A 144,179-nucleotide genomic window follows, 5' to 3' on the forward strand; every position below is an offset into this window, starting at 1 on the left:
ATGAATCCTGTGAAACCAATGGGGGTTAGCCAACTTTCTTAGAATCATTTCTTAGAGGATAATGTTTCATTATTGAAAGTTAAATTTAAAGTTGAACTTAAATTCGTTTTTTGAACAACCAGCTATCATTAAGTTCAATAGGCTTTTCACCCCTAAGTGCAATCAAAAGGCACAATGACTTGAAGACAAAGCCTGGCTCCTAAACTAAGCTTTTTCCCTTACTAATTTTTGAGCAAGGCATGAGCCCTCTGGTTCTGTATAAAATGGGCAATTATTATATGTCTTCATTTCCTCCATTTGTTTTACTTTTTATTAAAAAAAAAAATTCTCATCAATGGCCTTGAGCAGTTTGGAAGTTGAGAAAGGATCAGGACTAACTTTCTTAATAAACTGATAGTCTCCTTTGTAAAATTCACACTTTCAGGTAAGTAAATCTAGAAGTAGATCTTTTCTGCTATACATTTATTTCTTCTCTTCCAAACCCAAACATTATTAAAACTAGCTAGGAACAACTGGATAGCACAGTGGATAGAGCACTAGCCCTGGAGTCAGAAGGACCCGAGTTAAAATCTGGCCTCAAACACTTGATAGTTACTAGCCAAGTGACCCAGGGCAAAGTCACTTAATCCAGTTGCTTATAAAAACAACAACAACAACAAAAAAACGAACCAAAAAGGAATATTACCTGAGCTAAGCCATGGTAGTAATGTATGGTTTTCAGTATGTACACACACACACATATACTTCTATATAATACCTTTTAAGAGAGGAATCCTCTAAGGGGTTAGGATATTCCAAGTCAGGTCCTGGTTATAGCAGGTGACCTTGGAAGTCCTTTCTGACTCCTTACACTCCCATCTGTTGTGAGGATCAAATGCTTAGCAAGCCCTTTGTAAACTCAAAGGTGGTGTACAAATCCAGGCTATTATGATGATGATGGCTCTGAGCAGGTATAGGGAGGTTCAAAACCAGGTGCCAGAAAATAACAAAAGCATTTTGGGATTAAGTATAATAGGAAGAACTGCTGGGGACCTGCAGAGTTTAGAGCAACTAATGAGCAGTTAAGTCAGTATCTTGAGTACGTGCTCCACTTGGTGCAAGGTACCCCAGGGAGAAAAACAAATGAAATAAAAGGTACTTCTCAGGGCCTGAGAAAACTATCCCTTAAGCACCATTCATCTAAGTTAGACACCAACGGAAAGTATTCAATAACATACAATACATATGGTACTGAGCAGGTGAAAAAGGGAGAGAGAAGCTGTTTGGAGGTGAATCTTGACTTGAGCCTGGGATATCGAAGAGGGGGAGAAAAGAAGGTTCCTGAATTTGACCAACTAGTTTTTTTTTTTTTTTTTTAATTTTTAATTTTTTTGACCAACTAGTTTTTTGCCTACCAGTTGTGGAAGGCCAACTTCTTTCCCCTTGACTCAGATAGTTTGGGTGCATGCACTGATTGAACATTCCTTCCTCCTCACTAGTAAAATCCTAACTTGTCACCTATATCCCTGCAGTCAATCACACCACTGGTGCTGTGACTATCTCTATGCATCTTTGCCCTGCAGGTCCCTAGTATCTGAATCAGTAAATAGTCTCACCTTTCCCAGTTGGCTGAAGGTACTTACAGTCTGCTGGCCCCACTGTCTAGTGACTATTAGTGACTTTCTGTGGTGAATTTTATTCTTGAGTAACTATTAGGCTTTAAAAGGTAACTCCCATTATGCTGCCACTCCACCTTTTTCCATTCCCTCTCCTTTACCCTCAAACCCCTGCAAAAAAAAAAAAAAAAAAAAGTTGCAACCAATTTCCCATTAGCCACTCATAGGCTAGAACATCACCACAGTACTGTTCACCTTGCCTCTCCAAATCCCCAGTTCTCTGGTCTACTTTGGGCAGACAGGGCGACAGGGCCCTGGATCATTAACCACTTTGCTTGTAGTTGGCTACTGGTATGGATTGGACAATGCTGTGTCTACATGAAGGATGCCTCACTTTTTCTAGCTCTGAAATGGGAATACGAGCACTAACCAATTGCCTCCCAGACACAGGAGTACCCAGAACCTTCTCCAACGCAGAATAATCTCTCCAAGTCCCCTTAACTGTGGATAAGGGAGGAGGGAGGAGAGGACAGGAAGTTTGTGATTTAAGTAGCAAGCAACTCACACTGAAACTTGAGTCAATGCCAAATGAAAAACAGATTTTACATGGCAAGTGGCACCAACAACTTTTCTGGAAAGCAACTGTATATTTATACAACATTAGAAGCCTTTTACAATGAGTGCTGGCTGGAAAGAACAGGATGGTTTAGGAAAGAAAGTTATAGCACCTATTAAGAATTAACGATACTCAGTTATGAATGTGGCACTTTTAGCCAGTTAAAACAGAACAAAAAACACTTTAATAACTAAGAGAAAGATTTATTTCCCCATCAAGAAAGCAGGTAGTTATGATTATAGCTTACAAGTAAGGCAGAACAGTCAAATAATGCTAATGAAACTCGGAATAAGGGAGACATCTTATCAAGCTACATAGGGTCACGGCACCCAAGGTCACATGACAGAATAAATAGTTAGTCTGGGGCATGTCCCAGGTCACGGCGTTCTGGTTCTCTGTCAGAAGCCCACCAACTGCTCTGAATCAATATTCACCCACCTTGTGTGCAATGTTCTTGGCTCCTTCATGGGGACTGTCTGTAATAAGGGGCACTAAAAAGCTCTGTTTCTAGTTTCTGGGGGTGAAGGGAGAGAGAGGATGCTCAGGATGACCTGTGGCACATAGCTTGTCTGCCAAAGGAAAGACACTGAGGAAAGGTACTGATACTCCTCAGGACTTCCCACTAATATAACTGAAATCGTTTCAGGACAACTCCCTCTCTCCCCTCTCCCTCCCCCACCTTCTCCCTGCCTAGCAGTGAGATAACCTCAGAGAACTTCACTTGCTTTTAGCACAGACAATACTGGCCTAGTGCATTAGAATCAACAAAAAAGTAAAACCTCCACATTTAAACATCAAGGTACAAAGCAGCTTATTTTAAAATATAATCTGTATATTGCATAAATAATACAAATTCATTTTCTTATTCAGATTTCAAAGTTATTACAGATACAATTTTCTGAAACAGTTTCAAAGGATATCTCAGGCAAGTTTCTGGGAAGTAGAGGGTTATAAAATTTGTGGATCTGAGAATGAGCCCCACAATCCTCTCTTTCCTCCCAGGGGCCTTGGCTTTTCTTTGATAATAATTCTCTGCAGACTTGGCACTGGAAAATAGTACATTTTGGTCTGCTACCGAGGTATAAAGACTAGATGATACAGATCTCAATATGTAGGGTCCCAAATACTTAATCCACTATAACTATGATTTGCAAGATTAAGAGCCAGTGATTTTGTAGCATCTTTTTCCTGAGATTGCTACTGGGGGTTGGGGATGAGGGTGGGAGATGGGGTCTGCAACAGACTTGAATGGACTCAGCAATGTCACTAGAAAATAATGCAACAATAAAATCATCTGCTTAACCCTCAGCTTCTTGAACTGTGGTTCACAACCCCATTTTAGGTTTATAACTGAATGTGGAGGTTGTGAAATTATAGTTTATTATCAGTAAATGTGTGATTTGTATACCTATTTTATAGACCTATACATCCAAGTTATGTAAAAATTTCTCAGGTAAAAAGAGGTTATGAGTGCAAAAAGTTTAAGAAGCCCTGGTTTAACCAAAGAAGCAGGCAGACCACATGCAAAATTTCAAACAAAACAGAAAGAAAAGACAATTAACAATTGAACCGGTGAAATGAGCTGAAAATGAACTACTCACTGGCCTGGCAGTAATTTTTTTTAAGAGCAAGGCACCAAACATGAGTCAGCTGCCAGTGTGGGTTTCCTGCCTCCTTCACACTGTTCTGATATTTTCTTAAATAGCCACGAGTTCATAGGTCAATTGTTCCTTTTGCTTTGAACTTCTTTGCAGAACGCTCACTTGATCGAAGTTGAAACTTGCTCCCATAAATATAGGAAATGAAGCCATCGATCTCTACAGTAAATACACAGTTTAACTTGGGAATAACTAAAAAAGAAGGAAAAAAAAGAATAAGTGACAAGAAATTCTGGCACTCATTTAGGCAATATTATAAATGAGGAAAAAGTTAAATAAATCTGATTTCTGGTAGTGATGATGTCTACAGAATGTATGGGAAAGTCTTTTTGCAACAAGACTAATTTTTAACAAAGATATCAGACAATGTGACTGGAGTCACACCTAATTTTCACAATCAAAAAGCACTGGGATCAGACTCAAAATACTGCCCTGGGGAAAGAGCTGCCTATGATATGTTTTCTAGAGAAGATATTAGTAAAACAACCTCAAATTTCACCTTGGCTTGATTCTTATGAAGGAAATTATCTACATGTTATATCATATCATCTTTCCCGGTTATTTAATTAGGAGAAAAGTTAACCTATGAGTCAGAATACCAAAAACAAAATAAATAACTCAACAACTAAACAATTAAATGAATGTACCTTTGAATTAATGAACAGAATTCTAAGGTTCTGAAAGCTTTGAGTCTATGGGTAAGTAGGCCACAATATGGCAACTTTTAAGAACACTTTCTTATTTCTTATTCTTTTCTTCCTCCCAATTTCTCAAGCTTGAAAAATATTGTTCTTGAACTAAGAATGCTGCTTTTGGAGGCAGAGATGTCCAAAAATACAGGAAGGAACAACAACTCTCCATTTATTCATTCATTCATTCATTCATTTATTTACTATAAAGTTTAACCACTTTTTAATCAAAAGTAAATACATGCTCTATCAACAGGTATTGATTTTTGTTCCAACAAATATTTATTGACCATGTACTAGCATACTGAAATAAGAGGTATATGGAGGAGGAGGCTGAGAATAGGCAGTTTTACTGGAAATAGTTATTTTCTTCCTCTATCATCTTTGGCTAAGTGGAGCCAAATGAATTTTAAGTTAGTCAAAAAGGACTGTGATCCTTCCTTGACAATCTTTTATTCCTTAACCACATGCATTTTTGTTTTAAAATAGCAAAACAGTATTTTGTTTCTATTTGAAAATTCTTTTGGAAGACACTGCTATATATTCTTAATTTTTTTTTGGGGGGGGGCCCTAAAGAAACAGGAAAATAATGGGTACAATCTCTTTCAGACAGGGAACAGAGACAGAACTTGTCAAAAGTTGGACAGCAAGTCACTAACAGAGCCAAAAAAAAATTTCACCCCATTTTCTAGCTCCTTGGCTTGGCACATAGAAAAAATTATAGAAATATTTATTCCTTTCCCTTACCCATCACCCCTCCATGCTGTTTCTCACTTATTATCCCATTAGTGAAAATCCAGTTCTTTCTCTGCTAGTGTTATTTACCAATCAGGACAACTCTTTACTTCTTTATTCTTCTCTTTCCTTTTCCTAAGTCTCAGCATTTTAAAAGGAGCCTGCTAAGAATGCCAAAGTCTCTACTTGGCATCCAGGAAAAGGCAAAAGGATAAACTGTCCTTCTGATGCAAAAAGGTACTAATAGCAAATCCTTCCCACTGGTAGACAGCCTTTTCTGTTGGTTTGGCAACCCTAGTAACCCACACTTGCAGTTACCAGCCCATTTGGGGAAGACTGTGGGAGTTACAAGGGAGCCAGTTTCTGAAGCTGGGTTAACCCTCTGCCTGTGCCTGAGAGTTCTGCAAAGCAGGTTTTACAGAATCGGACAGATGGACTACCCAAATTCATCCTGTGGCCAGCACAGCAGTCACCTGCTTACTGAAAGTGTGGCCCTCAATGGTCCAATGCCTGCAGGGAAGCGGCCACATACCTTTTAATTTGTCATCTTTGGTGATGATTTTGAAGATATGCTTCATTTCCTGAAGAAGAATCCCCGTAATGCCAACATAGGAGGGGCATTTAGATTTTGTGACTGAAGAGCAAAACAGAGATCATGGTGATGGTTTCTATGGCTGCTCAGATTTCACATGTCAAAGATCAGAGTTGATAGGACCACTCACAATTAATCAGACCAATCTTTCTCTTCCTCCAAACATTTTTATCTCCCTCGCTTCTTACAAATGAAGAAACCGAGGATTGAGCACAAGAGACCACTTGTCCAGTTAAATATAACTGGATGTGGCAGGGCTGGGGCAAGACCCCAGGTTTCTCAGTTCCTGTTTTGTGTTCATTCCACTGCCTTTCGTGTCTACCAGGAATGTACTTTCTATGGTGGCAGAAGTGGTAACTTCTGCTTGAGATATGGGAGGTGAAAGTACTTTAGACAATATATAAAAGGCTATATAGATATAAGTTATTATTTTAGTGTGAAGCACCAACAAAGGGGTGGCCAATTAATCACTAAGTATACTTTTAGAGCTGAATGTTCATAAATATGACTAATATTAGACAGTATCAACAGGTCTCATAGCCCTACAGAATGAAAGAAGAGAATCATTTTTCTACATGGGTAATATATGGAAGAAGTCTATTAAAAGGCAGTTAATTATATATAGAATTTGAATATACTACCTACCAAGTATCCTTCTACTAACATCTTCCAATATACCAGTTGTAATCAATTTCCTATTGTAGACCATCTCCCACTTTTTTCCTATACATATTCCTCATCCAAAATGGACTATTTACCGTTCCCTCAAAACACATCTTGAATTTTTCCACTTTAATAATACTCCTCCTTCTCTTCTTCATCTCTACTTACTGAAATCCTTTCATTCTTTAAGGTCAATTCAAATGTGACCATTCTTTGGTGCCTCCAACTTCCTGAGCATTCTGAACATTTTATAGCTCTCTTATAATGCTGATCACATTCTCTTTTGTATTAATTCTATGCACATATTACATTATATATGAGACTTACCAACCCATCCCCACATTGTCACCTTACAATTATCAGTTGTACAATGACAGGGGCTGAGTCTTTGTGTCTTAACTTTTTTTGTACCCTGTCCAATAACTAGCATAGGGCCATAGACATGGTAGGTTCTCAGTATATGCAAGCTGAGTAAATGATTAATAAATAAGTGAAACAAACAAATAAACAAATTAAGCTGATAACTTTCCATCTATGTGATTAGTATATCATGACCAATCATAGGTCCAATTATCCCTCCAAAAAACTCATAGCTTGAGGCTCCTCAGGCAATTTTGATTTTCAAAATGTTGCTTCTGGGCAAAGGGGAAAGAGAGGAAGTATCATCCTTACTCCAAAAGAAGTGCCAATTAACCATTTTGGCTAATAACTTATTTTTGTTATTGTTATCCTGGAAGAGAAATGTAATGTACCTCATGTTTTAGTCCCAGAGTCCTCAACAAATTCTACTGCTAGTGATGAGAGAATGATCTTGGAGAGTTCCATGGAATTTCAAAGGAAAGGAAATGTAATTCTTAAAGCAAGTAAAAGAGAATGACTCTAGTTCTAAATTAAGAACATGTAAAATAAGAACCTCATTAGAACTATTTTTACTTATATTGCAACCCCAGCACAATGCATGGCACATTGATTTGAAACCTTATGGACATTTATTAAGAATGTAAGCATAATAATATCAGATATAATTCATCTAATATACCTGTAATAATAGCACCATGAAGATCTGCTTTTAACAACTTGGCTTGAATCATCTGTGGTTGCCTATAAGACAAAAGATTTAACTACATTATACTCCAAACTCAGAGTTCTGAAAGAATCAACCACATACACACAATTTCAAACTGATACAGTGAGAGAACCACAAGGCTGGTTCTTGATGTTACATTTCCAGGTTCAATAAGTGCTAGAATTTGGAGCAGAAGAAATTTAACTTACGTGTCTGGCTTGAGACCATTGCACAAGTCCCGGATATACTGTTTCCAGAGATTATGCAGAGGGAGAAACAGGCTGTATCTAAAATAAATTCAGAAACAGGTCAAAGAGGTTAAGCAAAATGAACCGAAGATTACTATGTTCAAGGTTTGTGAAAATACAGCAGTACTGGGGAGTTTCAAGGTTTGTAAAATACATTAAAAAAAAAAAAAAAAACAAAAAAACCAAGGAATTATATTTTCTGAATTATTGGAGAGTGGCAACTTATAATTCCTGTTCAATTTAATGAAATACCTTCATTTTAAGCAATACCAACAGGAAGATATACAACCAAAGGACTGAAACAAAAGCATTTATCTTGCTTGGGAGGTGATGGCTGAGTGTGAATGCATAAGACTAGGGGAAATGACTCTTTGGTGCTCTATTTCCCAAGCATTATCAACAATTCAGTTCTTCATTCAGAAAGCTTTTGATTACTGCCTTTAAGCAATTTTGACTTTGATGATAAAGATTCTTTTGACACAAAACTGTTCATGTGAGAATTGATTTTCAAATACTAGGTAGGCCCTTTTCTATACTAAGTGACATTCTAGACAAGTCTGTAGCTGAGGAGGCATGCACTTTTCATGAACAGTGTTATATAAAAGAAAGAGCACTGAATCTGGAGTCAGAAGGCCAAAGGTGTAGTGTGGTTTCTGATAGTAAATAGTTGTTGACTATGGTCACATCACTTTGATTTTTTTGACCTTTGGTCTCATCTGTTAGACAGGACAATTACCTCGTGGGGATCTGTATTTTGTACAATGCTAGAGAAGCTTATATAAGTGTGAGCTAATGAATAGTGGCTCCAGTTCTTAGATGTATTCATCCAAATGATACCACTGGAGGCAGGAACTTCTTTCCCTACTCAAAACATGCTGTTTTTGTGACAAGCTTCCACCAACACTATACCAATAACACTTGTAAATCAGATTTCTCAAATTGCAGTCTAGAATGTGGGAGGCTGTTAGCTACAATTCTACAAACAGTGGCTACAAGCAATCATAAGATGGGGAAACTAAGAACTATGGCTAAGGAGGAATTAGCATCAGCCAAAGGAAGGAAGATGTACTCCCACACCACTGTGACAATTCTTTTTTTAAAAGTGTTCCAACATTTGTGGGTGGTACCTTCCTTAACCATAAAACTGTATCTAATGTTATTAAAAGTCAACAAAAAACCTCAAATCTTTAAGAAATATCAATTCCTCTTTCCTACAGTAAAAACTTAAAAAGTCAAACTGTTCGTTGCCATAGTGGATGGTTTCATTCATGACACGGATTTTTGCAGTTAGAACCAAGTAGGAACCAAATGATAGGCACCCTTCTCTTTCAGGCCATGCTGATTTAAAAAAAAAAAAAAAAAGCTAGACAGAGAAATATTGGTAAAGAAAGGGTTCCCCCTTGTGGCCACACATTATACAAACAAGAACAAGCTACATCTCACCACTGCTGGACTTCCCAGTTACAAAGCCCCAAACAAGCCTTCCATCTCCGTGTGGTGGGAAGCAGATTTCTCACCTTTGCTGCTCTGGTCTAATTTCAAAGAGGCGCAGCTCTCGTCTCTGCTTTGCAGAGAAGCCTTTGGATTTTCTTTTCCTTTCTTTGGGCTTTTTCAGGGGATGGTGCTCCAGCACAACGGCTTTGCGATCCAGGTGGTCATGGAGTTGGGCTTCTGTCACACGGGGCATGCTCCGCTTGAGGAAGGCTTTCAAAAAAGCCTCCGCCTTGTGGGGTTCCTGGTGCTGTGTGGAAAGAGAGGCACCCCAAGATGTAATATTTAAGTTGGGCCAAGTTGAGTCTGCTACCTGACAGCTTCATCCCAGTTGTTAATGCTGATACCCATTCTCTGTGAATGTCTGGAATGATCCTTCTTAAAATCACTGGCTCATTTTCCTGACTTTTCTATGCCTGTATTTAAATGTATCACATAAAGATAACAGTAATAACAATAATACCTCCAGTTTCTACTTGTTGTGAGAGTCACAATGAGCCAGATAAGCATGCTAGCTATTAGCTTTTAAGTATTCTGCATTCTCTAATATTTTTTCAACACTTTGATCTCTTCTTCTGCCCCTTTTTCTTCCTAACTCATATTATATTTAGTTTGAGTATATGTCAAGTATCTCTATGCCAATCCTAAGAAGCTCATTATCCTCCTTGAAAGAAGATATTTTTAATTTTTAGTCTAAGTACCCACAGTACCTTGAATCCACATGTTTAATAAATGTTTGTGCAATCGAATTTCTTCCCTTGCTTTACTTGCTTAGTGTCTTAAAAGGAAAAGAAGACTCTTTCTTATGGATTCCTGTTTTTCTCAGTCAGTAAGAATTAAATGAGCTGCACAGGAATTACTGAAGGACTAATTAAGCACCTGACAAAATGGTTTTCAGTTTAACGCCCCTCTTAGCCAGTAAGTTAGCAAGTTATGTTCATTCCACCTCCATGGCATCTCATACTGCCACTACCTTACTACAATTATCATATTCCTCATTACATGCATATAAACTATGGCAATACTTTTCAAAACACTGGGTTTTAATTTTTTATCCAATGTTTAATTGCTGTCTATTTTTCTTTTATGAAATCTCTTTCAAATAATTCTCTCTTTACTTTGTCCTCAATATAGACCCTTTCCTTTTAACAAGGAGTATTGTTGAGCAATTGGTCCTGACATAATATATGCCTCATTCCACACTTAAAGCTTATCTTTTTGCTCCCCTAGTAATTTTCTAAAGCCACAGTTGGTTGCTGCATGCAATAATCTCTTAATAGACGGCTCCTACATCCCCTCTTCTCTATCTTCAATTTCTTTTTCAAATTGCTGCCAAAATAATATTTCTTACACATAGATCTGATCATATCTTAGAAAGTGATCTCTGCTCCAAAGTCTTTAGTAGTTCCCCTGCTGTCTCCTGAATAAAGTTCAAACTCCTCTGAAAATCATTCAAGACTTTTTACAACTTGGAAAGATCCTATCCTTCCAGCCTCCAGTATTATGTACACCCCATAAAACCAAAACAAAAAGAAAAGTCCACATACTGTATGTCCTGTAGAATTTTATCCTTGCCATGTACAAAACAGAACAAAGCAAAACCCTCTCCTCTTCTTGACTTCCCTATTACTGGAGAGGGTGCTACTACTCTCTAAATCAGATTTGCAACCTAGATGTCCTCACTGACTTTTCCTTCTCTCTTACTCCTCAAATCTAGTTTGTTGCTAGGTCCTGTCAAGAATATGTTCCCAATATCTATCATATATGCTCCTTTTCTTCTATGCTTTCACGATCCTGGTGCAGATTCTTATGACTTCACACTTAGACTATTTCAGTAACCTTCTGGTTAATCTCTCTGCCTCAAGGCTCTCCTTGTCCAATCCATCTTCCACTCAATTATTAAACTGATCTTCTTAGAATTTAAGTCTAGCCATAATCATTATCTTACGCTATAAAGTCCCCAGTGTCTGCCTATCATTTTGAGGATTAAATACAAAATCCTCTGTTTGGCTTTTAAAAGCTTTCACAACCTGGTTCCTTACCTTTCCAATCTTTTACCTTATTCCCCTTCAGATATTCTTGTGATCGAATGACACTGGCTCCCATGCTTCTCCACACAACACTCCATCTTTGAACTTCAAGCATTTTCAGTAGTTGTCTCCCACATATGGAACTCTTCCCCCCTTGCCTCTGCCTTCTGGCTTTCTTCAAATCTTAGCTAGTTACTTTCCATAATATTGTGAGAGCCTCAAGAACAGGCACTACATTTTGCCCTGCTTAGCGAGTGCATGCCCTCATGCCTCCCTGACTGCTCCTGGCATTCTTTGTGCCTGGGACATCCTTTTCTTGCTAATTTCCTGGTTAGGCTTTCCAGTCCAACAAATGCCACTTCTGTTACACAGCTTTCTCTGGTCCCCTTGGTTAGTAAAGGCCATCTCCCCCCAGATATCACATAATCTCTAAAACATGGTAATATATCACACACAAATTTATCTAAACTTTTCTGCAATCTGTTCTCATTTGAGGATTAGTATGGCCTCTTCTATTCTATGCCCAAGTATTTAATACCCACAAATGTCAAAGAGAGGCTTAAGTCAGCTGCCAACTTATATCCCTCATGGAAAAGTTTTGCCACAGAGAATGGTTCCACTAACCTCCAACCTGCTTCTGAGTTTTCCTTTTGAATAAAAGAACTATGGACAACATGGTGACAGAATCCTGTCTAGTCCTCAGCAGGAAACAATACACAACATTCTTATGTGTATATTGTCCTTGGCATACTCTCTCCTCTGACACTTCCCTGTGGCCTGGGGGGTCACTTGGGCGTTGTTGAGGCTAAGTTCTGGCAACCAAACTGGAAACTTAGAAGAGGTGGAAGGAAGACCCACTCCCACACCAATGAAATCAAAGGCTCTTTAATTACAAGCACATGTGTCTTGAGGTACATGGCATGGGCATTAATCTGCCCAGATGAACAAAGTCCATTTTAAGGCAATAGAGAAAGGTATTAAAGATGGCTGCTCCAAGAGGGCTAAGATTTGTCAGGTCACTGTGTGGTACAGAAAAAAATAGTGGCATGTTGACCACTAAGGAGAAACCCAACACCATTTTCCAAAATCTTTTACTTCTTACAATAACCTTTGGAAATGGGAGGACTTTCCTATACACCATTCCTTCCTCTTAAGTGACTTGCCCAGGGTCACACAGCTAGGAAGTGTTAAGTGTCTGAGGTCAAATTTGAACTCAGGTCCTCCTGACTTGTGGACTGATGCTCTCCTCCCTTTTTGAAAGAGAGAGTTTATCTTTGAAAAAACTACTCATCACATGGCCTCAAGCTGGAATTGTCAACATGGCATATTCTGATAACTTCAGTTTCCAATGTTATTTGCTTCTCCAGAACCTCTATGACACTTATACCCCTATATCACTCAACTAACAATAACTGGTAAGGCCAGGAAACATATACTATCTTTTCAGATATGTTCAAATCTTGTCTGCCTACATAGACTAGGCTATCTCCAGATAGGTTCCATGTCTAATATTTTTTTGCACCTTTAATAGAGTGGTACCATGGGTCTTTGTATATAATTGTTTGATGACAACTTATTTTTTAAAGGAAGTGCTTTAATAATTTGATGAGTTATCAGAAGATAATATTTTTATAACATTTTACAAAATCATTTATAACCGTTCCTTTTTGAAGAAGCATTCAGTTTTCAAAATTTAAAACATTATTGCCAATATTATGTGGCATAAGGGAAGTGGGTAAGATCCATTTGATGCTAGAAGACATGGTATAAAAATCCCTTCTACATAACAGGTTTTAGGACCCAGAAAGGCAGAGTGACAAGATCACACAATGGCTTAAGGGGCAATTTTGTAATGGCCATGATCAAGTAAGTATCCCTTACTTCTTGTTTATACTCTGTACTACATCAGAGAACCAAACAACTCTAGCCAATTTAAATCTTATAGACGGGAAACAAGATTTGTTGGCATAAAACAGACTACTGAACGATGGTTTCTATGGTTAAGTCTATTAATCCAATCCAACAATTATTCATTAAATGCAAGGCACCATGCTAGAAACTGCTTCAGCTAGAAGGCACAGTAGACAGATCTCCTGGACTGGAGTCAGGAAGACCTGAGTTCAAATCTACCCTTATCCACTCATAAACTGTGGGATTCTGGGTGAGTCACTTAACCCTATTTGCCTCAGTTACTTCATTTGTACAATGAGCTAAAGAAAGAAATGGCAAACCATTTATCTCTGTCAAGAAAATCCCAAATATTGAAGAATTGGACATGACTGAAATGAATGAATAAAAAAAAAAGGCCAGAAGCTAAGGATGGATGCGAAGAAAAAACAGAAATATACAGTTCTTCCTTTTTACTTTTTCCACTTTATCCCCTTTTTGCTGCCCTTCCTCCTTCCCACAGAATTTATATTTTTAAAAGGTTTGGGGTAAATATAGCAGACACACACACATGCATGCCTGCATGTGTGTGTACAGTATAACAGAAAACACAGAGAGTAAAACTAAGATAGCTATAACAGCATCTAAGATATTTTTAAACCTCAGCACCCTCTTCTTTCCTGTTTCTGTCTCTAACAGATAAAGTGACATTTCTGCTTATAAAAAATAGCAAATTACAGTAAACAGTGTACCTGAACATCAAGTTCTTTGGCCTCTTCTTGAGAGAAAGCTTGGTAAATCAAGCCTGGAAAACAAACCAAAATATTATCACTTTCAGGCCTCCATATAAGCGTAGCCCCAATATTTAACAAAACATCTTATCAGTGAAATCGAAGGTGATTATTTAAGATATGGAGGGAAAGAAGTGGAGTTTCAGGGGTTCCAGGCATTTTCTCATTTTGTTCTGGGACCATTTTTATCTTGGGAACATTAAGAGGTGGGATGCAGTAAAACTTGGAGACAAAAAAAAAAAAAAACTACACAAAGTAATCTTAATGACCACACATGATGTAATTATACCTCAATTTATTTACATTTCCATATTAGTTATTCTAGTGCTCTACAATTTATACACAGGCATATTATTTCCATGTTACAGATGAAGGTATTGAAGCTCAGGGAAATTTGGTGTTGGTGAATTGTCAACAATAATACACTGGGGATTTGGGAAGCAAGAACTCAAAACCAAGTCTTTTGGATTCTCAGACTAATGCTCTTTTCCTTATCTTTATGATCCTTATTGTTACTTATTTGACCTCTTCATACACATCTGGTGTTTTTAGCTCCTAAGATTAAATTCTCTCTGCTGTAATGGAACTTGGAGATTAGTAAGTCTAATTCTCTCCTTTTACAGATCTGGAAATTGTGGCAAAGGGAAATGATTTACCAAGTTTACACTACTTGTGCTATACCTGAAATAAAGAGGGCATTTCATTTACACAACCGTGAAAAATGCATTAGATTTGGAATGAGAAGATCTGGGCTGAACCCAGCTTTACCACATCTTATCTATTGGACTTCACATATACCAATTCTCTTGTCTGAGCCTGTTCCCTCCTTTGTAAAACATATGAAGTTTAACTAGATTTTCCCCACCCACTTTTAACATTTGATGATCCTATGAACCTAGAGCTGTAAAACGAGTTATTTTTTAACTAACCAGGGGGCTTCCTCTTTTTTTATACATTCACATTGCTTTCCACTCTTAACTGCAGGACTATGACACTACTCCTGGGCTCCCCTTCATGTTTCTCTTGGGATACTTAGCAAAGGAATAGTCACAGGTGCCCAAGTGGCATTTGCTGAAAGAGACTCGTGGAACGCTAATGTCTAGAACAAATGACAAGTGACAAGATCCTATCTGAAGGGGCTGAAGAATATCAGATGCATAGGACTTTTGGTCAGATAGTCTAACTGGCACATGATCAAAAAGTCCTTCAACTATGCTCCAAAAGCTATCAAACTGTGCACACCCTTTGATCCAGCAGTGTTACTACTGGGCTTATATCCTAAAGAAATCTTAAAGAAGGGAAAGGGACCTGTATGTGCACGAATGTTTGTGGCAGCCCTTTCTGTAGTGGCTAGAAACTGGAAACTGAGTGGATGCCCATCGGTTGGAGAATGGCTGAATAAATTGTGGTATATGAATATTATGGAATATTACTGTTCTGTAAGAAATGACCAGCAGGATGACTTCAGAAAGGCCTGGAGAGACTTACACGAACTGATGCGGAGTGAAACGAGCAGAACCAGGCAACAATAAAACTATACGATGATCAATTCTGATGGACATGGTTCTCTTTAATAATGAGATGATTCAAACCAGTGCCACTTGTTCAGTGATGAAGAGAGCCATCCACACCCAGAGAGGACCGTGGGAAATGAGTGTGGACCACAGCACAGCATTCTCACTCTCTATATCGTTTTCTTTGTTTCTTTTCCTTCCTTCTTGATCTGATAGTTTTTTGTGCAGCAACATAAGTGTATAAAAATGTATACACATATTGGATGTAACATATATTAACCTATTTAACGTATCGGACTACCTGCCATCTAGGGGAGGGGATGGGGGGAAGGAGGGGAAAAGCTGCAACAGATTTTGCAAGGGGCAGTGTTGAAAAATGACCCACGCAGGCTTTGTAAATAAAAACTTTTAACCAAAAAAAAAAAAATATTCCTAAAAAGTGCCCAACTTTCCCTTGAACCCTCCACTAGGGTGGGATCCATTGCCTCTGAGCGTAGTTTTAACCGCACGGTCTTTGAATCCTCCTCCTCTCCGCCCTGAAGCCGCCAGAGGGAATTCGACTTCTCTCTGACAGGGCGGCCCCAAATACACCACGTCCGGCCCCACACCTGCTCTTCCTTCAGCTAACCCGGTTTCCGGGCGCTGCCTCTGGCAACTGCCGCTTTTGAGGCTCGGGCCGAGCTAGCTCCCCTCTCCAGGGCTCAGTTTTTTTTACGGGACGAACAGGGAGGACCGGAAGCGCCTCCAAGTCGGAAGAGAAGGGAGCTCAGAGGCGCCCGGCCTCCTTTCCGGCCCGCACGAGACCAGGGTGGCGGGACCGGCTATTGCACTCACGCTCCGTGCACGCGCCGCTTCCGGCTCCGTCTGATGACATCCCGAAGCCCGCGCCGCGTCCCCGCCGTCGCTCTGCGGCCTTTCTCGCCGCTCTCCTCCCCCTTTCCCGCCGGGCCTCCGCCGCCCCGACGTGGCGGCCGAAACGCGAGGCGCGAGGCGAGCTCCGACCCTGGCCGCCGCTTGAGAACGAAGCGGAGAAGAGGAGAGGCGGCAGCCGGGACGGTTTAACGCCGGAGTACCGGGGAGCCGGAGGGCGCTGGGGGATTACGCAAGAGGAACAGCGTCATGCGGGCGCGCCGACGAGCGGCGCAGGCGCACGCGCCTTTCTGAGCGCGCCCGCGGGCGCCGCTCTCGCGGAAACTCCAGGAGCGGCGGAGTCGTTCTCGTGGGCTCCCGACTTGCGGGCGTCGCGGGGCGGAGAGCGGAGAAGGGGATGGGGCGGGGGCCGCGAAAAGGACGCTCTTCTGTCTAAGGGGAGCGGGAGCCGGCGGCTGGGAAACGGCCGCGCCCCTCGTCGGCTTTCCCCGCGGAAGCGGGCCGGCAGGGGCGCCTGCCTCCGGGCCCTCTGAGTGCCTTTTGTTGGGGTAGACGCTGACCGTGCGCTGCGGCGCGCTCGGTGTTCTTCGTAATCCTCTCTATTATTTATGTGTGTAGAAGCACTGCTCGGAGAGGTCCGCGGGCTAATTCGGGCCCTCCGAAAAGGCCTAGCATCCCTGGTCTTCTACATCCTCCTCCTCTCCGCCCTGAAGCCGCCAGAGGGAATTCGACTTCTCTCTGACAGGGCGGCCCCAAATACACCACGTCCGGCCCCACACCTGCTCTTCCTTCAGCTATCCCGGTTTCCGGGCGCTGCCTCTGGCAACTGCTGCTTTTGAGGCTCGGGCCGAGCTAGCTCCCCTCTCCAGGGCTCAGTTTTTTACTTTATTTCATTTTACTTTGTAAAATAAGTAATATTTTACTGTAAATTGTACTGTGAAAATCCATTCTCCGTGAAAGTCACTGACTTGGACAAATAGGCGCACTTAAGCAAGCTCTTAATGCTGTGGGGACTCCTCCTCCCGCAGGGCTTTTCATTTACACGAAGGGCATTTATTAAACTCCTACCATCTCCCTGGAGCTGGAGAGCTTTCCTTGTTTTTCTGGAGCTGAATTTCGTTGCTATTGGAAATTCACCCGACCTTTCGTTTTAGAGATCGGAGGGGTTCCTGAAAGTAGAGATTTACGCTGGGTCACAGACCTGGTAGGTGTAGGAGGAGGATTTGAACCCAGGACTTGTTGCCTTGAAGAGAGCTGGGGATTCTTAGAGTAAATACTTTGCTGCTACCGGGGAACAGCTTGGACAAGACACAAGTGACAGAAGATAGGAAATCTTAGACTTTATGATAGGAGGTCGTGTGAAATTCTGAGGAGAGTAAAACCAGATTTTAAGGACTTTACCAAGCAAGAGTTTGTCTTTTATCTTAAAAAGTATCGGGAACTTTTTGAGCTGGGAAAGGACATGGTTAAATCTGGGCTTTAGGAGTATCAATTTGGGAGCTGTATGGTTTAGATTAGAGGGGGACAGGCGAGAGGCCTTGATAGTTCTGTTTGGTGTTGGTCCATGTCTTCCCATGAATCTTCCATAAAGAATATACACTTGTTGGACCTTCTAGGCTTAAAACAAACAAAAAACCAAGGATACTCTCCATTGCTGCTCTCTAGAGGTCTACCTTTTATATCTTCCTCTCACTAAGATTGCTTTCATTCCTTTTTCTTTCAGATAAGTTCTCTATGTCACATACTGAGCCTGTGGAATAAAGATCAGTAAATAGGTGGGACAGATCAATCAGCAAGCATTTGAATTAGGACCTTTTGATAGACTAAGCACTGCTAAGTGCTAGTGATACAAAGACAAAAAATGAACAGGGACTTGACTGTGAGCTTTCATTCTGTTGGGAAAAACACAAAATGCGTACAAAGTAATTGCAGGACCCAAAACTAGCAACTGAGGTGATCAGGGACGCTTTCATGTAAAAGTAAGTGGTACTTGAGAAGAGTTTTAAATGAAAGTAGGGATTCTAAGACAGAAAGAACAAACGAGGCATGCAGTATACTCTATAAAGTGAGAGTTGGGCGATGGATTGTTGTGTCTGAGGGATAGCAGATATTTGAGCTTGGTTGGTATATAGTATGAATGCAAAGAAACAAGTCTAGAAAGGTGGATTGTGGTGAACTTGAAAAGCTAAGTAGAGGAGATTGCATTTTGTCCTAGAGGCAATAGTGATAAGTGAAATATGGGGAAAATCAGTTTCTCAAAGCCATAGGTACTTCTTAGTGCCAGTATTTACCATTATTTTGAAAAATCTGCTTATTGTATCTTCCTTCTGGGATCAAAACTTTCTGTGTACTAGATTGCTTTTGTTGATTGCTACAGCAAAAGAAAAAAAAAAAAAGGACCTATTAGTGCCAACCTTCTGGTGAGGAGCCTTGAGTTGATAAGTATTAAGTGCCTACTATGCTTTGGGATGCACATGCAGTAATTTGATGAAGGCCTTTGCTGGCTTTATACTGCAAGCTTTTCCTTGAGTCCCATTTGCATAGTCTTTGTGAACCCAGGGTTGGCTCCATGCTGGGATGTGGTGGGAATAAAAAAAACACAGGAATTGGACTATGAGATCTGTGGTTGCATCCTGACACTCCACCATTAGATGTTTTAAAAATTTACTTGGCATTTCTAGACCTGTATTTTTTCATTCACAATTTTTGTACTTTCTATTGATCAGGGATCTCCTGAGCTTATCTTTTTGAGTTGCTGTATTTCCCAGAAACACTGGACCTAGAATATGCATGTATCAAGGATGAAGGCATCCCCATTTCCATCTCCACCACACCCCCAGTTGGCATAATTTGTTGTTTGCACTCAAGCAAGATTCCCTGTGAGTTTTTGGGAGGCAAGATGAGTGCCAGCTAGTCTGTGCCAGGCTGGGAAAATGCTTGTACAGCTGGGGTCCTTTGTAGATAAGTGGACCCTCCTATATTCATAGTCTAGGGTTTCTTAAGATAAAGGAATGTGACTTTTGCCAAGTACTTGCTCTTCCATTTTGAGGGATTACTACACCTGTTCTTTCCCATGCCATACTCCTTTCTTTTTTTTTTTTTTTCCTCCTCCTTTTGTTGTACTGTTATAAATATGCAAAGTTCTGTAAAGGCTGTGAACACATTGGGTTCCACATGCATGTTTTGTTGTTGTTGTTGTAAATCTGGTTTTTACATAAGTCTTGGGACATAGTAATGGCCTGGTGACAACTTCACAGTGCTGTGAGGAAAATATTTTGTAATCCTTCAAACTCTTAATGTGAATTTTTTATTTTATTTATTTTAGATTATGCATGACATTCTTTTTTTTTTTTAATATATTTCCATATGAGTTATGTTGGGAGAGAAAAATCAGAACAAAAGGGAAAAACCATGAGAAAAAAACCCGCAGAAATAAAGAGAGTGAAAATAATATGCATTGATTCATATTCAGTCTCCATAGTTCTCTCTTTGGATGCAGATGGAGTTTTTCATTCAAAGTTTATTGGAATTGCCTTGAATCACTGAATTGCTGAGAAGAATCAAGTCTATCATAGATGATCACACATTCTTGTTGCTGTGTACAATGTTTTCTTGGTTCTCCTTGCTTGAATGTGAATTTTTTTTTAATGGGATGTCTGAGTCATTTGGTGATGTGTATCATTGTGTATATTGGGCCCTATGTTGTGCCAATGCTTCCAAATTAATAGCCACAATTGGTAGGCATTTTTATAGAAGACTTTTATAGGATAGAGGTATCTAACATGCTGTTCAGGCTGCATTAAAACTGCAACCCTCCTGAATTCTGCCCAAACCAAATTAAAATGTTATTGGCAACTCTAATACAATAAATAAAAATACTGTAAAACATAGATAATGTTAATAGGTGATTTTAAAAAATTAATCCGTGGCCTCAGAGATCCTTATGAAAGATAGAATGGTTTTATTTCTGTTTGAGTTGACACCACTGTTATAGGAGCATTTGCCACTGTTAGTTAAAATTGACCACCATCATATTTTGTTATGGAGAAAAACTTAGTCTGAAACCTGGAAGATTTTAGCTTCAATGCTAAACAGGGTTATTTTTTTCCTGTTTTTTAATAGAAAAAAGAATAATTCCATTGATGAATTAATTCTTCACTCTATATGATTTATCAACTTTAATGGTATCTGCAATAGCCAGCTCTCATCTCTCTTTTATGAGATGTGTCAATATCTATTGTATCAATTTTGTATTTTGTATCAATATCTATCTTCTTGGAAATCTCCACCTAAGTATCCAGTAGGATTCTCACACTAAATGTCTGAAAAAGAATTAATCTTTCCCCTAAAACTTAACCTTTATCCAAAATTCTTATTTCTATGGATGATCCTTGTATTTTCTCAGTTTTCTCAATTTTTTGTTCTTCCTTATTCTCAGTAATCTGTCATTTGCTAAGTCTTTTCAATTGTACTTCTCCCATATCTATCACATCCATCCCTTTTTCTCCATTCACAAGACTACTATCTTAGTTCAGGCCCTCATCAACTGTCACCTGGAATTAGTAGCCTCCTAACTGAGCTTCCTGCTTCCCATCTGTGATCTCCAATCCATCTTTTATAAAGCTGCCAAAATAATTACTTCAAAGTATAGATATGACGATATCATCACTTCCTTCTTTGGGAACCATGAGTGGCTTTCTATTGTCATTGATAAAATACAAACTCCTGTATTTGTCATAAAGCCCTATATACCCTGGCTCCACCTTTCCACATATTTCTTGTTTCCCCTCATTTGTGCCATGTTCTATCAAAGCTATCCTACTTGCTATTCTCTAATTTGGCATTTTATCTCTCATCTAAATGGCTTTGCATAGTCTTTTCCCCATTCCTAGAATTCGCTACTTTCATCTTTATATGGGAGAAACCCTTTTTTTTTTTTTTTTTTTTAAGGTTTAGGTGCTATTGTTCCCCCAAATTGTTAGTACTTTTCCCTTCCTAAAGTGATTTTGTATATACTTTGTCCTTGGGTTGTATTACTACTCCCTCTCCCTAACAAGAGAAGGCAAGCCTGAGGACAGACACTGTTCTATTTTTAATAGCCTTTGTATTGTTCAGCACCTAAAATAGTGCCTTGCATGTAATGGATATTTAGTAATGCTGGTTGAAATGACTTGACTCTTTTACTCAAAATTAATTTTAACCTCCTAGCCTTTGATTTTATTTCTCACCATGTTTTTAGAGCTCAGATCTTAAGATTCTGTAAATTCCTGCAATATCAGACCCTGCGTTGTTCTTTAGGAAATGGATACCACTGAAAAATGAAAGCATTGATAACAAAGGAAACAATAATATTGTTGTATGAGAGTATTATTCTGTAGTCTCTTGAGAGGGAAAAATAGCAAAAATAAATGAAAGTTCAGCTATTTGGGATATTCAAGTGTAGTGACTTAGCAGTACTATTTACTATCAAATGATTCATGAAATTCGAATTTCTCCAAGGTTTTTCCTCCTAAAAATCACTCTTAAAGTCTATTTTGGTGCCTAATATATGCACCACAATAGACTCTTATCTTTGTGTCCTAAAGGAAATTTTACTCTTTGAGTTGTCCTCATTAAGAAAAGCTCAGTTCTTGTGAATGGAGTGTTTAGATGAGCACTACAGCTCTTTGGGGCCACATGAGTGTTCCTTCATTGGATTTATGGGGCAATTCCTGAGGCACTTAAGGGATTCACAGTGAAATCACTGTTGGCTGTGCCAGTGCCATAAATCCAACCATCGAGGTGAAATGGGTGCCTGGGGAGTCAAGTCCACACTTCTCTTGCCTTGTCTTCCCTGCTCTCAACTTTGATGTTGGAAGGGGGCCTTTGGGTGAATTTGTGTATAGTATTGCTTATTCTGATAGAACATTTTGATAAGAAGTAGGATGGGACAAGCTATGTGTTGATATGAAATGTTAAAAATATCAGCATTGAAAAGGGATGGGGAAAAGCTAAAGCAGTGACTTGACTCATTACAGTTATAGAAGTCTAGCAGGGAGAGAGAGTATGAAGATTCAGAAGATAAAAAGTTATATTTTAAAAAATCAATTAACCTGAGTTGGTGAACAGGTAAAGGAAGGTATCAAAAGACAAAGTTATAGAGGTTGAAGGATATTTATGTAACAACACTTTAAGGTTTGAAAATCACATTCAATGAACTTTACTAAAACTTGTGAACTACTATGGGTACTATTATTTCTCTTGTACATAAGAGACTTGCCTCTGGTTATATAGTCAGAAATATTGTGTCAGAAGTACTATTTGTACTCAAGTCTAAGAGCCATGCCACATTGTCTCTCAGTAATACATATCTTTAAAGGCACAGATTGAATACTATATCTGCGATCTTTTCTGACTTATATCACGTGGCAGGTGTATGCTGCCTGTTTTATTGGTTTTGTTTCTTATGGATGTTTTTACATCTAGACCCTAAGAATTTTCAGGGCAGAGACTATGTTTTATGTATTGTTAGAGCTTTCCTGAGTGTCTATTGCAGTGCTCTTTACATTCTCTTTATTTAGTAAATGCTTTTTGAGTTGAGGAAACTTTTGCTTTTATATTTTTCTTCCTGTGCCTGATAGTCTTTCATGTGTTAAAATCAAATTAATTGTAGGAGTTGGAATGATAATAGAGATTATTTAGATTAACCTATTTCAGATGAGAACGCTGAGACCCAAAGAGATTAGCATTATTAATTAAATATTTGTTGGATGATTCACCCCCTAGGTTCAGTATCTTCCACCCTAAGCCAGCTATATTAGCAAATAGAACTTCTTTATCCTGTCCCCAATGAGATTATGAGATATAGGGGCCAATTTGGTATAAAATTTGGTATAAAAAATTTGGTATAAATTTGGTATAAAATTTGGTATAAAATTTGGTATAAAAATTTGGTATAAATTTGGTATAATTTTGTATAATTTGTATAATCAAATTTTATCAATTTGGTATAAAAAAGCTGAAAGGGGAAACAAATCATCTGGATAATCCTCATGCCAAATGATTTGCCCACAAATAATATTGAAGTAACTCTAGTCAGAGCTATAGATAAGAAAAAAAAAATGTTCAGGGATTGGGAAACTAACTACTTTAAACTATAATCCCTGTGAGTTCTGGCTAGGTCCTTTTCTCTTCCATACTTGTCCCTCCCTCTAATCTTTTAGCAAACCTGACCATCCAAGCACTTGGTGTGAGGTCTAATGAGTCTAGTTCTTGAAAATTCTTTTTCAGTTTCCCAGAGGAAGCGTCAATCTATATTAACATTGTTTCATCCTTGCACACTCAGTGGGAGATAAAAAGAGAAAGAACCATGCCTAATTCCCTATTTGGTACAGATCAGCAGAGCAGCTCATGAACATGTGATGATGATGGAAAAGTCCGCTTCATGAGCAGGATTTGGAAACTTCCCTCTGGGTATTGTCGTTTCTTCTCTCAGCTCTGTAGTCTTGGCTGGGATCCCCAGATTTGAGAAGGAATTATGGGTGTGCATCGAAGGGAGGATAAATCCTTAACTATTGTACCTGGAGCCCTATTATCCTGTCACTTCTAGCCCATTGATCTCACCTTTCAAAGGAGGTTGGCTGGGATAAGAACACAGTACAGCTCTGTCATTTAAGTTCTGGACTGTAGGCATTTTTCCAGGTAGAGAGCCCTTTGCATACTGAAGCTGAGCTAGAGGATGGTCCTGAACCCCTTTCTAATATAAAGACTGGCTTATGTTTACCTGCTTTAGTTGGGAGAATGTCTGCTGAAAAAGCAGATGATGATTTAAAAGCAATTGACATCCAGCATGCGATGGTTCCCTATAAATAGGATAAAAACCAAGCTTCTTTATCCCCTTCCTTGAATTTGTCCAGCACCAAACTCTGCTCTTGAAAAATTAAATATTTGAAGGAAAGGAATCAAACTGCAATTAAACTCAGAAACTATAGGGATTGGGAGACTTCCTTGCTCCAAAAAGACACTTTTCCAACCCCTACTTGCTTGATGATGTCAGAAAGTCCTTTATCTGAAGAGCATGCCTTTTGTCTATAATGAAAGGCAAGACATAAAGTGCATATCCTTTTGAAGGAAGGAACTCATTAACTTACCTTTAGAGGGGATGCATAGTAACCATAAAACATTCTTTCTTGACAGCTGCTTTTGATTTAGGTAAGGGAGTTGAGATAAAAGATACAATGAGGATACTGGATGTTCAAAAAGGGAAATAGGTAAGGCGGGATTGTGGATTGAAGGAAAGCAAAGAAATGGAATGTCAGGGGCACTAAAAATAGTAGTTATTTTAAAAAGAGATACACATTTTCCAAAGCTTCTGATATATTGAAAGCAATAATCTAATTTTACAAGCATCTTTGAATTCTCAAGAAGAGCCATATTTAATCTCTATTTGGTATATTTTGTCCTTGACAAATATACCAGAATATATTATTTATGAGGGTATATTTTCTTACTTCCTATGAAGCCTTGGAATAAGGAACATACTGGAGGGCAGCCACCTCCATTCGGATGCAGATGTTATGGATTCCACTAGAGGGCAACCTAATACAAGAATTAAAATAGAGTCCATGGACACCTTGCGTACCTCCAAAACTATCAGAAATAATTTTTACTTCTCATTTCACAAAATCATAGCCTCTTCTGCTTGAAAGTGCCAACATCTACGAACCAGGGCAGTTCTTTATAGTACAATGCAGTTTGATTTTGAAGCACCTTTCCACCCAGAGTGGGTAGCATGGAGTTAAATAGTTTAGAATAATATAAAGGTTAAAAGAAGAGATAGAATTATGAGACCCTGGAGAACAGGCTTGTTTTCCAATGACATTCAGAAATTGATGATATGTCTAGGAGAGGAGCAAGCTCTTCCAGATGGCAGGATTTATGTTAGTATTGTTGGTCCAAGTTTATTGTGAGTAAGGTTGAAGGGTGGATTTCCAGGTCCACTTTGCCTCTTTTAAGATTGTGGAACTGCAGTGTATTTATGCTGTAATGATTTTTTTTAAACATTGACCTTGATATGAAAACAGTTACTTGTGCCCCCAAAGTCAATAATGTAAAAATTGATAATGATCTATAGCAATGAGCTTATGAATCTCCCATGACAAGGATACTTTCCTTTGTTATGTTGGTTTAGAAGAAACTGAGGCAAAAAGAACCAAAGTTCTTTAGCTAAATTGCTACCAGATAAACATAATTCATTTATTAAAGCATATGGCCATTTGGTGAAATTTATTGGTCTCTCTTGAATTAAGGAGATCTTGATTCCAGCTTTTTTTTTTTTTTTCCTTTTTTAGGCAAGGCCATTTATACTTGAAGGAAAAAATAAAGGTATAGAAAGATGGTACCAAGGACACACTTCAATGATTTTTCCATTTTGTCTAGGCCTGGCCTTTAACATAGATTTTCATCTGGATTAGATAGTCTCAATAGAGAGAGATTGGCTTTTCTCTATAGTTTGTAACTGGGGAAGAACAAATTATTTACTAATATGGTGTAATGGAAAGATCATAGAATGGGGAAATGGGAAGTGTTTTTTTCTATATGGTTTGTGGAATTGGTAAATTGCTTACCCTCACTGGGACCCAGATTCCTCATTTTTAAAATGAGGACATTGAATTTAGATCTTCCTCCTTCCAATTTTATCATGCATATAATATGCTTATCTGTTTAATAAATGTTTATTGCATTTGAATTTGAATAAATAATTGAGGGCTCACTATGTATAGAGTACTGTGCTAGGAACTGTAGGAACACTTTGGTGATCCCTGAGGCCCCTTCCAGGTTTAAATGGGCAAGTGGTAGGAGGACCCACTATCTGACAAGGTATCTTTCTTTTCTACCTCCTACCAGGGTCTGACCAGAATCTGTCTGGTCTGTATGATTGATCATATGCCTTATATGATATGATAGAAACTCCAGCCCTTTCAATGAAATGGAAGAGCATCAGGCCTTACCATCTGTTAGGCATCTAGGCCTCCAGAACCCCTGTCACTATCATCAGACCTACTATTGTAATCTAAAAAATTCTGGGCTTCATTATCTGGCCTTCTGTGACACCCTTAAGACTTCTGAGCTTTTCTATGTACCTTTTAGCAGAACTGTTGTTTTTATTACTTTCCTAATTAGAGTATGAATTCCTTGAGTACAGAGACTTGTTTTTTCTTTTTGTATCACCAGCATTTAGAGTATCATAAACACTTTTAAATTAACTTATTCATTTGTCCATACATTCATGATTTTGTAATTATCTCCATTACCTGTTCCTCTACTTGGAGACAGAGAAACTGAAAAGTCCCATTTTGTATCTGAGTGGTGATGAGGAAAACTAATGGTACCCTTGGATTTTGTAAAAATGTCAAACTTGTCATTGGTGGATTGGATGTGTGCTGTGTCTTGCCTAGCCCCTACAGCAGTTTTTGTTTGATGATATCACTGCCCCGTCTGGTAACTCAACACAGACTTTTCTTGAGAGTACTAAATAGCACATTTCTCATTTGGGCTTGAAGTGTTTCCTGTTATTAATATGGGATCCCTGAGCATAGACACAGTTACAGAGAGTATGAATGTTCCCCTGTAGGAACATAAATTTACTCTGTGGCACAGGCAGAGGGCTTACTTATTTTTTATTAGGTAATTGATCGGCAGCATTGATTGGGAAAAAATAGGTCTTGTTGACCATTTTCTTGGATGTCGATCAATGATATTAATTTACAGTACATCATTTCCTGCAGCTGGCACTAATTATTGAAGAAAAAGTAATGTGTATATCATTCGGGGGAGTACATGACAGCTGTACCTGAAAGGGGGAAAAAAAAAGATTGAATTCTACCAAACTATTTAGCTAGTAATGTCCCCCTACCCCAAAGAATTTCTTATGGGCAGAAACCTAAATTATGTGATTGAAACTTCTCAGCCTGGAATTTAAAGCCCTGTCTTCAAAATCTGACTTCAGTTTAATTATCTAATCTTAATCTTCCATTCCTGTACTAGATGATCCCTTTGCTTTAGTCAAACTGGCCTAACCTATTTCATATATTTTGTGTCTCCATGTTCTTAATTATGCTTTCTTAATTTTTGAAATATCCTTCTCTCAGCCCTTCTATTTTGTGCTTGTCCATATTCTAGTTATCCTTAAAGGCCCTGGCACCTTGCGCCCCAAGAATTTCTTGAAGTTCTCCCTACCCATTAAGCTCATAACAATCTCTTCCTTCTTTGAATTCCTTTTTTAAAAAATATGTTAGAGTATATATTAAATAAAATATATGTTTACATATCCATAGTTATTTTGCTGTACAAGAAAAATCGGACTAAGACATAAGATAAAAATAACCTGAGAAGGAAATAAAAAATGCAAGCAGACAAAAACAGAGGGAGTGGAAATGCTATGTTGTGGTTCATACTCATTTCCCATAGTTCTTTTTGCTGGGTGTAGCTGGTTCTCTTCATTATCGAACAAATGGAACTCATTTGGTTCATCTCATTGCTGACGTGAGCCATGTCCATCAGAATTGATCATCATATAGTATTGTTGTCGAAGTATATAATGACCTCCTGGTCTTGCTCATTTCACTCAGCATCAGTTTGTGTAAGTCTCTCCAGGCCTTTCTGAAATCATCCTGTTGGTCATTTCTTACAGAACAATAATATTCCATAACATTCATATACCACAACTTTATTCTCCAATTGATGGGCATTGAATGGATACCCTTCTTTGAATTTTTATAGCATTTGCTGTCTTTATCACTCATTTGTGTCTTATATACTGCTTTGTGGTATTGATTGATTTTACATGGACTATAGTGTTCTAGAAATTCCATCCAACTCTTACAGCCTGTGAAAGAGCACAAATTGTATGCAGTGGTGAAATTATCATTTAAATAAATTCTCTCTTTCCTAAAGTCCTACTTCGGGGTTGTAATTCTGGAAGTCAGTAGGTCTAAAGTCTTATTATTCATTGAAACTTTGGATCATAGCTTTAGAGCTGGAAGGGACCCCTAACTTCACAGATGAAGAAACTGAGGCACAGAGAAGTGACTTAAGGGATTATAGATAGAAGTACCTGAAGCAGGATTTCCTGATGCCAAATTCAATGCTCTGTCTATTCTATCACCCAACTGCCAGAAAGACAGAAACAAGGAAAATAGTTCCTGGCTGATTCTGTTGTTTGCACTGCAACTAGAAGTAGAGCTACCTTCGGATAAGTCTTAGGACTCCAAGGAGAACTGGACTTAGAAATAACTATTAATTATGAGTAGTAGAGTGGGTGGGGAGGAAGAACCTAAATCTACCTGTTCTAGTATAATCTTACAATTCTGAATGTAGTTGTATTCTGTACTCAAGAGTGTTCTGTGCCTGAACACAGATAAATGAACTAGCTTTACTAGGAAGCAAAAATAGCATTGCATCATCTAAAGAGGTCTATTTTCTATTAGTTTCTTAAGAAAATGAATGTCTCCTCTATTCAGGTCAGATTCTTTAAGGAGAATATGACAAATCCCCTCTTTCCACCCTCCCAAGATGCCTGTTAGGTATTACCACTATACTTTTCACCTTCAAAGTTAGAATTTCCATCTGCCCTTCAGCTTAATTGTGGGTCAGGGAGTGAACTCTTCCCTTTGAATTTCTAAACTAGATTTCCCATAGTGAAAGCAGGAACTATTTTCTTGCGATGCAAAAGGCGGTCAACCCCTAAATAAAGTTTATTTAATAAAACAATTAGTTCCAGCTGAATTCACGAAGGTGGAATTATGGGTCCATTTAAAGGAAAATGAAAGGATGTCAAGCTAAAAGGTCATAAGAGGAGCTAATGAAATCTCCCACCAAGTATACATGATGCAGCATCACAAAAAACACAAATGTTTCAAGGAGGACATTCTCATTTCTGGAGCATGCACAAAATCAACTGCACCAGAGAGTAAAACTGCAGCATGACACAAAAGGTTACTATAGTAGAAAGAATGTTGGATTTGGAGACAGAGGACTTGGGCTTAAATATTTATTACCAGTATGGCTGTGGGCAAATCTTTGGGTCTTATTTTCTCATATGAAAAATGGGAATATTAGACTAAAATCCTCTCGAACTTATAAATCTGTTAAAATCTTGTATGAAAATGCATGATGACAGAAATAATACTACATCTAAACATTGGAAGGGCATGGGAAAAAGTTCTAATAATTTATCTAATCCATACTTTTTATTCGGCAAATAGGACTTAGAGGTACAGGCCTTAGAATCAGCTGGTAACCTTACTGTCTCTTAAGTATAGCTGAAGCCCTACTTATTCTCTCATCTCTGTCTTCTTGGCGCCCCATCCCCATTTCCTCTAGGTTGCCCCAACAACAAACCACTAAATTGTGATCACAGAATTATAGGATTGATAATTGGAAGAAATCTTAAGGATCATATGGATCCAAGGCTCTCATTTTACATTTGAGGAAACTAAGGCCCACAATCATCATCCACCAATCCACCTCTCCACAGTAACTGTAGATCTTTTAATCTCAAATAAAGAGTAGTTCTCAGGGCTAGGCCTTAAGAGCTTTTTATTCTAGTCCTAGCTTAGCCAGTCACTCCTCTTGGAACTGTAATCTTTCAGTGACTCAGTTTCTTCCTCTGTGAAATAGAAATAAGAATACTTAGTGTATAAATCCTTCAGTGTTGTCATGAAAGTAAAGTAGATCCAAATATAAATTAAAAAGCATGAGGTTCTATACATTATATGGAATTATAATTTTATTAGCTCTGTTATGCATAGGAAAAGCTATATGAGTCTTCAGACAAGAAGGGTGTACTTTTTGAGATGGAAAAAGATAACTGGAGTATTGGATGCAGTTACAGAATAGAAAATTTGACAGAACCCTCAATAGGAGGCATATCACTGATAGTTCCTATATCTTTCTGAACTAATTTTGGGTCTTGTTCAAGTCCTAAAAGGGCAAAGGGAAACTATTTCTACATTAATTATCTCCATTCTGGAGTCTCTCCATGAAAAGTTAAACTCCTCCTTATATTACTTCCTTCTCCCTCTTTCCACTTTCCTCCCCTCCCTCAAGCTCCATAGCTTTGGAATTATTCATTTCATTGTCAGGTAATTAAGTAGTGATGTGCGGTGATATGGTTATTACTGGGGCTCATTCATGAAAATGAACCATTTTTATATTTAGCTTGATACATTGAGAGAAAAAAAAACATAAATATTTTTAAAGGATTTTCTAAGTGAAGAGATATTGGTCTCTAAACAGTTGTAGATTTTATGATTCATCAAATCTCCCAGTATTCAATCACCATCTTTCACATACCTCTTTTAAAATGTGCTTAGAAAGTCTATATGTCCATTATGTTCATTTCATTTATTTTAATCACACAACTGCACTAATTCCACATGAAAATTTCCTCCTCCTTCCTCCACTCCCCTTTTACCTTCCATCAACCATTGCCATACTTTATGTGGATACCAGATGAAAAACCTCCTGCTGGCTTTCCCTGGCTTCCCTTTCCCAAATTTAATTAGCCTTTCAGTGATAGAAAAGCCTGGGCTGCTGTGTTTTCTCTAGCTCTATAAATGCCATCAGCAATGTAGGCATGCTCTATCAAAAAGAAGCACACTCCATGGACCACATGGTGTTTTCATGGCTGTTCACAGTAGCAAGGATTTTTTTCAAGCAAACTTTCCCTAGATTGGAGATACTTAGTAGCTGAAGAGGTAACCAGATCAACTTTTCCTGAGTTAGTCTCTTTGACTAGGCTTTGTAAACAAATAAGAATCAAAATATCAGTCTTATGTTTCCTCTTTATCCCAATGGTGGAGGGAAAAGCTAAGTTTAGAGTTCTGATGATGGGGCAAATAGATCTGTTGAGTTCATTATTGTCGATACAGCAAAAGTCACTCAGCCTTGTTTTCTCAAGGTCTCTTTAAAGCCAAAACTGTTTGAAAACCAAAAAATTAAGTCAATTAATTTTTAAAATTTCTAGGATGCTACACAAACAATTTGTTTTAATTTTTCATTATATTAATATTTTAAGAGATGTGATCCTGTACTTGGGGTCCAGAATAAGATGCATTTTTGGAACATAGCCAATGTGAAATTTTATATTGCTTGAATATGAATATTTGTTACAAGGTCTTGTTTTTCTTTTTCACTTATGGGAGGGATGAAAAATAGATTTGTACTCATTAAAAAATTTAACTTAATTAAAAATTTGATCACATGATTTTAATTTAGAATTAGGAGCAGGAGTGTTCTGGTAAATGTTTAACAGCCAGCACTCTGAGGGGGGAAATACTATATGCATGATACACTTTAACATTTAATCTGCATTTTTAACATTTTATTCATCACTTTCTTAAATTTAGATAATCAACAAAATTATAAATCAAGCTTTGGTATATGATATTTGCTGATTTTGAGGTATATTAAATGCTTATAGTAGGCTCTATTGTACCAGTTTGAACTGGTTCCAGCAAATCCCTACTGGGAGACACACCAGCCCCCTTATTTTACAGAGGAAGAAACTGAGATTCAAAAAGTTAAAGTGAATTACTCAAATGCATATAGTTAGTAAGTGGGAGAATCAAAATTTGAGCCTATCAGATCTGTTTCTAAATCCAGTGCTTTCCCCACTATATTATGCTGATCTAATGAGTTTTGGAATCTTGTCTATGTCTCACAGTATCTCTTGAGTTGCAAGAGAGCTCCAAAGTCATCATTGATTTGGGGTCAGAAAGACTTGTATTTGAAATCTGTCTTACACATTCTTGAGCTGTGTGACCTTGACAAGTGACTTCACTGCTCTGTTTCCTCATCTACAAAATGGAGATAATAATAGTATCTACCCTAAAGAATACTGTGAGTATCATATGAGATGATATAGGCAAAGTGCTTTGAAAACCTTAAAATGTAAGTCTCAATCTTTATAAGGACCTAATCCAGTTTTTACATGAATAGACATTCTCTCTCTACTGTCCTTGACGAGTTATCTAGCCTCTGCTTATAAAACTTCAGAGATAGGGTATCTCGTAGCTTTGGAGACAGCCCATTCTACTTTTAGCTCTAACTTTTAAAATGTTTTGTTTTTTTCCTTATAGTGACTATAAATTGACTTCTCTCTATCTTCCACCCATTTCTTCTATTTCTACTCTATGGAGCTAAGCAAAAGAAGGTCAATCCCTGTTTTAACATGGCAGCCTTTTAGCTATTTGAAGATAGCTATCATATCTTCTAAAGTTCTCTTTTCTTTAGGATAAACATCTTCATTTCCTTCAATTCCTTCTTATATAATTAAATAAAACACTATGATTGTTAGCAAATGACTATGAATGGAATTGAGTTACCTATAGTACAATATCTGGTTTTCTTCTCGTTTTGGGCTCATGGTGATTTAGAGACTTTTTGTTTTAAAAATGTTTTAAAATTCCCAAAGAGAATGATATTAAGAAGTAAAAAGTCGCATTCCTGCAATATATATTTAAAGCATTTGACATGTTGAGTTTTTTAATTTTTGTGTTTGGAAGGTTAATTAATAACTTTCATTAATATTCAGGTACCATGCTTTAGTCCCTCTCACTTCTACAGAAAAGTATTCATCAATCATAAAAATGGGTCCTTGGGAGCTTTACTTTACCAGTTACAAAAGATAAAATCTAAACTTTTCTGATATTTATTTTTCTGTACTTTGTTTCCATTTTGTGGGAATTGTATCCTGTATCATGCTAGATCCCATTTCCAAAAATAGTTTTTAACTAGACAGATCCTTTTTTTGTTAAGTTCTTACTTCATAAAATTTAGGGAGGAAGTAACCAATTGCTCTTTAGTTGGTCTGACTTTTAGCTTGATGCGTGGATAAAGAATGCACTTCCTAGAGTTAGACTTACTCAGGCATATTCTTCCTAATGTCAGTTTTTGCTGTCCTAGGTTTAGTTTGTGTGTGTAAACCCTGACTGAATATAGCAAAAAGTAATAGCTGATGTTTCCTTAGTTTTATATGACCTTGAGTTTTTCCTTGTTATATCTGATTAGTGTTATGTTCAACTTGCACCACACATTTGTCTTCAATGATGACAGGAGCCCTTTGATTCACATGGTGGTGAGAAGCTTCTCTTAGGTACATCTCACTCTGAATTGCTCTGAATGTGTCCCCTCCTCCCCTCAAAAACTGACTCAACCCACGGCATCTGCTATATGTCACAGTCCTTATCCAAAGATTTATCAGCATTCTTGAGTAAGCTCTGAAAATCCGATGTGGACTGATTTTTAATTTTTTTTTTTTGCTTAGATACCCCCAAATTGCTTATCCTTGTTTTTGTATCTCAGAGAAAGATGTAATAAGGTTGTCATTTCTAGTGACAGCTGATTGTGAAAAGAGTCCTGAGGTTTCTCCAAAATGGCAACAGTTCTTATTGCATCCAGATTCCAGCTGTGGCTAATGCCTATTAAGAGGCTTTAAAAATCATGCCCAAAGAGGAAGGCCTTTCCCACAAGTTTCCTTCCATCTTAAGGGGCCTATAATCACAGAATCCAGTCTTTACCTATGGCGTCCTTGAGGACAAGTTTCTTTTCCAGTCCTATTCTCATCCACTTTCCTAAATGTGAGATCATAGATCCTGAAAGGGTCTTTGGAAGCCATTTAGTCCAGCCTCTCCCCATTTTCCCCCCATTTTACAGATGATAAAACTAAGGCCTAGAGAGTTTAGCTATATTTCTTAAAGTTGTACAGGTCATTGCTGTGAGTAGCAAAGCTGAGATTTTAATCAGGGTCACACACTTCAGTGTTGTCACCTCACCAACTTCTAGACCATCTTTTGGTCCTAAGAGCCTCCCTGTTAACTTCAGGAGGATTTTCACTTACTGCTAAGATTCTTTCAACTTAAGACCCTGGAGGTTTTGCTCCAAATCTCCAGAATAAATTGCAGAGAGGACTAAGAAATTAGACTCTCTTGCTTTACACAGTCAATATGCTTTTGAAAAGTTGTGTGCAGGCACTATTTTTGTAAATACAATCCTATTTTAAACGCACTAGGGGAGCTCTTTGTTTAAAGGAATTCTATAGTCAATCCTTTTTTCAAAGTGAAGGATCCTTTTGTAAATGGAATAATTTATCTGTTTTGTAAATATGGATTTTCCTAGATTGAGCTTGTTTGCAGGAAGGGACACCTGTATTGACTTAGATACAGTCTAGTTGCAAAAGGCTCTCTGTAGTTTTGGGGGCTGATAACCTTTAAAATACCCCTCCCCCCCCACACACACACTCACACACACACACTTTATTAATAGAAGGCATTCCTAGCTTTTGGGTTGGGTTTCAGTGCTTGGGAGACTGACATTAAAAGACTAGCAAGAAAACTGAGTGGAGTTTGAATTGAGTCCCCTGGGGTAACAGCGAGCCACCAACCATGCACACATATTTATGGTGTCCCTAAGGACCACGTTCCGCTGCAAAAGATTAACATCCCTGCTGCACAAATTAAAAATGGTCCATGATTTGCAGCATGGAGCAGACTCACTGAAGATCAGCATCTTTCTTTTGAACAACATAATTGAATGTCTCTCGGTCTGAAACACTCACTGTATCGATTTGAATTAATTATTTGTACATTTGTAATCTTTGTGCTTTCTGAAGGCCTGGCGTGCCCCAAACCGCAATGCTGCTAATCCTTTTCCCATTGAGTAGACAGCCTCCCTTCCCATTACCCCTTCCAAACCCTCTCTCTCTTCCTTTTCCCTCTATCTCCTCAGTCCCAGAGCATGTGACAGCTTCTGAGGACAATCCATCAAGCCCAGTTTTTGCTGATAAAGGAGAGTTTTTAAACTGACTGACAATTCTACTTTTAATGAATTAACAGTTTCAAAACATAGTTACTTTGGCTTGTCTTAAATAAAAGCATTATTTCATTAGAACCTGAAGAAATAGACAAACCTCCAACTTAAAAGTGTTAGGATTAAAGCTTGTAAACTACAAGAAGTTGAATAGCTAGAAGCTGAAATTTCTGAAATTTGGGGAACCATCATTTCTCCTAAGTTTTCTAAATGAGCTGGGAATTAAATTTATACAATAGATATGGAAGTCAAGTTATAAAAAGGTGGGTAGTCTGTAATGTAATGTACATATTACCCTAAAGGAAAGGGGAAATTCAGGAATTTTCTTTATATATAGTGAACTATAAAAAGTTAGCCCTTTCAAGAGAAAATAATGAATAGAACTCAAGATGTTTGCCATCTAGTATAACCTCTTTGAATTACTTTTCTTTAGTCTTGAGTAGGGTATATGATATAGGTTAATGCATAATAAGTAGAATATTCAGGAAATAATTGTTTTGGTTAATTGTAGATTCTAGTTAACCTCTGAACTCTATTTCTTGGATCCATTTTTTTGAGCATTTTTCCTAAATTGGTGTTTTTCTGATCCTATAAGTCCAGTCCTGAAGTCTCATATTTAAAGGATGACTTGCAGACTTAGGATCTGAGTGCAGACCTTTTTGACTCTAAGTCTGGCTCTTTATATATCCTACTTATCTGGCCCTAAATGACCTCAGTTGATTCTCTAAGACTGTATATTGCAGAGTAAATAAAAATTTGCCTTGAAAGTGTATGTTCTCATTAGGAATTCCCTATACCCAGGGAATCATAGGCCTAGTTCTCCCCTCCCCTTCATGTTCAGTCTGTTGATGATGATGGAACCTATATTTATTTATAAAGGATCTCACAGAGCAGCCTCAGGGATTTATTCTAAACATCCGTTCTCATTATTTTGTTCTATAAGCTAGTTATGGAAAAGGTGTAAAAGATTGAGCTGAATATGACATGATCTAGGGTGTCCCTTAGAGGATCATTTGATTTTGTGTATGTGTTTGTTTTTAAGTTTTTATTTTGCTGAGTATTTGATATAAAGTTTTTTTTTCTTATTTTCCTCCTTCCTAAAGGTAAAGTATAAATTCGCACTGGATTTAAGTCCTACCTCCGACATATCCTGGCTCTGTGATCCTAGACAACTTACTTACCCTTTCAGTGCTGTAAAGTTTCTGTGATTTAATTTGATTTGATTTTGCCCTGCTGAGTATCTTTCTAAGATTTTAAGTTGCAGAAAAGTGCTGATCTGCATTTTTTAAAAAATAGAGATAGTTTCCCCATCTAAAAGTTCCCTATGATGATGAAATCACAGGTCCAATCTCTACTTCTTATACCCAGTAATGGAATTCTGTTTAAATATTGGTAAAAATATACACTTGATTTATATTGCCGTTGTAGGTTTTAGGTGTAATGGAGCTCCCTAAGAATGTTTTTTACTTTCCTCATTCATTTCAGGAAGTTAGAAATCTGGCCAAAGTCTTACAGGGTCCAAAACTGTGATGCTGCTATAAGGAGCCTCATCCTTGCTCCCTTGTAGGATGAGATGCTTTTTCTCAGGCTATGTAGGCAGAGGATCAGCTTCACCAAAGACTGTGGAAAGACCAGGACATTAGGAGAATCTAAACTCCCAATAAATCCTGTATCCTTGAATGGAAAACAAAATCTATCCAATGGAGAAAATATAAGGACCTTCCTCTGGTGCTCTGCATTCACATGGTGCCATAACTCTCCATTTGGAGTTATAGGACTCCTCTGTATCAGAAGCTTAAGGCTTTTGCCTTTCAAACTCCTCTCCTATTCTCACAATCAAAATTTTGATCCAGAATATGCCTTGCTCAGTCCTACCATGCATGTTATAACCATAGAATTTCAAAGCTGGAACAGAATTTTGTCATCTATTCCAACATGAATAGCAGTCTCCACTAATATTCTTAAGAAATAGCCATCTAATCAATATTTGAAGATTTTTTGATGGGGAACTCACTACCTCATAAAGCAGCTCTTTCCATTATTGGATAATTCTAATTATTAGGGAGTTTTTCTTATTTTGAGCTGAAATCTGCTTAGGTAATTTCAGCCTGTTGTTCCTAATTCTTCTCATTGGAGACACGCAAAACAAATCTAATCTTTCATCTACATGACAGTTCTTCAAATAGTCAAAGGCAGAAATTATGTCCTTTCAAAGACTCAAAACTAAATATTATGCTCCTAATTCATTAAAGAACATCATTGGATAATTTACTTTTGCTAGTTTTAATATCAATGCCTCATCTGTCCAATGCTAAGCAGTTTAACCAGATCTTCATCTACAAGCAATATTTTTTTCATATTTTTTGTCTGCACATTAACAATTTGGGATCCTTAAGACTATTTTTATTCTTTATTTTGTATTTTTAAAGCAATTTACTTTTCTCAAAGAGTTCACTTTAATTATCCACTGGGCAAAATCCACATGGGCAGACCATGCTACTGTCTTCCTTTTCTACATATGTATAATCTATATTTTGACATCTACTTTAATACTACCTCATTACCCATCTTGTTTTGTGTATTTATGTACTGTCTTCTCAACTAGATTGTAAAATTCCCAAGAACAGACACTGTCTTTTTGTAGGGCTCAACACATAGTAGGAATTCAGGAAAGATCTGTTGAATTTAACTTAAGATAGTTTTTGTAGTATAAGTACCTTTTTCCACATACTCCCACTCTAAAACTGTAGGATATATTTAAAAAGAAAGGCAGTTTCCATAGCTCCTTTGATTCCTCATGTGTCTGAGAGTTGTTAGCAATTTGTCTTTTATGAATATGGACTGGTTTCTTTTAAGATGTGGTTCCCTTAGTTTCTTGCACTCTTGAAAAGAGGGACCATGAAAAGAACAGTCAGGTCTTCATCTGTATTTTCATATGGAAATGAAAAAAAGATAAACTTCATTTCTTCTGCAGGTTTGGATATGACTCAGCAGGTCTTCAGTTCTAACAGGTGTGATGGACATGATTCCATATGTTCCCAGGGTATTCCGGATAAATGATTTCAATACAAATCAGCAGTCTAGCCATTAGCATAAGGTAATTCCTTATATCAATCCACTTTTCTCATTTGGCTACTGAGTTTGCATCCCTGGAACAGAAAGCATGCTTTTGAGTTCCTTAGCTTTAGGACCTTGTTCCTGAAAGTTACTTTCTCCTTCTACAAAGGAGTTTGAGAAAGATGATTAGTCTCTTGGGAGAAGGCTCAGGTAGTTTATTTCCACATCTTGTGCACAGTATTGCCATTTGTGACAAATTACTACGCAAAATTAGAAATCTACCTTGGCTACAACTGTAAGCAAGAAAATGCTTCCAGATCGGGCCATCAGCATCCCTTTTGCTTTTCTCTCCAGCTAACCAAACTTATATGTTCTTAGTATAGCCAGCATTTCTGGGGGGGGAAGAGGCCAAACTACTGCTGTTGTAATGAAGAGCCTGGCATTGATTGTAATGGAAAAATTGCATTACTGTTCTTGGGATTTCGATTTTTGTTGTACATGGTGTCTATAGTATCTATATTTAACTCAGAATCTGTACTCTTCCTTATTCTTTTCAAATACAGCAGGCAGCTATTTAACATGACAGTGCCTCACTGCAGGATCAAGTTAACTTAAAAAAAAAGATTCTTCTGGACAGATTCACTTTATCTATAAGACAAGATGATTAAATTTATAACTGGACTGTTACTGATCAATAAGGATGAAATGTGAAATAACTTAATCTATCAAACAGAAATGGGGAGCCATATTTACAGGTACCTTACTTCATCATAGCTTGGAGGTATCTCTGGTTTACTTAAAATCCATCTGACTCATTTTTACATTTTTCCTTTCCTTCCCAGTTACTGGAATTGGGGTATATTTCTGTTTCAATAATAAGAGGCTTACAAATATCTAACTAAAATCTAAATGTATTATGAGATTTAGATTTTTAAAGGAATCCATAGTAGATCTTTTTGTATTGTGAATAATTGGCTTCATAATATATGATCTCCAAAATCCAGATTTTCTTTTTAAAAGGGAAAATCTCATATTCCTAAACCTATTCAAGGATTTTGGAAACTTAAAAGTTTTTCATCAACTGATCCATAGAGAATACAGTATAGAATCAGCCAGACCATCTTTTCAAATTGCTTCTCCGATTCAAGAGAAAAGCAAGCTGAATCTGTGAATCCAGCTTAACAAAGGATCTCCAACTACGGCTAAAAATCAGTTTGTTTAAAATATGGCAGGAAGGAATTTGTTCTTAATTTGCATTAGTCTTCTCAGAAGTCCCATTTTCTTCAGACCCATGAATTTTACTCATTTGTACTGCTTTTTTTTGGTAGAAGGACACTCTGCTAAGAGACCCAGAGTAGACAATCTCCAGGAAGCTCTTTTTATAGTCAAGTGGCCACTACCTTGTTCACCTGGCTCCTGGTCTGAGCCTGTGCTTGCAACTTTAAAGAGAATAGGCATCTACACGTAGAATTCAGGTGATATGGAGATATCTGCAGATATCAGATATATCAGATATACCTGCAGAGGTGAAGAACTTTGAAAATGCATACATTGCTATAGAAATGTTATTTCAAAGTCTTTTTTTATTCAACTGTTATTCAGCAATATACAATACAGTTTATAAACAAATGTCTTACCTTGTTTCCAATCTTTATTTAAAAATAAATATTATTGACAGTGAATATTAATTATGATAAGATGTGCCTTTTTTTAATCAAAATGTCTCCAAAGAAATAATTTACTTGAATCCAAAAAGAAAAAACTCAACAGAAAGGGAAAATTAAAAAATAAAACATAACAAAAACCTAAATAAAACAAAATACAATCATCTACTAAAAATAGTCCCCTTCATCTGAAAGGCTTGGATCCCACATTTGTACATATTGTCATAAAGATAACTGCTCAACAGTTCGTGCAAAATGAAGAATCGGAGGAAGAGTTTAAAAAAGAAAATGACATTGAAATAGAGAAATCATTGAAGCCATGCATAGAGCAGGCTTACACATCATCTTATTTGGAAACTAGATGTGTTTATTTTAGGTGGTCTACTTTGTGTAACTTCCCCAAAAATATGATTTTTTTCCATGTAGAATTTTTCATGCTTCTCTCAGTCTTTCTCTGTCTGTTTATGGGACACAGAAGTTCTTACCAAGGATTGAAATAGGTTCATTTTGTGTTTGGCTGAGGAATATTGGATACTGAGGTCCATCAGTGGTTTACTAACAAGTGTATAAGCTTATGCAGTGCTAACAGGAACATGTACAGGAATGGGTCTGTAGCATAAATAGGTCCCGTACCTACAAAAGAGAGAAATGAGCAAAAATTTAATGTCTTATTTTAGAAGAAAGATACTCACCCCATGCAGATGTGGAAACAGAAATAGATTAAAGAGTCTTATGCAATTAGGAACAAATCTCTCTTTGTAGTAGCAATAATAAAGATTTGGCTAAAGCAGGGTACAGAGCTTGATGTCATTAGCCCAATTTTATTTTTTTTAAGTTTAAAAAATTATTGATATCAAAAACTTATTTTTACATTTCAATCAGTCAATAAATATTTATTAAGCACCTACTCTGTGCCAGACACTGTGCTAAGTGCTGAGGTACAAAAGAAGGCTAGTTTTGTCCTCAAGAAACTAATATGTCCCTCCTTGTCTTCTTACTGAACAAGTTCTTATAAATAACAAGAATTAAAAAAAGAGAAATATATATGCAGCAAAACTAAATATCATATCAATCAATGGAGATACATTTTCTTTTTCGTTGTTTTTTTTTTTTTTAAAGATGAAAATGCTATATTGTGATCCACAAGCAGTCTCCACAGTCCTCTCTCTGGATTCAGATGGTGCTCTCCATCACAAATCTACTGGAATTTGCCTGGATCACCTTATTGTTGAAAAGTCATGTCCATCAGAATTGATCATTGTATAATATTTATGTTGCTGTGTACAATGGTCTCCTGGTTCTATTCACTTCACTCAGCATCAGTTCATGTAAGTCTCTCCAGACCTTTCTGAAATCATCCTGCTGGTCGTTTCTTACAGAACAATAATATTCCATAACATTCATATACTACAGTTTATTCAGACATTCCCAAGCTGATGGGCATCCACTCAGTTTCCAGTTTCTTGACACTACAAAAAGGGCTGCCACAAATGTTTTTGTACATGTGGGCCCTTTTCCCTTTTTAATGATCTCTTTTGGATACAGGCCCACTAGAGACACGTGCAGATACTTTTTTTGCTGAAGCACTTGGGGTTAAGTGACTTGCCCAGGGTCACACAGCTAGAAGGTGTTAAGTGTCTGAGACCAGATTTGAACTTAGGTCCTCCCGACTTCAGGGCTGGTGCTCTATCCATTGCATCACCTAGCTGGCAGATCTGGGATGAGCACCCAGGACTTTTATTCCTTGGTTAGTGTTTTTTCTTATTGTGAGACTGCACAGTGTGAACTTAGAGGATAGTAACTTCAGTTTTTCTTCTCCCATGCAAGGATGTTGTAATTAGGTTACCAGAAGACAATCTGGAAGGGGATGGGAGAGTTAAGGGTAGGATAATGCTGATTAATGAAGATGTAGTTAGCACTGAAATAGCAATTTGCAGAGCACTATATATATGTTACCTCTTTTGATCCTTAAAACTTTGAAAAACATGTGCTGTTATTGCTTCATTTTACAAAAAAGGAAGCTGAAGCAAACTGAGATTAAGTGACTTTTCCATGGTTAAACAGCTTGCAAATATCTGAGAGGATTTGGCCCCAAGTCTTCCTGATTCTAAGTTCAGAAGTCCATGTGCTGTGCTTCCCACTAATTTAATAATAGCTAACATTTATAATATGCTTTAAGTTTTATAAAATACTTTACAGTTGTTATTTCACTTTATCTTCACAACTACTAGTGAAGGAGTGATATTTCTTCATTTTACAAGTGAGGGAGCTGAGTTTAAGTGACTTGTTCAGAGTAAATGCCTGAGGCAGGATTTGAATTTAGGTCTTGATTGCAAGTCCAGAGCTACATATAGTGGATCTGTTGAAGTTTTTTCCAGAGAGGCTCTCTGGGAAATGCTAGTCATAACTTGGTTTCTCCATTAGAAGAAAAGCTTTCTATCACTGGCTATTGTCCAGATCAGTGGCCTCCAGCTAAGTCAACAAAAATGAGTTTTTATTCAGGAAAACAAAATATATTCAACTGCAAAATTGATAAACTAAAGTAATTGTTACTCATTTTACAAACAATTCCTGACTTTACTATATATAGTCCCTTCAAGGTTTCTTATAGTGTGGCATGTGGTAGTAGAAAAAGCACTAATCCCACAAGCACGAGAGCTCTTAATTTAAGACCCAGCTTTGCTTCCACTTCACCATATGATCCATGCCTCAGTTTCCCCATTTGAGGATAAAACCTCCTGCCTCACTCAACTCCCAAAGTTATTGGGGCTGAGGGGTTGAAATGAAATCAAGTTTAAAGACTTCATTGAGTTTAAAGCAAAAGAAACATACAACATTATCATTATTTGTTTGCAATTTGCCTGGTGCAGTTGAAATTCGACTTGATTTATATCAATTCACTTTGCATGCAAGTTCTCAGGAACACACTCTTAGTGAATAGTTCCAGGCAGCTGTGTTGTTTGGGGGGATTCTTTCTCAGCCTACACTTAGTTGGAGGCCCAAAGCCACTAAGAGAGAGGAGCTCCCATCAACATCTTAGAACCAGATGGAAAAGATGGAAATGAGCTTCAGTTACCTAGTGCATCCTGCTGTCAGTACAGTGGAGCTTTCCAGTGGAGCGCCTAATGCTTGGCTGAGTCTATTTTTAAATGTTTCAATCAATGTGGATTCACCACTTCCCTTAAAAGGCTGAAGCTGAAACTGAGCCTGACACAAGCTGAAATGACATTCAGTTCCAGTGGTGCAGTGGGGGGAAAAAAAAAAAAAAAAACTCTCCACTTGTCCTCCAAACAAACCACTGGGCTCGAAAATTGAATGATATTTAATTATATTGACCTGCTTGGTCCCAGAGAAGAGATGAGAAAATGTGCCTTTCCTCTTCTTTGCAAGGGCGGGGGTGGGGGGGGAAGAGGGGTTGACTATGAATATGAAGCACTGAAAACTCTTGTTTAGAGCACTGATTCGTTTTGCAGAACTCACCTTCAAAATAGGTGATTCTTTTTATTCTTTGTCATAAGAGATGTCTCCCTGGGTAGGGAAGAGATTAGGGAAATATTTAGAAATGAAGAGGATATGGATTGGACCTGTGATTTAATTGGTATAGGGATCTACTGGATTTGGGACAAGTCACTTAACTTTTCAGTGCTCTTAGTCCTAGACTAAAGTTTCTAAGAACAAGTTGCAGAGAAGGTGCTGAAGTTTATTGAAGTAGTTTTCTCAGCTGGGAGTTTCTTATACTAAAGACAAACAAACAAAAAATTGCTAAATTTTTAGAGTATTCTGCTTAGAGTCAGATGACCTGGGTTTGAGTAACTGGGAAAACTGGCAACACTGGGAAAATCAGTATTATCAGGCAGCTCTCTAAGACAGAAAGGTTCAGGGGATGTGCTGATTTAAACATATGCACAACATTTTTACTAATCTTAAAGCACTATATAAACACTAGCTATTATTATCATTATTAACAATAATAATTTAGTGAAGGGAGTTTACTCACCTGGGCGTTCCTTATATTAATGAAAATGCTATCCATCCATCCATCTATCTAGCTATCTTTCCATCCATCCATTCATCTTACCATCTACTTATCTATCCATCCATCCATCCATCCATCCATCTTTCCATCTATCTATCTATATCTACTTATCCATCTTTCCATCCATCTAGTTTTTTTTAAAAGAGACCACTGGGTTTGGTGGCAGATTACATGGATTCAAATACTGGGTTTGTGTGATCCTGAGCCTATCATGTAACTTTTCTGGGTCTCAGCTTCCTCTTTTGTAAAATGAGAATGTTTAATTTTATAATCTCTGTGTTTCCCTTGAGCTCTTAAGTCTGCTCTGACATACCACATTGAATCATAAGTAAGCAGATTTTGCTCTCTTCTTCTTATGTTCTTTGTGAGGTCAACATTGGCTTCACAGTAACTATAAAAAAATTGTCTTTCTGTGGAAATTTCAAATTTTGCCTCTGACAGGAATATCTTCCCTTATCAATAGCCTCCTTGATTTGGAGAAGTTCTAAATTTACAAATTCTCTTGAGGCACCTGGTGACACTGGCCTATAACCCCAATATACTTTGAGTTTCAGCATCTCAAGCCCCAACATTTGGTGGATCATATGAGGAGTCCTGAAATATCAGTATATTTCAGAGGTTCAATATCCTGTGTAACCCAACATTTGGTGGGAAGGTCCATTATTTTGGTGGCTAACCCCATCAGAAGCAACTTGGATAAGTCACTTTGTTTATCAGTCTGCTTTCAAGCAGGTACATTCAAGAGGCATAAGTTCTTTATGTAAAGGCCAAAAGAGACAGCAATTGCTTTTCCCCACCTACTGTGGTAATTCAGTTTCAGTCACATCTGACTCTTTGTGACCCCATTTGGAGTTTTCTTGGTAAAGATAGTGGAGTGCCATTTTCTACTCCAGATTATTTTACAAATGAGGAAACTGAGGTGGGTCAAATGATTTTTCCAGGGTCACACACCTTGTAAGTGTCTGAGGCTATAGATTTGAACTCATGAAGTTGAGTATTTCTGATTCTAGGTCTGACATTCTATCCACTATATATCACTTTTTTCACCTAAGCCTCCAGGATTCTTTACATTTAACCCAAATTCCTTATAGGATTTGCTCAATCAGAGAAAAAACAGAATTATAGAATCTCTGAAGTAAAAGGAACTTCAGGGGCCATCTTTCCAATCCATAACTGTCCAAGAATACCCTACTGGATTCTTAAGTGACTTGTCTTTTGCCCTTTACTTAAAGACTTAGAATGATGGGGAACTTCCTATGTTGGAAGCAGCCCATTCTATTTTAAAAGAGGTCCATTCTTTCTTTACATCAACCCACTGCTGCTTATTTTACTTAGAGAGAAAGGGAAAGCAGAACAAGTCTAATCTTTTGTACCCAATAGCTCTTCAAGTATTTGAAGACATTCTTTCTGTAATGCCAGAGAAACTGAGGCAAGATAGAGATCAGAGAGTATTTAATAATTTATGTAAAAGGGAGAAGGACCAAATGGATCCATGGTTTGGTCCCAGGGCTGAATGAGACTATCATCTCCAAGAGTCCAGCAAACAATGTGAGTTCTCAATGACATATATACACGTGGCTCAGACTTGGGGGTAGACTTAGGCAGCAGCGGAGTCAGGGTGCTGACAGTGGGAACAGGACTCTGACAATCCGGTTCTGACAGGGTGAGGGGAGGCATGGGGGACATCTGATAATTGGGATTACAGAGTGGGGAGAGGCACCCAACATTCTGATGATACCTAAGATAGATCTGGATCATCGTGATTAGGAGGGCGGGGTGGTTGAGCAGAACAATTAGGGAAATCGAGGGAGGACTGGGTCAGGATAATTAGGGAAACTGAGTCAGAACAATAAAAGAGAACTATGGCGTAACACTTCAAGGGACACTCTTATGACTTGAGCTCAGAGTCCTTTCTCAATTTTGGTTGCCTTTGACTCCAGATAATTAATGTCCTTCATCAATCTCTCCTCTTCCCCCCCTCAATTGAGTACAATTCACTCTAGTTTATTCTTTAGACTAAGGATTTTTGTATGATTTAATTCTATATTTATTAAATGCCTACCCTGTATGAGACAATCTACTGAAATGGATAGAGGGGCCAGCCTTGGAGGTAAGAAGATTTGAGTTCAGTTTTTGTCCCTTATACATACTAACTGCCTAATCCCAAGCAAGTTATTTAACCTCTCAGTACTCCAGGCTACTAATACTATAAATTACAGATGAGTTGCCTGTCTTCATCCTTGAGGAAATTTCCAAGCTAGGAATTTCTTAAATCAATAAATTCACAGATGCAAAAAACAAAAACAAAACCCCATAGGAAATAAATAAAATGCACATTTGCAAGTCACTATGGTAGATAGTTGTACCTATACATATATATATATATACATACAAATACGAACATACAAAAATGTCAACAAAACAGTCCTAGTGATGAGGTCCTGGGTAGCTAGATGGGCTTTGACAGAGAAACTGAATTACAATATGCAGTCTGGAAGTCTATTTCAACCTTAAGTGAGTCTTTTTGTTCTTAAGTGGGTCTTTTGTTCAAGTGGACTTTCTATTGCAGTCCCACCCCTGGTGGAGATCTTTAGAAACTCTACTTTTACTGTATCCAATCAAAAAGTCAAGTTATGATGTCACCCTCCCCACCCCAGGTTATATTTCCCCTATAAAAGATCTACTCCCACTGTAAGTCATCACTAAATTCATTTTTAGGATTAGCTCTTCCTAATAGTGTGGCAATTTTCCCTTAAGGGTATGGTGTCTTTCCCTTAATGATATCTTCTTCTTGGTTACTGCTAGGGAACTTGTCTTCCCCTTATTAATTACTAAAACCCTTATTCTTGTTAAAAACCCTTATGGATTTGGCCCATTTTTAGCAACATAATAAATCATTGTCTCTTGATTTGGAGGATGTCTAAGCCTACAAACTTTTGAGATGATTAGTGATATTAGCCCATATCCCCAATATATTTTTGGAGTATCACCTTTAGCCCATCATTTTGGTAGGTAACCTCAATATTTTGGTGGCCTGGTATGGGGAGAATTTGACTGTGTCCCCTTACCTCCAACTTGTCCTCAAGGAACTTTTATTCTGTTGAACTTTACTACTGAACAATTTTCTAGCAAACCTCGATTTGCCCTACAGGCTGAACCACTCCTTTTCTTATAGATTATTGTCTCATTCCTAAGCATTCTAACTCTGCCACTAACTAGTTTTATGACTGGGAGCAATACTTCACTTTTCAGAGGTTTAATTTCCTATCTTAAAAAAAAAAAAAAAAAACTTAGATTAGCTGCTTTTTTAACTGTAATATGAAAGTCTCTAAGGTCCCTTCCTCATTGTAAAATAACAAGCAATATCTTACTGTGAATGCCACAATCTCTACAATCCTATTCAGGTCTAAAAGTTTATGATTCTGAGTGATTCTCATCCTTTCTAAGGCAATGTCTGCCTATATTATGACAAAGCATTTCACTTGCCCATATGTTTTGTCCTCATTTGGATGTTTCTAGACCCATTCACAAATGTCTGCCAAAGAGATGCAAGGACAGGACAAATCCAAATATGAGAATTTTCCTTTTAAGATATTAATTTTTTTTACACAGTCATTTTTCTTGAGCATCCTTCCAGCCTTGCTGTCCTTAACAGTCTTTCCAAAAGCTCCCAGAGAATATAGTTGTGGACTATTGTTATTTCAAAGGCCTTTTAATAAGAATGGATTGCATTTCTATAGCATTTTACAATTCACTGAACAAAATTTAGAATTCACTAACAACCTCTGGATGTGGGAGTGTTGGAGTTTCCAGAGTAAATTGTAGCCAGCCTCAATACCCGAGTGGCCAGACCTTCTGGACACAGAGTTCTTTATGTACCAGAGAGATGGGCACAGTAGCTTTGTGGATGTCAGATTGGAGCTATCAGAGCACCTCCTACTGAAGCCAAGGTTTGTTGCCTCTTGGTACCTTTTTGAAGCCTCTGAGTAAAAGGATTGTAGTTGTAGCCTTAGAAGACTTCTCAAAGACTATTTACTCTAATTTCTCTCATTTTTACAAATTAAGAAACTGAGGCTGAGGGAAGTGAAATGATGTGTTCAAGGATACCTTGGTGATAAGCACCTGAGAATGGATTTCAACCATGGCCCTGCATTCTTTCTCCTGGGCCATGCTATATACTTTTCTTTTTGGGTAGTGAGAATAGAAAAGTTCTGTGACCAGCATTTAGAGGCAAATAAATTCACATTCAGGACAACAGTATTACACAGCAGTGCACAGCATATTTTTATTTAAACTCCTGTGACAAATGAAAAATGGCTCTTCTAGATGAGAAGGCAATCTGTCCTATGGCTGAAAGAGCTGAAGGCCATATTTGCTGGGAGAACCTTCACTTGGGCTTTTTAAGCAACTGACTGCAGACTGCTAGTTTCATACCTTCAGCATAAATGATTCCAGATTTTCAAAAAATGCTCAAAGACTTCCAAAAGGCTTGATATAAATAACCAACAAACAGCAATCTGCACAGGTCAAGGATGAAAAGCATTTAAAAAGCTGTCACCTAGTAGGAGATAAGAAGCGGGGTCATGTGGCACCTTAGGATGAATGCAGGATGGAGAGCAGGTATTTTCTGTTTAGGATTTGGGACTGGTCAAGCTAAGGGTCACCACATTTTATCTCTAATCAACCATCCATAGAATAAACTTGTGACTGCTTACATTTATATTAATTATTTTTAATACTTATTAAATCAGAAAAATCAAAATGTCACTAAGGTTTCAGTTCTTCTGCCTAAGTACTTATCAGAATTCACTGTTCATTCTCATTTGCAGCTAGGAGACATAGGAAGACAAAACTTGAGTTCAAATAGTGAATATGCACTTACTATGTGACCCTGGGCAAGTCAAATAACTCAGTTTTCTTATCTGTAAAATTGGGAATAATAATAACATGTACCTCCAAGGACTATTGTAGGGATCAAGTGAGATAATTTATGAAAAGTATTTTGCAAAGTACTAAACAAATGTTAACTATGATTATTATCTTCTAAGTTTATGTAAATAGCTTATTCTTGCGTTGTTCAATTCTTTCAGTTGTGTCAATTCTTCATGACTCCATTTGGAGTTTTACTTGGCAAAGATACTGGAGTGGTTTGTTTGCCATTTCCTTCTGCAGCTCATGTGACAGATGAAAAAGCTGAGGCAAAGAAAGTTAAATAACTTGCCCAGGGTTACAAAGCTAGTAAATGTCTGAGGCTAAATTTGAACTAAGAACATGAACTCATTCTTTACCTGATAAAATATTATATAGAGAATAGACTATTTGATCCAGTGGAAAGAACCATGGGCTAACAGTAAGGAGGCTGTGAGAATCAGGTTCTGGGTTCTAGACCTAACCAGTTGTATGACTTTTGGTAAATAATGAATCTTTCTGGGTCTCTGTTTTCTTGCTTATAAAATGTGAATGATAATACCCCTCCTTCAGGGCTATCCTTAGGATCAAATGAGATAAGGTATGTGAAAGAGCTTTTCTCTTTCCATAACTGATGCTTAGAAAATGTTGAATTTGAAACTCATAAAGTATGATACAGATAAAATGCATACACATAATTTCACATATATACCTATGTATATATAGACATATGATTCATATATTACATGCATATATATATTACACATATATATTTCATAGGCTTATAAATTTAGAACTAGGAGGCACCTTAGATTCCAGCCCCCTCTTTTACAGAAGAAGACATATATAAAAATTCACTACCTTGCTCAGAGTTACATTTCTGATAAGTATCTGAGGTGGGATTTGAACCAGGTCTTATTGACTCCAGTTTATCTCTGTATCTGTAACTACCTCCCTCAAATCCCAATCTCTCCTTTCTTCCTTTCCCAAAGGGTTTCTGGGTATTTGTCTCTTAAGAGAAACATTTTCCAAGATAGAAATATTAGGAAATAGGAGGCCTGGTTCCTTAAAAACATTTCTCTACAAGTAAACCCCACAGATCTCAGACAAATGGAAGAAGGCTGCAGCAATGTCTTGCTGAGTCACCCATAGTTATTCTGGAGGCGTGTGTAGGCGCTGGACAGTTCTCCACTGATAACTTTCCTTTAGCTTCCCCAAATTCAAATAGCACTAAGTGCTCTAAGGAAATCTGAATTCTCACACTGCAGCAATTCAGAAGTGCCAGAGGTCACAGCAGACTTCAGATGCTTATCAAAAATGTGACTGGGCAAGTTAGTGAACTTCCTCTCTGCTTTTACCCACATGCTTGCTGAATGATGCAGGAGGAAGCCAGTCAACTTTGTCAACCAGGTCAGCTGCAAGTTTATGTTATCTAATTTCAATTGAGCTGTCACTGCAGGTAAAACAATTTCTTTATTCTCCACTGATTGATTTGACTGCACTTCTCACAGAAGATATCCTCAAATCTCCTACACCCAGGGGTATACTGGCAAATATTTAACAATCAGCTCTCCAAAAAAGAAAAAAACTGTTCAAGCTCGAACTGCATTGTTAACATTTTCCCTCCCACTTTCTTAAGCTAAATAATCAATAAAGTAAAGTCAAGCCACCATTTATATAACACTTGACAATTTCTAAGATGTAACTGCTCCTAATGAATACTTAAAAATCTTTCCCAGACTAGAAGTAGTCAGCTCTAGTACATATCTGCCTATATCACTCTCCTTTACTCCCCCCACCCCCGACTCGATCACCTCAATAGATTACTTTCTGCTTTACTGAAAAAATAGAGGCCATAAACTATCTATCTGTTCCCTCTTCTTCCCAATAAAACCCTTGAATACATTTTCTCTCCTTTGCTTCAGGTTCTGAAGAGACATTTCTGACTAAGGAAAAGCATTCCTTCTCTCAAATTGTCAATCTGTCCTTATACATTGACTTCTTTCCTTTTGCCTATCAAGTATGCCAAAGTCTCTCCAATCACAAGAAAAACAAAAACCTTACTTAACCTTGCTATTTCCTTAAGCTGTTGTCTCTTCTTCCTTCTACAACCTCCTAGAAATAACTGTCTACATTCATTTTTATCAATGTTCTTTCTCCTGATATCTTATAAACCCCATATAATCTGATTTCCCACCCCATTAATAGACTGAAATGACTCTCTTCAAGGTTACTAATGTTCTTTGTATAGCTAAATACAAAAGCCATTTCTCAGGCTTTATTCTTCTTAACCTCTATGACACTTTATGACTTCCTCATTCTGGATACTCTCTTCTCTGCTTTGTGAGACTGCTCCCTCTTGGTTCTCTGTGTCTGACAAGTTCCTTCTTAGTCTCCTTTGCTTCTTTATCCTCCAGGACTTGCCTTTTAACTTTCAGTGTTCCCTGAAGCTTCATCCCAAGGCTTCTCCTTTCTCTGTCTCTCAATAATCTTATCAGTTCCCTTGGGTTCAATGATCATTTCTGTGTAGATGATTCCCAAATCAATATTTTTCAGCCCAAAACTCTTTATGAGCTCTAGTCCTACTCTACTAACTGCCAATTACATATTTGCCACTGCATCTGAGATCCCACAGGCATTTTAAATGCAGCATTTATATTAAAAAATTCGTTATCTCGCTTCCTAAACCGACCTCTTTTCCTAACTTCCCTATTTCTGTTGAGAGTAACTCCATCCTTACAGTCACCCACGTTCACAGTCTTGGAGTAGTCCTCTCCTCATTCCCTCTTATAATCCTACCTCTAGCCAGTTGTCAAGTCTTGTCAATTTATCTCCATGATATGACTCCAATCCATTCCCTTCTTTCTAGTCACATGGCCACAACTCTAGTTTTGGCAGCATCACTTCTCTGGATAAATCCAATAGCCATCTAACAGAGTGATTCCCTACCTTGAAATCTTTCCCTTACCAATCTATCTTCTATATAGTTGCCACAGTGATCTATTAAAAGCATAGGTTGAACTGCACCATTTCCTGATGCTTCTAGGATAAAAATGCAAACTCATTTCTTTGTCATTTAAAGTTCTTCACAATATGGCTTCAGTTTATCTTTCCAGATTCATTACACATTATTTCCCTTCATGTAGTTCAGCCAAAATGGCTTATTTGTTCCTCCCATATGAGATTGCTTCTCCCATTTTTGCTCAGATTTTCTTTCCCCTATGCTTAGAATGCACTCCCTTTTCACTTCTACTTTATAGAAACTCTTTTTTAGCTGCTAGTCTCCTAGATCCCAAATTACTGAACCTTTACTTTATATATGTTTTCTATTTACTTATTATACTTATATGTGTGTATACGTGTGTGTGTGTGTTTGTGTGTGTGTGTGTGTATATATATATATATATATATATACAAATACACATATATATATGTATAAAATTTCTCCCAATAGAATATAAGTTTCCTGAGGTTAGGGAGTGTTTATCTTGGTATTAATAGTACCTACAACAGTGTTGGACCTATAGCAGCACTTAATAAATATTTGTGGATTGATTTGCCTAAATCCACTTTTCCCACACTTCCCTATTTCTGTTGATAATAATACCATTTTTCTAGTCACCAGGTTTTCTACCTTGAATTCACCCCTTTCTCTTCACTCATCTCACCCCACCCCCCATATTTAAACCTTTGTTAAGTCTACCATTATAATATCATTCATAGCTATCTCTTTTCTCAACTGACTTGGTCACCCTTCTAATAAAGACCTAATTTATCATTTTTCCCCTGGCCCATTACAATTGACTCTTAAATAATTGGTCAATGGGCTTTCAGAGTCTTCTGGTTCTGATCCAATTTACACACAGCTACTAAAATAATGTTCCCAAGCACAGGGCTGACCTGTCTTTCCCAGGTACTGACATTCAAGATATCATAAACATTAATATCATGCTCATGCCATTTGCTCAAACTTACCTAAGGGTTGATTATGGGTATCTTGAACTCCCTTAGTTCTCTATTACTTATGATTTTCTAAGTAGGTGGCTTTTCTGGATACTAGTCTAAATGAATATAGTGTGGGATTTGGAGTCAAGACGATCTGAGTTAGAATCCTGCCTCACCCACCTATTGCTGTTCAACCACAGGGAAGTCACTTAAGCACCTTCAGCTTCAGTTTTCTTATCTGTAAAATGGAGATAATAATAGCACCTAACTGGGTTGTTGGGAGGTTCAGGTGAAAATAACATATTTAAATGCTATATAAGTGCTAATTATTATTAAGAAATAATTAGAAGGAGGAGGCAAAAAGGGAAGAAGGAGGAGGAGGGAGAGGGAGAAGGAGAGAGAGAAAAGAGTGTGTATAGGGGGAGGGGAACTGGCTGGAGTTGTTCATACTTAACTTTTCCAGTTAAAGAGATGAACAATGAATTTCCTCCTACTCAGCCTTTCTTAGAATTAGGCACAGAAACAGTTTATATTTCCTAGAGCACCAAACATAGCAGAATGATTAGGACAGGTACTGTTGTATAAACATATTCACTTAAAATGCTTTTGCTGGATTTTTATTGTTGTTTGGGTGTTGGATGCCCCTGAAATGTGCAGGAGGTTTATTTGTCATTATTAAGTTGGAAAATTAGACTATGTGAATGGTGAGGGTCAGTCTTCTGAAGGCTCATTATCTGATTAATTTTATTATATTAAACAACTACCCCATTTTGCTAATGATTGTTAAAGAAATCAAAGCTTCCTCTGTTTAAATGATATTAATTCTTATCATTTAATCTTCAAGATGATAAAACACAGGCTAAAACACAGAAACTTTTGCAAGTTGAAACAGCCTCCCAAAGGGTGAAAAGTGGGGCAGCCACAGTCCTGATCTGGGGTCCACAAAAATGTAACACTTGAAGCAGCCTCTGACTGGGAGCTTTCCTTTGAAAGATGCCTAGCAATAGCTGAATTCGAACAGTCCTATCAGTAAGTCTTCTAAGAAGAATAACTTCTCTTGATGAACATTAAATAGAACTTATATTCCCAGTCAGCAATGACCCACAATCAGGAGCAAAAGCACTTTTGAATGATTCTTTTCAATGGCTGAGCTGGGTTTGTATTGGGCAGTTGTCCAAGCTCCCTTATCTAAATTCCAAGAAAGCAAGGGTATGCATTTGAAATATACATAGCTGGTTTGGGGGCATGGTTGAAAGTCAAGAAATAGAGTTAAATGGTGGCTCAGCCTCATTATCATGCTCTAATTAATCGCTGCCTAGGTGGTCCCCTTTATCAGGTATGGGCTCCCATCTTACCTCTACTGCTCTGAACCCCTACCATCTTTCAAAGCTCAGTTGAATTGACACATTCTGCACGAACCCTTTCTTCATCCTCACACTTTTGAGGTCTCTCTGCTTCTGTCTTTTCTTTCTGTCCATGTCTCCTCATTCTCTTTCTCTCTCCCCCTCTCCCCTTCCCTTTTCCTCTCTGTCTCTGTCTCTATCTCCGTCTCTGTCTCTCTGACTGTTCTTTCTTTGTTTCTCCCTCCTGGATTTTTTTGGTATATATTTTGTACTTATCTATACACATTGGACAGCTAAGTAATGCAGTGGATGGAGCACTGGGCCTGGAGTCAGGAAGACCTGAGTTAAAAGCGTGCCTCAGATACTAACTTTGTGGCACTGGAGTCCCCATTTGCTCCAGTTTTCTCATTTGCAAAATAAATTAGAGAAAGAAATGGCACTAGATTAAGTGCTGGGATTGTAAAAAATGGGCTTTTAAAATACTCCCTTGTCTTCAAGGAGCTTATGGAAGAGAAACTTCATTCAAGATAATAGGAAAAGGTAAAGGTAACCTTTAATGCTTGGAGTGATTCTTGATAATACTAAGTAAAAAAACAAACAAACCACAATTTGCACTTACCACCTATATGACCTCCCCCCCCCCCCCCCCCCCCACACACACACTACATTTTCCTAGTGGAATATAAGTAATTATGTTGAGGGCAGTAGTAGTAGTAGTAGTAGTAGTAGTAGTAGTAGTAGTAGTAGTAGTAGTAGTAGTAATAACAGTAGTAGTAGTAGTAGTAATAGTAGTAGTGGTGTTATGAGGGTTTATTGTTAACAAGGCCTAGTCAGCATTAATTGATTTCCCTCCCTTACCCCCAAAGCACCAAGAATAGTGCTTTTAATCAAAGCACATCTAATGGTGAATGGTTTACTTCTGGAGGGGATCAAAGACATGACTAACACAAATGGCCAATAATCCAAGAATAATAATTTCTTCTTTTAGATTATGAGTGTTTTTAAATTTTTTAATGTAAGGATTGTGTACCTTCAATAAAACAAGGAAGATGAACAGGAATAGATAGCATCACTTTTCGATTGATTCATCAAAGTGAATAAAGTTAAGACTCAAACTTCCCCTAGAGCAGGGGAGATTTGTTACTTAGAGAATCAAAGAGCTTCTCTGGTAGGTTGTAGACTTCAGGTAAAGTGAGATATAATTGGGAATTTTAAATATCTGTAACCTAAATAAAAAGGGCTAGTGTGAAGAAGCTTGAAAACATTTTTTTTCAAGATTTAATTTAGATAAAGCCCTATGTTATGGAATGTTAACTGTATGCAATGGAGATATAGTACAAAGTAAAGCTTTTAGCAAAGTCTCCCTTGCTATACTTGTGGACAAAATGGAGGACTATGGACTGGTAGAGAGGACAGTTAAGGGAACTCAGAATTGGGTTGATTACTGGAGCCCATGAGTAATCATAAGTAGACTGATGATGACCATCCTTAGGGGATAGCCTCAAGAATATATCTTGGATCTTGTGCTCAACTTATTTTATCAGTGACTTGGATCAGTGAAAACACATATTGCATGCCCTGTCAAATTTTCAGATGGAACATAAGTGGGAGGGATGACTAAGCCAAAGGAATACAGCCTTAGAATATAAAAAGGTGCTGACAAGCAAGAATGATGGGAAAACTAGGATGAGGATTAAACTAAATAGGGACAAATGTAAAATTTCACACTTGGGTTCAATAAAGTAACATTGCGAGGACACGATGGCAGAGGTATAATTAGACAACAGTTCCTATGAAAAAGATCTAAAGTTTTAACATAATACAAGTTCAAAATGAGGGTGATATTGTGGCCAAATAAAGACTCATGTGATGGTAGGTCACATGAAGAAAGGCAGAGCATCCAAATTAAAGAAGGTGGTAAAATCTGGGGTGCTGCCCCAGATTATATCTGGAATACTGTTTTCAGTTGTGTGTACCAAATTTTAAGGACAGGGTCCAAAGGAGAATGACCAAGAGAGTAAGAGAACTAGACAGCATACCATATAAGGACAGACGGAATGCCTAGGGAAGGGAAGATTTGGACAAAATTAGAGGGGGAGAGGGAACAGTAAATGAGAGGAGGTGAGGATAGAATAGCTACTTTCAGACATTTGGAGTATAGTTACTGTTATATAGAACAAGGATTAGACTTATTTTGCTGGGCTCCAGAAGGCAGAACTAGTTGTGGCAGAGAGATTTTTGACTTCATATTAAAAAAAATTTCTTAATAATTAAGGCTGTCAAAATTCAAGGTAGGTTGCTTCCAAGGTAGTGAGAGATGGACGGATGGATGCTTAGCTGTCTGCAATATTGTAGAGATGATTTTGTGCTAGGTACAGGTTGCACAGATGGACTCTGAGATCCTTTCCAATGTTGACATTCTGTGATCCAGTGACCTTTCAGAAGCCTTTAATACCACATAGATTTTCTACAGAGCAGGTCCTCAGACTAGCCTGCTGCATTCATTGTTTGCTGAAGGCAAAGGGAATCCTTGTTTTCTGAAGTGGAGAACGATCAGGAAAGAAAGGAAAGGGACATAGATAAGAAGAGGAGTTCTTCTAGAAGCCTGGTTACCGCCATCTGGCATGAGTCTTTAATGTAGTGGCAACTGGGGGATTTGGCAGTGGAAGGAGAGACAGCAGTCTAGGTATTTCTGCTGAGCTGAAGGAATCTCTTTGCTGGGGCTGCTTTATTGTGGAATTGCTAAATGGCCCAGAGGGCAAAGGTAGAAAGCATATAGGAAGAAGGCCAAGTGATTAGAAGCCATTCTCTTTTCAGAGTGGACAGCTTTTCAGAGGATAAGCCTAAATACACTTAACATAGCACCTCAGGATACTAGGAGGTGGTTCCAGCTGGACTTTCTGACACTCATGAAGTCCTTGAGCCAGTCCAGTGATCTTTTCTGTCTCTTTTTCTCCCCCTTCACACCACTTTATATGTTGCCCTCCTTCATCTGGAAACTGCTAGAAAATGCAGGAAATGCAGGTCAATTTTAACAACTGACCAGGGACTTTTGACAGGAGAGCAATTTATGGAAGAGACTGAATGGAAATGAAACTTTCTTATTGAAGCACTGCAGATCCAAGCCTGAATCCCCGAACTTTGTGTACCTAAGCTCTGCCTACTTGGACCTTGCTATACTCCTATACTATATACTATATATAGTTCTCCAGAAGAATTACTGTCTGTGCAGGCACTCAGCTGGTACTCCCCAGGTTTGGAAGGTGGGGCTTGCAAGGATTTTCCTTTTGTCAAAATATCCTTGTTGATATTTTAATTAAAGCCTTTTCATGTGTATTTGTTGAAGGGGAGTTGGGGAAGGGACAAATGAGCACTTAGAGAATTTGGACAGAATTAATTTCTACCACAGAATTAACATATGCTGTTAACTAGGGCAAAAACAAGGAGCAATTAATGCAATGAGTTTTTAAAGAAATTAGGGAAATATTTGGGAGAAAAGTAGAGCAGAGTATAAAAATGGGATTTCAGAGTTGTGGATGGGCTCTTCATCTGCCCTGCCATTCTTTCCAATGCCCCAATACAACCTCCTTCCTATAAGCTAGACAATGCTGCATTTTGAAGCCTTTTTTTCTATCGATCATTTTTATTCCCCAAGCTGGGCAGTAGCTGAGCCTTCTTGGCTCTCAGGACACATTGTCCTTTCCTAACCTGTGTGACATCACCTCAGTGGTATTCTGTCCTGATGATGTGTTTGTGGACATGACCCCTTAGTCCTGCTGGGCTGTCCTCTGGTTTCCTAATATATGTACAAAAATCAAAGTCTCAGTATCTAAGTACTGGTCAGGATCATATTTCTATTTCACTAGGGAAAATGGAAGGAAATGCTCATCTTTAGACATTCCACCTCTTTTCTGCCACCTCCCTTCTCTCCATAATCAGGGAGCTTTTCAGAGGATGAACCTAGGTGCCCTAAATATAGTACCTCAGGATACTGGGAGGTGGTTTCAGCTAGACTTATGACTGTCACTAAGTCCTTGACCCTAGCCCTTATCACCTTCTATCTGGACAGCAACAATTGTCTTCTAACAGGTCTATCCAATTGCAATTAGTCCCAAATAAGCTACCTGATTAATTTCCCTAACAAACAAAACAAATTAAGCTTAATAATTAATTAATACTCTGATTAAGCCAGTTCCTTGCTCAAAAGTATTCCATGTGTCCCTACTACCCACAGAGACCTTCAAGCTGAAAGGGATTCAATCCAAATTCCTCAACCTGGCAATCAAGCCCTCTACAATTAGGCTCCAAGCTACATTTTGCAATTTGCAATTGCTCCTTCCTTCCCTCCCTACTTTCCATCCTATGAATAGAGGAAGGAGTCTTCACTTTATAGATAGAAAAGATGAGACCAAGAGGGTGGGGTCCCAGGGTGCCATAACTAATAAGGATTGAGCAGGCCTTCTAACAAGTCCAGGACTTTTTCCACTACATAATACTTCCTTTCAAAGGAAAAGCCTTCAGCACCTGATATTCTTAGACAATCTCCCTCCTAAGAATAACTAGGGACCTAGCCTGCTTGGGCATCTAGCAGTGCACAGAGTGCTGGGCCTGAGGTCAGCAAGATTCATTTTCTAAGTTCAAGTCTGGTCTCAGGCACTTTCTAGCTGTGACTCTGAGCAAGTCACTTAACCCTGTTTGCCTCAGTTTCGGTAAAAAAAAAAAAAATAACTAGAGAAGGCAATGGCAAACTATTCCAGTATTTTTTCTGCCAAGAAAACCCCAATGGGATCACAAAGAGTCCAATGTGACTGAACAACAATTTCAGATGAGATTGTACATGTTCACGATGGTATAGCTATAGTCAAAGCCTCTGCTGGCCCACTTAAAGCTTATTCAGGGTCCTCTGAACATGCCTTGAAAATTCTCCCTCAACACTTTTGTCCATGCTCTTCATTTCATCTGAAATGTCCTTCCCTTTCTAGGCTTGTCTAAGTCCTACCCATTCTTTAAGACCAATCTCCGGCCACACTTCCCCCAGAAAGCCTTCCTTGCTCACTTCAGACCTCAGGGATCTCTTCCTCCTCTTATCTCCTGTGACAATTTGTGCTTCTTGTTTTCCCCTTAGCATATAGCTTTCATTATCTTTTTATATCGAGTTTTTTTTTTTGTCCAAGATGCACTGTGAACTTCTTGAAGTCTGGAGCCATGTTTGCTGTAGTACTCCATCCCTTATCCCTACTCCAAAACAAATACCTTGCACTTGGTAGGTGCTCAGGCAGAACCAGAAATGAGACAGGAGTTGGACCACTCTTGGGAAGAGTCATGCCTGGTTAGATCTTGAGGATTCTTCCCTCCCTCCCCATCCCCAAATTCCCTAGGTCATTTTAAGGGGAGGGATATAAAAAGACTCGTGAAATTTTTAGTATTTAACTTTTACAATGGCTTTTTAATGTGGCAAACTTTGCCACTAATTCTCTTCCCAATCCCTATTTCTTTCTTAATGAGCTCTTGCCCCATAATGATCTCTTAATGGTGTTGCTTAATGAAAATGGTAAACAGGCTATTTTCTCAGCCCAAGCAAGTTGATTGTATCATCATCATCACCATCATCATTATCATCGTCAGTGAATATTGATTAGGTCTCCCTGGGCCTTGTAGAAGGGACTGTGGAAATAGGGGGACCTGAGGCAGATGCCAACTTGGGGTCCTAAAACTGAATGATGCTTATTTTGTCAGCTAAGTATAAATTCACAATTAGTAAAGAACATAGAATGCAAAAACTGGAAGGAAACTTAGAGATCACCAGGCTCAAATGATTCATTTTGCAGAGGAAGAAACTAAAACCTGGAGATGAAAAGGGGCTTGTCCAACATTGTTAAAGTCAAGACCAGAACTAAAACCCAGATTTTCTGTCTTCCACTTTGGAGCCCTCCTTGTGTTATCCTCAAGCTTTGCTCTCAGAAGGTCTCATTACCAGTGCACTTGTATTTTATTTTAAAGGTAATAGGGAGCCATTGGAGTTTGGAGTAGTGGAGTAATTATGTTTTAAAAAATCACTCTGCAGCTATATAGAGGTTAAATTGGAAAGGAAAGAACTTTTCCAGGGGAAATCAATTAGGAGATGATTTTAGCCGTTAAGGAGAGAAGCAATGGGTACCTCATGTTAACTATTTTTAAAAATCTTTAGTATTTTTATGTTGCTTACTGAATAAAGTAAAAACTTCTAATCCTGACCTTCAAAGCCATCTTCAATTTGGCATTAACATATCTTTCTCCTTTGTGTCACAGCCAAATGAATTTGTTCTCCATCTCTCCTATCCCCTTTCTTTAGACCTTTGCTCACACTATTCACCAGGCATGAAATGTTTCTGCCTTCATCTTTTCTTGAAGTACTTTTCTTCTAAGCTCACATCAACTGCCATCACCTTTACCCTTCAATCCCACTCCCACCTGAAAGTGATCTCTCTTCTCCCACATTGTTTATAACATTTCTCCTTAGCAGCTGTCATATTCTCCCATGGATCTTTTTAAAAAATGTCTTTGTTTAATTTTCCCCCAATTTCTTTTTGATTATAAAACTCCTTGAGGTTGTATCTGTGTTTGTATTTCTAGTGTCTTGCACATGGTTGGTGCTTAATAAATGTTTGCTGAATTAATAATAATAGTTAATATTCACATAGTGCTTACTATGTGCTGGAAACTGTGCTAAGCACTTTACAATTATTATCTTATTTGATACTTACAACAATCCCTGGAGGTATTATTATACTCATTTTACAGATGAGGAAACTGAAGCAAAGATAGATTAGTGACTTGCCCAGGATCACATGGCTAGTGTTTGGGGATAGATTTGAACTTGGGTCTTTTTGACTTCAGGTCCAACACTCTATCCTCTGTGCCCCCTGGCTGTTGAATTTAATTTATTCAGATATGTACAACGTAGTCACAGAGATGGGCTTTCATCTTAATCCACTATCTTTTATTTGATTATTTTCCAGGGGAAGTGGTTTTACAAGCTATGGGCAAGAATGACAGAGAATGGCAAGGCAGGAAGAGCAAGGAGAACGTAGCAGTGACCTGAATAAAGTGCAAGGTTCTTTTCTGTTTCCACTGTGGCCAAATAACTTTTGTCAGTGCTCAATTGCCATCTTGTTTCTTTTCTATAAGAGTGAGTAGAGAAGCTCAAGGAATAACTGCCTATTCTTTAAATGATCAGGGAGAGAGAAGTGTTCCTTTAAATATGGTCTTCAATGCAAAGGCAAAGAAGAAAAAGCATGTGAGAGGGGAGAAGAATTATGATTTGAGTCATGGAGGTTGGAGCATTTGAGGAAAGGGGAAAAGAACCACTGAATCTTTGGAGCTAAGTAATATAGATAAAGGATCTTTTCCAAGATGAGTGAGCTGTGCTTTTGAAGAAGAAAGCAGCTGATTGTGCTCAGAGTAATAATAAATCATTGCTTGTGTCACCAGGTGAAACAGATCATCCACTGCAGTCAGAGGAAGAAGAGATGAACATTGGTACCCTACTGACTACTGAGATGGCTATGTATTGATTTGACATTAACAATAATGAATTTTGCTTTCTCTAGTGGGCATAGATCTGGGAGAGGATGAAGAAATTAGGATCTGTCCAACATTATAACAACCACCCATTTCTGCTGATTCCCATGGGCACAAATGAAACTTCTAGAAAGTATTTCTAAGAATTATGAAGACTTGGGTAAGAAGCTGAAGAATGTTGGAGTATAGGTATAATTTTCATCACCACTGCAGATGTAAGGCAAAGGCTTTGGGAGAAAAAAGAAGATTTGGCAAGTGAGCAGCTGCTCAAGAAGATGGTGTATGAGAATCAAATTTGGCTTTGTTAACCATGCTTAAAATAGAGGGATGAGGAGTTTTTGGCCAAGTTTTGGGTACACAAAATCAGGGGTAGTAAAAATGTTTTTGCTTGAAGTCTTGCAAATTTATCAAAAGGGACTTAAACTGTAAAGGAAGAGAAAAAGTATCCATGTTTATCCACTATATTAAGTAACACATAAAGCAATTATGACATAGAAAACTAGTAAAGCAAATTCAGAAAAGGATTCCCTAGTAAAACTCACAGCCTCAGATCCACAAATGTAAAAGCAAAGTGAACCAGAAACTCTAATGCAAAGAAGCAAATTTTAATTAATTGACTAACAAACATATTTTAAAAGAATCGAGCTCATCTCCCTTCTAAATCTACTCCTCTTATTACCACATTTCTCCAAGTCACTGAGGCTCATAACTGAGGAGTTATCCTTGACTCCTCACTTTCACCTTCTTTAGCCAGTCAGTAATCAAGTTCTGTTTTTGTCTCTCTTTTTAACAGCTCTGATATATGCAATTTCTGTTGTCTGATACTGCTACCTCCCCACTACAGGTCTTAGCACCTCATGCCTACCCTATTGCAATAGTCTGCTGATTGGTCCCAGAATCTCTCTACTCTTCCCTCTTATCTTCTACTCAGAGCTGTCATTGCATCTTCCTGAAGTATGAACTGGACCGTATCACTCCTCCATTTAATAATAGCCCCTATTACTACTCCAGGATCAAATATAAAATCCTTTGTTTGGTATCCAAAGTCCTTAATAATCTGATCCCTTCTACCTTTCTACCCTACCTGGTCTCTTGTCCTCCTTGTTGTCCCTTACGTGATGATGTTCTGTCTCCCAATGCAGAGCATTTTGACTGGCTGTTTCTCATACCTGGAATGCTTTCTCTTCTCAACTCTGCTTTCTCCAAGGCTGAGCTCACTTTGTTAAAAAAAAGCCTTTCCCCATACTCCTTAATCTTCCTTCTTAGATTACTCCCAATTTGTCATGCATACATATATATGTTATACATGTATATATAAATATACACACATATATAGACATACACTTATATGTTGTCTTCCCATTCAACTGTCAGATCTTACCAGTACTTAGCACAGTCCCTAGACCTTAGTAAATGCTAGTCGACTTACTGGCTGATGTATAAAAGTTAAATTTATAGTTTTAATGTTATAACAATCAAACTATCAAATGGATATTTTATAGAACTCAATAAAATAATAAAAATTCATTTGGATGAATAAAAGTTCTAGAATATTGAAAGAATAATAAAAAAAAAGTAGGAATGAAGGGGGAAGAACACTTGTATATTTTTAAATTCTATTACAAGGCAGCAACCTTTCAAACATTTTGATATGTGTTAAAAGTACAAAATTAGATCAACTGAACAAACTAGATGAAAAAGAATCAGAAATAATGGATCTCAAACCAGGTTTTGATAAACTTGAAAACATTTATTCCTTAAGAAATAGCTCATTGATTGGACAAGAACTATTGGGGAAAATGGAAAGCTTTCTACCAGAAATTAAGCTTATACAATATCATGTACTATATTCCACTAGAAATTAAAAATGGATATACAACCTAAATATTAAAAATCATATAACAACAAGTAAGAAAAAAAACAGTTCATAGTCCTTTCACTGCTATGGGCAAGAATGTAATTTTTAACTAAAGAAGGAATAGAAAAAGCATAAAAGGTAAAATACTAATGTTGATTATAAAGGACTAAAACACTCTAGCACAAACAAAATTAATACATCTAGAATAAGAAGGGAAGCAGTTCAAGTGAGAAAATATTTTAGTATTACATTTCTTGGATAAGTTTGGTATCTAAGATTAATAGATATATAACAGAAATTTACAAATGACCAAAAGCCATTTTCCAACAGAAAAATGACTAAAGGATATGAAGAAAATTTTCAGAGAAATTAAATACTATTAACAATACTTCACTAATAAGAAAGATACAATTCACTAATAATAAATATGCAAATCAAAATAACCCTGAGTATTTGCATCTTACCTAACAAATTGGCAAAAAGAACAAATATTAACAGGAATAAACAATATTACAAAAGTTATAGAAAGACATTCATTTATTGTTGATAGAACTGTGAATCAGTAGAACTGTTCTGAGAAATAATTTGGAATTATGCAAATAGAGTAACTAAATTTTCCTTTTCCCTTGTGCCAGAGATTCCACTGCTGGGTACTCTTAAGGAAGCATTGATAAAAAGTAAGGCTCTAAAGACACAAAAATAAATTTTGTGGTAATTAAAGGACCAGAAACAAAGATGCCCATCAATTGGGAATGACTAAAGAAATTATATATATGAATGAAATAAAATATTAGAGAAACATGGTAAGATTTATATGAAAGTAAAGTAAGCAGAACCAACAAAACTATATATATATATATATGTAGTATTTATATATATATAGTATTATATATATAATATATATAATACTATATATAGTATATATATTATATATATAATACTATATATAGTATATATATAAAATATAGTATATTTTTGGTTCATATATACATACATATATATATATATGATTACAACAATGTAAATGGAAAGAAACACCACAAAATAACTGAAAATGAACATTGCAAAATTATAAAGAACAAGTGTGGACTCAAAAAAGAGATCTAATTAGCCACCCTACTCCCCTCTATTGTACTAGTGGGGTAAAAGGTAGGGTTTCAGGGATGTAGAATACTGCATGTAGTGTTCTACAGATATTGGTCAATTTTGATCAATTTTGCTAATTTAAAATTATTTTTCCTCATTTCATTTATTTTTTATTCTTTGTTATAAAGGATGGTTTTCCTGATGGGTAGTGGAAGAGATACAGGGGAAATTTAGGTTATATAAAAACAAAAAGACACTAATAATAAAAAATATATATACATAAAAGATAGAAACAATTTCATGGAATAGAGGATCATATGGTCCTGATAAAAATAATGGCAGAAGCATTAAACTTTATATAACCTGTGGTCCAGAGCTAGCAAATCTGGACTCACAAGAATAAGTTCTTATCTTGGATGTTAATCTTCTCCTCACCTCATATTACATTTCTTTGATTTGTATTCTTCCTTTCCTCCCTTCTTTCTTCCCCATATTCCTGCCCCCACCCTTCCTGCCAAACTTCTGGCATTCTCTTTTTGTCTAGAAGAAAGAAAAATAGAAAAGTGAGGTCTTTAGGTTACTACAAAGGGGAAGTTATCCCAAAAATATAACATTCCATAACTATGAAAACCAATCAATTCATTTGGAGGAGACCCTATCATTAATTAAATCTTTCTCCAGAAGGCACTAAGGTACAAGTCCATATCTTTCATAGGAAGGGCTATCAAAAGTTATATACAATCTTACCTCCTGGTAAGTTCAACAGATATATCAGAAAACTCCCTTGATCAACATCAGAATGAGATAAAATTGGTAAGGAATATTAAGGACAATAAAAAGGAGTTTTTAGAGCTATAAAATGAAAAAGAAGAGGACGAAAAATAAGAAGGAAAGGATCACATCTTGGGGAAATGGGATGATGATAACTGACTATGGTACAACATCTCTAAGTCTTGTTTTACTTCTTTTTTTCTCTGCTAAGGAGAACCATATTTATATTGGAATGGGCAGAATGAACATGGCTAATAGGAAACTGATTCTCAAGAAAAGTAAGATAGCACTTTGCTTCCTCTGATGAATTCAATTCACCAACCTCAGATGAATTACATCCTGAAGTAATGAACAAACTGGTGGATGCAAGTGCTGAGCCACTATCAATGATATTTGAAAAATGGTGTAACATAAAAGCAATACAGGAGTGGAGAAGGGCAAATGTCCTTATGTTGTTCCTCCCCCCCCCCAAAAAAAAAAGGATGAAAAAAGAGACTGTAAATTATAGAACAGTGAACTAGACCTTGATTCTGGACAAATATCATTAAAGGATAGTCAATGAATGTCTAGAAAAGGAAGTAATAATCAGAAAGAATCAGTACAACCTAATCACCAGCAGATTGTGCCAGACTAATCTAATTTACTTTACTTGTACATTTAACTTTTGTCTTTTGTGTTCATATTATAGTAATTCCCCACCCTCTACTTCCAGGGTGAACCCTTCCTTGTGACAAAGAAAATCTGCTTTATCAAACCACATATGTTCAACTCTGGGCACCACATTTTAGGAATCACACTGATCATTTGGGAAACCTCCAGAAAAGGGTGACCTGTCTTCTATGGCTGTTGTGATGATCAAATGAAATAATAATTGCAAAACATTTAGCACAGAGCCCGGCACATGGTAGGTGCTTGTAAATATTAACTAGCTAGCTAACTTTGATAGTCCTAATGCCTCTAGGATAAAACAGAAAATCCTCTGTTTAGATGTCAAAGCTCTACTGTAGCCCAAATCTATTGTCCCAAGCTTATTGTATATTATTCTCCCCTTTTTGAATTCTGTGATCCAAATTGGCCTTACCTTTGTTACTCAAAATGGCATTTCACCTCCTGTTTCCTACCCTTTACATGATAGATTCCATATTCCAGGAACACAGCTCTTCCTTTATCAACACTTGATAGAGTCCCACTTTCATTTAAAACACAGCTGACCATTTTCTCCATAAATCTTTTTTTCATTCCCCCCATCAACTGCTACTATCAACTCTCCAAAACCAACTTTATATTTAACTACATTGTATTTGTACTTTTTTATAGTTGTTCTGTATATAGTATACTTCTATATATTTATTTTACATTAGGTTGGAAGCTCTTTGCAAGTAGCTATTATTTCATTCCTCATACTTGTATTTCCAGCACCTAGCACAATGGTACTTAGTACATAAATACTTATTGATTGATAGTAAAGGGCCATAAATAAAGTCATATTGTAAGAAAGGACAGAAAGAAATGAGGATGTAGAATTGGAGGAGAAAACTAAAAGTGAACATAATAAATTTCTTCTAGTATTTAAAGAGTTACGATGTGGAGAGAGAATATATTTGTTCTCTTTTTTTCCCAAGTGGCAGAATAAGATCATTGGATCCTAGATTTGGAAATGGAAGAGACTATTGTGGTCATTTTTAATCCATCTTTTTCATTTTACATATCAGGAACCTGAGGTCTAAATCAGTTAAATTAGCAATGGTTAAAGTTGCTGAGAGAGAGATCTAATTGAGATGAAAAGGAAAAAATATCATTCTATCTATCACAGATATAGTACAGGGATCTGAATGTTTAATAACTGGTTTTTGGAGTGTGGGATGGGGCAGAATGTATACACTTTTAAAAATATGTATACTTTTAAAACTATACACACTTTGAACCTAATCTACATTATTCACATTTTCCCATTACTTCCTTAAATCTACACAATAAAAAAACCAATAAATTAAGCCCTGATTTGCAGCATTTGCTTTGAGGTATAAATGCTAACAAAAATTAAGCAGTTGGCTTGCTGTTCCTGCATGCTACCTAAAGCTACCTCTAAGAATAATGGACTACTTTAGAAGGTAATGGGTTCTCCTTCACTAAAATTCTGAAGCAGAGGGTAAACTTCTAGCCAGCTAGGTATCAAAGCCTCAGAGAGATAGGCTATTAGGCCAGGAGTCAGGAAGATCTGAATCTAAATTTAGCCTCATACACTTATTCGTTATGCAAAGGTGGGCAAGTCACTTAACCTGTTTCCTCACTATAAAATGGGGATAATATTGGTATTTGTCTTCCAGGTGAAGACAAGTTGGTGAAGATCAAAAGTGATAATATTTTAAAGCACTTAGCACTAATAATTGCTTATTTTCTTCCTTTTCTTTCTATGTACCTTGTAGACAGAATTTGTGTTAAGTACAAATTGGATTATAAAACAGATTATAAGATTATGTGGATGAGTTGGAGTTCCCCCTACAATCCTGAGATTCTGATTCAGGATTTAAAAGTTTCTCTATGGAATGCTAAAATTTCATCATGCGCAAGTCATTTATGCCCTCTTAGCCTTCTCTATAAGGACTGGAGACAGCATCAGTTTTAACAGACAAGGAAACAGAGGTACAATGTCTTAATAAAATTCTCACAGTTGAAATGAAACCTGATGTTAGATATGAGAAGGGAGACTGACATTTCCGATTTCTCCTAAGCAAAAACCCAGTCCTCACAAAGACAAATTGGTCTGGGATATCTGGACTCTTTGTCCCTGATATTACTTTGCTATGTTGCTTAGAACAACTCTGGACCTTGGTTTTCTCTATTGTAAAGTAAGTAGAGTAGAAACTCATTGAAGCAAGCTAGAAAAAGAGGATGCACAAAATCTGCTGGGTATGACTGGCTGGGAAAATCTGAAAAGGAATTGTTGGGTTAACCTAGGACCAGAGGGCTAGAAGGTGAGGCATAAAGCAAAACGCAGTCACTCTTCTTGTTGCAACCTAGGTTTGCTATTCCAACTACAAATCTGTATATGTCTTTCTGTTTTACACCAGAGAGTTTCCTTTAGAAACACATTTTAACTGTAAAGGTTAACACATTTTAATTGCCCAGGGACATTGCTCTGAAAATTCTATAACATGTGCTCATTAAATAAAATTAGCACTGAGGAGCTGCCCAGGATATGTCATGCATTAAAATATGACTCTGTAGAATATAATGCATTATGAATTATTGCCTTGTGTACTTTTTTGTTACATTAGTTTCTAATGCAGATACAGTTATTCATCAACCTACCTGGGGAATTGATTTTTAAAATGTTTGAAATATTATATCCACATTAACTTTTACATGGCCAACAATAAATACAATTTAAGTCTGGATGCATCAACTGGAGCTTTGTGATGGCCTCTGTCCCAGGCACAGAGAGGAGTAGATTCATTCACACATATTAGATGAGGAACTCTATGATAACTTCATTGGGAGAGGAAGAATGTAGAGAAAAGTAAGGGGGAAATGAGGGGAGATACTATTGTTTTCTTTTGAGAAAAAAATAATTTGTATTAAGGTCTATTGTTTTTTATAGCTGAAATTTCCTCTCACATCTCTCTACTCTCTCCCTCCCAGAGAATCATCTGGGATTTTTGCTTTCTTTTCCCTCTCTCTCTTAAAATTTCCCCCAATCATGGCTTTACTGATTGGTGCAGGAGGCAGAAACACGGAAGCACATTTGGGTTTCTAAGTCACATTACCTACCCTCTCTTTATTTATTTAAGCCAGATTAGCTTTCCCTAGACTCTGAAGTTAATGCCTCACCATTAGGGTTAAATTGCCTTCTGAGTTCCTATCTGTAAAAACCTCCTCCTCAGTTCCCCTACTCATGATAGTGCTCTTGCGCAGAATTCTCCTTGTCTTCTTACCCATTCTCTACCTGTCCAAGTTGTATCCAGGAAACATTTCCTGGTGCTCCACATTAAACTTCATCTTTCCCCTCCCTGATTTTCTGTAGTCCTTCCAGGCAAGTTCGTTCTCTTGAGAAAGAACTAAATTTCGTCTTTTGTTGTTGTTGTTGAGTCATTTTCAGTCATGTCTGACTCTTTGTGACCCCATCTGGGGTTTTCTTGTCAGAGATATTAGAGTATTTGCCATTTCTGTCTGCAGTTCATTTTATAGGTGAGGAAACTAAGACAAATGGAGTTAAATGATTTGCTCAAGGTCACACAGCTAGGAAGTGTCTGAGGCCAGATTTGAACTTAGGAAAATGAGTCTTTCTGACTCCAGACCTGGAACTCTATCCACGTTGGCATCAAAGTGTTTCTATCATGTCATAAGATCAAAAATTAGAATTGGATGGAGCTCTTGAGGTCATCTCCAATCCTTGCTCACTTTATAGATGAAGAAACTGAGACCTAGAAGAGGGGAGTGAATTGGCCAAGGTCACAAAGGTCATACATAGGAAAGGTGAAGCTCTGAGTACAGGTCTTCAGTCTCCAGCTGCATTGCACCTGCACCTGACAGTCATGTACCTCAGCAAGGCACAGGGCTCCCTGAGGGCTGGGACTGGCCGTTACTTCTTAACAGCAACTTGTACCCAGCTGGGCAATTCAGTTCAATTCAATTCAACTATGTGCCAGGCACTGTGCTAAGCATATAGCAAATGCTCAACAAATGAAAAAATATCACACTTAGCACTTTGAGATTTGCAATATATTGATCTCCCATCCATCCATTGATGTAGAAAGGATAAGTATTATTCTATCCACATTTTAAAGCTGGGTGTAATAATATACACAGAAATCTGAGACTCTGAGGGGTTTGCATCTATGATTGCAGTCTAAGGTAAGATTCAAATTCAAGTTTCCTGCTCTTCTGAATTGAATTCAAGTCGAATTTGAATCTAATGCTTGAGCTACACTACCACACTACTTCTGATAAATATTGGTTGGTTATAAAGAGGTCCCCTCTCTCCTCTCACAAAGAACCATGGTCCCTTAAGATATATTAAATTATTTCCTATTTCTACTTATAAAGATTTGTCTCCAGTTTGTTCACTTGGGATTTAGAACTTAAGGAGCCTATGAGCTCCTTATTTGTCTTTTGTCTATTTGTCTATTTGTCATTTGTCCTATTTGTCTATTTGTTATTTGTCTTTTCTCCCCAAAAGCTCCTCATCTCTTTTAATTTATTTATGCACCTACAGGAATAGTCATATCCAGGGTTGTATTTCTTAAGATGTTTTTTGGTGCTGCTTCCCTTCACCAGACCTTGCAAAACACCAGCCTACCCCAGGATGACATTTTAGCCACTTGACTTTGACTCAATTTCAGTCTTACAAGTCCTTTTTCCCCATGGTGACACAATTGTCCCGTGTACTAGAAACACACCAGCCTCTCCACAGAGTACAGGTCCCTTTCTTGCCAAACAGCTCTTCTTTCCAGCTAGGACAATTGCTTCCCTGCAGATAACAGCCCTGCAATGCACACATGCACACACACAAACCCCAAACAAAACAAAACAGAACCACTCGTTGGCTAACTGTTGTTGTGACAAGTCAGGCAGCTTTTCTGGCAGCCCTGCTTTTCCCATCTGCACCCAATCTAGGCACCCAGAATAGAAGCGTGCAATTCCAGGGAATCTAATGTGGTTGGGGAAAAACACTGCAACAGTAAATAGCAGGATAGATCCTTCAGAGCTGTGTCAAAGCACAATTAAAGCCTCTAATGAAGATGTTGTATAAAGCCAACACTGAATTTCCAACAGGGAGTAGGAATATCACCACCATCCCAATTGATGTGATCAGTCTTTGAGAAAACAAAGATGAAATGTCTCTCTCCCCCTTTTCTATGTCACCCATCCCCTATCACCAAAGGGCACACTACAAAGGAAAACACCAAGAGAGCTTCAGCCTTGATTGTGGCACACTGGAAATAGCACTGGATATAGAGTAACAAGAATACTGAAAATATGTCCATGGAACTAATGGTTTCCCTCCCTCTCTATCCACTCAACTATCTATCTATCTATCTATCTATCCATCCATCCATCTATCCATCTAAACATCTATCCCCCATCTATCTTTCTATCTCTCTACCTTTGGACTGGACCCTTGATTTCATTAGTATGGAGAACTCCCAGAGAGGAAATTACCTCTACCATCAGCACATCTTTATTTTCAACTTACATTTTAGTGAATTGTTTGGGGTTCTTGGAAGTTAAATGACTCAATTGAGTCACAAAGACGTGTGTCAAAGGTAAGATTTGAACCCAGGTTTTCTTTATTTTGATGCTAGCTCTCTATTCCCTACTCTTTGCTACCACATGTACTGTAATATAACTTCAAACAAATGTCTTTCCTTTTCTTGACAAAGTGCAAGGACTCATGCTTTATTCATTTTTGTCTTCCTTCTGGCTCCAAGCATAAAATCCTGCTCATTTAACTTGTAATAAGGAAGCTAAAATGTGAAATATAAGATTTTACATTTATTCTTATTTTCTAGACATTAGCAGTATACCCTTCTCTAAAAATCTCAATGGTTTTAGGCACTTCTCAATTAAGTTCAGACCGCATACTGAACATTGGGCTCTTAAGATTCCCTTCCCCACACTCCCCTCACTCCTCAAAGAATGTAAGCTTCTTAAGATCATACTATTTTGTTTTATTTTTGTGTCCTTAGTGTCTAGCACTTAGTGGGCATTTTCTGGAAGGAAGGAAGGAAGGAAGGAAGAAGAAGAAAGTAGGGAAGGAGGGAGGGAGGAAGAAGAAAGAAAAGAAAGAAGGGAAGAAAGAGAAAGGAAGAAACAGAGAAAGAAAAAGAAAGGAAGAAGAAAAAGAAAGAAGAAAGGAAAGAAAGAAAAAAAAATCTTTGACCAGATGCTCTTTTCAACTTGAAGGACCAATTCTGGATCTTGAAAAAATCATTTCTGAACTCAAGAATGAGTTGATGAATATGGTTGAGACATGCTGATAGGGGAAAACATCTTCTACAACATACTTCTGTCTTCTTTTATCTCCTCATCCTTGTTTTGTGCTGTCTAAAGATAATGTGTGCCAGCCCCTCTGAAGTTATATGTACCTGAAGTAGCATCAATTTTTCAATTCTGTAACAATTATGATTGAAATTGAACCCGCAGCATTTCCTGGAAACCTTAGCCACCTGTGATATTAGGCTGACTTAAAAGGTAATACAACCAGTTTTGGGGGATTCCTCTTGTGGAATTTGAAGATATGAAATGCAATCACTCTGGTCAGTAGTAGGTGCTGATAGCTTTCTCTCTTTCTCAAGTGCCATCATGCCTATTTTGTTTTTTGCAAAACTCCTTGTGACCTCCAACACTGAAGAGGAGGAAGCTCGACTTGGTAACACACCCTGGTGTTTCTGACGCATTTCCTTTCCCTGAGGGACTCCATCATGATAGTGACAAGAATGCAGATTGCCCCAGAAGCCGCTGGCCCCCCCCCCCCCCCAGCAAAGCTGTTTACATTACATTTCATAATGAAGAGTGGTGGATCCTGAGTTCCAGCAGTAGGTAGACCTGTTTGCTCATAATCTCTTTTATATTGTCTTTATCCTTGGCTTCTCCGGGCTGAATCCAATTTGTTAGTAGCTACTACTGTGTTTTGGGTAATGGCTAACAAGGACAAAAAGAGAACCAGCCTATTCTGTGCCATGGAACTGTCATCCTCTAAGTCTGGTGTCTCCCAGAAAGCACAAGGTGGAGACTGCAAGCCAAGTCCTTGCCACTGTCCACACGGAGGCTGGACTAATCAATATCATATTACAAAAAGCACTTGGCCTCATTTATTCCTACTGATGCCTGGGGAATCCTTAATATATTGAGCTTGGAAAGTGCAGGTTATGCGCATTTGATGAGATGCTCCTTTGGCTGGCCTGGAGCACAGTGCCTTTGCTTTTGTGGGCTGTGGGAGCTGACTGTTGTAGGAAGAATAAGAACTGGATGCACTCCTCCTTCCAAAGCAGGGTGGGGAGAGTGCTCCTTCTGTGGTCGTTAGGGGGACTAAGAGGAGAAGTAGATGCACTGCAAGGACCAGGTAAAATCAATCAACCCACAAGCATTTATTGAGTACCTACTAAGTGTCTGACACTGCCTAGACACTGGAAATATAAAAACAAAAGAAATTCAAAGTGCCCCAAAGGAGCTTTCATTCTCCTAGAAATTTATCATGTGTTTCCAATTGAGCATTTAAATTAATATATACAAAGGAAATACATAGTTATGGGAGAGAGTATTAATAAATGAGAGAATCAGAAAAAGTCTCCTCGAGGAGATAACACTGCAGCTGAGCTCTCATGGGAGCCAAGGTTTTCAGGGGGCAGAGATGAAACAAAGAATACCAGCTATAAGCAAAGGCATGGGAGCAGGCAAGGGAAGTGAATGTACATGAGGAACTGCAAAGAGTCCAGTTTGCTTGGAGGGTAGAATGTATAAGGGGGAGTAATGAGTAATTATCCTAGAAAGATAGAGTTAAATGCCAAAGAAAGGCAAAGTAAGTATATTTCTCATATAATATCTCCCATAGAGCTAACTACTTTGATAAAATTCTTGAATTTTATAATAGTGATATTAAGTAGGTAGTGATCAGAGAAACTGCCCAGTGATTTCAAGTGGAAATTATTTGATTAGGAACCTCAAATATACATTCTTTAAAAAAGGAGTTTGTCCATGAGGATTAGCAGGTCTCCTTGAGAGGCAATGTGATGTATCAGAGTATTAATCTTGGAGTCAGGAAGATGTTTGGTTCAAATTCTGCTTCTAAGAGTTACTAGCTGTGTAACCTTGAGCAAGTTACAATTTCTCTAGTCTTCGTTTCCTTTTCTGTAAAATGAAGAGAATAATAATGCAGTACCTACTTCCCAGGGTTGTTGTGAGGCTCAAATGGCATAATATACACACACTATAAACTTTAACGGTCTCTATATATGCTTGTTATGATTAGAAATAATTACTACTGCTGCTGCTGTGCTACTACTACTACTACTATTACTACTACCTTCACTACCACCACTACTGCTACTACTATTGACACAATCACCACCATCACCATCATTACTACTACTACTTCTTATCATCATCATCACCATCATCATCATCACTATCCTAGAGGGGAATCTCTAAAGACAATCTAGATATATCTCAGCTAACAAGACTCTCCTCAAAATGAATTCTATTTACCCATCAAGATCCAGCTCAGATGTCAGTCCCCCATGAGGGCCTCCATGATCAGCCAAGTTAAATATGGCTGTCACCACCAACAAATAACCCTTAGAAAATGTTATTCAGATTTCTTTAGTAGCATTTATGTACATACCTTACCTCACCCACTAGACTAGAAACTTCCTGAGGGCTAGGACTATGTCTTATAATATCTATGTCTCCAGTGCCAGGATGGCATATTGTAGGAGGCAAGTCCTTAAAAAATTTGTGCTGAATGAATGAATATTCCCATTAGAATAAATGCCTCATATCCCACACCACCATTGTCCAATGATAATGAAATGGGAATGGCTGCACTTTCCGGAGAGATTTTTCCTGCATTTATTCTTGAATTTCCTCTGTGGAATTTTTCAGTGTCTTCTTTCTAGGATATCTTGTTCAGCAGGTTTTTCTTTCCATACCCTTTGAGCCAAAATGTCATCAGAACTCTAATGTAAGCATGGAAATTTTTTTTAAGAAATAGATTTCTGGTTGCACATAGTGTCCATTTCTGTAATCCCTTCTATTAGTGAGACTGAAGCTGGAGAATCACTTGAGTTCAGGAGTTTTGAGTTGTAGTAGGGTTAAAGCTGATTGGGGTTTCTATATTATGTCTGGGATCAATATTGTAAGTCATTGGGAGCTGGGATATCACTAAGTTACATAAGAAGGGTTGAACCAGCCTATCTTAGAAATGGGACAAATTGAAACTTCTGTGCTGAACAGCAATGGAATTGAGTCTATAAGAGGCCACTACACTTCAAGACTAGGTGATATAGAAACCCAGTTTAAAAAAAAGATTTCTGATCTCTAAAATATCCAGCAAATATCTCTGGATTCCATATGAATATGGAACAAGAGTGGTTACATAAACCTAAGCTGACCAAGCATCTGAGGGAAGATTTGAGCCCATACAATAGCTATCCAACCAACCTGGATATTTTTTACATTTTTCCCCCCATTCTGTCAGTTTGGCTGAAGTTAATCTCCATTGAAGCTTCCCCACCCCTCCCCTTCAGTTTTCTGAATTGAGCTACCAGTGAAGGACAAGGTCCCATGATGATTTTTGTGTGTTGCCTTGGCACTTTCTCTAGTAGCCATGGTATTACCACTGGGCATTCTGCCCACTGAAGAGAGCTTTCACCTTGCCCACCATCTTCTTTCTAAGCTGTTTACAATTCCCATGGCAACACACAGGCAAACCACCTTCACGGCAGGCAGACAGTAATTCTCTCTCTAAATCTGTCATAGCCCTGGTCTTGGCTGTCAATTTGCCATTATTAATTGAAATAATATAATTCTTCAGCTGAACTCCCAGTTTTGTAGTATTCCATTGACAATGTGATTCTTTAGTCTTTCATGCTATTCATCTAAAGATGATCAGAAGTTATCACAAGCTATGGATTTGTTCCCATAATCCATATGGAGAAAAAAGTACTAGCAAACAAAAAGAATTATTGAATTACATATTATGTTATTTAAGCCCACATTTCATGTCATAGTGCTTTCCTCAGGTAGCTAAATTTGCTGGAAAGGAATTCTATGTATTTCCCTAAAAAAAAAAACAGTTGGCAAACAACAGATATACTTCAAGAAAAATAGTTACATAAGTCTTATAATTCATCACAAATTACATTTAAACATAGTGGAGAGGAGGTTTCCGAATCTTCACCATAAAATCTTTACCAATTTCCTAATACAGTCCTTGGTTTGTATTTTTAAATGCAGATATTTGCAATGTCTTTTGGGAAGTGAGACATGAAGCACATATGTTTGCACATAAACTTTTAGTGCAAATATGTATTTGACTGAACAAGGGCCAGATGAGGCACAGAAAATGCTTTCTTGCCTGGCTGATGCTGGATTTGTGACAAGAAAATTCTGTCAATCCCTGTTTCTTTTTCTTGACTGCTTTATCAAAGCATTTTGCTTAAGTTACAGAGGACCATGGTCTCTCTCTCCCTCTATTGTTGGGGAGGGGGTGGTGTCCAATTTTGTGCTTTGCTCATTTTAATTCAGGGCAAATTACTTCCATGATGAAAGCTTTTCACTTTTTCTTGATGAACCAATCCTTCAACCCAAATCAAAGGTTATAGAAGGGGTGTATTCTTTCTGAGTATTTCTGTAGATTTTGTTACCCCATTCTTCTTTAAGGAGATTAATATGTTTGTTACCCTTCTTCTCCTTTGCTTGCCTATTTAATTAAGTTGCAACATTCCTTATAGAAAGGAGGAAATTCAACTTCAGGTGGTCTAGAAAGGTTTGGCTCAGGGGTTAGCTATTTAAAAAGGCCATGGAGAAGCAAAATCTCCTGTCTTCACCCATCTCTAGTCTTTTGGTTACTACAGATTTCCTGTAGATCACAAAAAAGAAGGAAAAATCAGAAGGATTGTGGCCTTTGGATAGATTTTATCATTTGGGTGAATATTTAAAATGCAATTATCCTAGATAAAGTCACTATTTAGAATTGTCAACATATATAATTTTTTGTTAATTGTTTTGAATAATCACACAAATATGCATGTATATACAAAGAAAACAGAATAAATTAATATTTATATATGTGTATGTACCATTTATCAATAATTTGTAACCTAGGGTATGTGTGTACACGTGTGTGTGTGTGTGTGTGTGTGTGTGTGTGTTTGTGTGTGTGTGTTTGGGGATTGTTTTCTCATCAGTCCTTGAGACCCCTGAAAAACAAATTGTATATCCTATAGCTTCTGGGTTGTAAAGAGCTTTGACCCTGGCTGGTTGCCCAGGAAAGGAGCTCTCAACAGAAAATTGGTACAGTAGCTAAAAGCTGTATAAAACAGTACAATCTCCTGTTCCTCTCAGTTCTTCCTTGTCCATCTTGGCCTGAATTTCCCCTCTGGAGCAAGGGGTTGGGGAGGGGCAGTGTATATCTTCTGGGAATTTGTTCTGTACAGCTTTCATCTGCAATCTCAGTGAGAGCCATCTCATCTACCAGTCTAAAGATCTAAAGATCCTTCTTAACAATTTCTATTACACCAGGGCCCTTCTTAGAATGGCTACAGCTGGCCACATTTAAATCCAATTCACTCATCCTCCTGATGTTATTAGGTCCTCTTTAAGAAAGAAAGATGAATAACAGTTGGCCACACCTAGCAATGACCTGGCATAGCCATTTGTGAAGACACAGACACAGAAATCACAGTATTGTGAACATCTTAATATCAAAAAATAGTTTAGATGTTATCCAGGACAAGCTTCTTAATTAATCTTTTGTATTGCATCCCTACTTGAACATATCACCAAAGTCCCATCAGGAGAGCCTATTCATTCTTGGATTTTAAATTCTTCCTCAAAATAAAACAATTTTTTTTTCCTCTTATAACTTTACTCTATCAAGTAGTGGAAGTGAGGGACTATATGGCATGAAGGAATCCAAGGGAATCCCACGGACTAGAATAATTTTGGCTTCTCAGATTTTGTGCTTTGTAACTTGTAGAAATGGATAGTCATTAAGAGTGATAATGCTTAGCAAATCTCCTTTTTTCTAGCTGAAGTCTCAATCTGATTGCAATCTGAGTAACGTTATTGATAAAGACATTTTATTGAGGACACAGAACAGGTTATGAAGATAAGATGTGTATTGTGCTATTTATGCCCAGGAGGATTTAACACACAGACAATGTATGACTGGAGCAATAGTCTCAGTCTTTGTCTTCTGAGCTCTAGTTCTGCATTAGCAACTGCCATGTCCACCTGTATGACCCAAGCACATCTCAAAATCAACATATGCAGAAAACTCCTTCAACATTTTTTCTTCTAAACAAAACTCCTCTTCTAGGCTTCCTTGTTTCTATACAGGGCATCTTCCCAGTTATACAAGTCGCTTCTTTTTCAATCTTCAAGTAGAATCAGTAGGCAAGTTTTGTTAACTGAACCTTCATAATATTTCTTCAAAGTATCACCTTCTCACTATTCACAAAAGCTATCAATCCAGGGTAGGTATTGATCACCTTTTACTTGGACCAGATTGGTGTTCTTTGCTTTAATCCCTCCTTTTTCCATTTCCATACTAGACACAATGGCTAAAATCATCATTCTAGGACCCAATCATGTCATGTCCATCCTTAAAAACCTTCTCTATTTCTGCTGAGGACATGATCTCCAGCACAAAGGATCAGAAGAATCTCACTCCCACAGCCTTCCTGTTGCCTTCAGGACAAAATATAATTTGCTCAGCATGTCAAAGGCCATACACAATCTGGCTCTTACCTGCCTTTCCAGATTTATTTCACACCATATTCCCATGATATATTCCTGCCCAAATGATTTCTGTCTTTTCCATGAACTTGACTTTTGGAGTCCCATATTTATGTGGTCTCTTAGGCCATCCCCAATGCCTGCAATGCACTCTCTCTACCTCTCAGAATTCTTATCTTCCTTCAAAGTTCAGAATAAATGTCATTTCTTTTATGAAACACTTCCCGATTCCCTATTTATGAATATTCTCTCTACCTCAAGTTACCTTATATTTATTTATCTCTGTACATGTAACTCTCAATAGATTATAAGCTCCTTGAGGATGGGGGCTAATCATTTTTGTCTTTTTATCTCAAGTAACTAGTAAAATGTGTTGCACATAGTAAATACTCATTTGGAGAAATGAACTGAATTCATCTTTCTGCAAATGTTTTCCTCTCCAGTCTGCCTTCTTGATTCATTTCCATAAAATTTTCTCTGCCATGGTATAAAAGCCTTTTTATCTGGAAATTCATTCCACCTCTTGACTACTCACACTGGAAGTACTGATACATACACCACTGTGGTCTTTCCCTTTAATTATCTGATTCCTCCTTGACTTTCCATTTTAAGGAGGAAGTCATAATCAATAATGTCTTCATTTGTATCCAGGGCGTACCCCTAACTCACTTCTTCAGAATTCCTTTCTAACATGCTACAGAGTCTGGAAACTTAGTTCACCCCTAAACTAACCAGATTACCTCTCACATTGAAAGTAACTTCTGTCCTTGCAGCTTTTCCATCTAATTGGCTAGTTCCTCTCAGAACCTGTATTTTAAGGAGGATGCCCAGGTCAAAACTGGCTTGATTTCTCTTCTTCAGACTGCTCCTGATTCTCTGGAATTTCTCCACCATGGTCCCAAGCTTGGAAACTTCATTTCTCTATCTCCTCTCCTATTTTCAGTTTCCTTTTGTGAGTAATCTTCTATCATTATAATGCAAATTCCTTGAGTATGGATTGTCTATCCTTCTGCTTTTATTTGTATTAACAGCCTTTAGCACAGCACCTGTCACACAGTAAGTGCTTTATAAATGCTTGCTGACTTCACTTGAACCCTTAGGCAGCCTATGACAGGAGTAGATTTTGAAATAACAGTTGTAAGTAGAGTTTCTCATCTTAGAAAACAGGATTTCAGAACTGTTAGAGACCTTACAAATCCTTTAACCCAATTCTTTATTTACATGTGAAGAAGATATTTGCCTAGAACATACAAGTAGTAAATGGTAGACACAAGATTCAAATCCAGCACTGAACGTGCATAAACCACTGTAGCTCTTCAAGACAGACAGCGGACATGATCTAGTAGATTTATTTTCTCTTCATACTGATCTATATAAGCCTTCACAAGGTTAGTGAACCCAAATAAGAGTACTGACTCGGGTCCTTGGAGAAACCCTTAGAGACACACACATAGGTAGTGCCTATGTGATTGACTGTTGCCTTCGATTCTGGGTCTAATGACATGAATTCTTTAGACAATGGTTCCAAGGCCAGGTTGGATATGGCCCTGGCTCATTTCTTTAATCACTGATGCTGGAGTACTTTGGAAAAGGCAGATACTGACTAGGCTCATTCTGAGGATCCTGCCCTCACCAGAGCATTTAAGAAGCTCTCTTGGGAGCAGTCTCTTAGTAGAAAAGCCATTCAGTATGAATGATGCTGTGCCCATTGATATCCAAGTCAATTATTTTCAATTTCACCAATAAACTTTTGGATAGTTCCAATAACCTGCTACATTTCAAATAGGAAGATAATATTCCATTTCACAATCAGTGGGGATGTGGACCCCGAGTTGTGCTTGTAGCAATGGGGATAGGTACATTAAGACAACCATATCCTCTTTCCTGTCCCATTTATCACCAGTGTCCCTTATCTCAGTGATGACTAATTAGGGATAGAGGAAATGGAGATATTCTAGTCTAGGAAGAAATAAAAACCTGTGTCTTTGGCCTTATCAGGCATTGTTTCTCAGCTTCTACCAAATCTATCTTTCTAAAACATCACTTGTATCATATATATCTTGTACTCAAAACCTTTAGTAGCTCCCCAATGGCCATAGAAAAAAGCACAAACTCCTTAACTTGACATTCAAAGCCTTCCACAATCTGGCCCCAACATATTCCTCTGTCTCTATGTTCTATTCCTCAATACAAACCTTCTCTTCCCCAAAACTGATCTCTTTGTTCCCAGAACACACTTACTATATACCTCAATGATAAGAAGGGACTTCAGAGATCAGATATTTCAAATCTCTCATTTTATAAATGACGACACTCCTGCCCTGATGGGGAAAGTGATATGGCTGAGTTACATAGGCAATAAGCAGCAGAGACAGAACTAGAACCTTTCTGATTGTAGATCTATTCCCACAGCTGTGCTTAAACTACATTTCCTTCTCCTTGATCTCTTCCTTGCTAAATTCATCCACTAATATCCAATTCAAGTTCCATCTTCTCCATTTTTTTCTCCTTAAGCATCTTAGTCTCTCCTGAACTTACAGTATTATCATGAACTAGTAACACATCTGTCACATCACATAAAGCCAGTTCTGTGACATCTTATCAAGTGGTCTTATCATTTCACTTGTCATGAATGTATCTTGTCTCTTCAGCTAGTCTGGGAGTCCCACAAAGGGCCCTCAGGACCATGTCTTCTTTTCTGTACAATGAAAGTTCTATAGCTCAGGGCCAAGTACAAAATAAGGTATTCTATACAGGCTTATTGAACAAACAAGTTTTTTGTTTGTTTTACTATACATGATAAGTTGCTGAGGTATGTGTTCAGTCTCTACCTAGCTATCTGCCAATCAAGCCATCAAAGCACAATTTTATCATCTTCCCTCCTTAAACTACCTTATGTAACTACTCAACCACTACTTCTCTCAAAAAAAAAAGTTGGGGACGCAGGTAATCAGACTAATCACAATGAATCAAAGATTGAAATCATTGGCTGGGAAACTTCAGAAACTTAAACCCCTTTATGGCTTGAGTAAACCCAGTACCAGCAGGAGGTAGTAATGTACAAATTAAGATCTCCTCTGCTTGTCCTTCTCAAGGCACTTTCCTATCCAACAGGGCTAGGAGACATAGTGAGTAGAACACAGAGCTGAAGTCCAGAAGATCCAAATTCAAATTTGACCCTTAGACACTAGCTGTGTCACCCTGGGCAAGTCATTTAATCTTTATCTACTGCAGTTTCCTTAAATGTAAAATGAGGATAATGATAACATCTGACTCCTGGGAGTTGCTGTAAGGGATCAACTGAAATATTTATAAAGCACTTAGAACAGTGCTTGGCACACAGTAAATGCTTAATAAATCCCTCTTTCTTTCTTTTTTCATTCCCTCTCATTTGATCTTCACAATAACCTAGCAAGATTGGTTGAGTAGGTATCATTATCTCCAATTTGCAGATGAAGACCATGAGGCCCAGAAAGGTTCAATAACTTTCAAAGATGATCTAGCTAAGTTGAGTGGGAGGGCTGGGCTAGAACCCAGATCTCCTAAGCAGGTTCTTTATTTTTGTGTTCTTCCCATCAAATTGCCTAAGTAAACTCAGTGGGAAGTTTTTTAAAATGCCCTTCAAATTACATTTAAACTGAAACACTGGGCAAAGTGGAAAAGATGCTTGTGGAGATTTGGCTGGAGTCTTACCCATCTTTTCCTGACTCAAGGAATTTCTGAGCAATGCACTGTTTTCTTGGCAAGAAGGGAGTGATGACAATGAAAGCTGGAGTTACCCTTGGGAAACAGAGCCTAATACTAGGCATTATACACATTTTGCAGTTCAAAAGACAGAGTTGTTTTGTTTTGTTTTATAGGAAAGCACAAATTGAACTTTTGAAAAACACAGTTTGAGTCTCAAGTTTGTTCTAAATATGGTATCCAAAAGCCAGAATATTCCTTGGCACAGGCAGTAAGACTAGTACACAGTCAGCCTGGAAAAAGAAGGCTTAGAATCCCCAGCTGGCAACTGTGTTCCTGCTTTTCTTCTAGGTGCCTTGAAGTGGTTTCCCAAACAGGCTTCCTTGCATTATCACCAGAACCTGCAGCATCCTTATTACACTAAGTACTTGAACTTTAATTAGAGATGATAGGTTGGAATCAGACACGTTGATTGCATCCTTTTTTGTTGGTTGTTAAAATGCATCTGCACCTTCCCTTCTGCCTGGGTTCTTAGCTCCTTCTTCTTCAACATCTACTCCCCTCCTCTTTGTTACCTCAAAATAAAACAGCAGCAGCAACAACAACTCTCTGGGTGTCACATTCCCCCCTCCTCCCCTTCTTCAACCAAAACTTTGTAGCAGAGAGTGGAGTGAAATGGAGGGATTAATTAACAATTATTTAATTTCAGAATTGATCTAAATCACAAGTCTTAGAGCTAGAAAGAAACTTATAGATGATTTAGGTAAAGATAGCCTCATTTTGCAGAGTAAATCCATAGTGGAAAAAGTGACTTTCCAAGGTCACAAAGGTTGTGAGCTGTACAACTGGGTTCATCCCAGGGAAGTCTGAAAGACTTAGTCAGTTTTACCAAGGTCAGCAAGTGGTGGGTGAGAAACATTTTGGAGAATCTTGCATTTTCTACCTGCCCCCACAAAGGAGCTAAAGCTTCAACTCAAAGGGCTCTGATCCAATGAATGCCAGTACTACTGTTAGATTAACAAGAGATTTATAATTAAGGGGCAGAAGGGAGACAGAAACCCAGGCCCAGGGCTAGTTGTCCCTACCCAATATTACCAAATTCCTTGCCTGCAGAAACTGGCTTCTCTGTTGAATAATAATGAACCCAATAACCTCAAGAAGCACGAATAAAACAACTCTGTTTCAGTTCACTAATGTGCAAACTCATAGGGGAGGAACGGGTTAGAGTCAGAATTGTAGAATTGGCAGACAGTAAAGGAAATGGTAGTGGGGGCGAGAAGGAGGTAGTCTATACTGTTGCCGGAACTTGAAAGTCTGTTTTTAATGGACCCTTCTCTTCCGTGTGTACATAATATAGTTCCTAAGCAAAGAAGCAACGTTCCCACCTCTGGGTGCCAAAGGTCTCTTATTTTTGTTGAATCTCTTGTCCTAATCACTTTGTATCCACACGCTGCAAAGCCCCCCACAGACGCCAACAAGAAAGCAATCCTCATCCCTTCCAGTTCCAGATAACCAACGACAGCGCAACACTGAATTCCCGTTTCTCTCGATCTCTTTTCCCACTTCCCTCAATCCCAAAGGGAGCAGGGAGCAGGGAGCAGGAGCCGAATACAACCACTCAGACAAGCTGGCTTATCCCGAGGAAGGAAGGGTCTTAACTGACCGCCGGAACATAAAACCAGGAAGAATACAAGTTGCAAAACCATTCAAAAGGAGGGAAGAGATCCAAGCAGAGGTACGAGCAGAGGACAGTAAGTAAAGGAGGAAAAGGACGTTGGAGAGAAACGGGAGGGAAAAGGGAAGCATAAACACACAAAGAAAAGCAGATGAAAGTGTGGAGATGTGGATGTAAGTAAAAAGGAGAATAAAAGCATATTCGACTAATCACGGGGCAGAGTGTGAATAGTGTGCGGACGTTCATCCCCCCGCCAAGGATTTAAGGGTACACCTAGCACATCTTGAGGCATTTGTGGGGACGAAGCGGCCCGGGTTGCGAGCAGGTGGCTCCGTTCCCCTCCGCTCCGCGCTGGCTGGGTTCTACGCACGCGTCCCGCCCCCTCGGTCCCTTCCCACTTTCTCCCACCCACCGCGCAGGCGCTTACGCGCTCGGTAACTGACAGTCCTAGCCACTGAACTAGACGGGCTGAGTGACCGTGACCGTGACCATGACCGTGACCGCGCCCGGCGGGGGGGGGTCAGGCTGACTCACCGGAGCCGTGCCTCTGGCGGAGGATGACCGCCCTGCCCGGTGGAGGAGAGGCAGAGGAGGCGGCGGTGGCCGCGGCGGCGGCTGCAGCGGCGGTGGTGGCGGCGGCATTGGCCGCGGAGGCCGCGGCAGCCTCGCTCCCGGTGCCCGCTGCCGCTCCCGCAGCTGCTGCGCCCGCTGCCGCTGCCGCGGCGGCGGCTGGGGCGGCTGCGGCCTCGGCGTTGGTGGCTCCCTCCGGGGGCCGCTTGTCCCGACCAGGCTCGGAAGTGGCTCGGCCGGCAGCCCCGTGGCGACGCGGGCCGCTGCTCTGGATGTGAGAGACGGCCTCGGCGGCCTGCATGTCCGGCGGCGCGAAGCGCGACAGCACCCGCAGCAGCGCGTGGGCCTTGTGCTCCTGCGTTTCGTCGTCGCTGTAGTCCGACACTCGGCATTCATAGACGCCTTCGTCCTGCCGCCGCACGGCCGACAGCCGCAGCCGGTGCGAGATGTCATTGCCCTGTACCCGCACGGTCTGCAAGAGAGGCGACACCGCGGCCCCGGGGTTAGAGGCTATCTTCTCCCACGCCGAGCCCGCGACCCCAGGGCAGCACCTCGTTAGCGGCACAAGACCGAACCCCAACCCTTCCCCTGAGACTCCACCCACCCACTTACCCACCCCGCACTGAGTTCTCTCTAGACCCGATCCGTATTTGTCCCCCTCAAACCAACCCCCAGTGTCCACTTCCTGCATTAGCCTCCTGCCTTTCTCCCATCCCCTACTGCTTTCACTGATCCTTATCTAGCTTCCCAGGCATAGGCCTCCGGCACTTGTTCGTGCATCTCTTGTGTCAGCTCTTCGGTGCCCCTTCCCTTCTTTGGTACCCAGATTGCTTTCCTTCTGCACAGCCCTTGGGCAGCGTCTTCTTTCTCTATATCCCTCCTGCAACTCTCCCTTTTATATTATTATTCCCTCTCCCCACTTCTGAATATTTCTTTTATATCTTTTCCCGATTTCTGTTGTCAGCATCCTTGCAGATCCTCTCTTGCTTAGTCTTCCTACAGTACTTCTTCAGTCTCACATCATATATCCCATCCCATAGAACAAAACCATCCTATTAACTCCTTAATTTTCTTGTGTCTGTTTAGAATCAATCCCTTCATTCTTCTCATATTAGCCTCTCTTCCTCTTTCACATTAGCCTTCCACTGTATTTTCAGAAAATGCTGCAGTTTTCCTGGTGTATTTTTGTGAACTAAATTATGTATCTGTTCCTTCACCTTATCACTAGTTAATGCTCTTTCAAAGTTCAAAACTGTCTGATCCTAGGTCCTTTCACCTCTTAGATATAGTTCCACAGGAAAATGATGTCATTTGAAGAAAAGTAACTGCTTCTCTTAAGATCTCAATATTCCACAATCCCCAAGGAGAAATCAGATATTACAGCTAGTGTGCCTCCCAACATTCTAACACTCACAAATCATCTAATTTTCCAGATTTTCATATTACTACAAAGCAAGTCTTTCTGCTCCTTTAGCCTTTAGTAGAACATGTTCTGCCCCCTTCACTCAATGAATGATACTACCTCCAAACAATACAATGATTCCATCTCCTCCCTTGCAACAATATATTCCAGATCTATAGCCTCTCTCTCAGGCTCATGTATTTCCTCAAACATTGGTCAAACACAAAACTACCAAACTGTATTGTTTTCTACAGACACACCAAGATGATATGGTTAAAAAAAAAAAAAAAAAAAAAAAAAAGCTGCACAGAAGAGAACAATTCTTCTGAGAATTGACAGAATATTCTGGGAAAGGGAGGCAAATGACCTGAGCACACAAGTGGTTGCAAATAGTAGGGTTTTGACATTTGCTGGGAGAAAATAAAACCAAGAAGTAGGCTAGCAAAATGAATAGCATTTAGCACATGATCTGGCATGAAGGGTTTTTACAGGTGAGAGCAAATCAGGGAGTGGAGACAAATGCCATGTTCTCTTGATTTACAAAAAATGAAACTTGACTGGAACAAATAATAGCAGATGGAGGCTTGACACTTGGAAGCAGCAGAAAAATGCAAAATTACAAGAGTAGCATGAAAGCAGTTTGCTCTACTGGTGAAATAGGCTAAGGTGAAAGAATGTTAACTGTGGGAAGAAAATCCACCAAGAGGGGTCCCCCACACACCATAGCTGTTGCTCTACACTTACGCTGATTTTGGTTGCATCCTTATTTGTTACCTAAAATGCAAAGAGGGAGAGATGTTAGGCTACAGTTTTCTAGTTAATAGAATAGCATCTCTCAGGTTAAAGGAGATCCTCATCCCAGCTGTTTCACTCCCTTCAGAGCAATTTCTCAAACTAAAGATTTGGGGGACCTCAGGCAGAATCTAATTGTTGTGTATGCTGAGTATAAATAGGGACTTCTGCATGGGCCATGTAGCAGGTTTCCAAGGGCAGATGTGACTTCAGTGTACCTAGGTTCCTACCCTTGCAGGGTTCCACTGGAAGCTACTACCCCTCAGCTGAAGAGGGATGAAAGAGGAACTTGAAACAGTAATGCTGAAGAACAGTCTTAAGGTTGGAGTATGGGGAAGCAGGAGAAGGGGACATTCAGTTCAGGCCCCAGGGTTGTATATGTAAAGCTGAACCAGGTTCCTCCTCACAAAAGGTTTTAAGGGGAATTGATGTAGGAACTGGAGGGAGGTGCCAACTAAAGAATGCCTTTGCATTCCCAATTGCAACTATGAAAATAGATCAATTCCCTTGCATATTTTTCTTCTGCCTCTTCACCCCCAATACATTGGTGGCTTTAATTTAAAAGATTATCGGCTAGATGGGGGTAGTTGTATCTGGGGAGAACATTGAACATTCCCACAATACTGGTGACAAGATTCTCAGAGCTAGGGGACTGAACTCCAATCAGTCTAAGAAGGTTGGGGTGGGGGAAAGGTTGGGGGAGGAGGAATTGGGGAAGGCCTTATTTTCTAGTGGGTCTTTTCTGGTGGGAGGTAAGGAAAAGTATTGGTTATTTGTGAGATAAATTTCAGTTTCAAGGTTGGGTCTTAGCTCTCTAACTTAAAATTCTGGGTGGTGGAGAGGTTCAGCTTAAAATTGCTCCAGTTCTATACTCCATTCCTTGGGATCAGAACCAGGCAGATTCTGTATTTTTTTCACTGATTAGTGTGATAATATATGTAATATGTTTTGCACACATAAAACCTTTGATCCTTGGATATCCATAACAGAGAAGCTTCAGGTTCATTCCCTTACATAGTGACCAGGCAGGGCAGGGCCTCTGCACTTCGAATGCTTGAGAAAAGGACGTAATACTGCTCTTGGGAATCTTTTTTAGGGGGAAGGTGGTCTGGGAAGTGGAGTATGAAGTGATGGAAAGGAGTCACGGAGGGTAAAGGGGGTGGTTACGACTTCACCATCAACCAACTCCCTCACTTAACATTGGCCGGCTGACAGTGGTCATCCCTTCTCAATACACAGCACACAGCAAGAAATGGGGATTTTACTCTTCCTTTTGTTGGATTGATAGCAGAGGAGTAAGGGTTGATTTTGTTCCCTCCCCCACCCTTCTACTGTCCCCACCCTCTTCCCCGCGGGGCTTACGGAAGGGCTTGGTTCTTTTACCTTGTTTCTGCTGCCAGGGGCACTGAGCGCTAATTCGTGGGCCAGCTCCCGGGGCGGGTCTTTAAGATACCACCACTGGATCTCCAGCGAGTAGGAGGTTGATCCACTCGCCCGGAAAGCACAGGGCATCTCAATATCTTCTCCCTCCCTAACAGTCACATCTTTGGGGACTTCGGTGAATGTAGCTAAGAGGGAAAAGACAGAAGTGACAGATTGGGGTTGGCTGAGCTGAGGGCCGCTGAGAAATCTGGGTTCGAATTGGATAAAGAGAGAGATGCATCCAAACCAGCCCATGTCGGCAATGGCCAGAGCTAATCATTTCCAAGAAGATACTCTAAGAAGTCGGGCGCAGGTTCGGGTGGCTAGCTTTGGGAAAAGAGAAGTTAAAGAAATCAGGGCTGCCTCTTACAGTTTAGCCTTGGGCTGCTATTACAGCACTATTCTGAGAAAGGAATCCGGGAGCAAAGTTTAGTCGTGCATCTCTAGAGGAAAGAACACTTTGCAAGGAAACGTGGACAGTCATTATTCTCTTAGAGGATCTGTAGAGGGGGCCAGGATTGGGTGGAGGGAATATCTTGGGTCTTTGGCATCCGTCCGAGGTTTAACTGGAGCCATGTTTGCGCCCCCCTCCCCCCCCGCCCCGTCTTTCCTCTGCAAAACCTCTCTGCTGCCCTTATCTGCAACTGCGTTCCGCTCCCTTCCCCCCGCCCCCTAGTTTCACCTCACTTGCCAGCCCCAGATCAGCAGCGGAAGATCCCTACAGCCCCTCACACGCTGCACCAGACCCCTCCCCACCCTTCCCCAAGAACTGAAATCTCTTCCTTTCTGTTAGCACAGAGCCTGGCAGCCTATAAGGCACGGGGCACCTTAAGCTCCCGGCTTCTGCTCTCAGAACCAACCGGAGCTGAAGGGATTGAGCGGCTGTGAAAACAGATTTTGGTTGATGGAGCCCATCGGCGATTGCACTATTTTTATGTAAGGATTTAAAAGCTGCCTTTAAGAAGTGCTCAGTCCCTTCGCAGTTTCAGGTTCTTATTCCTACCCTGAATAGTGTGTCTAGGCGGGTTGCTCCCCGGCACATTTCTACCTTTGCTTTCTGAAAGGGATGGGTGGGGAATCTTTAAAATTGCCCTTCGAAATCTGGTTTCCTGTGCCCCCTCCCCCAGGCTGAATCATGGAAAGTTTGGGACTCACCGTTGGCTATGAGGAGCAGCGGGGCATGCAGCAGCAGGTATCGGAGGGCGCTGATCGGTCCCCGCTGTTCCATTTCACGTGGGGAGAGTTTGGAGAGCGGGCCGAGGGGACAAGCGGATGTGGGCGCCGGGCGCGGCTAGGACATCTCCAAATCCATGGCCCCCCGACCGGCTCGGACCCTGGTCCAGCTTGGGAGAAGGAGGCTTGTCCTCCGCTCCCCGCCGCCACCTAAAGCCACCAATCAACCCCTTTGGTTTTATTTTCAGGAGAGCGGGAGAGAGGACGAAGCACGGGGGAGGGGCTGGTGCGCTAGGATGGGAGGAAGGATAAATTCCACAGGATGGGAGGCGCCGGTCGCCCGAGGGTGTGTGTGCGCGCCGGTGCGCTGCCAGAGCCGGTCCGTCTGTCCGCCCGCCTGTCTGTCCTTCTGTCTGTTTCCGTAGCTGGATCCCCAAAGCGAGTTAGTCAGATGAGGAAGCGGGTTTCACTCGGCTCCGGAAGATCCGCGATTCAGTATCCGCCAGCGAGGCAGGGGTCCCGGGCACCGCGCCAGGACCCATCCCCCAATGCCTCTCGGCTCGGACTAGCCGGGAGGAGGAGGGGTGAATCGGCAGCAGCGCGGGGGTCTCACGCTTAGCGTTATGAACTCCGGCCGATGGGCTACCCTGCAGGATGCGCTAGGAACCACTGACACTAGGGAGCCACTCAAGAGCCGGGCTCTTTGCCTTCTCTTTCTCTCCTTTTTTTTTGTCTTTTTCTCCTCTCGCTTTTTTTTCTGCCCGCCGCCGCCCCCCCTAGCCTCTTTCGTGACTCCGCCAGCCAACACTGCTCAGTCTCAGAACGGAAATCTGACGTCCAAGCGTAACGCGTTTTTGGTGATAGCCGGTCCGGAGAAGCCAAAGAAGAGGGAGATAAAGTGGTCACTGTTGGGGCTCGAGTATCCCTTCCCACTCTGCGCCTGGGATTGGATCCGTCAGACGTGATTTTCACCCCCCCACCCCCGACTTCAAGCTCTCCTTCCTCCCTCTCCCCCACCCCCCTCAGCCAGCGCGGGCTCCGATCTTGGTGCAAGGACCTTTCATCCCGGATTCCTGCCTTCTTTTTTTTGGGGGGCCTTTTTCCGGTCTGAAACTCCCCCCCACTAACACATTGCGCCAAAAGCGCCCCGCTGCTCAGCGCCGCGCCCTCACCCACTGTCGGGCAGACCACTTCCCACAGGGTGGGCACTTTATCTCCGACACCCCGTTCCAAATTGCCTTAAAATTCTACCCAGCACCCTCGGGACATTCCTGGTGACGTCTAGGGGGAAGCGTCCCTCTTTCTTCCGCAGCCCCTCCCTTCCCTCTTCCCCTAGCTTCCCAGCTTCCAACTTCTTACCTCGGTTTCTTAAGCAGGCTGACCCAAGCAGTGATCAAACCCCAGTCCATGGCTAGAACAGGAGACCAGTTAGAAAAAGACAGCTAGGAGATGGGGGAGGGGTGGCGCAGGGGCATGGGAATAGGAAATTTTCCCGAAGCCAGGGGGTTGGGCCTGGGAACAAAGGAAGACCAGGTCTCTAAACTGAGCGGGCTTAAGTCCGGTGGTCCCGAGGAATAGCTCAGGGGTGCCTCTGTTGGAGAGAGGGAGCTATGACCGTGGGAGATGGGAGGAGGAGGAGGAGGAGGCGCAGGAGAAGTGGGGAGGCCAGGAGGGAGGGAGGGAAAGGAGGAAGGGAGGAAAAAGAAAAAGCGAAAGGAGGGAAATACAGGAAAAACGAGATGCAAGAACAATTAAATTCCATTATTCAAGCGGAAACATTTCCGAATTAAAATCAAGCAAATTTCCCTTCCCTCCAAATCCATTCCTCCCCCCTTAACCCACAATCACCAAAGAATCCTAAAAGAAAAAAAATCCCCCTCAAACCTTCAACCTTTTTCCCCCCTCTCTTCCTCTCCAAAACCCCACCACCCCTTTTAAATTTCCATTTAAATCTTCAATTACAACAAAATAACTTTTCCAAAACACCTTTACCCTCTCTGTCAAATAAATAAAAACGAAGAAAACCAAAACGGAAACACAATCTTTTTGAAATTTTTCTCAAAACTCCCATTAGACCTTTTTCTCCTTCATCTTTACCCATCTCTTTCTTTCAAAAATTTTACTTCTTGTCACCCTTACATGGAATATTTTATAAATTTTTTTGAAAAATTCACAAAATAGTAAATATAAGCCTTTGGGCAAAAAATTTTTTCTTTCCTATCATCTAACATAATCTATCCTTCAATGAAAGGTAATTTGACTCTTGCTAAGAAAAGTTAGATGGAATCTTATATTAAAATACCTTTACCAATTCTTAGAAAAAATAACATTTGCAAAACCCTTGCCAGGGCTTTGACAAAGGTATCTTCATTTCCTGAAATTAGGTTAAATTTAAAAAATTTCCCAAATCAAAATAAATTTAATATTCCTGAATCCCTCAAAAAAGGAGGCCAAGACTAATACTTTGAATAAAAAACAAGTTAAAATAAAACGATTTTTGCTTTACTTATAAAACAGCATTTCCTTCTTTGGATCTTAATTTCCTCATCTATAAAATGAAAGGGGCATTAACTAATAAATCAAATTTACTCAAAAATTTTAAGTTCAAACAATTTCTCAATAACACAAAAAATAATTTTTACCTTATAGTAGATTTTATGACCTATCTAGCCCAGGATCTGATTCTAATCTGACAGAGGAAACAGTAGATGAGATACTTTCTGTATCTACCTTCTCATTGATTACAAATCTGCACATCTCTAACTCAATAGATCCCTATGACTTTTTAAAATGCACTGAATTTGGAGTCAAAAGATAGTTTGAATCCTTGTTCTGCTACTTATTACCAAGTGATTCAGCATAAGTAATATTCTATCTTGTGCCTCATTTTCCTGCTTTATAAAATGAGGAATTCTCAAGATCTTTCAGCTTTTCTCTCTTCTCTCTCTCCTCTCCTCTCCTCTCCTCTCCTCTCCTCTCCTCTCCTCTCCTCTCCTCTCCTCTCCTCTCCTCTCCTCTCCTCTCCTCTCCTCTCCTCTCCTCTCCTCTCCTCCCCTCTCTCCTCTCCTCTCCCCTCCTCTCCTCTCCTCTCCTCTCTCTCTTTCTCTTCATTTGTTCATGTGCATGTGTGACTTTCTTGGGATTCCTTGATGATCACTGATGCATCTTGGAAGTTTCTTCAGTTGAAGTTCCCTTTCCCTTAGACACAGATGTCTCATACAACTCTCAGAGAAGGGCGATTTATGTCAGAGGCAACACATATGTAGTCACTTATAGACTTCATTTTATATGTATATTCATGTCAGCTTACATGTCATGGTTACATTTTGTCTAGTTCTGGAATTTCCAACTGTGTTTCATCAGTGACCCCTATAATTCCGATCGCAGTGCTTGTGACATTCTTAATCAAATGTCAGAGCAAAGTTGATTTTTATTTTCTTGGATTTAAAAGGTAAATATATAGTAATAACTGACAAGAATTCTGTGAAGTACACAGGGTAGGTTTTGTTAACATCATTTTGTAGACAAGGAAACTAAACTGAGATACCAAGAGATAAACTGACATGTTCTAGGTAATATGGTCAGTGAATGTCAGAACAAGGAACAGAGCTCATTCCTGAATCCCCAGGCCAGGGGTCTTTCCACTATGGTGGGGTATAGAACTTAACAGTGTCTTTCTACTCTCTATGATGATTCTCCCCTTTCTCCATCTCTTAATTTTCCTTTTAGAACAGTAACTCCTCAAGAGCAAGAAGCAGCACTTCCAAGATGCTTACTATACCTTTCTTTCAATTGTTACTTCGACACATAAAATGAACAATTTAATTTAATTAGATAAATTGTTAAAACCTCCATTTTTGTTCATTCCTAGTTTTTATGTAGCCTTTTCCCTCTCTGGGATGTCCTGTCTCTTCTTTGGTAATTGAAGCATAAAGTCATTCTTACTCTGAAACATTAAGGAAAGGTGGGAGAGAATGAATGTTTAGTATGTTTAATGCTTATTCCCTCCCAAAGAAAAATGTATTTCAATAGACCCACACATCAACAACCTCAAAAAGGCCTTTTCTTCCTTCCTAGTGTTCCATGCTCTATATAACAGACGCATTTCCCTCAAAAAAAAAAACTGGGTTTCACATGCTTTTTGGGGAATTAATCTGGAAGAGCAGGAAATTGACTTAGGTGAAATTTAAGGCCCTTGACTGGTGCACTAGAAAGGACACTAGATTTGGAGTTAGAGACTTGGGTTCATATTCTGCTTCTGACACTTATTACTACCTGTATGACCATGGTCAAATTATTTAAACTCTTGGACCTAAGTTTCCTCATCTTGTACAATAAAGGAATTGAACCAAATGGTCTCTAAGGTCCCTAAATCTACAATTTGTATTTCTAGGAATTTATCTTCTTTGTGTAAGTATTTCTATATTCCTAGAGGCTGGCCCAATACATTGTATATAAAAGCTGTGCAACAGGTATTTACTGAATTGGATTAAACTCAAATTGAGAACAAGCTGCTCAGTGGATAGAGCTCTGAATTTTAGTCCCTGCTCTGTCATTTACTTAAGATACAATCTTGAACAGATTACTGAAACACCCTTGGCCTTCATTTCTTTATCTGCAAAATGAGAATAAAAATGCCTTTACTACTTAAATTCCATCTACGTAAAGATACAAAGAAACATGCACATAAAGCACTTTGTAAGCATAAAATATTAGATAAATTCCAGTTTGTTATTGTGATTTGTGGGTTCAGATTTTTTGATGGTTTTTCTTAAAGTGGAGCCCACCTGTATTTCATATGTTTTCCTGTTGGGAGGTTGCTTGTGCAGTTGATGTCAATATTTCTGTATGGATGGATGCACTGGACTCTCAGCGGTACTTTAGAGTGTGCTATTTTAAACTACTTTTAGCCTCTTAAGAAAGTAATCTTAAATTACAGATCAGAGTGAATATTTTTCCTGGAACTCACTTTTGAAAGGTATTTTTTTTAATGTTAAGACCCAATTGGAGGTTTGTTGTTGGTCCTTTCTTTCCTGACCTTTTCCATCATATCTGTACCATATACAGCAGCATTGATTTTGGCTAATGTATTTTGATTTAAAAAAACAGCCCATCAATAAACTTTTATATCAATAAACCCAATGCACTTTCTGTACTCCACAGATTAAAGGAACAGTTCAGATTTATTGTAGCTCTTATTTTAGGACCATTTTAGCTACTGTCTTTCCATTACTACCAATGGGAAAAAGAAGACAGCCCCCTAGGGAACAATTTCCCCAAAAGACAATAGTGGTTCTGCTGAAGGCACTTAGACTACCAGTTACCTCTCTTCAGCTGAGGATCTGGCTTTACACCCCATTGAAAAAAATGGGGATTGTCTACTTCTAACTCCTCTTTCCCCCCAATGTCAGTTCAAGGAGACTTTTCATTATTCTCACGGTTATTAGTGACCCCTCCCCTCCAACACTGTCTTTATTTTGTATGTATCCAGTATTGAATTCCATAATTATCAAAACGTTGAAAGTGGCAGTCATGGTATAGTGTAGAGATATAGTGCAGAGTATCACACCCATGGTCTGTAGTGAGTCCCAGAAACAGATTAAAATGTAATTGGGAAATGTTTAACAAAAATAAATTTAAAAATGCAATACAAGATAGATAATGCTATTTTGTGGTTTTCTAAGTCAACAATGTAACCAGTTTTTTATTTGAATTTGGTATCACTGGTATATGTGTTGAGAGCTGGCTTTGAAGCCAGGAGGTCTTGGCTTACAATCTTACCTCTTTCACATGCTGGCTGGGTGACCCTGGCAAGTCACTTCACCTTTCCACAATTTAGATGACTTTCTAACTGTCTAAGTTGCAGAATAGGTGCCAGTCTTCACTGGTGAAGAACATTCTTCTTTCTGTGTCAATGAAATAACATTCTGAGTTCTATTGCTTATCAACATATTGTTCAACTCCAGTAAAAATGTAAGCTTCGTGAGAGTAAAGACCTTTTTTTTTTTTTTTTTAAATTTGTATCCCCAGTTCCTATTGCTTGTTGATTGATAGGTCAACAACTTTTCCTAAGAGTGAAGAGAGCTCTTCAATGAGTCAGGAAGACCTTAATTCAAAACCATTCTCAGACATTTGTATTACCTTGGGTAAGACATTTAACCCCTGCCTGCTCTGTTTTCTCATCTGTAAAGTTGGGATAATAATAATTACCTACATCTCAGGGTTGTTGTGAGGATTGAATTTTAAAAAAATAAACTATTTTACAATCTGTAAAACTCTATATAAAGACTAGCTGTTAATAATATTACTAGTAGCAGTTATAGTAATAATTGTAAATATATTTCAACAGAAAGAAGCAAATTTTTGTCCCAATATTAATTTCCATATCATATTTCACCTGGATCCTTATCTTCTCAGATAAGGAAAGTCAAAGAAAACTTTGTTCTTAGTTAACAAATGAGGAATAAACTGTGTCTATACCACTCAAATAACTGGATGTTAAAAAGTGAAACATTAAGTCAATTTACTAGTTATTTTATTTATCTGGTGTTTAAAAAAAACCTACCCTAACAGATGAAAAAACAGTGATAATCATATGGGAAGAGGGTTAGGTGGGGGAGCAAACCCCAATTCTGCTATATATTATTCATTTAATCTTGGGCAATTCATAGTTTTTAGGGCCTCATTTTCATCTATAATAATAACAATCACTAACACTTACTTTGTGCCAGATGTGTGCTAAGTGCTTTGTAATTATTATCTCCTTTGATTCTCACAACAACTTTGGAAGATAGGTGCTATTAATTATTATCCCCATTTTATAGATAAAGAAACTGAGGCAGAATTAAATGACTTGCTCAGGGTCACATAGTTAGGAAGTGTCTGAGGCCAGATCTGAATTCAGGTCTTTTGGTCTCCAATGAGGAGGTTGAATTCAATGATCTTGAATGTCCCTTCCAGCCCTAATCCATATGATTATGATCCTATGATCTAATTTCTATTGAATAACTATTATGTAAAAGACTTGGAACTAGGTGCTAGTAATGATGATGATAATGTTTACTAATATTTATATAGGGCTTATTATAAGCCGAACAAAAATGAGACAGCCCCTCACCTTCAAGGAACTTGGATTTTACTGATTCATTTAATTTACGTGGAAGACCTTTGAGATAGGAAGGACAGGGATTTTTATGCTCACTGAACAGAAACTGAGGCCCACCAAGCTGAAATGGCTCCCTTGAGGCCATACTGCTGATGAGAGACATAGATATCTCCTGACTTTTAGCCCTGCTCTTAATAATCTGGTTATCTGGTTGATTATCAGGTCGATCAATTCAAGCAAGAAAAAAAAATCTACTGATCAGTCATTTCAGCAGGCTGGTGGCTCCCTAAGCCTTTAATATACATTTCTATCATTGGGATGATTGAACCAAATTTTGTTATTGTTGTTGTTGCAAGATTGAAGATATAGGTTGATTTCAGTAAAACAGAGTTACTTGATTTCTTAAGGGTTTGGGAGGCATTAAGGAGGGTTCCAAGAGTGTTATCCTAGGTTCTGTGTGTGTGTATGTGTGTGTGTGTGTGTGTGTGTGTGTGTGTGTGTGAGGATTCTTACAAGGTGCCAAGTCAGTAGAATTGATGAAATAATGATTCTCTAATTTACATGTACTTAGTACTTACTATAATTCCACAAGATTCACACCTTTAAGAGAGCATATGTAAGGAGGAGCTCTCAGGGCCAAAGGACAGAAGCCCACTAGAAGCTCTGAGCCTCAGCCAGGATTCAGTCGAGGAGATTCACAAACTAGAGAAGGCAGCTTAAGCTCTCAGAACCAAGACTACAAAAGGCCTCTAAGAAAAACTAGCCGAATCTCAAGTGAAGGAGATAGGACTTTGAAAGAAACAATAAAGGATTTGGACTTTAACTCCTGGCTGCATTTGGGGTGATTATATTGAACTGAAACTAAGGCTGCCTCCAGAAGCCCCCTAAGCACCCTGCTCCCAGATAATATTATATTTCAGAGAAGAACATTACATTTGTGTGTGTATGTGTGTATGTGTATGTGTGTGTGTGAAAGACAGAAAGAGAGAGAGAAAGAGAGAGAGAGGGAGAGAGAGAGAGAGAGAGAGAGAGAGAGAGAGAGAATTTTTTTTGGGGGGGGGAGGCAGAGAGAATCAGTGCTATTGGATAATGATGATGGGGATTTGGCCAATGGAGTGAAAGAGTCCTGCAATGCATCTTGTTGTGGCCTCTGTGTGTATGTTCATATTTATCTAATCATTTGCCAAAGTTAGTCTTAATACCTATGGAGTTTTTTTTTTAATATTCTCAAGGCTCTTGGGGTTTCATTTCCCACTAGATCTATTAGTTTAATTTAGTAGAGGACAGAGTGTGTACTTAACTAAAAATTGCTTTGACATTATAGAGAATTAAGAGGCTGGGGCCAGGCATATCTGAGCTTATCGATCTGTATGAGATAAAACTCTGTTATTTTCTGACTTGCTCGAGTCACCTTAATGGTGAGTGTGGTGATTAGAAAACACCCAAAGCCAGCTAATAATTATCGAGTGTCAGATTGTAATGGACCCCAATACAAATGCCTTCTCTTATGCCTGGGGGAAGTCACAATCTGGGGACCAGTTTTTGGGCTTTACATCTTGCTGCCAGAGTCACTATCTGTTGTAGGACATACAGAATCAGAGAATTCAGGCTGGAAGAGGTGGCAGACAGAGGTCCTTTCTAATTCTAGAGCTATGACTTTATGAAATCTAGATAGACAGAAAAAAGCATTTATTAAGCTTCTATTTTATGCTAGGCATTGTGTTTAGCCACAGGGAATACAAATACAAGCAAAAAACCAAGTTCTGAGCCATGGAGAGTTGACCATTTGAATGGAGGAAAACAATATGAAGAAATCTGGAAAGCTAAGTGGGAAGGATGCTCATATAGAGACAAAGTCCAGAATTAGGAGAGAAATGAACAGGGATGACTCTGAACTTTCTGAAATAGTGATCCTGGGTAGGGATTCCCCAATCAGATAAGGGGGGACATCAAGGTTGAAGGTATCTCTAGAATGAGCTGGTTGCTAGCAATGAAGACCAGGGCTATTCCAACTCTACTACATTATGTGTTGGTATTGTTTGTACTCATGCCTACATAATTATAAAAAGTACACACTAAAATTAGACCATGGAGTATTTTTTTCAAGTAATGAACATTTATTTTCTTTTACTCCCACACTCTTTACCCCATTGAACAAAAAAGAAAAAGAAAACTCTTTGTATCAATTACACATAGTCAAGCAAGGCAAATTCCCACATTGGCCATGTCCAAAAGCAATGTGACTTTTGTATCTTGAGTTCACTGTCTTTCTCTGAGGAAAGAGATAGCATGCTTTATCTTTGTTCTCCTGGCCATTGGGGTTTTGAAAGTTATTGGAAATCTGTGTCAGGATCAGAACCTAAATGTGAGTTAGTCTGAAAGAATAGTAGTCTGTCCTCCCCTAACTCATTCAAGGTCAAGAGAACAGGGAAGAGCCATCTGATTCTCTTTGACCAGTCTTATTGGCTGTAAATAAATTAAATTCAGATTTTGTGAAATGACAAGAAGTCATATTAGATGTTTGTCTTTATTTGTATAATTAGGGAAGGAAGGCAGAGTGATTTAGGTGGGGAAAGTGGTGGCCTGAAAGTTAGGAGAAAAATGAGTTTGGATTCTCTTAACTGTTATAAGATCCTTATTGAAAGATCAAGTGAGTAATAGCATGAGGTACAGTGGGAAGATCTAGAAAAACTGGGTGCAAATCTCAGCTTTCTACTTAATTTTTGAATTTGAGCAACATTTCCTCTCATGGAGATTCAGTTTCCTCAACTATAAATTGAAAGTATAAGTTTTGATGACTTCAAAAGCACTTCTCAGCCCAGAATCCTTGATCCTAGTAGCTTCTGAAACTGAGGGCCTCAGTGGTTAAATGATTTACCCAGTGGGATTATACAGCCAATGAGCAGCAGTACTGGGACTCAGAACTAGAACTTCTGACTCTTCAAAGTGAGTATTCTTTCCACCTCAAGGAAGATGCCTTCCAATGTTAGCAGCGTTCTTATGCAATTCTCTAGTCATGGCAGCCCCCAGTTCTTTCTCCTTTTTTTCAACTCCCATGGTACTCACTGTCTGTACCATTCATTTGACACTCAATAATAATAGCTGACATTTATAGAGCACTTTGTGGGTTTAAAAAGCTCCTTGGCTGTCATTATCTTAGTTGATCCTCATAGCGAATATGTGAAAAATGCAGTACAGGAATGATTATCTCTATTTCACAGATGAAGAAACCAAGTTAACAGGTAAAGGAAATTACCAAGATTATATAGCTGGCAAGTAGTAGGGCCAAGACTTGAACCCAAGTCTCTTAACTTCTAGTCCAGTGCTCTTTTGATTATATCACACTCCCCCCATACTGCTGCAACTATTAAACAGCTTTTTTCTGTATCTGTAACTCCTTAGTGAGAATGTGATCTCCTTGGGGTCATGGATGGTTTCTTCTTCTTCTTCTTCTTCTTCTTCTTCTTCTTCTTCTTCTTCTTCTTCTTCTTTCTTCGTCTTCTTCTTCTTCTTCCTCTTCTTCCTCTTCTTCTTCTTCTTTTTCTTTCTTCTTTCTCTTTCTTCTTTCTTCTTCTTCTTCTTCTTCTTCTTCTTCTTCTTCTTCTTCTTTTTCTCCTCCTTTTCCTTCTTCTGTTTCTTTTCTTCTTCATCATCATCATCATCATCATCATCATCTTCTTCTTCTTCTCCTCCTCCTCCTCCTCCTTCTTCTTCTTCTTTTGTTTCTTCTTATTCTCCTCCTCCTCCTTCTTTTCTTCTCCTCCTCCTCCTTTTTCTTCTTCCTCTTCTCTTCTTCCTCTTTATCTTCTTCTTCTTCTTCTCCTTTCTCTTCTTTTTTTTTTTTCTGTAAACCTCACAGGGCATAGTGCAGAACATGGTACCAGAACATTCAATAAAAACTAGTTAAATTGAATTTTTCACCTGAAGCAAGAATGGGACAAGAATGAAGTGAAATGCTGAGTGACAAAAGGAAACTTCTAGGCAGCTTCTCATATATGAGATTGTTCCATGTAATATACCTTCCCAAGGTAGCAAATTTAAGTGGGAAGAGTGTGAAAATATGGCCCATTCTCTCTTGAAACAGGCCCAGAGAGAGGGGGGTCTGAGGCATGTTACATTGATAATAGGCATTGCCCTCTTTGCCATGTCAGGACACCCTATGTTGTCACCTTGTCTGTAGCTTCCAGATGGAACTTTCTGGACATGTTGGTAGTAGAAGAGGAAACAGAAGTTGCTACTGAAAGATAACAATAGTTCAGGAATGTTTTTAAAGTGATTTCTTTAGCTAACTCTCTTGATCCTCAATGTATCACTTTATCATGTCTGGGATTTGTCTTGTGTCTTAATTGTTCCTTGAGCATGTGTTGTTTCCCCCAGGAGGTAATAAACTTCACAGTAGGAACCATATCCTCGCTTTTTCTGGGAATACACATGCCATTTCTACCTTTGTACTTCTCCTTCTGTTCTTCTCAAAGCCTCTTTCTCTTCCCTTTTTCTAAGTACTGCACATTCTTCAAGGCCCAGGGAATTTCTCTGAAGTCTTCCTTGACTACCTCCATCCACCATAGAGACCTCTTTCCTCCTTCTCCTTTCCTCCCCCATGATTTCCTGTTGTATTTAAGTTGTTATTCTTTGTTGTATGTACATGCTGCACACTCAACTTTTATTAGACAACTTTTTGTTTTTGTTTTAGTCAAATTACCAGAAGTGGAGGGTGAGAATATACCAGGATGAGAAAAGGGTGTGGCATAAGACATGATCCCCAGAGATAACAAGAATTCAGGTGCTAGGATCCAGTAAAAGGGTTCATTGATTTAAAATAATCCTGCGGACTAGGCAGCAGTCACAAAGTGGATGTCAGAGCAGTAGTGTAAAGTTGGGATCAAGGGACAATGAAGAGATAAGCATGGAAGAGGGTCACTGGAACAGGGTGTCGTAGATGGAGCTGTAAGGGACCTCTCAGGCCACCTAGTCTGGGGATGTTGAAGTAACTAGTCTAGGGCCACTCCTGTAGAGTGACACAATAACGAGAGTAGCACTATGATTTGGACAAAAATTATTTTTCTAGTGCAAGTCTAAGTTGGCCATATACTCATCAGTCGTGTACCTTTTTTTGCACAGCTTTATCTGCACATTCTATGGCCAAAGATATTCCTATGTAGGAAAGTGCTGAGCGTGTTATTGAGGTTCAACAAATACAATGCATCAAGTTTCATGGCATTCAAGATTCCTTTTTAGGACAGACCACAAGGATCAAGAAATTATAATATATTTTTTGTTATCTAGACCACAGGGTTTTTATGAGTAAAGTTTCCTGCTATATGAGTTCATAATATAACTTGTTTCTCAGTCCAATGATAGTAGCTTTATCTGCCCAGGGAACTCATCTACTGTGTCTTGCCTGGCTCCTTAGAAATCAAAAGGACAACTCAGTCAGTTAATCGGTCAATAAACATTTATTAAGCACCTACCACTGGGAATACAGATAAGAAAAAGACACTCCTTGCCCTCAAGGAGTTTGCACTCTAATGGTGGGGGTGGAGGGGAGACATTATATACCAAGAAGATGTGAAGCTGGGGATGGAAAGGGAAGGTGTTCAAGTAGTGAAAGTGGATGAAAAATGAAGAGATAGCTAGTGTGTGATCTCTTTGAATGAAGGTTTAGAAGGAGCTCTCCAGATTGGAGGAGAAGCCCCTCAATTTGAGTAGTCCCAGGGCAGAAGGCACTGATGAGGTGTGATTATAAAGGCTGTTGGGATCTTGTAGGACAATGAGGTTCCTGTGGCCATTATAGAGAAATTAAAAGGAGGGCAGCCAGGTGGGAAATAAAACCTTAGAATTTTACTCTGTATGCTTGATTTCTCAAAGTTCTACTGAATAAGCTGTAGCCCATTTCTGAAGGGCAAGAGACAGAGATGAGTTTTTCTGTGAGACACGAAGGTGACAGCCAGAACACACTGCTGCCCCCCAGCTGAGCCAGCCATAGCCCATCTGGGGTGGTTTCAGGATCTAATACTCTGCAGTGATTAGTCATGTTGCTTGGCAACAGACCTCGACCAGTGGGGAGTTGGGTGCCAGCTCTGATCATAGTGAACAACTATTTAAAAAAAAAAAAAAAGGAAAAAGGTGACTTCAGATCTTGTGCAATATTGGGTAAGTCCCAAGTTCAGATAAAACACACACACACACACACACACACACACACACACACACACAGCATATTAAAACCCAAAACAAAGATTTATTGATGATTCTTGTCTTTACCTGACAGTCATTCTCCACCTAACCCTTCATTGTGACAAAACCACTTAAGCAAAATACATCTGATATAAAAATCCTGCCTGTCATGGAAAAGGATATTTTATCAACCAGTCAAATAGCAAGTATTTATTAAGCAAGGTACATTATTAATGTACCTTTATTAAGGTACATAAGTACCTATGTGATAGGTACTAGGAAAGCAAAGACTAAGCTAAGTTTCTGTTTTCAAGGAGTTTACATTTTAGGGAGAGAGTCAGACTGCATGTGAATAACATGTACATGTCCTGTTAGTCTTCCATTTCCTTGATCTAGACAAAAGGTATGTGGGATTAACTCATCTCTAGTCTCTTCATTTTTTTTTTTTTAATCAAGAAAGATTTATTAAACTCCTACTATGTGCTAGATACAATGTTAAGCAGTAGCAATTCAAAAAGAGTTTATTGAGTAGGGAGGGTGACATGATCAGACCTGAATGTTAGGAAAATTACTTTAGTGACTGAACGAAGGCTGGATTGGAGTGGAGAAAGACTTGAGGCATACAAACTCACCAGCAAGCTAAAGCAATAATCCAGGAGTAAGGTGATGAGGGACTACATTAGGTTCTAATAGCATCAAAGGAGAGAAAGGAACATATTTGAGAAAAGTTGCAAATGTGAAATCAGCAGACCCTGGTACAGTTTGGATATGGGAGAAGGGACATAGTGAGGAGTCTAGATGATTTCTAAATTATGAGCTTAGAGGGTGGGGAGGATGGGCTGTTCTCTAGAGAAGGAGGAGAAAGTAGGGGAAAGATAAAGAGTTCTGTTTTGGATATATTGAGTTTAAGATGTCTACTGGCTATCCAGTTTAAGATATTCGAAAGGCAGTTGAAGAGTTCAACTTCCTTTTAATGACCTCTTCATTCACATTATTGTAGTAATTAGGCATACTGTAGTCTTGGTTCTACTTATTTTACTTTGTATAAATTCACACAAATCTTTCCACATTTTTCTAAATTCTAGTTATTTATTATTTCTTACTATACAAAATATTCCAATGATACTCCAAAATAATCTTTCTATAATAATATTAAATGTGAATGCACTAATATTTTTGGGACATGGTGTGTTACTTTGCCACAACACCCCTCCCCCTCCTCAACCATTCTTCAGTAAATCCCTTGGCACTGCAACCACAAAGATTGCTGTTGTCAATATATTTTGGTTTTTGCTTTTACTGCCTTGTTCTATATGCACACCCCAACACTGAACTTTAACCTCTCCCTTTCTCCTCTTTTGATTACTGTGTCCCATCTTTTATGTGCTTCATCTGGTTTGAGCAGACTAGACTTTTCACTGTTTCTTCAGATACAACCCTCATTTTTACCCTCTGCTCTCCTGAAATGTCTATCCCTTCTTTCCAAAAGCAAATCCTGATCATCCATCAAGGTGCAGTTCAGATCCATATAGCATATCCTGGCCACCTTAGTTGAACTGATCTTTTTCCACCCTTGACTTCTTAATACATTTAGCTTGAATCACAAACCTTTTATGTCCTGTAGTTTACTGTCCTTCACTTTGTTGCATAAGTGAAAGTCTTGTCTCTCAACTTGATTGTGAGCTTTGTGAGGGCAGGGCTATGCTTTAAACTTTCTTGTCTGTCACAGTGCTCTTAGCACAGAACTTCCTACATAGAAAACTGATCCCAAACACTAGGTTGCTTTTTTTTGTGGACAAAATAAAATTTTTTTCCTGTTTTCTTTTATTACTATCTGCTGACTTGTAGGGGAAAACACTTGTATTGACCCATAAATTGACTCAAAAGGCCCCAAACTTGTAGTGACTCTTGTTTATCTTCAATGTTATTTAACACTAGAAAGACCAGGGGCATCAGTTGATATAGTTTTAAAAAATAATTTTACTACGATTTAATATAATTTATCCTATAAGTATAAATGTTCTTAAAATACAAATTTAAAATACAAGCAATTATCAATTTTGTTTTGAAATATCCCCACCCATTTTCTCTATTTTCTTTGTTTTATAGATTAAAAATAATGCACTGACTCATTTGTTGCAGCTTACTCTTTTTAGGCATTCTTAAATTCTAATCTTTCTAGTCTTCCACATTTCTCTGTGGATTTATTTCTGGATTTTGGGGATGCCCCATGGAGTTGGAGTTTTTTCTGCATTTCCTTGTATCACACCAATGGCATCATAGCAAAGTGGAAAGAGTATTGAATCTGGAGTCTGTAAACCTGGGTTGGAATACTGGTTCTGTTACTGACGTGCTCTGTGTTTTAGTTTCTTTTTCTGTAAAATGAGAGAGATGGACTAGATAGTTTGCAAAGTTCTTTCTCTATATCCTATGAACCTATTTATTTTTTTTTTAAAGATTCTTGTCTGTTATTTGCAATTGATTACCTGGAATGAGACATGTTAACAAACTTGTAGCATGTCTGGAAGAGTGGAATTGGAATGGGAAAAGAACCAGAAACAAGGCGAGGCCAAAATGCTTTAAAAGAACTAGGAATAAATTTTCTAAAGAGAAGTATTTGGTAGGCAACATGCTTGTCTTTATTGAAACCTGAAGAGCTCTTAGGGAGGGGAGAAAGCTTAGATGCAGTTCCAGGGTAGCAAAACTAGGACCACTAGTTAGAAGTTGTTGCAGAGATTCTTAATTTGGTGACTTTATTATTTTTTTGAAATATTATTTGTTTAGTTTAAACATAATTTTCTTTTTTAAATTTTGAATTCCAAATTTTCTCCCTCTTTCTCATTGCCTCCCACAACTACTGAGGAGGCAAGCAATATATCAATTATATATGTGAAATCATGCAAAACATATTTTCATGTTAGTCACATTGAAAAAGAAAAGCAAGAAAAATGAAGAAAGTGAGAAAATTATACTTCAGTTTGTACTTAAGAGTTCATCAGTTCTCTCTCTGGAGGTGGATAGCATTTTTTCCTCATGAGTCCTTTGGAATTGTCTTGGATCATTGTATTGATCCAAGTAGCTAAGTCTTTCATAGTTGATGATTATTACAATATTGCTATATGCAGGGATCTCCAGGTTCTTTTCACTTCACTTTGCGTCAGTTCATATTGATTTTGCCATGTGCCAACTATCCTCCACTCCCCCCCATCATTTCCCACAGCTCACAATCATATGCTACAAACTTGTTCAGTCATTTCTCAATTGATGACTATCCCCTTGATTTCCAATTCTTTGCAACAAAAAGAGCTGCTAAAAATATTTTTGTATATATAGGTTTTTTCTCTTTTTTTTTGATCATAGCTTTCAGGTAGTTTAATATTTCTCTCTCCTTGATTTAATTACCAAGTCAGTTGTTTGTCCCATGAATTATTTTACATTTTTTCTATTTTATCATTCTTTTTTACTTTATTTTATTGTTCTTTGATGTCTCACAAAGTCACTAGTTTCCACTTGGCCAATTCTAATTTTTAGAGAATTATTTTCTTCAATGAGATTTTATACCTCTTTTTTCATTTGATCAATTCTGTTTCTAAAGGAGTTCTTTAGTGAATTTTTGTATCTCCCTTTTCATTTGGCCTATGCTGCTTTTTAAGGAATTCTCTTGAGTGAATTTTTGTGCCTCTTTTTACTTTTAGGACAATTCTATTTTTTAAGGTTATTTTTTTCAGTATTTTTTGTGCCTCTTTTATCAAGCTGTTAAGTCTTTCTTCATGATTTTCTTGCATTATTCTCATTTCTTTCCCCCAATTTTCCCTTTACACCTTTACCTGTTTATTTAACTCTTCTGGTAATTTTTGTTACACTTGAGTCCAATTAACATTTTTCTTTGCAGACTTTGTTTGCAGCTATTTTCACATTATTGTCTTCTTCTAAGTTTATATCTTGGTCTTCCCTGCCACCATAGTAGTTTTAATGTCCAAGTTCTTTTTTGTTGTTGTTTGCTCATTTCCCCAGTATATTTCTTCTTTTTGAACTTTATATTAAAGTTGGATTTTGCTAACTTAATGGTCTAAGGAGGAGGTTCTGTTTTAAGCTTCAGACTTTTTTGTGTTGATGTATTCAGAGCTAGTACACTGAGTCTGCAAGTTTTTGATGCTTCCAAGGTGATGTGATTCTGAGAGAGTCATGGTACTTTTCTTCTAGTCCACACTTTGGTCTTAACCCAGGAAGGACCATTAGTCCCTTGCAGCCACAATCTTGGCATCACAAACTTTCCCTGATGATTTCCTAACTTTTCTTAGACCAGAAAATATCTCATTCTTATCTATTTATTATTGGCTCTGCTGTCCAAAATTTGATTTGAAGTTTTATTTTAAAGTTTTTTGGAGGGGAATGTTGAGAGAGTTCAGGTGGGCTGCCTTTAATTTCCCATCTTGACCACTAAGTATTTCTTAACCAAATAATGATAACTATATTCAGGTGTGGGCTAGAGCTAATTTTAACTACTGGAAAGCCAATCATTTAATTTTCAGTGTGATATTTTACATCTTTGAAATTGACAAATGCTAAAAAACAGGACTTCATTTGCTATTTTGTTGTTTATCTAGACTTAATAAAGTGTCAATGTAGATTAAATTTAAAAGACTGTATTTCAATATGATTTGTTCTCTTTGAAATTCTATATATTTTAAAACTTTGCTCTGAGAAGGGGTTGATAGACTTTATTAGGTTGCTTAAAAAAAGGCAACCCATAAGTTTGGTCCCCTAAGTTATTGGGAGGTAACTTGTACAATGGAAAGAACACTGATTCTAGATCTGACTTTAAGAATCACCTCTGCTGCCAACTATTTGTGTGATGTTGGACAAGTCATTTAGAGTCTTGGTGTCTCATCTTCTTCATCTGTAAAACGAGGGGATTGGATTGAAATCCTTTCTAACTCTATATCAAGTAGATCCCAATTAGTGGGAACAAGGAATGTTATTCAAATTTTCACTATTTGGAGTTATATATAACACATAATAATTGGTTCTAGCCCAATTGAAATGAACAATGAAAATTTGCATAATGTGACAACTTCACTAACATTATTATTCACACGAATGAGGGCCTAGGTGTAATTCTATGATCTTGTGTAGCACAGGACAATATAATAGTCAGTCCCTTTCAGAATGAGCAAAGCAGGAGGTTGGAAGGGACAAAGCAGACATTGACATGTAAAGGAGAAATCCTTTCAGGATGTAGAAAAAACATTATAGACTTAAGTCTGAGACAAGAATAGTCCAATTACATATGAAGAGGCCAGTTAGCTGAATAACTTGTCTCTGAGGTATAGGCTGAATTAATAATTTTGTTCCTAGCCATTTGTGTGCATAAGATTCCAATATAAGCCTGAAAAGAACAACTGGTTGAATCCGACTGATCATTGAAAACAAAAGGATAGGTCCTTTCTAAGAGAATTCACTTCATACCAGTAAGGAATATCCAACAGTAGAAGTTAGATCTGTCCTATTTCCTGCCTAAGAATGATAAAACTCAGCAAAAGCAGTGAGGGAACAAAAGAGAAGAGGTTTTTCTGTTTTGTTTTGCTTTTGTGCCAATTCTAAGCTGAGTTGGTACCCCAGCTGACAGAACACAGTAGCATCCCAGCTGAAAGAACACAGTAGCACTCCAGATGAAGAGAACATTGTAACAGTCCACCCAATGAGAACACAGCACTATTTAGCTGTACCAATGGCTAATGGTAATAGTATGGTGGTGAAAAGATCAAAGCTGTCTATTTGATAGTGAGCCCAGGGAATCCAGCAGGTCAACTCATCCAGTAGAGTGAAGAATAGAAGAAAGTCCAGTGGCTTAGCAATCTTCCCAAGCCAAGTGTGGCACAGGTGTCTAGTAATAGAGCAGTCTGCCTGGCTCTATCCAACAGCATTCCAGTGACTCAGAATTCTGTCAAACCTAATCCAGCAGCAGTTATACCTAGGGACTAAGCAATCTGCCTGGTCCAGTCCAGTAGCAGATTGATCTATCTCATTAAGACACTGCAGCCTATGAGAAGCTAGCCCTTCTGAATATCAGATTGATTCATCCATCTCCAATGCTGTGGCCTACAGTTTTGAGAACACCTCTAGAAAGGGGAAAGGGGGGACTTCTAAGCTTTGATATTCTGATATCATGAATTGCCTTGGCTACATGTGTTTCTAACACATACATCTCATTACCATTGTACTTTCACTATTCTTCCTCCTACAGACTCAGTGTATATTTATGGGGGAATGTACTTTAGATTTTGAGGAAATGATTGGCAACTACTCTTTTTGTTATGCCATATGAGTAAATGTTTTTGCTAAAGATTGAGACTACTGATTACTTGTAGGGAAATTATAATGATGATAACTTGTAAGGTATGAAGAAGATAGGACAATAGCTACCCATGAGGTAATCCTTGGAATCTTGGAAGTAAGTACCAGCTATTCTTCTGTTGACTCAACCTTCCAATGCCAGTGTGAGTTGGAGGAAAAAGGATTGAGAAAGCTATATTTAATAAACGTTTGGCGAATAAAATAACTTTCTTAAAATTAGATTGGCCTGAAAATATTTTTAGTAACTCTTTTTTGTTGTTGCTGTTATAGCAAAGACCTGGAAACTGAAGGGGTGCCCATCAACTAGGAATATGGCCAAACAAATTATGGCATATGAATGTGATAGAATACTATTGTGCTGTAAGAAATAATGAAGAGGACAGTTTCAAAGAAACCCAGGAAGATTCATATAAACTGATGCAGAATGAAATGAGCAGAATCAATGACAACAATTTCATGATGAAACATCATGTTTTATTACTTGAACCCAGGTCCAGAGTCGGGGTTCTTTTCATTGAAACATGCTAGTGTCTCCTGATAGAAGTGATGGATCCTGTGCAGATTCACACACACACATATACACTCCACACATATTTTGGTCATGGCCAATGTGGAAATTTACTTGGCTTGACTGCATATATTTGTCACAAGAGCTGTGTTTTTTTTTTTTTTTTAATTAGGAATTAGCTGTGTGACCCAGAACAAGTCACAAGCTCAATTGCCTTGCAGTGTAACAAAACAAAAAAAGTAGGAAGGAGAATGAAAGAAAGAGAGAAGGCAGATTTTGATTAATTAGAAAAAAATGATCAAGCCCCCTCCCCCCATAAGTCCTGTACAATAATAGAAAAGGCTTCCTTGTAAAATAATTCTCTATTCTTGAAGATGTTCAGAGATTGGAGAATCCCCGTCAAAGAGGCTTTAGAAGAAACTCTTGTTCTCATAGGGTCTGGATAGATTGTTCTCTGAATCCTCTTTCAGTTTGGAAGCTCTGTGATTTTATCTACTTAGGTCCAGGAATCAATAATGAAGTCATTTGGTAGTTTCCTATTCAGAGCTGGCTGGGTTCTTATAAGTGTAGCTCATAGGTGAGAGGGGCTATGGACTTAGATCCAGGGTTACTTTCTTCTTCTCAAGGAAAGGGTCATTAAATCCTGTGTACCTCTGGTTGCTGTGAAGGAGCTACCCTTTTTTGTCTTTCCAAGCATCTCCTAGGAGTTCTGGGTTCCAGTTCTGAGGGTTCTGAGGGTTCATAATCTGAACAAAAACAACCAGTGGCCCTTTCCCAAGCATGGGTATGCTTCTCTTCTGGGCCAACTAGGGACTATGTGAGGCACAAAATAAAGAGATATACACATCTCAAAGTGCCTCTGTGATGGAGGACATTCAATGCCGAATCCACGAAGAAGAGAAATTCACTGTACTTAGTGAGGTCTTCTAAATGCCCTTGCTTGTAAATGACATTATATTGGTTACATAAAATCCTGGAATAACAGAGAGCTTCCTAAAAGACATCTATAAGCACCCAAAAGAATTTGGCCCGGGAGCAGCTAGGTGGCGCAGTGGATCGAGGACCAGCTCTGAAATCAGGATGAACCTGAGTTCAAATTTGATCTCAGACACTTAACATCTTCTAGCTGTGTAACCCTGGGCAAGTCACTTAACCCTAATTGCCTAGAAAAAAAAAGAAAAGAAAAGAAAGAAGAGAAAGAAAGAATTTGGCTTGATTACAGAAACACAGAAAAGATCAAGTGGCTAAAGAATGCCTGCTGCCTAATTAATGATGTTCTATAGAGCTGATCCACAAGTATTCATATCTAGGGCAGTCAATACAGCATAGAATACAAGGAGGAGAATGGGCTGGATTACCTTTGAGAGAATGCAAATCACTTGTAATACCTCAAACTTCCCACAGAAATATATATCTTTTTAATGCCACATTGTACCAGACTTTCCGAATGGCAGCGAGATATAGAATAAAACAGTCTCTAAAGAATTAAAAATGAATAACGTATAGAGGGCAATGAAAAGGCACATGTGAGGCATGGGTAGGTTGTAAAATATAACTAGTGAGGAATGACAAAGAAAAAGAGGAGTAAAAGATGTCATCAAGGAGATGTAGAAGGAGAAAAGAAAGGCTGATCATATGGCAAGTGCAAGACATCATAAGATTACAGCTAAAATTTCTCACTTAAGGTCTTTAATATTTATGCAGCCCTTATTGCTAAACAACTATGTGAATTGACACTGTCCGTAATCTTTCTCCAGGATCCGCATGTAACTATAGCTCATGATTTTCCACTGATATGTAATTTTTGCTAATAAGCCAGAAGACACAGTAGTACAAAACAAAAGCCATTTAAATCAGCAAATTAAGTGACAAGAAAACATCCCCCTTCCTATTGAAACATGGGGTATATCTCCCCATAAGTCTTTGCCACCAGTGATGAGAAGGCATATGCATATGGAGAATGTACAGGACTTTGGTATATGTACAGAGGGCACATACATAGAAAAACTAAGTGGTTAGGGAACAATAATATGAAAGAACGTGCACGAGGATCTTGTGTAGTTAGGGCACATGTATGGATGGCACAAATCTTCCTCCCAACACTTTAGAACTGCCAATGTCCTCTGCTGCCTACTTGTTCCTCTTTGCAAGGCATAATTATCTCTATTAGGTACTTCTTGTCTCTGTTAAGCAGAAAATTGTCTCTGGGCTGAATATTAGATCTCTTCTTTCTGATGGATGTCAATATTTCTTCTGCTTTTCTTGTGGCCACTAAATTTTATTCTGCTGCTGTCTTCTGGGCTTAAACTATTCCAGGTCATCATTTAGTTCCTAGTGAAGTGACTAGAAAGCCTCTCTATGATAAGGGCAGACTGGCAACTATGAATTGTTGAGTCTATAAACCACATATTTCATTAAGGACAGACAACAAAAATCAGTCAAGGTGCCTTGAACTGATTGTCTCTTCTTTTGATTGTGTTTTGTTCTGATTTGAACTCTATGGTTCTAGAAATTTATCTGAATTAAGCATAAAAAATCATTTTAACTTCTTTTATATTCCTAATAAGAATTCTGTATTCCTAAAACTTATTTCAGAGACTGTAGTCCTCTTTCCCCACAGGACTTATTGAGAGTCTGGGGCTGCCGAAACCCAACTTACTTTCCTAAATCCTTACCAGTTGGCTTATAAATGGACTTCAGATAAAAATAAATATGTAGCAGATAATGTATTCATTCCAGGAACCAATATTTTATCATTGCTGTTTAATGAAACCTTAGAAAAGCAACCTCACATTTCCTTTTAGACCCATAAAATGTTAGAGATGGACTGGATCATGGTGATAATTTAGACCACATAGACTCTGCTCATTGTTCTCTCTCCTCCTGGTCTACATTCCTGTCTTGGTTAGACATATATTCTGGATGCTATAATAGGAGAGTGCAAAACAAACTATCTCCCTGTATAACTGAGGCTCTAAGAAGTCGGGTAATTTGACTAAAGTCAAAAAACTATTCAAGTAGTTAAGTGTTAGGGCTGGGAAGGATTCAAACCAGGTCTATATTTCTAAGGCCAGTGCTTTTCCCATTCCACTTCCTCCAGTTTTGCAACTAAGCCAATAACAGCCATAGCAAAGGCTGAAAATGTGTTTCCCTTTGCTCCTAACACTGTGACCTTCACTGTGGAGTTTCTGCTTGAGTGTAGTTCCTGACAATAGACTGGCAACTGCTAGCCTGTTCAGTTTTTAAAATGTCAGTGGTTTAATATCAATTCAGAAGGTTTTATTGCCTTTCACTCTTCCTTACCCCCCTCATGGGATTATGATTCCAATCAAGCCCAATCCAAAGTGACAGAATATTTGTATTCCCATAAGAAGTTTGTAAAAGGTCAGGAATGCGGTGAGTTCATGGGGTCTATTTTGCTTTCCTAGAGAGTGATTACTTTCCCCTTCCCCTGGGGTAAGAATTGGGCAGGATTGGCCTATAGTGGTCCTGGGATTTCAGAAGGAGATGCTAATGTTGTTTCCAGAGGTGACTGATTGGTGAAATTTTGGTACCATGGGGTTAAAACTCAGGGAATCACCTACTATAAACTATTCTAGATTTATTTGCAAAATGTCTTCGATGCTTCAGACCCGAATTAATTTTTCATGAAAACGTTAACAAAATGTCATTCTTTTCTCTCTGGCAGAGCCATTGCACGTTTATTTCTACCACATGGCTTTCTTCCATTTCACATAGGGTAAATTGTGTCCTAATGGAGATAGCAGAGGACCCGGATCTGTTCCAGACTGTCAGTGTTATGCTGGATGAACTTGTAGGGATCTATGATCTCTCTGGGTTTGCATTTCCTGGAGTGAAGAATGAGTAGAGTAATCCACTATCTGGCTTTCTGATTCTCTGTGGGGGAGATAGGTGTGGGGGTGGAGATAAGAATTAGTTCAATAAATTCTGTAAAACACTCTAAAGGTGCTTCAGAAAACATTGTGTTTTATGTTAAGTGTCTGAGATCACATTTGAACTCAGGTCCTCCTGACTTGAGGGCTGGTGCTCTATCCACTGCACCACCTAGCTGCCTCATCTATTGTTTCTAAAAATGATTGTCTTTGTTTTTCCTTGTTTGGGATTCCATTCAGTTTTTTCATCTTAATTCTTTGCTTAGAGAGACAGTTTGACAGTGATAGTAATACGGCTATGAATGAGAAGAATAACATTTTTATTTCCTTGGATGCCAGGAACCAATACTTACCTATGTTATTTAATGAAATCTCAGAAAGGTAACCTTGCTTTTCACCTCAGGCCTATGAAATGTTAGAGCTGTAGATACCATTCAAATGATCAACCTGGTAAAATAGGCTTAGAGAAGAGAAGGGACTTGATCCCAGCTCATGGGCCATGTAGATGCAGAGGGAAGGAGGCAGATATTGGAAAGTGCTCTGGATCTGATGTCAGAAGATCTGAGTTTGGTTGCTGTCTTTGTATCTTTGTGCTCTTGGGCAAGTCAAAAATGTTTTGGCCTTTATTTCATTTTCTACAGAAACTAGTGTTAGACTTGATAATCTTGTTGGTGCTTCCCAGCCCTGTGTCCTTTACTTATCATTTATTTGCCATTTACTTATTCAACAAATATTGAATTCACCTCTTCTCTCCTCACTCATACATTTGACCTCTGGTGATAAGTGTATTCTCATAGAGGAAGTTCCATTTCCAATCCAGCCTCCAGAATAATGACTCTTCCCATTGCCCTCACTCTTTTTCTACCACCCATATATTTACAGATAGGAAATGAGCACCCACTTGCATGCTATTACAGCTCCATTATGTCCAGCAAAGTTGAAAGAGAAAATAGGAGATTCCAGTCTTCATAAAACATGCTATTTTTTTGAGCTTCCTATTCCTAATTGCATGTTTTCCTTTATGTAATAATTTCTTTTGAGGTTGAATATCTAAGGATTTTTCTTCTTTTCTTTTCTTTTTTGGTTCCCATCACAAGAGTTTAATGATCTTCAGAATTGCTCAATTTCAAAGAGCCAAGGCAAGCCTGAAATGGGTAAGGAAATTGGAGATTTCAGCACTTCCAATTTGCTAATGAATTTCTTTCATTTCCATTTCCAGAATCATTTGAGGTAGAGACTAATGGATGGGTTAAGGTGGTTCAAGGCCAGTGAGTCCATAGTCACTTTGTCTGGTCTACTTACTCATAGGGAACTACTTGATGGATAATCGGCAGGCCTTCATATCCCCAGGTGTCCCTCTACCTCCCCTACCTCCCCTATCTTTGCTCAAATTAACCCATTCAAAATTAATTTTATTAGGGTAACTGAGGGCTTTTGTAATCTGTCGCATGTCACTACATGTTACTATAGGTTATCACCCAAAGAATCATAAATTCTTGAGGTAGGAAAAATACTTAATATCTTGGCATCATAGATCTAGAAGGGGACTCAAATACCATCTAGTTTAACTTCTTTATTTCATAAATGAAGAAGCTGAGGTCCAGAGAAGTCAAATGGCATATAGACCTAGATGGCATATAGGCAATAAGCATCTCAGGTGAGATTTGAATCCACGTCCTTTGGTTCCAGAGCCAGTGTTTTTTCCAACATACATATTGCTTCATCTCATGCAACCCTTTCATTTTACAAAGAAAAAAAAAACAAAAGTTCTGAAAAAAGGAATCAAGTGTTTATTACGTGCCAGACACATAAATGCTAAGTGCTTTACAAATATTTCATTTGCTCTTCACAACATCTGGAGGGTAGATATATTATCCCATTTCACAGCTGAGAAAACTGAGGCAAAAAGAGGTTAAGTGACTCATTTAGTATCATACAGATAGTGTCTGAGATAATATTTGAACTCAGGTCTTCCTTACTTCAGGACCAGCACTCTATCTACTGCACCAACATAGCTGCCATAAAAGTGCTTCATAGACACTTCCATGCTAATAAGCTCCTTAAGGAGAGAGACAGCATCTTATTTAATTTTATATCTCCTTTAGTGCTTATCCCAGCATCCTGAACAGAATAAGGGTTTATTTAATATTTAATAAATCAAGCTTACCTGAACCAAATTAGATTGAAGAAGTTTATCCAAAGATAAACAGTGAATTAGTGGGAGAAGCGAAACTAAAACTCAGGGCTCTTTCTGCAACACCACTGGTCCTCATCTTCATTTGCTGTAATGATTTGTTATGTATTTTCCTCTCTGATAGGTGAGGCAGAGCCATGAGGGAATGGAAAATTCTACTGGAGTAAATGGAAGAGCAGCTAGGAAAAAGGAGACATGTGAGAGAACTTGGCCCCTTTCCCATGATTGATAATCAGGACAAAGGGAGTGAGGGACTGAGGACTGAGACTGGGTGATGTGAAGACTAATTCTGCTGTTTTTATAGTTTTGTGAACAGTACACCAGCATTCTTATCAATCATTCTCATCTGAACTCTTTTGCATAAGACTCCTTGGGTCAAATATAGTAATGGTTAGTTATGGTTATAGAGATGGTCTGCAGTGAAAAAATAGGGTTCTGCTCTATGAAGCTCAGTGGCTAGCTAATGGAACACATAGAAATGGAACTGTTGTTGTTCAGTCACATCTGATTCTTCATGACCTCACTGACCACAGCAATCCAGGCTCTTCTATCTTCCATAATCCTCCACGAAGCTTTAGTTGCAGTGTTAGACCTTCTAGTCAGTAGCCTGAATTAATTTCTTTTAAGTATCGACTAATTTGATCTCCTTACTTCCCAAAGGACTCTCAAAAAAAATCTTCTCTAGTACCATAATCCAAAAACATCAATTCTGTGGTGCTCAATTCAACTCTCAGAACATTTTACTGTAAAAAAAACATAATTTTGACTATACTGACTTTTGTAAGCAAGTTGATGTCTCTACTTTTTATTCAGATTTGCTATAGTTTTCCTTTCAAGGAGCAAATGTTTTTTTTTTTTTGGGGGGGGGGAGGAAAAATATTTAATATTTTTATTTTCTCCAATTACATGTAAAACAATTAATTACATTTGTTTTTAAAACTTTGAGATACTAATTTTCTTCCTTCTTCTCCGCCCCCCCCCAACCAAGAAGGCACATGTAAAGTTGTGCGTAACATTTCCATGAAAGTCATGTGAGCAAGTGTCTTTTAATAGAACTTGTGACCATATCACTCTCCATCACATACTCTGTGCTCCAGTTAAACTGGTCCATTAGCTGTCCCCCAATTTTGGTATTCTATTTTCTTTCTCTATGCCTTCTTCCAGCTTATTTCTTATGCTTCTAATTTATTTCTCATCATTACCTCTTAGATTCTTTATCTTCCTTCAAGATCCATATCAAGTGTTACTTCCTAGGCAAAACATTTTCTTAATCCTCCAGAGTGTTCTTTCCCTTCACAGATTACTTTATTATAGCTCCTTATCTGTGTACATGTTGTATTATCCCAGGGGAATGTGAGCTTCATGACAGCAGGGACCATTTCATTTTTGCCTTTGCATTTCCAGCATTAAGCATAGTGCTTTGTACACAGTAGATTCAATAAAATGGAATGGCCTGCCTCAGGAGATAATGAGTTACTCAGCATTGAGGTCTTCAAGCAGAGGCTGGATGGTTACTTGGGAAGGTTAGAGGTAAGAATTTCTTGAAATGGACTAGATGGTCATTAACTTTATTTTTAATTTTGAAATTCTGTTCTGTAATTCTATTACTTTGATCTCAAAACATACCATTGCAAAAACCCACCTGAATTTATTCTAATCTAATCTTATACAATCTTATATTCCAATGAGTAGCATTTATTAAGCTGCTTTGTACAAAGCATTGTATTTGATGTTAGGGATAAAAAAATGAAAAAGAATACTTGCTTTAAAGGAAGTATTCTACTAAAGGAGACAGAGCATGTTTAATAATTGCATGAACTACAACTTTTTGTGTGTATGCTATCATATTTGGGGCACCATGTATGGGCTTTGTAGTATAAATGATATAGATTTCCCTTTTGTTCCCTTAAGGTCACAGAACAGCATGTATGTCACCATATCTGTTATCCAGCAAGGTAACATAGTATGAGTTGTCCACCATATGGCACCCTGCTTAAGCCATTAGCCACATGGTCTTGTCAAAAGTCTCTCTGGTGCATGTACCACACAGTGTAATTTTGAAAACCTGAGCTACTTAAAACTCACATTAACCAGATTCCAAATTTAAAGGGGATGGCATGAAGTTTTATTCAAAAATATTTTAAAAGAGGAAATTTATGTCTTCTCCACTTATCTTTCAAAATTTCTTTTCTCTGTTGTGCACCCTACCCTCCATTTCTAAGGTGAATATACTGAGGCCATATAGTTTGTAGTCAAAACAGAAATAAAAGAACAGTGGTTCAGTGCTCTATATAACCCTTCCACCTCTCTTCCATTTTTTTCAATTACCTTCTTTATTTTTTAAGGGTATCTAGGGGATTCCTAAATAGCACTTACCTACATATCTTAGAGAGAAAAGATGGGGGAAGAAATATGTGTGTTGGATCTCTGTCTCAACTTCCCCATCTATAAAATGAGTATAGTAATAGTAACTACCTCTGTTATAGGGCTGTTACTAGGATCAAATGAGATAATATATATATATAAAACACATTGTAAAACATAAATATTCCTTATCCTTCTCCCCCTTCTCTTTTTCTCCCCTCCTATTTTCCTCCTCTCCTCCTTCTCTTCCTTCTTCTCATTCTCCTTTCTTTACCACTTCCTTTTTTTCTTCTGGAAATAAGTTATTTTACTCTCTTTCTTAGCATCAGAGGGGACCTTCTTTCTTTCATCATAGGTGGGAAGTGGTTGGTCTATTTTGGCAGTAGATGTGATTTTGGGGGGCCAGTAGTTGCAGCAATTCCAAACCCACCTCCCCTACACTAAAGTTTTCCTCTTTAGGACTCTAGACCCGTGGATTTGGAGATCATTGGTCAGTGTTCTCCTTCTTCTGTGGACTCATCCGAAGGAAGACAGTTTCAGTTCTCCACAGTATGTGGTATTTAATGGCCACTACTACAGCACGATCTTTTTAGAAGTCTCAATTGTAATGCCTTTCTCCTCCAGGTACCTGACATGTCCAACAGGGATTTTCCTCCCTAGAGTTAATGACAAAAGGAACCTTTCCATATTACTTTTTTCACATGAAGCATTACTTTTATCCATATTCTCTCGCGTGGCTCCTTGCCCACATGCTTCAATAATTTATGCCCTCCCAGACTCCTGGGAAGATGGAAAAATTATGATCAACCATTTTTGATCCACTCTTATGAAAAGGTCAAGGGTGATAAACCATATTCTCACTCAATTTCTTTAATTCATCATTACCAGCCAGGGGATAATAATAATAATAACTCAAGAGTTAAGAGGGCATGGTCTGGTTAGGGTCCCACATTTGTATGAGTTATTCATGTTAACAGAGAAGGGGATATATCCATGACACCTTGAAGAGGAAGAAGGAAACACAAAAAATCAGAAGGCTTCCAATGAGAGTGACAAGCTATCTGAGCTTTAAAGAAGTTGGGGATTTTAGGAGGCAGAGATGAGGAGGGGGTGATTTTAGGCACAGGAAATAGCTTTTGCAAAGGTGCAGAGACAAGAAAGGGAATGTTGTAGGATGGAACACAGAGTGTGTGAAAGGATGTTTTATGTAATAAGCCTCAAAAGATCAACAGGAGCCAGATTGTGAAGGGCTTAACAAGCTAAGCAAATGAGTTTGTATTTTATGTTGGAGACAATAGGGAACTACTGAAGATTCTTGAGGATGGGAGTGACGTGGTCAGAACATGCTTTGGAAAAATGATCAACCAAATCATATTGGCTATGTAAGCATTAACATAGAATCAGTCATCCTTTTTACTCAGTCATCAAAAAAGATTGCTGACTGTGACTATACTGACATGTAACTATCTGCAAAGCATCTCTAAAGATGTTTTGTAGAAGACCCATCAAATCAATCATAAAATTCTTTGGCCTTTAGTCTTTTCTCTTCTGTTACTTTTGTACCTAAACAACCTCTTAGGCGCAATTATACTTCTAACCATGAATAGTGGGAATATTATTTATGGATGGCTATTTCTCAAATGCTTTGGAAAGAAGGTTTGAAAGTGAACAAACAAAAATACTAATGAGGGAAGAAGGAACCAATTCTTGAAATTGGCAAGAGATTCTGTTTTGAAGCTTTTCACTCCAGGAACCAATTACACAGTTCAGAGATAATGGTGATGACAGATAAATACCCTTTTGTCCAGCACTGTTCATCTTGGATCCTCATCTCTGAAACATTGAAACCTTCTCAACTCCATATTTTAGGAGCCCACTTTAATTCTATGTTCCAAGGTTCTAATGACTTGGCACCTAACATCATGTTTTTAGGGGCCCATTGACTTAAAACTGATAAGTAATGCTTAGGAAAAAGGATTGACCCAAAATGGAACCCAAGTACTTCTATTTTTGAATTGTCCAAAAGGAATGAATGAATGAACAAATTAATCAATGATGACATATCTGTTTTATTCTAATTCTTTTCTTCTGGGGTTTTTCCAGGACACTGAAGCTTTTTCCATTCAGTGGTCAGATGAAATTTAATCCAGTCTGATTTTTATTGGAATTAGAAGCTGAAATGTGGATTCAGAAGAATATTTAAACATTTAGAAGGGCATAGTAATGGACTTTAAAGTTAAAATGGAATACAGAATTGAGGATGTGGGGAATTACATCCTCCCTTTCCTTATGATAGTCTTTCTTTGCCTCTTCTCTTCACTCCCACAAACTGAAAAACCTGAAGGAAGTTAGAGAAATGTGATTCTTGGATGGCCAGTGGGAGTTTGAAATGAGACAAGCATTTCAATAGTGGGGTGCACAATGAATCATAAATATTTATTAAACATCCGCTATGTGTCAAATACTGTGCTAAGTGCTGGAACTAAGTTTGGATTCAGAAACCTGGGTTCTAGTCCTCTCTCTGCTGTTCATTTACATGAATATCCTTGCTGAGTTTCTTCACTTTTAAAATGAGGAGGTTGGATTACATGACCCCTGTGGTCCCTAATAGGTCCAGAGGTATGCTAGTAAATGTTTAACAATGAGCTCTGTGTGTTTGTGTATATGAATTTTTACAACATGCTTTTAAGTTTAATCTATATTATTAACATTTTCTTTATCAATTTCTTAAGTCTAGACAATCAAAATTGTCAATTTTTGAGTTACAAATTAATTTTATTTGTAATATTTAACAACTAGTTCTTGTAAAATGGTAGAAACTAACTCCAACACACTCCTCTTTATACTCTGCAATCTATGATCCTAAGTGGTTGCATTTTAACTTAGAAGGGACCCATTGAAGCCTTTAGATCCTTAGGGTGGCCTCAGAGCCTGTATTTTGTGGCTAGGTCTATAGAAGCTTGGATGATCATGAAAAGACAATTCTATTGAAACAATTGTCTTGATGCTTTCTTTTCAAAAAGTGGCCATGATTCTTTTAGATGCCTGGTTTGGTCATATGACTGGACTGTGAATCTTACTTTGGAATCTGGCATTATTAGAAGTCTGGATGCAAAGCCTTTTCCTCTTCCCTCTTCTGCTAACCTCTCCTTCTCTCCTTCCTCAGGTAGTCTCCATCTACATGAGATAACCAGCAAGGCCAATGGAATCACCTTTGATTGTCCTGAAGGTAGTCATTTGGAGTCTTTCCTTCCAAATCTTAGAGTGAGTACTTTTAGGTGACCGACAAGAAGATTTCTCGTCTTCTCTGAGTATGTTTGGAGTTCCCAGAAATAGTAGCTATTTGGACTCTGGCTCACACATACAGATAGCAATTGAACTGTCCTTTCGACTATTATGGGTCATTGGAAACCACAAAGAACTAATGTGTATCATAGCCAGAGAATGGAAAGTGACCCACTGGCCTAATCAAGGGCTAATCTATAATGATAAGGGAACAGATGGGACCTCTTTGCTGAGGAAGAAATGCCACAAAAGCTTATCTCACTTGCCAAGATTTAGGTTCATTCAATAAATAGTTATTAAGCATCCTCCTATGTGCCCAGCCCTGTGCTTCTATGAAATTTGAAAACAGAGGGAGCTTGGGACAGTGAAAAGACCAATGTATTTGGAGTCAGAGAATCTGATTTCAAATGTTTTCTCAGTTGCTTAATACCCATGTAACTGGGCAGGGCACCTAATCTCATTATATCACAGTCTCTTCATCCATAAATTGAAGGAGTTGAACTAGAAGTACTTTATGTATGGCTCTAAAACTATGATCTCATGAGCCAATGTCTTTCTAACTCTACTGTGAAGTACTTGTGAGCAGGAACATACACATGCACAGTGTTAAATAACAATATCACAGATATTATCAATAGCAAGTATGGGAGTAATTCAGATAGGATTTAGCATAGAAGGTCAGAGGAAGAAAAGATCACTGTGAGTTGAAATATCATTCAGAGAAGGCTTCATGGAAGAGGTGACACTTAAGCTGTCCTTGAAGGATGAGCAACATTTGTATAAATAAAGAAGAGGGAGGGTGGAAATCCAGGTAGGTGGAACAGCATGAAGCAAAGGGGCAGAGGTGGGCATTTTCAGAGCATAATCAGGAGGTTAGCCTAGCTGAAACAGAGGGGTCATGCTTGGAGAACTGATCGAGAAAAGGTTAAAATGACTGGATGTTGCCTTTATCACTTTCTAACCAGTAGACTCAAGTGAATGACATGTGAGAATAACAGAATGCTTTAATAGAATGCTGAGCAGCTAATTCTTGTGACTCTAAGTCCAGTGTGCTTGAAGAGTCCCACAAGTCTCTTTACTAAAATGAGAGGATGGACTGGGTAATGAGAATAATTACAGTGTGCTACACTCAGTAAGGAGAACTGGATTCAAACTTTGCTTTAGACATTTTCTAGTCATATGAACATGGACAAATGACATCTTTCAAATCCTTAGTTTCCTCTACTCTTAAAATGGAGGTGTCAGCAGCTTGGGGTTGGAGAGACTTGGAGTCAGGAAAACTCAAGTTTGAATCCTGCTTTAGCACTTCTTAATTATTTGGCTCTGAACAAGTCACTGAACTACTTGCAAGCTCTATTTCTTATCCTGTAAAATGGGCATAATAATAGTATCAGTGTTGTGAGGATCAAATAAAACTTTCTTTTTCTCTGTCTCTCTCTGTCTCTGTTTTTTCTCCCTTCTGGAAGCCCCCTCCCCAGTTGAGTATAACATAAACATAGCCATTGAGTCAGCACTCACTCACCCCCTTACAAACACAGTGCCATGTTTGTTGAGTGACTGGCTAATCATTCGCATGATATTGACTTAAAAGGGAGAGAAAGCTTTTCTCTGCACTACTTGTCGGCAGAAAATTGCCTTCAGTATGAGTATTTCATCAACCACATAATATGACTTGATGTAAATGCATAATTAGAAATAATAGCCTGGGAAAATTCACTCTTATTTATAAAATTAGACTCGTTAGATTAAAATGGGAGCTAATGACTTCTATTTCACTTCTAAAACATGGCCAAGTCTCTCCATTTCCGGGTGCTTCATTGGTTGTGTGCTCCTACCACGGACAGGGTACCAAAATGCATTAAATTGCTGTGTGTAAATGATGGTTAGGGCCATGGGAGAGGTGCAGAAGTTCCTTATTAGGAAGCTGGGATGCCATCTGTCCTACAGCCATTGTGCCAGTAAAGTGATTATGGTTCATTTCTGTACATTTCCAGTCAATTCAATTCTACGAGCACTTATTAAGTGCCTATCTTAATAGCTACTCGGTAAGTAAGAGTCACTGTAGAAGAGAGGAAAAAAATTTTGACTAGGAATTAGGAGATTCAAGTCTTAATCCTTGCTTTGCTACTAACTTGATGTGGGCAAGGAATTTGTCCTTCTTGTGCCTCAGTTTCCTCTACAGAACAGAGATTGCTTGTTGTCATAGATAAAATAGGGGGAAGACTTGGGTTCAAAACCTGTCTTGGATACTTACTGATTGTTAACTCTGGCTGAATCACTTACTTACTCTGTTTGAGCTTCAGATTTCTTACTTCTAAAACAGGAAAAATACGTGCATATTCTTCTTAGGATCGCTTTGAGGAGAAAAAAAAAGAGAATGAATGCAAAGTGTTTTGTAAACCTAGAAGTGTTACATAAGCCTTTGCTCCTATGACCAATTTAGAATCACAAAATGTGAGTGCTGGAAAGTTCCCCAGAGTCTATCTAATTCAATGCATACTTGGACAGGAATTTCTGTACATGAAATCTATCTTGGCAACTGGGCAATGCAACATCATCTTGAAGATCTTCAGTGATGGGGGACATATTGCTTCCAGAGGCAGCCCATTTTACTGCTGACATTCAGCTTAAATTTGCCTCTTTGCAACTCCCTGTCATTGTTCTGAGCACTGTCCTCAGACATCAAGCAGAACAGTCCAATCCTTCTCTCACATGACACTTTTTCAAAAATATGGAAAGAGAGCTTCCTTTCTTCCTTAAATTGCCTCAATCCCAACTCTTCTTTTTAAATACATTTTCATTAATAAATTCTGTTTCTTACATTACCATAATAATTACAAATGTCTTTCCCTTTCTCCTTCCCAAAGAGCCAGCTGATATGACAATATTTTCAAAGAGCAAAGAAATAAGTCAGCACAATTGATCAGTACATTGAAAAAGTCTGAAAACATGCGCAATATATAACACCTGTAGGCTTCCCATCTCCTTAAAGAGTGATTAGGGAGTATCTTCTCATATCCAAATTAAGATTCAAGTCCCACTTGATCTTTAGAATTTTGTTACATTTACTTTTGATTTTCTTGATATTGCATTTACATTGTTATAGTTACCATGTATATTCTTGTCCTGATTCTGCTAACTTCACTCTGTAATCAGTTGAAATACATCTTTCTATATTTCTCTGTTTTCATCACATATATCAATTTTTTTATAGCACAGTACTATTCCATTACATTCATGTACCACAATTTGTTTAGTCATTCACCAACTGAGGGGCATCTACATTGTTTCCAATTCTTAACTATTGAAAAAAGGGCTGCTATAAATATTTTGGAGTATATGAGAACTTTATACTCATCTATGGCTTTCTTGGGGCATTATCACAATAATAGAGTCTTTGATTCAAAAGATTTGCCTGATTCCAGATTACTATTTCACAGCTTCATCAACTACATATTAGGGAGTATCAGTTCTTTCAAACAAGATCTTGCCAAGATCTATGATTGATGATGATGTTTCATCACCCTATCTGATTTCTTCTGTGCTCATTTTAGTCAGTAAAAGCTGTTAAGCCATCATCTTATTCATTCTGTATATCATCTGCCAATATTAACGTAGCTCAGGATTGTCCTTGCTTTTTTTGGTAACCATGTCATGCCATTAACCTATGATGAGGTTGCATTTAAAATCCTCAGGTCTCTTTTTTTTCCACATGAATTGTTTTCCAGCCTTCCTTTTTCTAGCCTGTGCTTCTGCTATTGATTTTTTGAATCCAAGTGTGGGAGTTTACATTTATCTTAATTAAATTTCATCAGGATAAATTTAGCCCATTATTCAAGGCTTTCAGGTTCTTTTTGGCTCCTGATTCTTCCTTCCAGTGTCAAAAGGATGAGGACCATACTTTATTTGCTAAAATTATAAAGGATACCCTAGTTAAGAAATGAAGGAGTAGTTCCATGGCTAGCCTTAAATTAAATAGATTATGAAGGTCAGTTTTTCTTTTACTAATCTAAGGGTTTCCTTATATGTACCTTCCCATGTTAAATTGGAGTTATCCTCATAGAGAAATAAAAAAACCTTAGATAGAGTATAATTCAACTTTTTCTTTTATAGATAAGGAAATTGAGGTCCAGAGGCCTAAAGTTATACAAAGGATTTGCGACTGTGCTGGGATGAGAATCCAGTTTTCCTGATTCCCAAACAGACCACACTTTGAAATATTTCCTAAGGCCAGAGGGAGCCAAGTAGCCTCTCCTATTCTGTGTCGAGTATCTGGCTGGCCACCTGCCTGGGCCCACCGAGGCCAGGCCTGAGGCTGTCACTAGGGTGTCAGGAGGTGGGTTGTTTACAGTCACAGGGCCGAGCTTTCCCTGCAGCCCCCCTCCCCTTTCTTAGGGCACACAGGTTCCCTTTTCATCAGCGAAGAAAGCCGACTGCTTGTCTCCAATAACAGCTGGGCGCTTCTCCCCTCAGCTGTGGCTCTAGCTCTGGGCCGCCGGCCGGGGGGGCAGACAATCCAGGCAGTGTCCTCGGGGCCAGGAAGGTTTACGGAAGTTCATTGGCAAAGGCCTCACTGGCAAAAGCTGGCAGAGGAGACTCCTGGGCCAAACAGAGTAGGCTGGGGCTCCTAGAGGCACCCCAAACCAGAGTGGGGCCTCTGTGCTGAAAGAGGGGGCGTAGCTCTGCCTTCCTCAAGTGGGTGAGAGCCTTTGAGAGCTCAGACACTTCTCTGCAGTAATGGCCTTGTTTCTTTCAGAGTAGGACCAATCCGACTCGGGGGTGGGAGGGGGAGCATCACAGTGCAGCGAAGGTCTTGGGGGTTGCTTCTTTTCAAATAAAAAGGACATTTTGAAGAGGTTGTGCTTTTATTTCTTAATTCACAACAGCACCCTGATGAAACTAGATATTTTTTGCTCTCTTGGATTTAAAATGGCTCTTTTCTCTAGGTTGTTGTCCCTCCCCCGCCCCCACCTTCTTTGTCAAAGGTTTCCTCTCAAACTAGTGAGTGACAGAGCAGGGTGACATTTGCCTTTATACTGTAAAGGGAGGAAAAAAGATGTAATGGGACAGATTAAATATCAACATCTAAAAAAATGTTCTTATTATTCTACCCTTAGTCCCTGGGTGGGAATGGGTATATATGTGTGTTATGTGGGTGGAAATGACCTGTAATCTCATCTACTTCAAATAGTGATGAATGGAATTGAGAAGATTTAAGAAAGACAATGGCTTTATAATCAGAAAACCTGAGTTTAAAACCATAAAGGCTAGAACTCTGGGCTTGGAGTCAGGAAGGTCTTGGTTCAAATGGCATCCTTGATGCACTTTAGCTGTGTGATCTGGGGCAAGTTATTTAATTTACCTGCCTCACCTTTTTCATCTGCAAAATGGGGACAATAATAGTATTTACTTACTTCAAAGGATTGTTGTATCAAATGAGATGATAATTTTGCAAGTCTTAAAGTGCTACATAAATGTTATTATTATTACTTGCATGATATTGGGGAAATCACTTCCTTCCTTTTCAGACTCCATTTCCTAATCTATAAAATGGATTGGACATGGTTTCTGTGATCTCATTTAATTTTCAATCCTGGGAAGCTGTGAATTACAGTCATATAATCATATAGATACTTTACTGCACAAAGTCAACACTTAATGCTTGTTGGTATAATTCAAGGAGCTTTTGCCGTATTCAGTAGTTGACCTACTTCTGTAATTTGGGTTATTTGAAATTTCCTCAGGGAATCTCAAAAAAGTCCACAGAATATTTCTGTGGTGATTTAAAAAAACATCTTGATGGATAGTAACTCATTCTAGATATCACTGAATGTGTTGGTTCTTGGATGGAACTCTAGTGCTCCAAAGTGTCTCTTTTCCCTTTCTTAGGTGCTACTGAACTCTGACTCATCTTTCTCCTGAACATGAGTCTGGGAAACACACTTTTTGTTCATATCTGGCCAAAGGAGAATATGGCCAAGGCTACTCTATACAGCTGGCTAGTGGTGTAGGCAGGATGGTTTGGTGACAGCTGAGGAGGTGGGGTGGGGAGGAATGAATAACATATTTAGGCAGACAGCTCTGTTATCTGTGCAATCAGGAGCCCTGGTCATCATAATTGAAAACCATAGGAAATCCAGGAATCAATCCAAGTTGCATTGCCTTAGATTTGCTTCAAAGCAGGCTACCTCCTTCCTTTCTTTGACTTGGGCTGATGATTATAGGGATTTATGTTTTCTGGGTTGGGGGAATCAGCTGAGAAGTAAACTGGGAGATAGGGCAAAGGGAGTTGGAAAATTCACAAAGTAGAGAATCCTGGTAACTGGATGGCAGCTCTCTGATGATTGAGAGCTCGTTTTTTCATCAGGATTCCAAATAGGAGAAATATCACTTCCCACTTGGCTTGCAAACCTTTGTGTCTTATTGCCCTGGAACTTATTGCTGAGCCCAATTGTAGTGAGGACCATGAAATGAATGATCCTGAAGAGGGACGAGTTTGACTTCTGCCATAGGATGGGAGAGGCCATTGAGATTGTGCCACAGATACATGTTGAGATAGTTGCCATGTGGTCTCTGTGTAGGGTACCCTTACTTCTTTCTGTGACAACTGTATGCAGGAGATAAAGACTCTTGGCTGCTCCTCGAATCCCTCAATTTTCCGACTGAAAGGAGCATGGCAGCACTAAGGGTTGTTGTTTTTAGAACTGGACAGGACCTTAAAGATCACATAGTCCAACACTTCTTGTCTTACAAATAAGAGAACTGAGCCTCAGATGGGAGGATACAACTTAACACAAGTGGGAAGTGCCAGAACTAGAATTTTCATGCAGTTTTCTGGACTTCTTTGTTCTATCTGCTGCTCATGGCACTGGAAAACTTCACCATGCCAAAAACTCCTGTAATTATGGGCTTTGAAATGTGGGTGTGAAAGGTGTTTTTTGGGTAAAGTTGATCTTTATTTTTGATGCTCTTGACAGATTTTATTCACTTAATGAGATTTACTAAACCTGTGCTTATATGTAAGTCTTTAGTTAACTAGGTGTTATGGTGGATGGAGTGCTTGGACAGGACTCAGGAAAAACTAAGTTCAAATCTATCCTCAGACACATACTAGCTGTGTGACCCTGGGCAAGCCACTTAAGCCTGTTTGTACCAGTTTCCTTAATTGTAAAAAATGATATTATCTATCTCTAAGGTAAATGCCCTCCCTCCCTTCCTTCCTTCCTTCCTTCCTTCCTTCCTTCCTTCCTTCCTTCCTTCCTTCCTTCCTTCCTTCCTTCCTTCCTTCTTTCCATCTTTCCTTCCTTCCTTTCTTCTTTCTGTTGAGCAAGATACAAAAATATTTGGTTCCTGACTTCAGGAAGCTTAGAGTCTTATAAGGCTCTCATAATTACAATGGACAAGGTAGATAATGAACATTAAATGGGGAGTCCACTTTGCCATCTTGATTCAGAATCCAAAGGAAGGGGGGGATTCCCTATAAGTCCTGAGGTCCTCCAGATGACTCCTATTTGTGTGGATGATTTTGTGCTGATTGCATCAAGCCCCAGAATACAAGAGGGCCCCTGAATGATGTCCGTAATTCTGCAGACAGAGTATGGCGTAGTAGAAAATATGTGAGATTTGGAGCTAAAGGTCATGTGTTTGAATTTTAGCTCTTCTGCCTCCTGCTGTATGGACTTAAGTAAGTCATCTTTACTTCTTAGAGCTTCAACTTCCTTCATTTTTATTTTTATCAAATGAAAGGGTTGGACTATAGCCTCTGTGGCCCCTTACCATTCTATGTCTATGGTCCCACAGCATTTCATATGCCAGCAGCAGCAGGACAGTTGGCCAGATGTGGAGAACTAGATGGATGTAAGCATGATCTAGAGTGAGCTAGACATTGTGGATTCATTGATTTGGCACTTATTCCTTTGTCTCAGACATAGGGTGGAGTTCCAAATCTGTTGTCCCTTCCAGCTTCAAATAGATGATCCTATGGATTAAAAATCTTTTCACTTGGGGCAAAAAAAAAAAAAAAAAAAAAATGATTCCTACTAGTTTCCTCTTCCTCTCCAAAGTAAGTGTACTCTGGAATGGGGAAAGTGCTTCCATATATTAGTAACTATCTACAGAATGAGGTGCAAATTAAGGTTTGGATCCTCTTTCAATAGAGCCTGGGCTGCTCTAAGGAAGGGTGTGTTTCTGTGAAGTTCCCTCTTATCCAAAAAGGAGAGCCCTAAATGGGAATCAAGGACTCTAATAACAGGAACCAGGCTTCTGCAGAGAGAGGGGTTTTTGCTTTTCTCAGCCACTAGAATTGTCTAAAGAGACAGGGCATTTAAGTTTCCTTACTCCTCAACTTGGGGGATGAGGCACTGGAAAATTTGGGAAAGAGCTTCAATTGACCAAATTCCACCCAGGTAGAAGGAGGTCCCTCTTCCCTTTCACTGTCCTTTATTTCAGTCCTATTAACCTTTCAATTTCCAGAAACAATTATGTCCTTATACCTTGCCTCTACAGATAACTGACTTTCACTTTTTCTAAAAGACTTTCTTTAGATTAATCTTGGTGGGAGTGCTACTGATGAATGAGGTACAAATGCCAGCTGTGGGGGAAAAAGACTCTCTCCCTGTCCATCCCCTGCCCTCTTGGAACCTGAGGAAAAAAACACTTACCCAAATAGAAGTAAAAGAAAGGAGATGATAACATTTGGGGATGAACTAAAGGAACTGAGAACATTTAGCCAGGAGTAGAAGAAGGCTTAAGGGAAACAAGATCATTACCTTCAAGCATATGGAAGGTTAAGGAAGAACAGAAGATTCTGGTTGTTCTGCTTGGTCCTAAAGATGGAGGTTGTGAAGAGGTGAAGTTTTGACTTAAGATAAAGAAGTTGGATTGGCTGATTTGGGCCCAAGACCTCACGGGGATCTTCAAGCAAGATGAGATTTGATGGGCAACTGGTTGAAAGAGTTCTTGGTCAAGCACAGGATACCCTTTGAGGTCCCATCTGCTTCTATGACTCTTATTTACTAATTGATCTAAACTTGGACATCAGGGACAATGGTGGGAAGAGCCTTTAAAAATTTTTATTTATTTCATTTTTAATTTATGACATAAAACAAGTATTCCCCTGGCATAATAGGAAAAAAGATAATTGTATATGAAACTGCAAATCTATTATGTATAACTTGCTTTCCCTTTTAGATATACAATAATCATGCAAATTTCCTTTTTTTTTTCTTTCTCCCTTACCCTAGAGATGGCTATATTAGACACACACACACACACACATATACACACACACACACATGCACACACACGCATATGTGTGTGCATGTGTGTATATTAATCAGTTTATTTATTTATTATTTATCATTTTATTCTATATTCTATATTATTCTAATATTATCATATTATCATATTATATCATTATTATTATTATTCTTTCTCTGGAACTTCTTACCTGACCAGTGCAAATCAGGATGAGTGCTTTTGAGACATTCATAGCTTAGTGGAGATCACTGATCATAGAGTAAAACTGAAAGTGATTGTAGACCTCATCTAATCCAATAACTTCATTGTTTAGAGGAGGTCAAATAACTTTGCCCAAAGTCACTCGGGTAGTAAGTGGGATTTGAACACAGGGCTTCTCACTGGAGTGTTAGCAATCTTTTCATTATACTATAAATGAGTTTTTTTTTTAAATTTTAAAGAATCCATGGTGTCCCCCAAGATAGTGTCCCCTTCATGTCACTATATGTGTGGCTTTGGGCAAGTCATAATTGGGGACTTAGATTTCTGATCTATAAAATGAGGGTATGGGTCTGGATGGCCTCTAAATCTATGATCTTGTCTTTCAGGCTTAAGGACCAAAGTACAAGGCTTTCTTGTCCAGAATGATAGAGCTTCTTTGCTCTCATATCCTAGAAAAGAGAGGGAACAGACTTAAATTTTAGGTTCTCCTTTGACTTTAGGAGATGTAGGTAGGAGGATATAATTTATAATCCCCTGAGGGTAATCAGTAGGTCTGAGTGGTAATTCATGAAATGGCTTTGATTACCTTTTAGGGAAAGTGTTATGAGGAAAGTGATTTTCATTGTTTTTCAAAGTCTTATTTTAATATTTTTATTTAAAAACCTATTGTTGGCTTGAGTGTCTTTCCCCTTCCTCCTCCACTCCTACTTCAGGCAAATAGCTATGAATCATATTAGAAGCTATTAGTAGCATTATTCACAATAGATATTGGTTAAAATTAAAATTGGCCAATTTTGTACACACACACACACACATACACACACACACTCAACATTGCAATTTAAAAAAATCAAAACCACTTAGCTCATTAAAAAAATCCTAGTGAGAAAAATGCCTTTAAAAAAAAAAACTATTTTCCTTTAATGTGCTTCCCTAAAGAAATTTAATTATTATACAGACAAGAGAACTATTTGACTTAATATAATATGTTAGATTAAGTCTGTGAGGGGTGAGAAGCCCCCATTAGGCAGTCATCATATTCAAAGAGTGAGTACAGAACTTTAAAAAAAGAGTTCTATTTTGGTACAAATGTCACTTTTGTGGCTTCAACTCTGGCACGCAGTTAAGTTTCTCTATGCCTGAGTAAAGGGGGCAGAAATCTGTGGGGGTTGACTTAGTTTGAGAATCTCAGTTTTTTCAGGGCCTTTTTCTTTCCAGTTTTCAATATAGGCCTGGTATCAAGAATTGGACCTCTCTCTACTCTTTAGGCTCATTTGTTGACTCCATCTTCATATATCCTAAATCCCAGGCTTACTTATTTCAGTGTCTGTGACCTTTTGGGATGGAGAAGAGCTCCCTGTACCTTCTCTTGCTGCTGCTGTTGTTGCTGCTCGGTATGGCTACACAATCCAATTAGGTGTCTGAGATGGCAGTTAAAGATTTTAAAAAAAGAAATATTAAACATACAGAAATGCCTGGAAAATGATTTTCTTTAAAGAGGAGGATTTCTCTTGAGGGCCAAAAATAGGACAAATTTTTTTCACTTCCTTTCTCACTGTCTCGATAGTGGCTATCACTCTTGCATCAATTGCTTGAGGTACATTAGATGTCTAGAATCTTGAATAGCTTCTTGGAGACAGATGGTATTGATTTTAATGTTTGTTCCACCATGTCAGGCTCTCCTCAAATATTGCCATCAGGTTTTGACATAGCACTCTTGAAAACATTAGAATCAATTTAATCTGTGGCTTAAAAAATTAAAAAAAAAAGATTTGATATTGTATTAGAAGACTCACAAATCTTGGAAGTTTAAATGAAGTTTAGAAAAAAAAATTTCACAATTGGCAATAGTACTGTGGCAACTATATTACACTGTTAGCAGCTGGTAAGAGTCACAGTGGTATGAGAAAGAATAGGTCATAATATAATATTCTCTTATAACACAAGATATAGTGGAGGAAAAACACTGGACTAAGAGATGGGAGGTGAATGTCTTGTGATTCTGTTGTTAATCTTTGTTGTGTCATTTTGGACAAATCATTTAACTGTTCTACTCACCTCAAATGATTGTTATGAGGATCAAGAGAGCCTATAAGAAAATATTTTTAAAAAGTAAAAATTATTAGAGTTAGGTATTATTAGGGACAAACTGAATTTCTACATTAAAATAAGGGAATTGGGCTAGATAAATGGTCTTTAAGGTACTTTCTCACTCTAATAGTTGATCATATGTTGTCTAATTGCTTCATAAATATGAAATTCTCTTTTCCCAATTACACCGTAAATTCCTCAAAGTCAGGGATTATATCTTTTAAAATTCTCTTCTGTGGTTACAATAGGGAAAGTCAAATATCAGACCTTTGGTCAGTGCTTTTATTGATTGATTTTTCCTGCTTCCATCACAGGGATACTTGAATCCCTCTATATGTGCTTCCTCTCTCTGATCATTGCCTTGTTTTTACTCTCCATATTTTTCTAAAGTTGAGGCCTCTATTTCCATCAGGAGCAGAGCAGCCTAAAGGAAGAAGAGGAAGGTATGGTATTTGGGTCCTTGCCACAGTGGCAAATAAGCCAAGGTGCCCACAGTCTCCAAAGTGAGGACTGAGGGCCCATCCAGGTGACAACAACCTGGCAACAAGGCAAACTAACTGGGGTCTCCCAACCCCAGGCTGCCAGCCAGGCTGGCACGAATCCTTTCTGGCATAACTGGCTGGCTTGGAAGGTTTGGAAAGCCCATGTCTGGGCCCGGCCAGGCAGGGGCTGTGTTTCAGTATGAAAACTTGTGATCAATGAGCATAATATTCCTTTGAAATATTCCATGCTACTACGTTTATGCTTGAAGGAACTGGGAAAAACAAATTTCAGAAATGGATGATGACTACACAAATTCAGCTCAATTAAGAAAAAAGATAAAATTTAATCACCTTATTTAGATCCCAGCAGAATCCAAGAGAGAAAATTTTTACCAGAGGTCTTCAGTAGAAAACATTGTAGAAAAGCCTGTAAGACAGTGTAGGAAACCTCCCTGATTCTTCTCTAGGTGTTTAGTCCTTAACTAGAGAATCATTACAACTCCCTTCAATTAGTTTCCTTGACTCAGGGAAATCTGAAAATGCAGAGCCTCCTAAAGACATTTGAAGAAATTGCCTCAGACAGGTGAGGTTTAGAGCTAGTTAAAAGGTCAAGCAATTTATACTGAAGAGGGATTGCCAAAGACAGGCTGAGAAGGCTGGCACTTTCTCCCAACCCATTTTGTCTCCCTGTGAGAATAACCCCCTGTTTGCTGAGAGCTGGCTCAAGGAGATTGTCGAGAAGGGCTTTACGAAAGCAGCAGGAAAGTAACCTTAATTCTTGCCTTATAGAGCCTCTTTGCAAACTCCATGTCCTTTAGCAGTCTGGTTTTTAAATTTTTATTCTTTTAGGAACTCTGGAGATCACAACTTGGGCTGGTGCCATGGACCATCCAAGCTCATATTTTTGTCTCTGGAGATTGCTATCAATAGTGAAAGGTCAAGAAAGTTCCCCAAATACCCCTTAGTTTTTTTTTTTTTAATAATCCAGGATCAGACTTTTCATCCATGGATACAGAATTGAATGCTTTTACATATATTTTTATTTTCATCATTCTTACCCTTCACTTCTCCTATTTCAAAACAGAAGTAAGAAGGATAAATGAGAACCTGGACCCTGAAACCAAATCCAGATCCTCAAAGAAATGTAATATGTAATATATTATTAGTAAATGACAGCATACTTGTATTTTCATAATGTGGTATATTAATAATAATCCTAATTTACTTAATACTTTAATGTCTATAAAGCACTTTACCTGGAAAAACCCACTGCATAGGCAGTGCAAATATTTTCCCTGCTCTTCATATGAGGAAGCCTAAGCTCAGAGAAGTTAAATGATTTGCACATAGGTACATAAATACTAAATATTGGATACTTGGAATTTGAATGTTAAATATGTTAAAAATGTTGAATCCAGGCTTTCTGATTCCAACCAAATTTATGGGATCATAGATTTCATGCTAGGAAGGAACTTTAAATCCAGTCCCTTTAAAAAATAATTTTAAATTGTGAATTTGACAGCAGCAAACACATATATTTCACTGTTCAAAGAGAAAAAAAGATAATATATGAACTTGAGTGTCAATTATTCACCACTTAGTTTTTAAGAAGTATATGATATTTAACATAATAGTAACAAAACTTCCCTGTTTGTGTTTCCTTCTCAATTTTGTCTGGTTTTCCAGTTTATTTTTAAATCTTTTACTGACTAATCTTTTTTTTTTTTTTTATCACTGACACTACTTGTCATTCTTTCTCTTCCCCCAAATATCTGTCCTTCCTTGTTACAAATTAAGCATAGTCAAGCAAAATAATTCACTCCTTGGCTGTATATGAAAATGTCTCATTCTGCACCTCTAGTCTATCTTCTCCCCCCCACCCTGAGGCAATTGGGGTTAAGTGACTTGCCCAGGGTCACAGAGCTAGGAAGTGTTAAGTGTCTGAGACCAAATTTGAACTCAGGTCCTCCAGACTTCAGGACTGGTGCTCTATCCATCGCACCAACTAGCTGCCTCTATCTCCTCTTAATCCAGAAGTGCAACCTTTAATTTTGCAGATATGGAAACCAAGGTCTAGGGACACATAAACAATAAAGATAAGAGCCTAGTTTTCAATACAGATTTCCAAAACCAACATTTTCTATTGTGTTCTTCCTTTCCTTACCCCCAGCTAGAAATAAGCCCTGACTGGTGACAAAGCCTCTCCATAGGTACCAGGATTAGCCCCAGATACGATGCTGCACCTTAGGGTGATGAACAAGTCAAAGGGCTTAATTCAGAGATGTCTCCCTAGTGTTCTTTCTCTTTTGATCACTTGTCTTAAATTCCTAAGTCTTGCAATTTATTCTGGGAAGCCAAGCTTGGCAAGTTAACAGTTTTAATCAAAGCAGAATGATTTCCTTAAAGATTTTTTAAAATGACATTTGGAAATAAAATAAATAAAACTCCATTTCATGAACCATGAGAAGAAGTTTGATACTTATCTGTGGCATCTATAATGCTACAGAATCAATGGGTTGAGGGGAAGGGATAAAAAGCTGGACGTGTTTGTTATAGAACCACAAATAGAACTGGAAATGGACCTGAAAATTCATCTACTCTAACCTGATTGTTTTGCAGATAATGGACAGAGGTCCAGAAAGGGGTAACTGACTTTCCGATGAGCTCAGCATTGGGAGTGAAAGCCACATCCCTTGACTCTCAGCCCAATATTCTTTTTTATGCAATTATCCCAAATTTAACAATAATTGGGGAATCACGATGCAGCACAAAGACTGGGGAACTTTGGGACCCGAGTTTGAATGCTGACTACTACTTACTATGCATGCTACCTCTGTGAGCTTGATAGAGGCATTTTACTGTGACCTTTCTGGGACTCAGTTTCCCTATCTCTAAAATGAGGGAGTGATGTGACATGTCTTCCAGGCTCCCTTATAGTTCCAGGACATGATCATATTTGTGACTTTAGATACCTGTTACTTCTTTTCAAATGGGAACCCTCTAAGGACAGCTACATTTTAACGAGCAGCTTGGTTGGGCTAATATTGCTGGAAAAAGTCCCCAAAGGAGCCTTCTGTCTAAGGAATAAGTGACAGCGGATCCTGGCAGGGTCCTGTCCTACTCCAGCTTCCAGTGTGTACCAGCTGGCCTGGGTTAGTCCTGAGGAAGCTCAGGGCAGCTAGAAGAAGACTCATTCTGTTGGGCCCAGAGGCCAGTGAGCAGGATGTGCCCAGGAGCAGATTTCCACAGTGAGTAGAAAATCCTGAATGATAGCAGCAACTTTTTGCACTGCTTTCAGGTTTATGAGGGGCAGCGAGGGGATGCAGTACATAGAATGCCAGCCTTGGAGAGAGGAAGCCCTGAGTTCAAATCCAGTCTCCAACCCTTATAACCCTGGGCAAATCACTGTTTACTTCCACTTCTCATCTCTAAAACAAGTTGGAGAAAGAAATGGCTAACCATTACAGCCTCTGCCAAGAAAACCTCAAATGGGCTCACAGAGAATCAGATGTGACTGAAACAATTGAACAACAACATATCGATATTATTATTATTGAAATTTTTTGTTGGGATCTGCGATTTTATCAAGCCTAGTGGATAATCTAACTCTGTCAATGCAGATGAGTGTGGGTTACTATACATATTAATGTTATTATATATATATGTAATAATACAATTCCTATTTCAGTTCTGAGAAAAGAGTTTTGATAAATCTTGTTTAATTGTTTCAGTCGTGTTTTCCTTTACTGGATGAGGGTTTGAAATGTCAGAGCTGTTTTAATTTGTATTTCTCTTATTAGTGTTTTAGAGAATATTTTATATGGTTTTTGATAGTTTGCAATTCTTACAAGAATTGTTTACTTACATACTTTGTCAGCTTACTCATATTGAGAAATGGCTCATTGTCTTATATTTTATATAAGATTTCCTTGGATCTTGGATCTGAGGCCCTTTTGACAGAAACCTAATGCCAATTGGTGAATTCTCCCCCCCACCCCCATGATGCTTTTACTTTTTATTTTAACTGCACTGATTTTGTTTGGGAGAAAGCTTTTTAGCTTCAGTCAATCAGTAAACATTTATCAAGCCCCTTTTTATGTGCTAGGCGCTGAAGACACAAAGCAAGGAAAAAAGATAGTCCTTGTTCTCAAGGTATGGTGAAGGAAACAATATATAAGCAACCATGAACACACAAACTACATGCTGGAAAGTGAGAAGTACCAAATAGGGGAGGAAACTGGAATGAAGAGGCATTGGGGAATGGCTTTCTGCAGAAGGTGGAATTTTAGCTTGGAGCTGAAGGAAGCTAATATACTGAGATAAAGAGGAAATACATTCTAGCCATACTGAGTAGCCTTTGCAGATTATATAGGAGAGTATACTGTATAAGAAGACTGTAAAGCTATGGAGGGCCAGATCATGAAGTGCTTTAAACACCAGAAGATTATTTTTAAAAATAACTTTTATTGAGTTTTGTTTCTGACATCACCATAATATCTCATCTATCCCTCTCTTTTCCCTAATCTGAGAGACAACATAATAAATGTTTGTTTTTATCTCATTTTGTTTTTTTTTTAGAGAGAGGGAAAAAAAGTTAGCACATCTGATAGATGCATCAAGAAAGTCAAAAATTGAGTGTAATGTGTAATACCTCCAACTTCTGAAAAGGGGTTTCTTGAAAGTCATTCTGGAAGTGATCAGGAGCTATAGGGGTTTACTAAATATGAGGGTGACATAGTGAGACCTACACATTCTGAAGATTATTTTGACAGGTGGAAGATGGACAGGAGTCCACCCAAGAAGAGACTTGAGTCAAGGAGACCAACCAGCAGATTATTATTAAAACAGTCCAGGTGTGAGGGGATGAGGATCGGTCCCACAGTAGCAGCAACGTCAGGAAAGAAAGGGGAATAGTCCAGAAATATTGTGCATGTAAATTTGACAGATGTTATAAACAGATTGCATGTGGAGAGTGAGAGTGAGAAGTTGAAGAGGAGATTGGGAACCTGGGTGACTTAGGAGCACGATGGTGCCTTTGACAGAATAATAAAAATATGCTGTTGTCTTCCATGCAAAACTGAAATTAGTCAAATTTTCACCTGGGGGCATGTGAGTGACAGGTCATGATGTAGCTGTGCCCCTGGGATTTGGCCTGAATGGGGAGAGGGAAGAAGGGTGCCTTGGGATACTCCAGCATTTGTAAGCAGCTGAAAACATTCCTGCTACCAAAGAGACACTGTTGCCTGCTGCTGCTGCTGGGGTCAGAGTTGGGCAGGGGAATAAGGGATCCAGTGAGTGAGGATGGTGGAAGCCCCTGCTGCTGCCACACGAGCTGGGGCAGAGGGGAAGAAGCACTCCCGGGAAGGAGCTGTCATTTTCTTCTCAATTTTCCACCTTGGGATGAAGCTCTATTTTAAATACCTTCTTTATGGTTCTATGTCCTCTTTAGCACATTTTTCACTTGAATTTTGTCTGTCTTTATTTACACTTTCACTGTCAGTTTGCATATTCTCATGTTCATTTCTCTTTACTACGGATATTTTTAATAACCTAATACTTTAATGGATTTGTTTTCACATGTATGTTGCTATTCCTTTCAATAATACAGATTGCAACCCATTCATGTTTACAGAATTGCGCTGCTCTATAACACATTCTTTACAGGTTCCACTTACCATCCTCGAAGCCTTTTTCTAAATCTTTTGACATTCTGTTGGTATCTGTGTAGGAGACAGGCGCTATATCTGTTTTCCTGCCTATTCTGATCTCATCTTTATGATATATATTTTTTTACATTCCCTTTCCCATTGGCATTATGTATATTTTATCCCCATTGTATGGATGGGGAAACAGGCTCAGGAAGATAAAGTGACTTGCTCAAGATTTTAGGGCTATTCAAAGCAAGAAGTAGAATGCCTGTCTCTTGACTCTAGGATCAGTGTTTTTCCCACTATGCCAGCCTGATATTTTCTATACATCTCCATGTGAGAGCCCTTCTTTTCTTTTAAAGCTGAGGTCAAGTGCTCTTTCCTATAAAAGGCTTTTTCTGATCCTTCCCCCATTATTAGTGTTAACTCTGAAATGACTTTTTAATTATACGATATAAAGCTCATATATAATGTGTAATATATATATATAAAATAAAATATATAATATAAATTAAATTGATATATAATGTTTCATTTACTTATCTGCATATTTGTTCCCTTTTCAATAGAAAAATAAACTCCTTAAGAGCAGATATTATTTAATTCTTTTCTTGTGTCTCTGGTGCCTGTCATGCAGGCATATAAGTTGTGGCTGTTGATTTATTTAAGTCATTTCTGACTCTTCCTGACCCCATTTGGGGTTTTCTTGGCTAACACACTGGGGTGTTTAACATTTCCTTTTCTAAAGGAAAGGGAGGCAAACAGGATTAAGTGATTTGCCCAGGGTCTCACAGCCAATAAGTGTCTGAGGTGAGATTTGAATTCAGGTCTACCTGACTCCAGATTCTGTACTCTTACTGCTCTACCTAACTACCAAAAGCAAAAAAGTACTTACTGAATTTTATCATGTGGTTTCTGAATCATCACTTTGTCTGACTTCCCTAGCTTCTTTCAAGTCCTGGCTGAAATCCTATCTAGTATGAGAAGCCTTTCTCAATCCTTCTTAATGTCCTTTCCTCTATTGATCTTCCATTTAGCCTGGATATAGCTTATTTATTTATAGTTGTTTCCTTCATTAGATTGTAAACTCCTTGAGAGAAGGGACTATTTTAAAAATTTTTTTTGTCTCTGTTCTTTGTATCTCTAGGCACATAGTAGGCACTTAATAAATGCTTATTGACTTGAACCACTGCTTTTCTTTCATTTTAGTACAAATGGCCTGAACTATCATTTTGGAAACTGAAATCTGTGTCTCCACAGTCTGAACTTATTAGCAAGTACTTCCCTATCTTCACAAATCTCCTAGACTGGAACCTGGATTGAAATTGTGTATCTTTTTGGGTTTTGTGTTGTGTTTGTATAATTATTATTGATTAGACCATAGTGCTCATGAAGTCAAGATCATGTGTTCTTCCTGAGTTGGGGCCAATGAATTCTGTTCTAGTTTCATAAATTGAACTCCTCCACTCCCACCTTCCAAAAGGATGTTCCAGCAGTCATAGAAGGAATGGGAGAGTGTGGATGACTTCATGCAAACCATCCCAACTACTGAAAATGCAGATCAAAATGTGTGCTTTGTTGATATAAATTCAGGAGCACATAGGAAGGAAAATAAGAATCATAATTCTTAAAAAACAAAAGAAAATGAGTTCAGATTTATCCGTGTAACCTGTTAGAATGTGATCTCCTCAAAGGCAGGAAAGATTTCATTTTTGTTTTTGTATCATCAGTATTAATGTAAAACCTGGTATATATAAACTCTTAATACTGCTTGTTGAAATTAAGATTAGCAAAATAAACATTGAATTTTGGACCAAAGGGCATGCATTCAAACCATAGCTCTGATACTTCATATCATGACAAAGTCACATTTTAAGGTGCAGTTTCTCAGTGGGGATAATTATATAGTATAATACTACTTAATTTCTCAATTTAAGTATCATTACAGCACTATTGTGAGAAAAGCCCTCTGTAAACCTTACAGGGCTATGTAAATATTAGCTGTCATCATTACCATCTTCATTGTTGCTCCATTCCACAAAAGCATCACTCTGGTAGTCTCAGAAGTGACCCTGGGTTCTTCAAGATTATGCTGATAAAGTATAACTTTTGGGAACATCTATAAAGCTGGAAAAGCTCTGAATATAGTTTAGCTAAAGAATGTGGTTGATATTTAAGGATTACTATAGCAAAAACAGAGAAACTCATGTTGGCCATGAAGTGATGAATTATTTTGCTATGGTAACCCATGAAACTCAGGAAAAATACACAATGGCTCTCAGTCCTGTATAGTCCCTTTTTATCTCTATAATGAAGGCAGCAGTGTGGTGGGAAAGAAAAGCAGATAATACTAAGAATAATTTAGTTCTTGGCTGTTATACAAACTTTAAATTGTTGATATCTTAAGTGTGAGATCTTTGTTGAACAACCAGTGACTTGACATACCACATGAGGAACTTAACTGTATCAATGTTGACATTATCATTATAAACACAATGATATAATTATATGAGTGTATAAATTCTATAATTATATAAATGTAATTGTATAATTATATGAATCTAATTATATAAATTATAATTATAAAAATATAAAATAGCTAAATATATAATTTATATAATTATAAAAACAAAACAAGAAGAGTTAAGGAAGGTGCTGTTAAATGGCTCAAAACTTTCTAGAGACAAATAAAATAAGAATTGAAACATTTGTTTCATTCTCTGCCCCAAAATAGAGACAAATTTCAGAGGACATAACCATTTCATAAGTAAAAAGGCCACCATGGAAAAAGTATTCCAGAAGTTGTTACCAACGATGATATGAGGTAGAGAAATTCTTTTCTTTCTTTTTTTTATTGTAGTAAATTTATTTATTTTTTAATAAACATTGCTTTATGAATTATATTGGGAGAGAAAAATTAAAGCAAAAGGGAAAATGATGGGAGAGATAAAACAGAAAAAAGAAAGGAACATAGCATATGCTAATTTATATTCAGTTTCATTAGTTCTTTTTCTGGATGCAGATGGCATTTTCTGTCCAAAGTCCATTGGAATTGCTTTGGATCCACTGAAAAGAACCAAGCCTTTCATAGTTGATCATCACACATTCTTGTTGTTATTGTGTACAATGTATTCTTGGTTCAGCTTGTTTCACTCAGCATCCAGTTCATGTAAATTTTTCCAGGCTTTTCTATAATCAGCTTGTTCATTGTTTTTATTGAGCAATAATATTCCATTACCTTCATATACAACTTGTTCAGCCATTTCCCAATTGATGGGCATCCACTCATTTTCCAATTCTTTGCTACCACAAAAATAGCTGCTACAAACATTTCTGCACATGTGGGTCCTTTTCCCTCCTTGATGATTTCTTTGGTATACAGATCCAGTAATGACACTGCTGGGTCAGAGTGTATGCAGTTTTATAGTCCTTTGGGCATAATTCCAGATTGCTCTCCAAAATGGTTGGATTATTTCACAACTCTACCAACAATTCATTAGTATCCCAGTTTTCCCACATCTCCCCCAATATTTCTCATGTCTTAGCCAATCTGAGAGATATGAAGTGGTACCTCAGAGTTGTTTTAATTTGCATTTCTCTAATCAATAGTGATTTAAAGCATTTTTTCTTTTTTTTTTTATTTAATAGCCTTTTATTTACAGGATATATACATGGGTAACTTTACAGCATTAACAATTGCCAAACCTCTTGTTCCAATTTTTCACCTCTTACCCCCCCCCACCCCCTCCCCTAGATGGCAGGATGACCAGTAGATGTTAAATATATAAAAATATAAATTAGATACACAATAAGTATACCTGACCAAAACGTTATTTTGCTGTACAAAAAGAATCAGACTCTGAAATATTGTACAATTAGTAAAGCATTTTTTCATAAAAATATAAATGGCTTTCATTTTGTCATCTGGAAATTGTTCATATCCTTTGACCATTTATCAATTGGGGAATGACTTGTATTTTTATAAATTTGACACAGTTCTTTATATATTTTAGAAATGAGACCTTTGTCAGAAATACTGACTGTACAATTTTTTCTCCTAGTTGTATTTTCCTTTTAATCTTGTTTCTGTTGGTTTTCTTTGTGCAAAACCTCTTTAATTTAATGTAATCAAAGTTATCCATTTTGCCTTTGATGTTCTCTAGTTTTTCTTTGGTCATGAATTCCTCCATTTTCCAAAGATCTGATAGGTAAATTATCCCTTGTTCTCCTAATTTGTTTATGGTATCATCCTTTATGCCCAAATCATGTATCCATTTTGACTTTATTTTGGCATAGAGTGTGTGAGATGTAGGTCTATATCGAGTTTCTGACATATTATTTTCCAAATTTGTCAAATAGTGAGTTTTTATTCCAGAAGTTAGAATTATCAAATATTAGATTGCTATAGTCCTTGGTTATTGTGTTGTGTATATCTAATACATTCCACTGATTCACCATTCTATTTCTTAGCCAGAACCAAATGGTTTTGATTATTCTTGCTTTATAATATAGTTTTGGGTTTGGTACTGCTAAGCCACCATCCTTTTTATTTTTTTCCATTAATTCCTTTGATATTTTTTGACTTCTTGTTCTTCCAGATGAATTTTGTTATTATTTTTTCTAGTTCTAAAAAATAATATTTTGGCAGTCTGGTATGGCACTGAACAAATAGACCAATTTAGGCAGAATTGTCATTTCTATTATATTAGCTTGATATTTTCCCAGTTGTTTAGGTCCGATTTTATTTGTGTGAGAAGTGTTTTGTAATTGTGTTCATATAGTTCTTAGGTTTGTCTTGGTAGGTAGACCTCCCCCCCTCCCCCAAGTATTTTATTTTGCCTGCAGTAATTTTAATTAGAATTTTTCTTTCAATCTCTTTCTGATGGGTTTTGTCAGTAATATATAGAAATGCTGA

General features: G+C 38.3%; 2 protein-coding genes across 3 annotated transcripts; both read right to left on the reverse strand.

The window, feature by feature from the left end:
• Nucleotides 1-3,631: 3,631 nt before the first annotated feature.
• On the reverse strand, nucleotides 3,632-16,709 carry POP4 (POP4 homolog, ribonuclease P/MRP subunit). The gene is made up of 7 exons (XM_031954407.1): nucleotides 16,410-16,709; nucleotides 14,023-14,075; nucleotides 9,380-9,603; nucleotides 7,824-7,901; nucleotides 7,588-7,649; nucleotides 5,826-5,927; nucleotides 3,632-4,061 (listed from the first exon to the last, which is right to left on the reverse strand). The coding sequence occupies exons 1-7, from the start codon at nucleotides 16,447-16,449 to the stop codon at nucleotides 3,925-3,927; spliced, it is 696 nt and encodes a 231-aa protein (XP_031810267.1). The 5' UTR covers nucleotides 16,450-16,709; the 3' UTR covers nucleotides 3,632-3,924.
• A 23,205-nt stretch (nucleotides 16,710-39,914) lies between these two features.
• Nucleotides 39,915-90,087, reverse strand: VSTM2B (V-set and transmembrane domain containing 2B). Of its 2 annotated transcripts, XM_031954408.1 has the most exons (6): nucleotides 89,684-90,087; nucleotides 88,490-88,674; nucleotides 87,059-87,088; nucleotides 84,877-85,384; nucleotides 65,187-65,291; nucleotides 40,580-40,648 (listed from the first exon to the last, which is right to left on the reverse strand). In XM_031954408.1, exons 1-5 carry the CDS (start codon nucleotides 89,754-89,756, stop codon nucleotides 65,188-65,190), a joined length of 900 nt encoding a protein of 299 aa, XP_031810268.1. In that variant the 5' UTR covers nucleotides 89,757-90,087; the 3' UTR covers nucleotides 40,580-40,648; nucleotide 65,187. The 2 variants fall into 2 exon arrangements, with proteins under 2 accessions (XP_023349931.2, XP_031810268.1); XM_023494163.2 differs by lacking the exon at nucleotides 65,187-65,291 and having other exon boundaries at nucleotides 39,915-40,648.
• Nucleotides 90,088-144,179: the final 54,092 nt, after the last annotated feature.

The sequence above is a fragment of the Sarcophilus harrisii genome, chromosome 2, assembly GCF_902635505.1.
Source record: "Sarcophilus harrisii chromosome 2, mSarHar1.11, whole genome shotgun sequence".
NCBI classification, from domain to species: Eukaryota; Metazoa; Chordata; class Mammalia; order Dasyuromorphia; family Dasyuridae; genus Sarcophilus; species Sarcophilus harrisii.

What these genes read in the sequence shown, in the direction of transcription:
- POP4 (XM_031954407.1), bottom strand. Translation starts at nt 16,449, where the DNA reads ATGTCATCAGACGGAGCCGGAAGCGGCGCGTGCACGGAGC. An exon ending in ATTAGACCAGAGCAGCAAAG is followed by an intron (nt 7,902 to 9,379) that starts GTGAGAAATCTG and finishes AATTTATTTTAG; the next exon opens with ATACAGCCTGTTTCTCCCTC. An exon ending in CAAAGATGACAAATTAAAAG is followed by an intron (nt 4,062 to 5,825) that starts GTATGTGGCCGC and finishes CTTCTTTTTTAG; the next exon opens with TTATTCCCAAGTTAAACTGT.
- VSTM2B (XM_031954408.1), bottom strand. Translation starts at nt 89,756, where the DNA reads ATGGAACAGCGGGGACCGATCAGCGCCCTCCGATACCTGCTGCTGCAT. An exon ending in GCTGCTCCTCATAGCCAACG is followed by an intron (nt 88,675 to 89,683) that starts GTGAGTCCCAAA and finishes TTTCCCTCTTAG; the next exon opens with CTACATTCACCGAAGTCCCC. An exon ending in CCGCCAGAGGCACGGCTCCG is followed by an intron (nt 65,292 to 84,876) that starts GTGAGTCAGCCT and finishes TCTTTCTTCTAG; the next exon opens with ACAAAAAGAGAATGCCAGAA.